General features: G+C 47.3%; 11 protein-coding genes and 4 non-coding genes across 49 annotated transcripts; 5 read left to right on the top strand and 10 right to left on the bottom strand.

Moving 5' to 3' along the window:
- Positions 1 to 27,102: 27,102 nt before the first annotated feature.
- mrm2 (mitochondrial rRNA methyltransferase 2) lies at positions 27,103 to 30,141 on the bottom strand. The gene is made up of 2 exons (XM_057014972.1): positions 29,766 to 30,141; positions 27,103 to 29,576 (listed from the first exon to the last, which is right to left on the bottom strand). The coding sequence occupies exons 1-2, from the start codon at positions 30,085 to 30,087 to the stop codon at positions 29,146 to 29,148; spliced, it is 753 nt and encodes a 250-aa protein (XP_056870952.1). The 5' UTR covers positions 30,088 to 30,141; the 3' UTR covers positions 27,103 to 29,145.
- On the top strand, positions 29,719 to 32,260 carry nudt1 (nudix (nucleoside diphosphate linked moiety X)-type motif 1). 4 transcript variants are annotated; one of them, XM_057014978.1, is made up of 4 exons: positions 29,719 to 29,859; positions 30,724 to 30,884; positions 31,271 to 31,416; positions 31,544 to 32,260. In XM_057014978.1, the coding sequence occupies exons 2-4, from the start codon at positions 30,733 to 30,735 to the stop codon at positions 31,714 to 31,716; spliced, it is 471 nt and encodes a 156-aa protein (XP_056870958.1). In that variant the 5' UTR covers positions 29,719 to 29,859; positions 30,724 to 30,732; the 3' UTR covers positions 31,717 to 32,260. The 4 variants fall into 4 exon arrangements, with proteins under 4 accessions (XP_056870958.1, XP_056870956.1, XP_056870959.1 ...); XM_057014976.1 differs by having other exon boundaries at positions 29,746 to 29,859; positions 30,728 to 30,884; XM_057014979.1 differs by having other exon boundaries at positions 29,793 to 29,934.
- snx8a (sorting nexin 8a) lies at positions 31,810 to 39,173 on the bottom strand. Of its 3 annotated transcripts, none has more exons than XM_057014938.1 (14): positions 38,973 to 39,173; positions 37,209 to 37,275; positions 36,595 to 36,722; positions 36,299 to 36,428; positions 35,479 to 35,669; positions 35,160 to 35,280; positions 34,670 to 34,806; positions 34,520 to 34,600; positions 34,291 to 34,451; positions 34,089 to 34,218; positions 33,939 to 34,007; positions 33,713 to 33,862; positions 33,265 to 33,414; positions 31,810 to 32,983 (listed from the first exon to the last, which is right to left on the bottom strand). In XM_057014938.1, the coding sequence occupies exons 1-14, from the start codon at positions 38,982 to 38,984 to the stop codon at positions 32,903 to 32,905; spliced, it is 1,608 nt and encodes a 535-aa protein (XP_056870918.1). In that variant the 5' UTR covers positions 38,985 to 39,173; the 3' UTR covers positions 31,810 to 32,902. The 3 variants fall into 3 exon arrangements, with proteins under 3 accessions (XP_056870918.1, XP_056870919.1, XP_056870920.1); XM_057014939.1 differs by lacking the exon at positions 38,973 to 39,173 and adding an exon at positions 37,371 to 37,662; XM_057014940.1 differs by lacking the exons at positions 37,209 to 37,275; positions 38,973 to 39,173 and adding an exon at positions 36,893 to 37,137.
- On the top strand, positions 37,863 to 49,612 carry ttyh3a (tweety family member 3a). Of its 3 annotated transcripts, none has more exons than XM_057014933.1 (16): positions 37,863 to 37,998; positions 38,631 to 38,814; positions 39,875 to 40,044; positions 41,022 to 41,133; positions 41,238 to 41,458; positions 41,555 to 41,650; positions 42,003 to 42,075; positions 42,272 to 42,347; positions 43,511 to 43,566; positions 44,006 to 44,098; positions 44,701 to 44,793; positions 45,144 to 45,280; positions 46,159 to 46,332; positions 46,486 to 46,561; positions 47,313 to 47,414; positions 48,093 to 49,612. In XM_057014933.1, the coding sequence occupies exons 1-15, from the start codon at positions 37,940 to 37,942 to the stop codon at positions 47,391 to 47,393; spliced, it is 1,701 nt and encodes a 566-aa protein (XP_056870913.1). In that variant the 5' UTR covers positions 37,863 to 37,939; the 3' UTR covers positions 47,394 to 47,414; positions 48,093 to 49,612. The 3 variants fall into 3 exon arrangements, with proteins under 3 accessions (XP_056870913.1, XP_056870914.1, XP_056870915.1); XM_057014935.1 differs by having other exon boundaries at positions 37,919 to 38,209; XM_057014934.1 differs by lacking the exon at positions 47,313 to 47,414 and having other exon boundaries at positions 37,870 to 37,998.
- Positions 49,613 to 51,505: 1,893 nt separating this feature from the next.
- Positions 51,506 to 57,539, bottom strand: lfng (LFNG O-fucosylpeptide 3-beta-N-acetylglucosaminyltransferase). The gene is given in 9 exon segments (XM_057014959.1): positions 51,506 to 52,801; positions 52,876 to 52,961; positions 53,048 to 53,213; positions 53,305 to 53,390; positions 53,479 to 53,632; positions 53,721 to 53,823; positions 54,029 to 54,077; positions 57,021 to 57,307; positions 57,310 to 57,539. Coding segments are annotated over 9 exon segments (1,107 nt in total). The 5' UTR covers positions 57,419 to 57,539; the 3' UTR covers positions 51,506 to 52,734.
- A 2,583-nt stretch (positions 57,540 to 60,122) lies between these two features.
- On the top strand, positions 60,123 to 60,194 carry trnac-gca (transfer RNA cysteine (anticodon GCA)). Its single transcript has one exon. It is a non-coding gene; the product is annotated as a tRNA-Cys (tRNA).
- A 12,262-nt stretch (positions 60,195 to 72,456) lies between these two features.
- On the bottom strand, positions 72,457 to 74,319 carry rps11 (ribosomal protein S11). Its single transcript, XM_057014994.1, has 5 exons — positions 74,160 to 74,319; positions 73,593 to 73,733; positions 73,288 to 73,363; positions 72,909 to 73,038; positions 72,457 to 72,631 (listed from the first exon to the last, which is right to left on the bottom strand). Exons 1-5 carry the CDS (start codon positions 74,172 to 74,174, stop codon positions 72,508 to 72,510), a joined length of 486 nt encoding a protein of 161 aa, XP_056870974.1. The 5' UTR covers positions 74,175 to 74,319; the 3' UTR covers positions 72,457 to 72,507.
- LOC130515617 (small nucleolar RNA SNORD35) lies at positions 72,702 to 72,785 on the bottom strand. The gene has a single exon (XR_008947232.1). It is a non-coding gene; the product is annotated as a small nucleolar RNA SNORD35 (small nucleolar RNA).
- On the bottom strand, positions 73,113 to 73,197 carry LOC130515615 (small nucleolar RNA SNORD35). Its single transcript, XR_008947230.1, has one exon. It is a non-coding gene; the product is annotated as a small nucleolar RNA SNORD35 (small nucleolar RNA).
- Positions 73,426 to 73,508, bottom strand: LOC130515616 (small nucleolar RNA SNORD35). Its single transcript, XR_008947231.1, has one exon. It is a non-coding gene; the product is annotated as a small nucleolar RNA SNORD35 (small nucleolar RNA).
- Positions 74,320 to 74,370: 51 nt separating the features above from the next.
- LOC130515005 (apoptosis regulator BAX-like) lies at positions 74,371 to 77,085 on the top strand. The gene is made up of 6 exons (XM_057014988.1): positions 74,371 to 74,658; positions 75,155 to 75,203; positions 75,294 to 75,452; positions 75,554 to 75,689; positions 75,789 to 75,893; positions 76,002 to 77,085. Exons 1-6 carry the CDS (start codon positions 74,628 to 74,630, stop codon positions 76,098 to 76,100), a joined length of 579 nt encoding a protein of 192 aa, XP_056870968.1. The 5' UTR covers positions 74,371 to 74,627; the 3' UTR covers positions 76,101 to 77,085.
- A 123-nt stretch (positions 77,086 to 77,208) lies between these two features.
- On the bottom strand, positions 77,209 to 86,794 carry map3k14a (mitogen-activated protein kinase kinase kinase 14a). 5 transcript variants are annotated; one of them, XM_057014916.1, is made up of 16 exons: positions 86,720 to 86,794; positions 82,788 to 83,048; positions 82,633 to 82,711; positions 82,308 to 82,536; positions 81,717 to 82,094; positions 81,503 to 81,637; positions 81,298 to 81,427; positions 80,887 to 81,015; positions 79,780 to 79,884; positions 79,538 to 79,695; positions 79,303 to 79,453; positions 78,908 to 79,201; positions 78,715 to 78,824; positions 78,324 to 78,462; positions 78,144 to 78,244; positions 77,209 to 77,602 (listed from the first exon to the last, which is right to left on the bottom strand). In XM_057014916.1, the coding sequence occupies exons 2-16, from the start codon at positions 83,032 to 83,034 to the stop codon at positions 77,441 to 77,443; spliced, it is 2,547 nt and encodes an 848-aa protein (XP_056870896.1). In that variant the 5' UTR covers positions 83,035 to 83,048; positions 86,720 to 86,794; the 3' UTR covers positions 77,209 to 77,440. The 5 variants fall into 5 exon arrangements, with proteins under 5 accessions (XP_056870896.1, XP_056870895.1, XP_056870897.1 ...); XM_057014915.1 differs by lacking the exon at positions 86,720 to 86,794 and adding an exon at positions 84,085 to 85,557; XM_057014917.1 differs by lacking the exon at positions 86,720 to 86,794 and adding an exon at positions 83,805 to 83,962.
- A 998-nt stretch (positions 86,795 to 87,792) lies between these two features.
- Positions 87,793 to 106,788, top strand: gpatch8 (G patch domain containing 8). 23 transcript variants are annotated; one of them, XM_057014901.1, is made up of 11 exons: positions 87,863 to 87,935; positions 89,462 to 89,539; positions 90,246 to 90,281; positions 92,475 to 94,673; positions 96,386 to 97,297; positions 98,421 to 98,462; positions 100,529 to 100,596; positions 100,732 to 100,818; positions 100,949 to 101,092; positions 101,241 to 101,371; positions 101,575 to 106,788. In XM_057014901.1, the coding sequence occupies exons 7-11, from the start codon at positions 100,570 to 100,572 to the stop codon at positions 105,386 to 105,388; spliced, it is 4,203 nt and encodes a 1,400-aa protein (XP_056870881.1). In that variant the 5' UTR covers positions 87,863 to 87,935; positions 89,462 to 89,539; positions 90,246 to 90,281; positions 92,475 to 94,673; positions 96,386 to 97,297; positions 98,421 to 98,462; positions 100,529 to 100,569; the 3' UTR covers positions 105,389 to 106,788. The 23 variants fall into 23 exon arrangements, with proteins under 23 accessions (XP_056870860.1, XP_056870863.1, XP_056870881.1 ...); XM_057014891.1 differs by lacking the exon at positions 96,386 to 97,297 and having other exon boundaries at positions 92,475 to 92,493; positions 94,601 to 94,673; XM_057014888.1 differs by having other exon boundaries at positions 96,386 to 98,462.
- Positions 106,789 to 106,972: 184 nt separating this feature from the next.
- On the bottom strand, positions 106,973 to 109,816 carry gosr2 (golgi SNAP receptor complex member 2). 2 transcript variants are annotated; one of them, XM_057014982.1, is made up of 6 exons: positions 109,618 to 109,816; positions 109,357 to 109,421; positions 108,698 to 108,806; positions 108,130 to 108,262; positions 107,902 to 108,042; positions 106,973 to 107,597 (listed from the first exon to the last, which is right to left on the bottom strand). In XM_057014982.1, exons 1-6 carry the CDS (start codon positions 109,644 to 109,646, stop codon positions 107,436 to 107,438), a joined length of 639 nt encoding a protein of 212 aa, XP_056870962.1. In that variant the 5' UTR covers positions 109,647 to 109,816; the 3' UTR covers positions 106,973 to 107,435. The 2 variants fall into 2 exon arrangements, with proteins under 2 accessions (XP_056870962.1, XP_056870963.1); XM_057014983.1 differs by lacking the exon at positions 109,357 to 109,421 and having other exon boundaries at positions 109,618 to 109,804.
- Positions 109,817 to 116,891: 7,075 nt separating this feature from the next.
- Positions 116,892 to 121,593, bottom strand: wnt9b (wingless-type MMTV integration site family, member 9B). The gene is made up of 4 exons (XM_057014961.1): positions 121,422 to 121,593; positions 120,725 to 120,978; positions 119,120 to 119,385; positions 116,892 to 117,841 (listed from the first exon to the last, which is right to left on the bottom strand). Exons 1-4 carry the CDS (start codon positions 121,505 to 121,507, stop codon positions 117,380 to 117,382), a joined length of 1,068 nt encoding a protein of 355 aa, XP_056870941.1. The 5' UTR covers positions 121,508 to 121,593; the 3' UTR covers positions 116,892 to 117,379.
- Between the last annotated feature and the right edge of the window lie 303 nt (positions 121,594 to 121,896).

Genomic DNA, 121,896 nt, shown 5'->3' on the forward strand with positions numbered 1-121,896 from the left:
CCTGACTCGGATGGATGGATCTATGGATTTGGGGCCCATTCCTTCTTCTCCCTTAAAAGTGACAGTTTAATTGTACACAAATGTAACGCGGCACCATCTGGTGGGGAGATCTGAGCGGCGTTTGTCAGTGACAACTGTCAACGTGTCCTTGAGCAGATCATTACAGTAACATCCCTCCCACTAGCTGCTCCAGTGAAGCTGCTAATTGGAGAGAGAAAAACGTGTTTGTCTCGGGCAGCTCCCAGATGTGAACGCTCGCATGTGCGCAAACATCACGCTCGTTTCCAGGCGGAGCAGTTCAGCCAAGCTAAGGTTTCGATTTGCATCCGAACTGAAACTATGCAGCGACTGACGTGGTCACAGAATATAAATGAAATAATAATCAGGGTTTGCAGCCATATTCATTAATAATAGAATCATTTAAGAATAAAAAGCAAAAGTAACCATCAAAATATTCTCTCTCAAAATATTCTAGTCCATTTTTTTAACCTTTTTTCCCCCCATGGCAATAAAAGACAGAGCAATAGAACTACATGGTGACACTGCGGAAGACATTTCTCATTTTTCTCGTTTCTCACTGGGACCTTTTAAGTCTTCTGAGTTCACGAGGATCGTTTCAGATCTGCCGTTGCAATTATGTTTACCTTCTGAACATTCAAAATGTCTCCCAGGATGCTGCCACTCTTGGTTGTTTCAACATCACACGGCTGACCCACATTTTCAGCGCGCTGACCTTTTCAGCTCTCATGAAAACCATTTATATTATATTCCCTCAAGCGCGTTGGCATTAATTCTTGCTCTAACTCTCTTCGAAGATCTTGATCTGAACTCGATGGCACTTGTCAGAAACCCCTCACCTCCTTGTTGTTTTTATTTTTTGTTGGGGTTTTTTTCTAAACACTATTTCTGCAACAGTTCATCTGAGTGACAGAAGCTCTTTTTATTCCTCCAAGCGTTCGGCGCTGACATGTACGAGGCTGGGAAAAAAACAAACGTGTCGGCGTAAATGGAGACTGTGGCGGCCTGGCGACTACAACAGCTTTGGCATTAAATCTTTGAATATTTCCATCCCTCTCTGGAGAGGTTGAGCGTAATGTTGTTTCTGTCACAGGACGCCTGTAATGTTAATGGACAGATAACATTAGCTAACATGTCCCTCTTCGCTCTCTTGAATTACAGAGTTGGGACTGTCTGCTCCATTTCCAGAGGCTTCTAATCTATTTTAATCGCTGGTTATTTATGGGAAGGTAGCCACCAGGAGCGTTTGATACAGAGGATGTCGGGGCAACCGTTGGGATGTAGCATTTAAGCTAGTGCTGAAGTTCAAGGTGAAAGCCCAGACAAAGTTTGAAACGCATGACAAGTTACAGGCAGCAGAACGTCTCTGTGTGAATGATGGGAAGTGAGCATTTCGGTCCACCTCCCCCTCTTTGTGCCGTTCAGAGTGAACAGCATCTTAAGCACAAACTCATTTATTCCGAACTGTCCTCAACAGGGGGGATTTAAATGGATTTGAACTGAACAACACTTGGGGTAGGAACTCATTGTCAGTCCTCGATGAATAAAATCAGAAAATTCACGGCGTTTCAAAGATGCCCAGCAAAGGATTTCGGATAAGTGGACTTGTGATAATAACATTCAAGAGGATCTCTTCATGCACAGAATGAAATGGATCCCCCATTTTCTCGGCTTGTGCGTGTGTGTGTGCGTGTGTGTGTTGTCGTGTGTAACGCACACTAATCAGATCATTTACCATCTTACTGGTCTCCATTCTGTGCTGCCTACTTTCAGAGGGGAGCTGTTTGTGTGTTCTAGCACTAAAGGCCAGCAGCTGTTAGCCACCAGCAGCAACCATATTTCAATATGGCCACCCACCCCTCTGCTCCTAATAAATAACCCGGTGTCATTTAAACTACAGGCCCTGGTTCCTGCCTGCTTGCTCTGATAATAGATTCAGAGATAAATCACAGAGCTTTGTTTGGTGACTAATGCGGGGCGGACAGGACACAAGAATCCTCCTCTCCAGAACCTCCGCTATTTGTAAGGCGCTAACAAGACACAGCTGGATGTTTCTTGCAACAGCGTGTTACACAGGAGACTGTGGATTGAATTTCTGCGCCTCTAAATCCACGAGAGCCAGAGACAGAACCGACCGTCGGCGGTCGGCCGAAGTCCAACAAACACCGACACGCGGCGGCCAGAGTCATTCCGGGAGAAGCCCACTCCTCTCAAATGACATGTTCTTTTTCTCTGATTAACAATTTCACAAAGGACGGGCTGCCGGCAGCTCCCATCGATTCTGTGTCATTAGGAGTCCCGGTGCCGTCCAGTCAGGCCCACGCCGCCGCCGCCGCCTGCTGTCTGCTCTTCTAATTTGGGAGGTTTGCTATGGGTATTGATCCAATCTGGATATTCCCTTCTGTGTGTGAGGTTCCCGATGTAAATCATCGAGCAGCCACGTCGCGCAACGCTCGGCGTTTTATGCTCAGGAGATCGTTAAAAAAAAATCATTAAAATACAGAAATTGCGTAGCAGGTGGGGGCTAAAGTGTGGAATTGAGATTGAACCTCAGACTTTCGTAGCCGCGACTTCCAGAAGTTTGAGCGCTTTACAATATGAGAGCTTCTGTTATTAATAGGGGTCGAGGGGTCAATAGGTCAAGGGGACAGCAGACCGCTCTGCCGATTTACCCGGAGAAAAAAACTAATTAGGAGTCGTTGACATTAAATGTTGAGGCTCCAGAAATCAACAGCATCTTCATGTTTCGGTACATATAAGGTCATATTTTAGCTGGCACAGCCTGGGAATGAAGCTCTCCCTTCTCCAACATCAAGACCTGCGTTACCGACGCGCGTGGGTGGAAGCCGTCATTAATACAATTAAGCCTGATGAGCTATTAACGAGCGTCAATGGGAATGATTGCTGAGATGCACATTTCCTCGCCACCTGCTGCACTTGATTATCAGGCGCTGAAAAGCAGCGGCGCCATCTTCCCGAAAAGTCTGAAAACTTTTCACGCCGCCGTCGGCGACGCTCCATCAAACAGCGATAACGTCAGAACGGGCCCGTCTCGTCTGGAGACAACGTTTTCACGGTGTTTGTGGCCGACTTTGTTTTGCCGGGAAGGGGAAGGTTCTTAAAATTTAATGAGGGCAATTTGGACACATCCAATATTATTGTGAAACTGCGGGGGAGGTGTGGGGGAGGGGGGGGGTGATTTTCCTCTTTGCAGCCACGTTCGAGGCGGGAGATGTCAGTTTCATTTTCGGAACCTGAAAAACGGCCTTATTAGAGCTCATCATGAGCGGGGAGATACAATGGGATGACAGAAACAGAGGGGTCGCAGAAGGCAGAGACTCAGATGAAATAAAATAAGAGCAAAGTATTCCTTAAAAGCACCCTGCTCCTCTGTGTGATGTGCAGGAGAGGACAGAAGAGCGATCCTTAGATGGCAGCGCTGAATGGGTTGGTGGGAACAGGAAGAGCGAGAGCTCTCTGTTCTGAGTCCCCCTAATGGCGTTTCAACCGGCCCCCATCATTACTGCATATAGCTCTGCCTCTATTCTATAACAGTGAACGCGCGTCAGTCACGGGTTCACGTGGCAACAACTTTATATATATATAAACTTTATATATATATTTATAAAGGAAGTAGGAGAGTAAAAGGAAATGAGCCACTGTGTCGTCACATAGATCTCAAATGACACATTTCTCATCATCAGTGCTTCCTCATAACTAAATTCTAAACATTAAATTCAGCCTCTGTATGATGTCCAAGTTGTGTGTGGGGGGGGGCACTTGTTAAAATGACGACATCACTCTCTGCACCATCGGCATTGATTGGAGGTCATCAGCATGTGTAGAGAGAGCGAGCCAGCGGCTCCGAGGGGGGTTGAAGGTGACGATGATGGCGGCGGATGGTCCGAGGAGCGGACCGCTGTGCCATTGATCTACCGCGACACATCAGGACGGCTCCATTTACAGAAGCAATCACATCCCCCGCTGATTGATGTGGGGATAATTGAGCTGTCACCGCGGTTTCCATGTTTCTCCTCCAGCCTGATTCGGACGCCAGTTATTCTATCGTATTTTGCTTTAACACCATTTACAACAAAGGACGTCCTGACGTGTATTTATGTCAATATCCTTCCAGACGGCTGTCAGCGTGATCGAGAGGCGCCGCGTTGGCCAGGATTGACCGCCGGCCTGTCCGGGTTAATTAACCTCAGGAGCCGGGCCTCGCGCCGCCCCCGCTGGGTCAGCGCGGCAGCTGCTCCATCCCGACCACTCACAGTCACGAGGTCTTCTTTGTGGCAGCAACAGAATGTGCACTTAATGACAGCTCACGCCATTGGTGGAAACAGCACCTTAGTGATAAATAGGTTGAAGCCTAAAGAAGCCCCGCCCACCCCCCACCCCCCCATCAATGCAGTTAATGCACAGTGAGTAATATGGATCCAACTGTTGCCCAGAACTGTATTTTCACAAGAACTCGCAGGCTTAGTTCTTGTCACGTCTGTAATCACCACATTGCACCCCCCCCCTCCCCCTCATTTCCAACTAATCACCTTTCACATTTCCTCGTCCACCTCTAACTGCGTGTCTGCATGGGGCTGTTATTGAGCGCTTCCTTGCTCATTTTATGATAATCGCTTCTCATCTTTCTCATCTTCTTAAAGGCACGAGTTGGAAAAAAACATCCCTTTAATCCCCTTTAGATTCCCTCCACAGTCGCACCTCCTTCGCTGTTATTACAAACGCACAACACTGCTCAGTAAATGCACACAGCATGTTTAGGCGCTCCTCATGCAGAGACATTTCTAGTAATTACAACGTCACATTCAGTGGCACGAGCTCATTAGCTGGCAAACATGTCCGGATGGAGACCAGACACGTCCTGAAAGAAGAGCCGAGGCCCCATTTACCTCAGGAATTCCAAAGGTTTCCCTCCCCGATGTGTAGATACTGATCTCACACTCTGCAGATGACAAACTGACAGCAAAAGCCCCCCCAGCAGCTGCCTGGCATCACCTTTGGAAACTCCGGTGTCATTAGTTCCATCAGAAACCATCAGCAAATGTAAATACTCTACGGGACTTTCTAGTTTTGCCTGTTCTTTTCTTCCCAGTGAAAATTCCCATCATGCTGGATGTCAGCAAGCTTCTGCTATGTAAATATGTTTATTACTATGTAAATGTGTCCACTTGGAGAGACGTCAAAGGCCTTAAAGCAAGACTGTGGAGCAGCACAACAGAAGAGGACAACAATTCCAGATGATGGTTTTAGGCTTTGTGCTGCAGACGGGCCAGATGGTGGTTTATGTGTCTGGAGCGGTCCTGCCATGATGAAAATGGCCCTTTTTTTCCGTGGTTCTCAAAGCGCCACTTTGCGGCGCATGTTAGTCCACAAGAACCTCCCATTGTGTCTCGCTGTCCATTAATGGCGGAGCAGCGGGTCAACGCTGTCCACATGGAAAAAGGCTGCTGCCAGCGTGTTAATAATTAAAGACTCTGCCGCTCTCTCGCGCATTGTTCCCTCTCATGATGGTTATAAGCGAGTTGATTATCCTTTGCAGGCGCCGTCTCGGTGAGATTATCATCTGCTGCCCGCTGATACGGCGGCCGTCACATAAAAGCTTGCTTTCCAGCAAACTGCATCATTGCTCTGAGGCAACGGCCGCTTCAGCGGGACATTCAGCCATGTCCTGAGATAATGCTCCCGCCCAGCAGGGCTCGCCGAACGGAGCTACAGTAGCCTTGGCAGCTCGCCGCCTCCCTTAAACATCACCCTCATTAGCTTCATTAGCATGCTGTAAATAGTCCCGGGGCACATCAGGTGCAATATTTATCAATATGGTAACGATACCAGAGTTTTGACCTTGGCATACCAAAAAAAAAGCCTGTTATTTTTAAGGGTATGTTGTGCTTCAGTGAACGTCGGTTACTTTCGCCGGGTGAACCCGAGACTCGACGCAGCGGTGGCAGCCAGCCGGTTGTGAAGAGGGGACCCCGATGGGTCACTGAACATCGGCAGCGCCACGGCGCCACGGCAGGTGAAAGCTGAAAATACCACAGTCTCTCCGAGGGTCAGAGCGTCGCATCTTCCTTTGGAAGCACTGAATAATGCAGCTGTACGGGTCCAACAGTCGCTCCCAACAGCAGCAAAACCTAATCGTTGACACCCTTTTTTCCCCGTCCACCATCAAGCCGCGTTATCCTGATATGTGAACTGCTAGGAGAGGAAACATGCCATGTTTCTGTTGAGCTGTATCCTATAACGCTATAATAAGGAGCTGAGAGGGTCCTCTGGGAAGAATGATATGCTTGCACATTTTTATCCAAGCCAGAATTCCCTGAAGGGAGAGAGACGGCTCCTTTCATCTATCTGCATGGCTCGATTGGGATTCAAGAAACATGCTAGGCTGGTTACATCTGGGCACTTTGTTCTTTACGCATCCCTTTAATTTCTGTGCCCGGCCTGCCTCGGAACGTGGCGACCACTAAAGAAGACCGGCAGCGCTCCGAAGGATGACATTTGTTTCTGGTGTTGTCCCATTTTTGGCACGGATCAGCGTCCTCCACCCATTCATTTCACATGAGTTAGATCCAAAGACAAACGCAGCCCGAGGGTTTAAGGCTGCCGTTGGCTGGACTTTTTCTGGGCCCACAGCTTGAATAAACAACATATGCTGGCTGGCTCATCGTTCCAGCGCTCGTCCTCTGCCGCCCTGGCAGGTTTATGGCCAAACGCTGCTCAGATGATGGTGCTTTCAATTGTATACGGCAGATTTCAGCTCCACCGGAACCAATATTCCTTAAATGCTGAGAGCTGCATTCAGATAAACACCTACCCAAGAGGCCCTCAGGGAGACGGGGGCCGTGCGCAGCGAACTTTATTCCCTCACATGTGATCTAAAGTTTAATAGATCTACTCCAGACAATTAATTGAATGAATCAAAGCCAAACACCTCTTTAGATATTTATAAGCATTTAATAAGACCATTACTCTTGTTGACGCCGCATTTATTGGTTGTATCCTTATGGTATGAAGAAAAAAAGGTCTAGAATTCACATTAAGACAACACACAAGAGCGCGCGCTTTGCAATTTGCCGCTCCCTGGACGCACGTTATAAAGCCGAGGCTGAAAGCACAGCTCGGATATGTTTGCTGCAGCGGGCAGGGAAGGACGGTGCTCAGAGGGATGGAAAGAAATAACGCAAGCACCAGTTTGGCAGCGGGTTGGAGTGTTATAAATTAAAGGGAGCGCATGATCCTCAAGTGAAACAACAAGTCTGGTGGAGCGCATGGATGAGCAGGAGGAGACCGTTTCAGAGAGGCTCTGAAGACATTTGGCATCACTTTGGCCACTTTTTTGACCCGTGTGTTAAAGAATCACCTCTATTCCACCATCATCACTTTTTTTGCTTGTTGAATTGATTGTTGCTCAAGTAGGAATTGTTTTATTTCATGTTTGTGCTTGTTCGGCCGCCATTCTTCCCTGTAAAAAAATGCACCCTGACATGAATATTGGAATATTGGATATTTCCTCTGACTACAGCAAACTGAGTTTTAGCGGTAATGCAGCAGTTGTTGCTGCTGTTCTCTTGGCAGTTTTGTGTAAATATACAGCTCAGCTCAGAGGACGTGGCAGAGGCAGAGATATTGTCTTTTTTTATTTAATGTATTTGTCTTTCTTGTCAAAAACAGTGGCTGCAGGCATCTTGTGCAACTCTGTGCAATATTTGGATTTAGGCTGCAAAAACCGACACAATCTGCTGTTTTCTACTGAATCTGAGACCCCGCACAGGCTGTGGTGTGTCGGCATGGCATGGAGCATGTCCCAGGGCTGCTTGATTGCATGGCGAATGGGTGAGAGGGGGGTGGGCAGGAGGCAGATCTGGCATACAGCCCCCAATTGAGAACTTCTGCTTTTGTCAGTTGGGGTAGGAGGGCACATGAGAGGCCTTCTGGAGGCCATTTTCTCTCACTGATTCTCCTTATTTTGCACAAAGGAGCAGATGGTGATGCCGCTGCCGGTTTGTTGCCCTTTAACGGCTGGCTCCACCTCTGCTTGTGTACTGCCTGTCTCCTGGTGAACTCCTCCATGAGTGTGACTCTCAAAATAGTCTGGCTAGAGCAGATAATTAGCCGAGAATCAAGCAGAAAGGTGGCTGGGGGGGTGATTGGTCTGTGGCCTCCAGCCACAAAACTGACCCTTAACAGGGGCTGACTTGGTAGTTGCAGGTGGAATTGAGTCCTTATTGCCTCCCAGCTTGAGAGGTTAGGGATATTAATCTTGACTTGGAGACGTTTATTGTTTTAATATTGTGTGTTTATTGCTGATTATTCATTTATTCCAATAGATAATCTGCTGAACATTATGCAGATTGAAGGACAATACCTCAGCTGGTTGAGAATATACTCTAAATATAGTTTGGGGTGTGTTTAATGGAATTTTATTCAAATAAAATTGTATTGAAATAAAGCTGATCACATTTAATAATAAGGCAAGTGCGGTTTCCACCAAAGACATAAAGCGTTTGGAGTTTAAACTCCATTTTCCTCCTACAGAGTATAACATTAAATTTACATTTCTGCTGACTCCTTTCTCATAAATGAAAGACCACTTACACTAGATTACTTTAGTGATGCTCATGGGGAAATTGCTGCTCTGCAGTTCAGCCAGCCTGACTGGTTCCGCTCCGTGAGCGTGATGTCACAGCCTCCGTCGGCTCCAGATCAAAGAAATATACCAACAAAGTCATCAGAACTCCCGTCTGGACGTCATTACACTTATCGTCTTAATGCCAGCGTCCTTTGTGGGTGAGATTAAAGCGATAAAAGTGACCAACAACAGGTCCTGCTTGTGTCAGTGGGCCTGATTTAATGGGAAGAGACGGAGAATAATCTCTGCAGCCGGGTCGCAGGTGCACACTCCCGGCTACAGTTAGCTCCTCAATCTGACAAACATTGATCAGAGGTGCACCGGATCAGCCGAGCGTGGCACCGATCCCGTGCGACGCCATTGCTCTGGGGGGGCATTTCTCACCGGCTTATTCAAGCGAGGAAGAAATCTTTAAGAGAAACCAATGCTGCCGTTTAAAGATTCAGCGTGACCCTTTCAGGCGGGTTTTTCCTGGTTTTTGCATCCACGTGATGGGAAGAATTGAGAAGACAGCAGGAGTCTTGAGCAGAGCTTAAGATATCCTGTTGATGAAGGGGTTTATTGCTTAACCTTTAAGCTCAATTAAATGAAATCATTAGGTTTAATGAAATACTGAAGTGCCGGTCTATTTCTTCAAAGGATCTGCTTCATATATCCGAGTCTGCTCAGGTCATCATGTGTGTTAGACCGTTTTCATTAGACAGATCCCATCCTGTTAGATTCGTCCTTCATCTTCCATCAAGGCAAACTACCCGTCGCTGAGGCTGCTTTTTATTAAAGTAAATCCTGCTCTCACGGGGAATGAGTGTGTGTGTGTGTGTGTGTGTGTGTGTGTGTGTGTGTGTGTGTGTGTGTGTGTGTGTGGTGTGTGTGTGTGGTGTGTGTGTGTGTGTGTGTGTGTGTGTGTGTGTGTGTGTTAGCAATGAGCCATATCTAAATCAAGGGGTCTAAACCAAAAATGGGGCAGATGGAATCATTCACGGAGACGCTCTGTTTTTGCTTTTGGGAAATAGAAAAGGTCATTGAAAACTCGGAGACTTCCTGCCTTAGCTCACACTCTGGCACTTAGATAAATTCTTGATTAAATCTTGGCACGCTGACAAGATTTCCAGAAGAGAAATCTATAAAATCATCTTAACAAATAACCTTTTTATGTCCACTTGTCTCTCTAGATTTTCAGATAAATATAATTGCGTGGATGCTTCTTGATGGAGGCTTCCCGATCCGAAGCTCAAGCACATTAATTAGAGATGGAGGAATAATTCAAAGCCAATAAAGGCGCCCGGAGCAGCAGCCCCGGATAAGCACTTATGAAGGTCGCCCCCCTCATTCAGCGCTGCTGGTTATCATGTCAGAGCAGAAATCCTGACTCAAGGGCCTTTCAGAGGCCGCGCACCTCCCAAACTTCTGTCTATCTAAAGAACATCCACATCAGACGGTACTTTTGAGAAACTCTGCCAATGTTCCGCGATGAAAATGAGCATTGGGAACACACAAGAGTCCTTCCAAAACTTTGGAGAGCCTCAAAAATCGGATCTCATTCCAGTTTCTCCTCCGCATCGTTCGGTCCCGCTCGCCGCCGGACAAATAACCACGTGATTAGCGCCGCCCTCTAAAATGTTATTCTTTCTAAAGCGGCGGCTGCTAATTTGAGAGACAGACAATATTTTGTTACGGCTGTCACGCCGTGTCGTAACTAAATAAAGATGACAAATGGGTTCCCGGGATCAAGATAATTTGATACATATCTGGATGGATGGGGAGCCTGGCACGTCTTCGGGGACAGACTACTGCCAAAATGATTGAGCAGCTTAATCTGGGCTTGAGATTATTAATAAAATAAATAGATTTATGCCCGGGAAGAAGAGCGATGAACAAACTGGGGGTCGGCAACTACCAGGTGCACGGCTAGAAATTCAGTTCCTGTTTCCTGGAAGTAAAAGATTAATTAGGCCCATCGTTTAAAACCACACCGGTCGGAGCCACTTCAGTCCTGCTGTTTGATACCTGATTCTTATTGACTTGTGATTCAAATGCTCCCGTTTGCTGTGAGACGCGTTCTGTTGCACTGGTTGATTAGATAATTATGCCGTTATTGTGGCGCAGTACTGTAATATTAGCTGTCTTGGACCTCTCCAGATCTCACACAGCTGCTCTACAAATGAGAGACCCTTTCTGGTGCACGTTGCCGCTCGGAGACGATTCCCTCATCAAATCGCGCTTGGAACTCAAATACCTGGCGTTAGCCTGAGGCGTTTTATGTCACGAGCAATAAAAGTCAGCGGGGGGTGAAAGAGAGAAGAAAAAGACCCCCGCAAATAACACGGCGAAACACCGCAGAGGCCCCGAAGACAGACAGACTGTCTCGAAGGTAAAGATTTTCCTCTCTAAACTTTTCCTGTAACAGTTGATTGGAGAAGGTTTCCAGGCGACATGCCTGTTGTTTTCTTACATAGGTCCCATAATCTGTTTTCATATGTTAAAAGGCGTCCCAGTGTCGCGGTGATAAAAGAAGCAATCATCGCCGCCGTGTTGAGCGTTGTTGCCCCTCGGCACGTGCGCTTAATATGGAGGACTCTTTACAGCTTTATCCTAATTGTGCTCACAATAGAGGGCTGACATGAGTTGGAAAGCAGGGCTGTATGGGAACACGACTTCATCATTTTCCAAAAGGGTGACCTGGGAGGCTTGAATGCATTATTATTTATGCTGCTGTTCAAGGTAATAAAGGGGCGTTGTTGTTCAGAAAGAGCCCTTTTGTACGTTTTGTTCCATGTTTGCAATTGTGACATGTCCCAGGTGGGGGGAACAGCGCGAGAAGGCGCCGACAACATCAGAGTGCCTGTCAACAAAGCGCAGATGGACCGGGCAGACCTGGAGCGGCTCTGAGCCCAGACGAGCTCTGTGACGCATATTTATCAACACCAAGGATGGGAGAAGTTTGGACTTGCTCAGTGTGATGATTGAGTCTCCTGTGTTGCGTTCAGGTACCACCGGAACAGCCAGTGGCTTTTGTACACAATTATTCCTTTAATTACTTGCTGTTATTAGGATAGAGCATAGTCCTTTAATGGCAGCATCTTCGTGTTTGTCTTTGTGTGGCTGTTGCGTTGATTAGCTTGACTTCTCTCGCGCCACCAACCGCATCAACAACCCCAATAGGCTCGTCGCCATGGATACCGTCAGCACGTACCTACCCCAGCTCCGAACATCAGCAGTCCTGGAGTGAAGCCACGCAGCAGACGTTCCCATCAGCAAACGTCAGCGTGCAAGCTGCTTCCACAGAAAGTGTCTGGATGAGCAACTTCTTAAGAATGTGCCGTCTGAATCCGCCTCCAGGCAAAGTGCAAATCAACGCCGTTTGTAAATGTCCACTCCCTCATTTTGTGCCTCCCCGTTCTTCTTCATTCCATGCCGCGTCGCGAGATTGGGCATAAGAGACAATTTGGCAAGGTTTTAAAAAAGGAGGCACATCTCTGAAAGAGGACCAGCGAAGGCATCATGACTCCGAAAACAGGCGTCAAAACCACGTTAAAGCTGTTTATCGGTGCGCCGATACACTTTAGGTCACATGACAGTCCGATCATGGTTGTAAATGGAACTCTGGGTGTGGAATTATGCCGATGTATGGAAATAATCCCAACTACCTGGGAAAGACCAACGTTGGATTACTAAACCCTGGCACGAGTCTCAGAGGAGTAGCCGTCTTCTGCTGTCTGAATTGTAGATGTACTTTAGCCTGATTGATTTGGGCAGGATAGCATTTCAGACACGTTCGGCTGTCTGAGGCTTGATATTCCGACGGGATTTAAATAAAATCATCCGACCAAGATCCTGTGCCCCTGTGCCCTATTTGGTAAAATGACTCTGCTGTGTTTCTACGGCAACTAGCCCACCTAATTCTTCAAGTCGCGCCCCTTAAAGACGTTAATTTTCCACAATACGCAAACAAATTTCTCATTGTTGACACGGTGCATACGTTTAGCTTAGCTCAACCTGCTTGTTAGCGCGGTGATGTGAAACAGAAGAGCGTGTAGGAACGCAGCTAAAAAATACGAATATTTGTAACGCTGTTCTACTGCGGTGTCCTCGGAGACTTCGCTGTTCACGCAAGGTTTCAACCCCCAAGTTTGACCTGTATTGTTTATCTCTTTGCTTGCTGACGATACCCAATCTGAGCTGTCATCCTGGATCATCCACGCTGCTCTAAAATGATGACACGGCAGACGAGCGAGCCTTTCTCTCCTGGAAACTTAAATGTCAGCTGGAGTTAAGGTCATTAATCACCCATCATGCCTTTGGCCACTGGCATATTGCGAACCTGCCCACAGTGCGGTAACAATGATGTGCAGCAGCCTGAATCGTCCAGAAACGAACGCTGATCCTCCCGCAGGTTTGTGCGCCCTGACATTGATCCAGCTCCAGGTTAAGTTCCAAGATTCACAACCTTAATGACACACTCGTCATTCCTCGGGCCTTTGGCCTACTTTACGCCGCTTTAGACAGTCGGGGGGGGGGGGGTTTACCCAAGAATGAGGCGATTTATTTGCCCCGTGTCACGGTGCTGACACAGTCAGCCCCGCCCAACTCTGATGGCCACCTGGTGCCTCGCCCCTGCTTCAACACTTCCCTTTAATTAGAAAAGAAAATTGAGATTGCTTCTCCACACTAGGGGTTTTTTGTGGAATATATAGCAAAACGCTGTTTGTCTTGGCACCGAATCCACCTCTGGCAACCCTCCCTCGATCCCCCTCTCTTATCTCTCGCTTTCAAAAGGCATCAAAACTTGCAAAGGAAAGGAGTAAATAAATAATGTCGCGCGAACGTTTGGCTCCGCTTTGGAAACGTCGACATCTGTCGGTTTTACCTTTTAATCTACTATCAAAGACGTCAAATATGAGTAGAAAAGCGCAGCAACGGCTGCGTGTTTCCAGGGTTAGGCAACCAATAACAACACATTTTAGCCAAATACAGTAAATAAAGACTTAAAGGATTTCAGGACTTCATATTTTACAGAAGTGAATTCCGTCTTTGGGATTTTTCCTGGGAAAACTAGCATCCTGCTCTCCTTTTAGGGGACATTGAACTCTGAACCTTTTGGCTTATAAGGACAAATCTGAAAAATAAAACCGTTCAGTCCCTCAGCTCTCAATCCTGTTCACCAAGGGTCCAATTAGAGGAGTTGCAGTGACAAGTCGAGCATTACTGGCTTCCACAGGCAGAGAAGATCTGGACTCTTGTTTATCTCTTATTTCCTTTGTAGAAACCCGCATTAAATTTCTCTTTCAGCTATTAAAAGGTGCCAAAGCTGCGTAAGCTGCATTACCGATATGTGCTCCATTAGGATTACCCAGAGACACAATTCATTAAGAGTGTGTAGTCGGAGTCTCTGCGAAACCTCCAAATGGCGAAAACTTCCACAAGGCTTTAGAGGGTTCGATTTTGCAATTAGCGCAACAGCCAGCAAGAAGCACAATGCACCTACGCCGTCCACCCCCACACGGAAGTTTCCCATTATTTTAACAAGCACAACAACATATTGTATGTTAATAGATTTCTCTCCGGTCGTCCGGCGCTCACCCCTGCCTCTTGTCAGTCTTCTTGATTAGCAGCCTCCTAATTAAAATTTCAGGATGCATTTTAGCGTCGGTAGTCCCTCCGCGCACCTAGCTAGCCGCGTTGGGGTCGCCTGCTGCTTTTGTTTGGCTGTTCCGTCTCCCTAGGAGCCCAGACAAACACGACACTTCCATGTTTTTGTTGTGTTAATTTAAGGCGTAATTGTCCCTTTGATTCTGGAGAATGCTTCCTGAATAGCAACAATGTAAATGTCTGTTCACCAGAGTAACCATGTGAACTTCAGTATAGGATGAGGGTGCAAATGGAAGTGAAATGGCCTATTTAGGCGTTTTATCACTCCGTTGTAGCTCATGCTGAGCGACAAAGTACTTTATTATCAGTGTTATTGTTGTTTTGTTGAGGAACACTCGAAGGAGCTGAGCATTCATAAGAGATGGTGAATAATTCAAAAACAAAACACATAATTTAGTTAGCTGATGTGACACCAATACAAATAATTGAAATGGGCTCTAATAATATTTCCGCTCCGAGTCTCGTCCTTATTCACCCCGCTGGCCTCATGAAAAATTCAAATGAACGACACTTGAGTTTATTTTCATCTACTGCCGAAAAACTCTTTTGTCAAGTTGAAGTGAAATATTTGTATTCTAAGAAATGGATGCTGATAAAAATCATTCAGTGGGAGTACAGGTGCTGCGTTTAGCCTGGATTTACAAAGACAAAGGCCAAAGACAGAGATGTCTGAACTTGCTGGGGACAGAGCTTGAAAATATAGCTCTTGTTGGCTATTAGCATGCTAATGATCTGGGTGGTCACCTGAGAGTCGTTGGCAGGGTCGTTGGTAGGGTCGTTCACCTAGTTTCGGTTGAGGTGTCTCCCCCCCTGAGTGTCTGCTGGCCCACATGGTGGTGAGTCTCCAGATCTCTGGAATGGTGTTAGCCTTTGGTTTGTTGTTGGAAGGAGTGGAGGACTGCGTTGTACGTGGGTGATAGGAAGTGTCTCAGCCCACCACCTCTGTTTAAGGCTGTTTTTTCCAGTTTGTCATGGATGGCTTCCTTGACCCCCCTCTCAAACCAGCGGTCTTCCCTGGCCAGTACCCGTACTTGACTGTCCTCAAAGGAGTTCCTGTTCTCCTTTAGGTGTAAGTGGACCGCTGAGTCCTGACCTGAAGAGGTGGAAAGGACGTTGGCTGCTTCCCTGTCGGAGCGTCCTGCTTCCATCCTCACACCTACACCCTCGCGGTATTCAGGCGCCATCATCTATTTAGAGCCCTCCGTCAGTACCGTCAAGTGTTGGAGGGACCTGCCAGTTCATGATCCACTCGTGATTCCGCGGAGTAAAAGCTTCCAGAGATTTCCGGTGCACAAACCGTACAGTCAGTTTATGTTTGTCCACAGCATATGTAGGTCTTTCTAGATTACATCGAGACCTGAAGCAACAGAGAATTGTTTTTTGCTGACTTTAGCGTTTCGCTCAAACGTGACTTACAAATAAGCGCACGAATGGATGAAGATGGCACCGACTCAAGCGGGCTCGGAACGCTCGGAGCATCCCTGGGAGCGCGCCAGCTGTGGGATGCAGTCCTCACCAGGTGGGAGGCAAATCCAGAGGACATCACATAAAGAAGGTTGTGATTTGGTTAGCATGGCAGACAATTGAATTCAAAAACCACCGTAATGATGATGACGATGGCGTCGGGATCATCAAAAATTGCCGTTAACATTTAAGCTATGTTGAAAATGTCTGCAAACAGATGACACTCTGAAATGTCACTGTATGATTGGGTGAAATGCCAAATCCTCTGCCTGATTACATGAATTATAAGAGTGCTAACCTAATCGTCTCTCATATTTATGATTCAGCTGGATTTTCTGCCCTTTTTTCCAGTATCAGACATATTTTATTTGCGCATTTGCCAAAGTTCGAGCATTTTGGGGTCTGTTATCGTCACTCCTGAGGCAAGGAGACGGCCTGTTTCCTGATAAATGCTTAGTTGTGTTTTCACCATTCACTTTAATATGATTATCCATTTGTGTTGTTTTTGAAACGAGACAGTAAAATAATTAGCAATCTTAATTTGTATCTGTCCGAACCTAAGGAACCTTCATCCGTGCAAACAGTAAAGGATCACACAACTTTTAATCCTTCGACAAACTGGCGAAAAGTGGATTTATTTTCAGCCTCCATGTGAGCCTCCACCTGTGCTTCGCTGAAATATCCCCCCACCAGCATGTGCACAGCAGGCCGATATGATTTTAACCTTGTAATTTTGCTGTTTTTGGAGCAGCGCTCAGCCGTCAAGCCTAAAGTGACTGCTTATGTTTTAATGAGCACAGTTCATTCCAATTATGTAGTCATCAGAAGTGGAGAACAAAGCACATAAATGTGAAGCGTGTGGGTTTTATTCAGATTAAAGGCAATAGTGCGACCTTGAAAGGCTCCTGTTCTGGTGTTTATTCCCCAATCTCCCTCATAATCTAAAGGATTTGAAGTTGCAAAGTGGTGAGAAGCTGAAATTACTGTTCAACTTTCAGTCCCACCGTGTGTTTCATCTCATCAAAGACAGGAGACGTTTTGCTGGCTCACAAAGCAATTTTCCCCTTTCATGTATGACAGAATAAACAAGGAGACGGTGCAGCGTCTCCAGCTTCAAAAGTAAAACAATGCTATCGTTTCAAACACACAGAGAGGGAGCCGCTGTCTGGTTTTGTGCCAACATTTAGCCTCATTTTCCCTCGTATAATACATCTATTATTACTACAATGGTGCGAAGGCCGTCCTCCTCGCCGGGATCGATGGGCTCCATTTGGGCGATGAACAGATTTACATTAGTGATGGTGCACAGGGCAGCAGCAAGGGCTCGCTTCCTTCTTCAAATGGCGTTAGCAGCACGCCGACACCTGTTGCAAGGTTGTGATCTGCTCCAGCAGCTGAGAACATCATTTCTCTAAAATCCAAGACCCCCAGCCTGACCTGTGTTTGCCAGCGTCTCTCCGGTCGGCGCCGGTGGCCAATATTTAGGTTTCTCTGCTGCACCGTGAGCAGCTGACTGGAATATTTGGTGTCCCCCGGCACAAGACGGGGGCAGAGACCAGCGACACCACGGTTAACAGCTGCGGAGTTTGGCCGTCAGAGCCTCTGAGCGTAATCAGTCGTGCGGATCAGGCAGCTCCCGGAGTTGCACTTCTCTTACAAACTTAATAGACACTTCATCCTTTGCACCTGCACCTCGCCTTCCTTCCAGGCTCTCGCCTCTATCCCACCATGCTGGGCGTCTAAATGCAGCAATTAGCCGGAGTCATTTACATCCCAAGGCTCTGAACCAGGCGCAGATTTTTCTTTGATTGCCCTTTTTTTGGGGAAGGGGGGTGCCAGACTTTCTGTTAAGAGCATAAAATTAAAGTTTATCCAGGCACGCTTGAGTGGAAGTTTGAAACCGGCGATATCTGCATGCTAAAAAGGTGTTTGTTTCAGAAGAATCCCCAAGTAGGTTGCTGCGGTGCTGCCTCCATCCAGGCGCCTGGCTTTGATGTCGCCGTCTCCCAGAAGCGCGGCGCTCCATTTGAATACGTCGCCGCGCAAATCCCGTCAAGAATCACAGACGTGAGTCTCCTGAGGTAAACGGGGATCCCCACGCCCTTGGAGGAGGCCCCAGAGCGGCGCTTCCTCGGGCTCTGAAGGAGGTTTGAAATGAAACAAACGTGTTGAAAATCGTCCAGGCGGCTCGAGTTTCCTTCCACCTCCAAACATGTTTGTCGCTGAGGTGTCGCGGAGCCGTCTGGTTGCGTAGTAACGACATTCTGGTGGCTCTAATGCGACCGTTATACAACTGCACAAAGCGGCGGGAGAAATCTGCAGTCTCGCTTCCTTTCTATACAGGTGAGACACACAATGTCCGTCCTCCACTAGTGTGGCTTCATTATGCACAGACCTCTGGAAATGGCGCTCCTCTGACCTTCTGGGTGGAAGCAAACTCAAAGTAAACACTCTAATATTCCGCAACGGCTGCGCCCTCGCTGGATGAAACTCCAAATTTTTCGGAATGTAGCGAATCAAAGAGATCAGTTGTCACTCAATGGTCATGAAATATTAATGAGTCATTTCCCAGCCCGGATTTCCCAAACTTGTCGGCAGAATTAAACCCCGTTGTCACTTTTTAAACTCCGAGACTTCTATTTAGGCTTTCATTTAAAGTCCGCAGTAGCTTAAATTGAAGAGGGACGTCTGTGCTTGCAAATGTCTTATTAAGAAAGAAAAAAACGAAAAGAAAACCGAATATATGCATTGAAATGGTTGAGGTCTGATAGGACGGAGTAATTAATACATTGAGGATTGCTTCACACAACAACAGAGAGCAGTGACTGTGGCCGGGAGCAGTAACTAATAAAGAGCATTTTTATCTTCCAAAGGACACGTGTCATTTGAATTAAGGCGCAAGTTAATGTGGCTCTGAATTTATGGACAAAGCAGAGGAAACCGCTGCAGGACACATTGTTTTAGTTAGCTCATTAATTGGATGGCGATTATGGAAAGCAGCCCTTCAGGCTGTTCTGTTTTCAACTCAATACTGAATCAGGGAGAGTTTTTTTCCCCTTGATCCACGACTGATAGAGTTTCGTCCAATTTCAAAATTCATAAAGGTGTCCTGAGGAGCAAATTTCCCTGTTCCCTTTAATTTTCCATCAGTCTCGGTGTGTATTCTAAATGGATGCACATGAAATGTCCGTCATTAACAGAGGAATATTGTCTTTACACTTGAAAGAACAGCTAAATGGACAGTTATATAAAGGTATCATTTTCATAAACGTGTAGTTAAAATCTGAATAAAATAAGATATAAATGTCTGTATACACTGAATACACAATTACAACAGCAGTTTACTACATTAAGACTATTTCTCCTCTCTTAGCTGCCATGCTAATGCTATCTGGGGGGTAAAAATGTGATCTTATTATCACAAAAGTAGGAGCGACTGCATCTCAAATGATCTTCATCAAAGTGGAGACGCTGAGCAACGAGCTGCTCCGGCAGAGGCAACAAATCAGCCAGCCATATTAGCACAATATTGGACGTCACGCTAGTGCTGCTAGCATGCTCAGAGCTCCCCACTCTTGTGTACGTGAGGGTTGAGAGATTAAGAAGGTGTTTAGGTTTAAACATGTCGTGGAGGTTTGGAGATTTAGCCGCAGAATGAAGGGTCGCACTTTAAACATCCCAGATTAAATTTACACGCAATTTCTGGAGCTCTGTGGCAACCAGTGAGACCCGGAAATCGAGAGGTTTTCAACAGTTTGCCATTAAAACCTCCAGATCGGATCCCAATACAAGCAGTCGCCCAACCTACTCTCAGGACACGTCTCCTGGGACCTCAGCACTGGACCCGGGACGGCGACAGCCAATCAGAGGAGAGGAGGAGGGCGACGCCACCGGTGTTGCCGGACGAAACATTACAGTGTGTTTTTATCTTTCAACCCAAACTAAAGAACTGCAAATGAACCCAGGCAGTGGCTATCTGCTCGTTAGCTGCCACGTCAATCATGAGGGGAGGGGTTGTGTGGTTGTTGATTTTTTTTGGACCAATTATAGAGACAGGAGTCGATATTTCTCCTGCTGAGGGATCTTCTTGTCACCTGTCAATCACGTAGTTTCGAGCAGACTAGAGCCATCCAAACGCTTGGGGGGGGGGGGGGGGGATTCACATTTACCAATCAAAACATATTAAACAGAAACCATCATGCCAACGATTAACATGCTAAAATGTGACCTGAGCACCAACGTTCATGCAGGATTTACAAATGCAATTAAGACGTTCTATAAAACTGGCCAACCAGAGTAAATTTGTTTTCGTCTGCCAGTTCAGGACGGGCCCCTGGATGGTCGTGTTCTCGTCCGTTGTCACTGTGATTGCACATTCCAATATGATGAGGGAGGAAGAGCTCGTTTCAGTTGTGTCGCGGAATAATGCCGCTTGATTTTCTGCTGCCAGATCGCAGCAAAACACCCATCAAGTCCTCCTTAATCGCGTCTGATGGCGCGTTCAAAAACAAACACGGGTTGAAATCCCGGACGCCCCGGTTAGAGTTCAGAAGTGGACCCACGTCAGGCACCGGATCACCGGGTTGGATCTCGCTGCCCTCCTGCCGTCCACATTTGCCTTGATTGATGGTGACATTTCATTCCTTTTTTATTTTGTGTGTGTGTGTGTGTGTGTGTGTGTGTGTGTGTACCACTTGGTTATAGAAAGATTTCCCTGCTTCATGATAACACCCAAGAAGCCATTCCAAGAATAATCAATGAGTGTGTTTCAGCGTTTCAGCCAGGAATCCCACCCGGTGAGGTGCTGCTGTGCTGCAGAGGTGAACGACGCCGCCTCTCCCTCCTCCTCTTCATGTCGTCTGCCTGTATCCGCCCGCGCTCCCGTCATCCCGACACCACAAACAATGGAAATATCCGCCGCTGGTCTGTCGCAGAGGTCACAGTCTGGCTCAGTCTCCGGAGAAATGACTCCATGCTTTTACAGTCACACTGAGCAAAGACAAGAGAAAACACACACACACACACACACACACACACCACACACACACACACACACACACACACACTTCCTAGCAATTCCAGTTTTAAGCTCAACCTTAAACCCCTGTTTTATTATGGGGACCGGGCCAAAAGGGCCCCATTTTTCTATTACAATGAGGATTTTGGTACTCAATATGAAGCAAACACACACACACACATACACACACACACCACACACACACACACACATACACACGCAGAAAAACCTTTTCTTTTCCAGAGGAAAGGAGAAGTTTTGGGGGGTATCTGTTGTGATATTTGTCTATCAGGCTCAGAAAAGTGCTGTGAAACTACAGTAGTTTCTTAGTAGTTTTGCTGTGTCTCATATAGCTGCAATGGCTGCACAAATGGCTCCTGCCTACGTGTGTGTGGCCTGTTTAATGAGGTCAGTGACACAGGCCATTTTCTCTTTCATACGCCACAATGTGTTTTGCCTTTATTTTGTTTCTCATCAGCTCTTCCGCTCTTACCGCCTGTTTCTTTTATTTCGTTTTTCCCGGAGTAAATGTGGCATTATTGACTGAAAAAAAAAAACAACCCCATTTTCTCACACGCGCCAACGGAGCAATTGTGTTGTCAACGTGACCGCGAGCAATACGAACTTTACTCATGAGTTATGCGGCTTCAAATCCATCAGACAAATCGTGTTTTTGTGTCCGCTATCAGCGAGCCAGGCTGCAGCATTTCATCAACATGCAGCCAAGCGGCGCTCATTGCTCGGGAAGCACAGCTGTTCCTGCCCGTCCGCGGATGAGAGCTTGGAAGAGCTTTCGCTGAGTTCTCAACAATGTGACACAAATTGAGACGCTGGGCCCCGCAGGATTGAGGCCCCCCTCATTCTCATCTCAAATGGTCCCGTCTAATGAAAAGCGGAGATGAAGCCGTCCCTTCAACAGGCCGAGGGTCACTGTCTGCCGCTCGATGGGCGGAGAGCGAGGAAGTGAGATGCACAAGCGGGTGAAAGCAAGTGTGACGAAGCGTAAAGCTTCTGTCCTGTTAAAAAAAAAACAAAAAAACACCTATAAACTGTATTTGTATCTGTATTAGTGCTACAATCTGAATTAGAGCTCACATCTGTGTTAGAGCTCACATCTGTGCTAGAGCTCACATCTGTATTAGAGCTCACATTTGTATTAGAGCTCACATCTGTGTTAGAGCTCACATCTGTATTAGAGCTCACATCTGTGCTAGAGCTCACATCTGTATTAGAGCTCACATCTGTATTAGAGCTCACATCTGTGTTAGAGCTCACATCTGTGTTAGAGCTTACATCTGTGCTAGAGCTCACATCTGTATTAGAGCTCACATCTGTATTAGAGCTTCCATCTGTGTTAGAGCTCACATCTGTATTAGAGCTCACATCTGTGTTAGTGCTCACATCTGTATTAGAGCTCACATCTGTGCTAGAGCTCACATCTGTGTTAGAGCTCACATCTGTGCTAGAGTTCATATTTGTTTTGGAGCTAAAATCTGTGTTAGATCTCGCATTTACATTAGTGTTCTGATCTGTATTAGTGCTCATATCTGTATGAGATCATATATCTTTATTAGACTTCACACCTGTAATAGAGTTCACATTGGCATTAGTGCTAACACCTCTATTAGAGCTCATTGGATTTCACACCTGTACTAGAGTTCACACCTGTAATAGAGTTCACACCTGTAATAGAGTTCACATTGGTGCTGGAGCTCAAATTTATATTAAAACTTGCATTTAGATTAGTGTTAACGTCTGAATAAATGCTAACATCTGTAAGAGATCATATATCCTTTTTAAAAAATCTTTTTTACACCTGTATTAGACTTTACAGCTGTACTGGCTGTAGAGCTCAGGTCTGTTATTGTTATTACTGCCATAACATCATCAGAAAGCACACAGCCGCCTGTGGAGAGCTGGGATATATGCTTCTTATTTATGGAACATCAATACTATGGATGTTCTCTCTGCTACTGGCTCTTTTGATGAACTCACTTCATTCAGATGCTCTCGTGGACTTGTTTCACTTCCAGCCTCGATCGATGAAGCTCTCTTGATTAGACACCAGCCTGATCGCCATTTCTAATTTTAGAGCCGACGACACGTTGACAGTTAAGTCAGAATATTAGAATAAGCAAATTAATGGGATGATGTATTTGTGGGCACGTTTTCATCACTGCTTGATCAAAACCTTCTTCATAACTAAGCTCCAGTTGCGTCATCACTTAACTTAATTCAAAGCTTCGCTCTCGTTGTCTTAAGCACATAAATCTTTTATAAGCTTTGTAGTCTGATGAAGAGCGCGTCTTTGTAATGGAGAGGAGAAGAAGAAGGCCAATTACTGTGACGAGTTCCCTTCATTAACAGAGCTGAGACGTGTTATTCCCATGACTTTCAGAATGAGCTCCTCTCACACTGGCTCCTCTTCCTCCCTACGGCCGGAACCGCTGAGCCCCGACTCTCACGAGGGCGGGGAAACGGCAGCGTCGACAGTGGCTCTCAGTTAGAGTTAGCCTGAAAGACGGATGGAGGAGCGGCCGGGGAGCCTGCGACGCGTCTCTGCTGTGGTCGACAGGCGTCTCGTCCAACAATGAGGACCCCCGTCTCTGATCTGAGCTCTGAAGCCGCTCTGCAGCAGACGGGACGTAGATGCTCGGAATCAGTTTCCACTTTTCAAAGTCTTATTGGTAAATGTTCTGTTCGCTAGCAGTCGACTCTGGACTCTGTTTTCAATTAAATCACTCATGAGAGAAGCGGCCATTTTTTTTGGATGCAGGAAATACACGGATGCTAACAGTCCAATAAGCTTTGCGTAGCTTTATTAGCATCACCGGGCACTGGCTGGAGCAGTGAGAATGGAGCAAAAATCAACGCTCAGACCAAAATCTTGGGTGATCGCCGTCGGCAACATTTGCGGCGAGGGACCGTCTGCCCGGTTGAAAAGAGCGCTTCGCCCAGAATGTGAAGCCGATCCACATTCTGCTCCTGGCTCAAGGATTTGAGCTGCCTCAGAGATGATGATGATGACGATGATGATGATGATGATGTGTGGTATTCGGAGATGCCAGAGCAGCTACAGAGGAATTTTCTACAGCGCTGAGGTGATTCCATATTCTGTCTGGCCTGGGAATGTCCCCGCGTCCTCCTGGAGGAACTTTTGTCAATGGATGAAGGTCTGCTTTAATGAGAGTGCTGCCACCTTGACCCAGAAAGGAAATCCAGCAGGTTCCCAGGCTCTTCTCTTTACTCAGAAACAAAAATATATCCAACTGCTAAAAAGAAAATGAAGTTAGTTCATCCAAGCGGAGCACTTCTTCTGCAGCCGCTGTCATTTTTTTGGCGACGACAATAAATCAGGAAAGAGGACACGTGTCCAATAAACAGTAAACTTGACCAAAACTATTTAAACCACAAGAATGCCCTCGGGACAAAGCCGGGAGGTGTTTATCATGCAAAAATACTTCCCTTTCTTTCCCTGCAACGCTTTCTTCTCATTCTTTGCTCTTTTGGACGACAACAGAAAATGAAGAAAAACAGATGATGGAGCAAAATCGGAACAATAAAACGGGAAGACAAAGCGGTCGCTCATCATATCACAAAGGCGGCGGCTGCGGAGCCTCTCCTGTGTCTGAGAAAGAAATGAAAAGGGCCAGAAGACGGTAAAAGACTTTTTTTCATTAACTGAAGCGCAGGCGGCGGCGGCGGCGGGTGAAGCCTCCGTGTGGCGGCGCGGCAAAGACGGGTTGCGACTGTGCAGACAGAGGGCCACAGATATAGAGAGTTAATGGGACTCAGGTGCGAGTGGCGGTCTCATCAGGCCACCCCTCACCTCTCCACATCCTGTCCAACAAACCAGCTCGCTCCCGCCCGCCGCACACATCCGTCCTCTTCACCTTATTTACTCATTTCCATACGTTCCGGTTGGTGCGTTGTCCCGCTCGTGTGTTTATTTGCCTAAAAGCTGAAAACAAAGGCCGGTTTTGTTTCATGTTTGGTTTCTGCTTCACCGAAAGCGAATTTTATCACCGGGTTCGGCGGTTTGATCGCTGCTTCTCGTCCTCCGGGATAACGCACAAATGATCGGAATATTTAAAATCACAGCTTGACACGACCGATGCTCTGGAATGCCGACAAGAACAACGTTCATCAACCTCCTGCGGCTCGTCGCCAGGAGGAGAATAAGCTCGGCCTTGCCAAGAGGCCCGCGTTCCTCTTCTGATGACAACTTCCCCCGAAAGGTGAAGTTCTGCCCCTCCGAGGGTACGAGCCCAGCCGACCGGGACCAGCGGCGGAGCACCCTGGGTGCAAGCAGACATCTTGTCCGATCTGTATCACATTTCGCCGAAGAAAAACAAAACCCGACGTAGAGCCCGGGGTCGTGCAAGCGCCTCTCCAAACAGCGCTGACATGAACCCGACGGGCCCGCAGCGCCTCTGTGTCACCAGCTTCAGCATCTTAAGAAAGATTAATGAGCACGCACGGCCTCAAAGACTCCCCCGGTCCCTCTCTCCTTTAATAATCCTGTGAGGGAGGAAGGAGGCATCATTACCTGAGATGCTAAATGTCTGATTTAGCTTCGGCTGAAGCCTAAATATGACAACATGGGCATATTTAGCCCATGAAGGCAACAGCTTTTGGGATTCTTTGCATTTCCTGCTTAATATGTTTTATAAAAACCTCTTTTATGCAGCGTTCTTCTTGGCATTTACAGTTTAATTATCAAAAACGCAAAGAATGCTGTAAAATTGTATCAGTTTATCTTCATTCCCGTCCCATTTTTCTTTCATTACCGAGCACATCAGCTTAACAATTCCCAGAAGATCCCCACGGGTCCCCTGACATGTTAATCACACGGAAAACCAAACAAAAATCCAATTAAAAAACAGATTCCACGTTCTGCTTAAAGCACACACATGGAGGAACGTCGCCTGCAAGGAGCTCGCTCCCCTCGGAGATTTAACTGGGATGAGCACGTGGGACTGTCGCACGGCCCGGCTGAACTGGCCGGACAACCGTGAAACTCAGCCGGGATGTAGAACAAGGAGGAACCTGCCGTCTCCGCGGCGATGTCACTTCAAGTCAACTCTATTTGTGAAGCTCAAAATCACAAAGAGCGTCTCTGCAGGCCGCCGACCCTGAAGCGTTGGGCGTGTACCGACACTGATGGAACATCCACCATCCGGGGCCCCCTCCGGCGCGGCGTTCCATTTGTCGACTTAATTTTCCGTCAGCTTTCTTCAGAGGGAACGTCACCACAGCCGTGATCTCCCAACATCCACTGCTTTGGTTCCACGCGTTTGTTTTAAGACACTACTTGATATCTCTCATCTTTTGGGGGGTTTCTGTGCATAAGTGTAAATTTTAAGTTCTGATCTCAATCAACCACCTCAGTCACTGTAAAAGTGAAATAAATGATATTATTATAAAGATGTAAACTATGTTTAGCGATATTTGGAGTGTTTGGTCACAGTGAAATGTGTCTCTTGGCACCTCTGGTTGGAAAGCATGCTTCTGTTGAAGGGTTGGAGTGTTGGAAATACAATTAAAAGGTAGCACTCGTTTGATTGTACAGTTAAAAATAAAGTCCTGTTCTTCTCATTATCCCCACTCAGACAGCGGACTGCAAGTGTTTTTGAACTTTAGTCTGATGAATTACCTAACGAAACGTAGGCAGGAGGGGTGTCAGCACACGGCCATTAGCGTCTCTCACTCCGTCGCCGGTCACTTTCCCCGCTTCTGACTAAATGTCATGGATAGAAAATGAAGCCAAGATGAGGCCCCTCCCCCACCTGCCTTCACACCAGCTGCCATCATTTTCCAGGCACTTTTTTTTTAACAAGGAAACCACCAAGAGCAAAGATGGTGAGATTGCATAACCCGCTGATGTAGCCCTGAAGATGACAGAACCAGGACGTCTTCAGCGCCATCGTGCCGGTGGCTTCAGACTCCTTTTAATGGCGTTGATGGTAGGAAATTATCCTCAGAGTAGCTTCTTGTCCACAGGTGTTGACAGATGCAGGGAATAATAAATGTTAGGAGAGCAATTCGTCTGGAGAAGATTTGATATTAGCATTTCTTTAGCTTCATCTCAACACCTTCATTTTAGAGAGAGGCTCTGTTTTTGGTGTTGGGAACGAGCAGAATTTCAAAAAAAAGTGTTCCCTTTTGTCGTAAAATTTGTTGGTTTGCATTTGAAAAGAGGTTTGCTAGCGTGTAAAGATGCTAAAACACAGCACGCGGGAGTCATTTCTGATCTCGAGCCCATGTTGTCAGCAAGGCTGCAATGGCAAATGAAATCAACTCAAACTGCGATCATTCAAGGTGTTTATTTTCTTCAAAATAGCTTTAAAATGAAAACCACGATCCTTTCAGGCGGCATCTGTCGATAGTCTGGGAAACAGCTGAGGAAAACATCATTAAAGTGATACTATCCATCCGTTAATCCCATTTATTCCGCTCCTGCCTTACCTGGTCGTGAGGGGCACAAAATCAGACCTTAAATTCAAAATCAGTGAAAAAAAGGTGGGTTTCAGTTTATCTCTGTCTCATTTTCCGAGGTGAAATTTGCAGCCCTCCAACAATCCCTCTTTCGTCTGACTAATATTTACATCCAGCAGCTGGCCAGAGGGCACTGAATGAACCCGGGAGCGAGTCGTCATTCATCCGGAGCTGCGAGTGCTCAGCCGGGCTGGAATTTGAATAAACCCTGCGGTAATTTTTGGAATCATTTAAACCCAAAGAGTAAAGAGCTGTATAATCCACTAGTAATGACGAGCTAACCTGTTCATCGAGTCACCTCTTTGGCCCTGCCTCCCCCTGCCTCCCCCTGCTTCATTCACAGGCAGAGCCACCACCGCTCACCCCAAACAATCATCTTTGGAGGTCAATACACCTTCAGCGCGCTTCATTTTCCCGAGACATTAATGTTTCATTTCGGACGGCATTACTCATTACTGCGGCAGCGGAATGGCTAAATATCAGCCTGTTTAATTTATTCATGCGTGCCACCTCTTCTTTTGATGCCCTGAATGCAAATTCAGACATGATCAGGCTGCCAATTTGGTGTAATGATCTGCTTTTGATAATCTCACGCCTGCAGTAACAGAGATTATTTATCAGCGATTTTGTTCCTGCAACATGTTTTCGGCAGGTCCAGGTAAAAATCAGCCTCTTTCCGACACGATGCACCCTGAAATTCCACAAAAGCCCCCCGCAGCTCATTGCTTCATTAGCCTATGTGTAATTATTAATCACCAGAACAATACTCTTTGCGAAAGGTTATTTCCATTAATACACACCATCAATAATTCATGACACCGTCTAAGGGTTCCTCATCAGACCCGCTAATATAAGTGTGAGAGGCAGGAGGAATAATCACGGGAACAGTGAAGCGTCCTACCTGCTTTAGCTCAATAGGAACTAAAAAGAATGACAGCCTTTTGGCACCTTGGTGTCACATACCTGTTTGGATAAAATGAGGATCTTTTAAAGTGAGTTTTCTGTGAAAAACACACACAAAAAAAATGTTTCCTGTGTACATTGCACTAGAAAGGCATTGCTACAATAAAGGAAATGGTAATATAGCTCACACGCACCCCCGCACACATAAAACAAAAAACTTATTATTTCTAATCGCTCGACTCTCATTTTTTTGCTGTTGGCTGTAATTTTGGCGTAAACGCACAAGAAAAAGAGGGGGGAAAAAGTTATTTGCACCTGAGTGAAGAATGCATTAAGAGGAGAACTAGCAGAGCCACAGGACCTAACGGCAGCTCTGAACCCAGGCCAGAATCCCATCAATCTGATAAAAACCCCAACCATCAAATAAGGAATAAATGTCAGTGCTCCAACAAGCCACTGTCAGAGAACAGTGACAGTCAACAGTCAGTATCTCCCCACTCCTCCTGCCAACTGTGAATCTAATGTGTTTCCTCTTCATAAGCGCTCAGCGAGAGAGTGATTGAATTTCTACGTGTCTGGCAGTGCAAATTATTACCACAAGCACCATTGGTAAAGGACAAAGCAAATACCAAGCTGGCTGTGTAGAACAAACACTGTGGGGCAAACAATAACGTGGGCACTCGAGGAATGATTATTCCTGCATAGGTTTATACAGGATTTGGTGCCACTACCGAGCAGGTTTGGAGAAAGAACTCTGCACAAACAGGACAGGAAGAGTCCGTGGGTGCAGTTCAAAGCCTGACCGAAACCGCAACAGTGCCCCCTTTCGATCAAATGTATGAAGACACCCTTTTCTGCACTCATCAAAGGAAGTGCAACGAAGTAAATAGCTATAATATTTCAAGCAAAGGAATTATTTAAGTACCAATAAGTACCAATTCCCGATAACCTATCTCATTGGCTTTTTGTACATTTGAGCAAAAAAATACTTTTCAGCTGAATCCTTCCTGCTGGCATTTGGCTTCAGAGTCCGAACACTGCCAAAGACACCGGAGAGTTTCTCCTGCAGTTTCTGAGCAAGAGCTCCATCCCAGTATTTACAAATCAGGGAGCCCCCGGGCTTTAATATCTTCTCAGCCAAGTCTAACAGAGAAAAACACATTCTTATGAGTCTTTCGTGGTCCATCTCTTTAAAGCCGCTTGCATTGGGCGCCATGTCGCTCAGGATGACGTGAGCCTGCCCGCCGGGCAGCAGCTCCAGCAGCTTCGTGTGTGTGGAGGGGTCGGTGACATCGTGACTGGACAGGAAGTGGGCACCATCCAGAGGAGGGATGTTGAGGAGATCAATACCAACAACGGTGCCAAATGGTGACTCTGGGTCTAAGATGGATATAACAAAAAGACATACAAACGTGTTTGCAATGTCAATATTTGACAATCACACCGCTTAACTGTATAATGCTATCAGTTGTTGCATGCTGGGAATGCTCAATATTGATCATAGAACTTCTGGAACTATTGAACAGTCTGTCTGGGTCTGGCTACGTCACTTCTGTGCGGCAGACTCACCTGCCCCATCCGAGTTCACCCTCTGTACGGCCACCTGGCTCCAGGCTCCAGGAGCAGCTCCGCAGTCCACCACACCGTATCCAGGCTGTAAAAGGTGAAACTTGTCGTCGATCTCCAGCAGTTTGAATGCACTCCTGCACCGGAAGTGTTGGGCGTGAGAAGCTTTGACGTAAGGGTCTTTGCGCTGCCGCAGCATCCAGCGCTGCTCGGCTGGTGTTTTTCCCTTCTTCTTCATTAAACTTAACGAACAGTGAACCAATCTCCTCTGAAAGAAGCTTTGCCACATTGTTTTGTCATGTGTAGTGGATGATAAACGGTGCATGCGCGGTACTAGAACCTGCCATTGATCAACGATAAACACTGTGCCATGTTGGTGTCACGAAAAACTGTCCCCCGCCGGTCTGGTATAAATAGTTCCTATCTGGGAAAAATAGAAGAGACCAAAGAAACTAAACCAAACAAAAAATAACTACTTAGATTTAATATATGAGCAATTTAGCGTTTAGAATCATAGAGGGAAAACTGCTTTAAATGCGTTTTTGTTTCTAGTCGAGCATGTTTCAGGGGCACACCGGAGCGCCGTGCTTTGTGAGATTTTCTAAGCTACGATAAATGTAATTAGACAATCAGCGTTAACGGAAAAGTGGACCTTTTGTAACTAATATAGCCTCGTAGATGACAAAACGTACTTATATATATTTGAAAAACAGTCAGAATTATCCAACTCTGCGCGTCACGTGATTGTCGCTCTGCACGCGGGACTCCGACGCGTGCTTTCAAAGTAGATTTGTCCGAACTTCAGCTGCTCCTCGTTTAAAACAACGGAATTCCTCATCGAAACAGGGTTTTGCACGTCAGGATGGCTGAAACTGTGCAGGTGTGGTAACCACGGCTGGATGAACAGGCCGTGTTTCAGCTCTACGTTGGATGGAGTTGACCTTTTCGAACCTCTTCTCAGACAGGTCAGATGTTGACCTCCAAGCTGCTGACGTTGGTGATGGTGGTCCAACCAGGGAAGGTGCTCCTCGGCATGAAAAAGAGAGGATTCGGGGCTGGGAGGTGGAATGGCTTTGGGGGCAAAGTTCAATCTGGAGAATCTATTGAAGATGCTGCAAGGAGGTAGACTATTTTTAAGATATAAATTTACAAAAGGATGCTGATGCGTTGGAGCTAATCTGTGTCTTTCAGCTGCAGATTACATCTTTCAGGGAAGCAGACCTTGTCTTTTGAAACAGGGCTCTTTGGTCTTGAAAAGACTGAAGGAAGTGTGAAGTTTATCACAAAAGACTGTTGAATCTGGACGTGTGTTGTCACCAGCAGCACGCACAGAAGGCAGTGGTGCAACAGTCTAATCTGTTTCCTATCAGTAAGAGAAACAGTTGCAAAGAAGTCAAAAGTTCGCCTTAGATTTCAGAAAAAAAGCTGCACGTCCTGCTTTGCTGAAATTCTCATTCTTGTGTGAAGCGTTGTATATTTTTTTGTAAACCAACATGTTTGTTTTTTAGAGAACTGCTAGAGGAGAGTGGCCTGACGGTGGACACTCTCGAGAAGGTCGGAAATATTAAGTTTGAATTTGTAGGAGACACGGAGCTGCTGGACGTGCACATTTTCAGAGCAGATTCCTACAATGGAGAGCCAACAGAGTCCGAAGGTAATCTATGATTTACAGCACTGACAAAAATAAGATGTGTTGTTTTTCTTTTTTACCCCTGGGGTTTGTGAGCCTTCTGCAATTTTCTCAGACAGGTGCTTCATGTTAATGTTCTCCTGTTTTGCAGAGATGAAGCCACAGTGGTTTGAATGTCATCAAATTCCTTTCAGTCAAATGTGGCCAGATGACATCCTCTGGTTCCCCCTGATGCTGCAGAAGAAGAAGTTTTTAGGATACTTTAAGTTTCAGGGTCACGATGTGATCCTCAGCCAGACACTGGAGGAAGTGAAGGAGCTGTGAGAGGGAACGTTCCAGACGGTGAGCATCTTAAACTGCTCGTTGTTGATTTTCACCTCAAGTGGCTGCATTTAGAAAGTGAGTCAACTCTGTAAATTATGCATTCAGCCATTTTTATTTTCCAGCATTAGTGATTAAACACAATCCAGGAAAGAGTTCAAGGACACAATATTTACAGTATCTACAGATGTAATTTTAGTAGAGCACATCAAGGTCAATTTGTTCCTTTTATAGTCTTCAACAAGCTTGTTTTGTTACTTATTGTTTTCATGCCCTAGCGCAGCTCTTGTGTTTCGGTTTTTAGACTTCAGTTTGCATTTTGAGTAACCCTCTAAACAAGAGCAAATACTTTATTTGTCTAATTGTCCCTTTTTTAAGTGTAAACATGGACTTGAGCATTGGTTTTTTTGGCCAAACGTACAAGTTGACGCGTTCGTGGAGCTACATTATTCACAATATCGTGTGTGCGGAGTGTAAAACGGTTCTATAAAGTAAAGTTCCCGAAACACTTTAAAGCAGTGATCAATAAATCCTTCTTTTCACTTCACAGCTTTTAATTGTTGGTGGTAATTCCAACCAAACCTTAACCTATAGTGTTGACATGATGCTAGCGAATCTTTTTTCAAAATATTTGCCCTTGGTCGGTATTTAGCCTTGGTGGAGGCATCCTAAATAGCTTATAATATAAAAGTTTGACAGGGAAGACCATAAACAGTGACAAAATGTGCACATTTTTTCCCACAAAATGTATAATCTGCCACTAAACTGTTTGAGAGACTGATCTCTGATTCAAATATACACTCAGTCAATAAAGCAAAAACCTGCCCTTCACACATCCTCGACTATGTTAGTGTAGAGAACTTCTATAAACTTATTTTAAGAGACAGAACAGTGTTTTCTATGTTGTCATCCTTCAAGTCTGATACACTGGTTGGTTTCTCAGAAAATAACATTTAGAGGATTATTTCATCAAGCGGAGCATGAAATGGCAAAATGAGCCTGCTGTATTTTCCACTTACTGAACTCAAAACACATTAAAAATAATCTTACTGAATGGAATGTATATTGAATCATACAGAACTTTCCAGAAGGATAAAGTACACAATCTCCTGAAGCTCAGAGTTACTTTCCAGTTTTTGATCCTCGCTGGCAGCCGTGTTTCTCCTCTTTCTCGTGGGGCATCTGGGACTCAGAAGTCAGACTTTAATCCGTTATTGCTCCCAAAGAGACACCCGAGCTTCGGCTGGAGTTCGTTCCACACCTGTCCCATCTGAAAGGAAAGAAATGGCCGTGGCGTTGAAAACTACTGCTTAGAGTTAAACATCCAATCATGGCTGCAGCTGCCGGGCAGAAGAAATGCAGGTAGTAAAAGTGCTGGATTCTAGAATAAATGTTTTAGTTGTAAAGCAAGGTCATGTGGAAGATTTACAGTGTTGATGTGGAATCCCTCAGGATCCTCCCAGTGATGGGATCCATCCTTATTAGCTCCTTCAGCCCACATCAAACTGGCAGTATCTTTTTTTTGTTCCATTTCCACACATTCGGCCTCACCTCTCGGTGTCCTTGGACCTGGGAGTTAACAAAAGCCCCCAGAATGTGGGATGTGATTGGCAGGTAGATGAAGATGAGCTGGGTCTCTTGATGAAGGCAGAAGAGGGAGAAGTAGTTGCGCAGCTCCATTGTCTGGATGGCGTTCTCTTGCTGTTGGCGAGAAGAAACAAAAATGTGAACGTGTCAACAGTCCGTTCTCAAACTGAAGGCAGAAAGTCAGAATATTTACAGTTGATAAGACAAACAGTCTTCAAATACATCGACATGTTCCAAAACCACAATAACCATGAGGAACTACGGTCCCATGACAGCGTCAGCAGAGCTACAACTGAAACTTCACGATGGCCAATTCCTCTGAATGTTTATTCAGGGGTGAGAGGCTGTAAAACACTGGCTAACTAAACAATAATAAGAGTTGGAGAGGATCTTTGCTGGGATGCAAGACCACCTGAACAATGCGAGACTCCAGCTGCTCCACCGACGCCTGCTCTTTGGGCTGCACCGTGGCACTCATCATCTGCCTCTTCATCACGCTGTACTTGTGCAGGGCCCTCTGGTGCTCGTGGAGTACGCCCTTCTCGTGACGCTCGCAGAGGTCCTGCAGGGAAGCGCAGGGATCACAATGTCGGCATGGAAATGTGGATTTTACAGCCGACAAGTTGAACAAGACTCACTCTATACGACTGTAGCAGGTCCAGGAAAAGATTGAGCTTCTCCACGACGTCGTCATTCTCCCGGCTGCCCTGAGGACGTTTCCCAAGGCAACATTAATTAGCTCAGGACAGCAGAGCAGGACGAGGGAGCGGAGGAGTGGGGGGTTATACCTGCTGAGCAGCTTTGTCTGACAGCTCGGCGAACTCAACTGACAGGCTCTTCAGAGACTGGCGCAGGGTCCCCCAGGTGGCCTGAGAGGAGGCCCAGGGTGGGAGAGAGGAACCGTCTGAGCCCAACAAGCTGCAGGAAACAACAAGATTGTCGGATGGACGCACGGCAGTTGGACGCCATCGTCATCGGCCGATCACACACCTGAGCTCTCTGCCAAACATCAGTAGATCTGTGGCGTTCTCCTTGGAGCGCTCGGCCATTTTCTCTGCTCTGTCCCGCAGCCTGTTGAAGCTGTTGTGGATCTTTTTAATCAACTCCCGGCTCGTCGAGAACTGGGCCTGGATGTCGGCGGGGAGGTATTCCTACCAAAAAGAGAGGGTTAGCTCTCAACGGGGAACAGTTTGTGATTTTCAATAGACGCGCTACAAACCTTGGCCTGGGTCGCAATCCTGTTGGTCATGAACTCGTCGCCCATTCTCTTGTAGGCATCACGCAGCTTAGTCTGGACGTCCTGCGAGGAGCAACGGACACTTTTACTACGCTGTAGTCTCGCTCCGAGAGGCGTAGAGGTGCTACATACAGAGCCGTTGAAGGTGAGGAAGGTCTTCAGCAGCTCGTCCTCCGACAAGATTGGATGGCGCGCCACCAAGTTGATGAATCTGCCGAGCGCCCGTCTCCTCCCCTCGATGAACTCGCGCTCAGAGACGTTGGTCAGGACTGCGGACAGACGTCAACGAAACACTGATCGGGGTGATGTCATGTATTTGGTGCCTTCGGGGGACGAATAAGCAGTCACAAGTGTTTCAATTTATTTATTGTTAAACTAAGATTCCTGATGGATGAAGACAGGGCGGTGGGAGTCTGTGTGAGTGTGTGTGAGCGTGCGTGTGTGTGTGTCGTCATTATTGTCCCACCGCTGCAATAATGGATTCAATATGGAAACCGGCTCCTTCAACGCACCACAAGCTTGTCTGGCTCACTCGACTGCAAAAGCTTTGATAAGTAGAGACGCGTCTAAAACAAGAGAGAAGCTGTTTCAAAAAGATAATTGCTGGGAAAAAATAACTTACCTCCTTTCAACATTCTTTTGGGCGGCATTGCCGGCACCACTCTGTAGGAGAACCTCTGAAGCAAGACCTCGTGGAAGACGTCAAAATCGCTGTAGCGCCGGTAAACTGATATCTTATAACGCTTAAAAAAACCAAAAAGAGAGTCAACAAAAGATCATCAGAAGGTGGGCAAGTGCACAGAACATTAGGTTTACTGTCGGAAATGTAGCGTGGTTCATAATGCAGCAAACTGAGTGGATACGTGGTAAAAAGTGCAAAATGAATCACGGAAGAGGACGCTCCTCTCTGTGTGCGTGGAACGTGTTGAGGGGCCCCTCACCTGGCTGGTGAGCTGGTACTCCACGTGCTTGAGGAACAAGCCCTTCTTCTCCGGGATGAGCTCCACCTGGACGGAGTCGCCGGCCAGCAGTTTGTCCAGCGTCTGGGACAGCGTGAGGACGTCCTCCGGGGCCGGCTGCATCCTCAGAGCTCTCAGGTCCTTCAGATCTCCCAGCTGAGGTTTGGGCAACTCTGTCAGGCAAAAACGCAGCACCAGCTTCTAATATTTGCCACGATTAAGATAAATCCAGACGGAAACGCGATTCCCAACAAAGGAAAACCAGATTGTTCTGTTTGCTGGACCCCCCCCCCCCCCAGTATTGAGGCTGGTGACCATGTGACATGTTATTGCCCTTTTCCTTCCTGTGGATTCCAGAAAGTCATGAATTTTAATGTCGTGACCACAGCAGAAACGTTGCTCTTCCACAGATGTGAATGCAGCAAGATTCAGCAGCGGCCACACCTGAAACAACCCAAAGAACCGGCAGACCTCAGACCAGCCTAATGGCTACGTCTGAGAAAACCATACAATTCCCCCCTGTCATCGTCCCACTGAAGGAGGCTTAAATATAGTTCCAGCATCTGGCGAGATGAAGCGAAACAAACGGGACCGAATGAATCCAGCCACACAAAGTCAGTCCTACACCGATCCGCTCAAACATCCTCCTGCTTCATTTTAAGTAGTCATCAAAACTCTGACGGCACACAACCACAGGAAATTCCATTTGTTAGAGGAGCGTACGGGGCCGTTCAATGACGCCGCCTGGCCTCGTCCACTTCCCCCAGTCACACCAGTTTAGACCAACACTTTTCACGCCCACCCTGTATGCAGTTCTCCAAGAGTTTGGGACTCGGCTGCTTCCCCTGCTGAGCGAAGGCAATCAAGGCGAGAGCTTTGTAGAGGGACAACTTGCTGAGGAAGCCGTCGGCGGAGTCAACGTGCTCAGCAATCTGGAAAAGACAAAGACCCGGGATCGTCAAGGTCGCCTCCTTTCAACTGTGGCCTGCATTCCTCCGAACACAAAGGTGGCGATGCATCAGGAGAAATGACAGTCCAGTGACCAGATCGGGCAGCTTTTAAAGAAAATGTGCTGGCTTTGAAGTATGAAGAGCTCACCTGGCCTAAAGCCACCCTGGAGAGATCGGTCTTCTGTAGCAGCCGTTGGAAAACCTCAACGTGCACCCTCTCATCCGTCCTACCACACACGGCCTCGTATACCTCTCTGTAATAGGCAGGAACGGAGCCTGAAATGGAAAGAAAACACCTACATGACCACGGAGCCAGGGGGAGTTCGGCAGCAGCAGAACCCTGCGTGCAACCTGGTTTTTGCAAAAGAAACAAACGCAAAACTGGAGCCACCTTTGCTGCAGCGGGGCTGACTTTTATCATCACCTATTAAAAGTACGGCACTCACTTCCCATCACATGACCAAATGCGATGTATCATTTCCATCCCGGTGATAGCAACTCCTTTATGTAACCCTCCCTTTCAGACCATTTGGACAAACAGACATTTCACGTGGCAGAAAGAGCAGAAAATTGCGTTTGTCGTCTTTTCTTGCAGCAGAAGCTGGACAGCGATCCACCATAAATTCTCCCAAACGCCACTTTAGCAAACAATCGCGATCGGAAACTAAGCAGGTGTGTTGTGATAAGCCGCGTCAAAAGATAAGGATGGAATATAAAGTTAACGCGGTGCCAAAAAGACTTGGAGAACTTTTTGTACTGTACCTTCATTGAGCTCCCCTGCCATGGTTCGGAATGTCATGTGAGCGCAAGAGCACCTCCATGTGATTTCCTGCCGAAAGGGGAGGAAAGAACCCGTAATTTATTTCTTAAAGATGTAGCAAGCGCTGGTTAAAGTCCAAGTTTCGGTCCGACGGTTACACGCACTGCTGGTGAACGCGTGTCTTATCATCTAGAACTCGGCTGTATAGTTTCATTGGAATGAAAGGTCCGGTGCTCTGCCTGTGATTGTCCACCACTCAGTCGGGATTGTGACATTAAATATGTTGTGAAACATCGGACACTTGTTAACGGCCATTTCATTTCCTTTTTTTCTTTTCTTTTTTTGGCGTTTCAGTTTGATTTGGTTTAACGTGGTTTGGTTTGATGTTCCCAATTCTTCGGAATGTGGTTTCACGGAAGCTTTGTACGTTTCCCTTTCGGCGCCTCACGCACGGTGTGCCATGGACAACGTTTCGATGCAACAACATTTGCGTACTTGACATTCGATGAACGCACTTTTTGCTGTAAAAGGGTGACTTTAGACCCAGACAATTCTTTTATTTCCTTTTTAAACTCATCCACCGCAGTCTTCCACTCCAACGTCAACGTATTCGTACGGGCTATAAAAAAATTCCGACACGATTTGAACCCCCCACACGCGCTCCGTCGCGGCGTCGCCTCTGGGTGGCGCTGTTGGACCATTTTCCTCCCGTCGAGACGAGCCGTCTTCCTGGATGAACGATGACGGTCGCGTCGGTCCCAGTATCCACACCCCGGCGATAACTGGATGGAGGTTTGTCTCAGCGGCGTGTAATCTAGCTGCCACGGTGGGGGGGAAAGGACCGAAAGAGATGAACCGAATCGCCAGCTGAACAAAACAGAATGTAACAACCTAGCCGCAGACCAGAATGTCAGCCAGAACAAAAGAGACTTTGTGTGAATCGCTCTCTCTGCGGACCCAACTAACCAGCAGCTAAACCCGGCTATCGCTAGCAAGACTACAGGTAGGGTGGTCTTTAACCCAAGACTTTTTGTAAACACATCAGAAATTGACCACGGCACTTGGGAGTTTCGTACCAGCACAAAGGAAATTGGGTCGGCGAGTCAGCATTGACTTAGTCGCCGGATTAAGAGACTAACTAGCTCAGCTGTGATTCCGGTCACTGGAGGTTATAGCTACTAGTTAATGTTAGCAAGCTACCAGCGGCATCGGCGTTTGTCAACTTAGCTCACGAACCGATCCAAGCAGCAAGTGTTAACCCTGTAACCGGGCTATTAAAATCCGAAGTTTGTTTCCAAAGAACGGTTGCAATATCCCAAGATAATGGGTGTTGTTTACCAGGTCGCGCTAGGTGGACGAGCACTAGTGGTTTTTAGTCATTTTTCTTCCGGTTTTTACTCAAGTGGGCTTTGTTATGTTTCCAGTGTCGAGCATCCTCGCTTGCTAAGCTTGGTGAGTGGATCCCATTGCCATTTCCTCGCCATGGCCTCGGTGGTCAGCTACTCTCCTCCATGGTGGGTAAACCTTCTCCACAGACTCCCCCACTTCAACCTGAGGTTTGAACAAACCAGCAGTGATTTCCAGCCAGAGGACTGGACCTACCAACAGGTAAAGTACCTCCCTGAACTCTCCGCCTCATGTAAACGGACCCTGTTTGATAGTGATGTGATCTGGGCTGGTCCACGTGTGATTCTGTCACGTCTACGGTTTTGGACTTTAGGCACATGTGGGTTCAGCCCTTCATCCACCCGGTTTCTTCCCGTCACCTTTTGATCCATGTCACCATCTGCGCCGAGCTGTGGTTAAAGCCCATGGCCCCGGCGTCTCCGGACGCTGACCAGCTGCCTTTGTAAATGGATTTGCTAACGTGCTTAAAGATGATCTCAAAGTTTAGGTGGAAAACTGCTCCCTCACCGCTGCGACACGCCTTCTAGTTCTCTTGGTTCCTCATGTACGGATTTCCGCCCCCCCCCCGGTTTTGACATTTCCGGCGGGTGCGAGGCTCCAGGTGAGCTGAAGCGGGGCCGCTCTGTGGCGCCGCGCCGCTGCGCTCTGAATGTCCCGTCGCAGCACAGCCTTTCGGTTGTTGTGGTGCAGCTGCGTCAGCGGTGGCCGGGCCGTTTCCTCATAACGGAAGGCTTCATGGCGAAGGGCTGCAGCTGTACGGGCTTGGCCGCCCGTGCGTGGCGCCGCAGCGTCGCTGATGAAGGAACAACGGCGTCCACTTGTTTTACCAAGTCTCAGGAAGCATTTCTGGGGGGGGGAGCTGTATGATAGTACATTCATAGTCTCTGGGTCACCAAAGTTAGGAGCTCTTATATGTGGAATTCTATTTTTATTTCTTTGTTTCCTGTGTCGCAAACAACCCCTGACGGGACAGACGCAGCACACGGGTGCGAGGCGACCCGCCGAGCCGAGTCACAGCAGATAACAACAGTCAGGGCGTGGCGCTCGCTGCGATTCCCGTGGAGGAGATGCGCTGTGGAGCAGCTGTTTCCTCTGCGGCGCACAGACCATTAGCGCACATTAAAGCCTTACAAAGCAGCCGTCACCGGGTGGGATGGCGTGCGTGAGCGTCCGGTGCGGTCTCTCCACGGTCTTATCGTTATTGATGCGAGAGGTGTTGCCTCGGCTGTAAGTTCTCATCTCGGCATCCTTCCGTTGGCAGTCCATCTTTTTACTGGGAGGGGTGGCCCTGGCCTGCCTGGCCCTGGACCTTCTCTTCCTGTTCTTCTACTCCATCTTTCTGTGCTGCCGGCGGAGCAAAAACGAGGAGCAGCCCAACGCCGACTGCTGCTGCACGGCCTGGTGTGTCATCATCGCGACCCTCGTCTGCAGGTTGGTATCAATTCTGTTCCCAGGTTTAAAAAAAAGGATGAATAAAGGTGGAAAAGCGGTGGAGAGCTGACCAGTGCTGATATTATGCTAGATGTCATTCATAGCCTCCTATCACAGCCACCAGAATGCTAACAGCCCACAGTTGCTGCGTGTTTGTTCACCTTTAGAGCAACAACTGTCCGACTCTAGTTTTGTAGCAGTGTGTGAAATGAACCATTTGGGGGGGTTTTCTGTATGTGCTTCCTGTTTTCCTCCTCCCACTGACGGCGCACCAGAGAGCCGTCCCACTGGAGTCAGGCTAGCTTCAAGAGTTAGCCGCGGCGATGAGCGCAGGGACAGCGTTCCAATCACCGCATCGCTCGTGTTTGTATTCACGCTCACGCATATTTGGCCCCCTCGCTGCCCTTCTATTTGACTTACACCACATGATAAACCGCCTATTTTTTTCCTCCCCCCTCTCACACACACACACACACATTTTTACCTTCTCTCGATCTAAATAGTTTCCAGGTTTTTTTTTGTGTTTTTTTTGCTCGCACCCAGTTGAACTGGAAACAGTTTGCTCGTCAACATCAGACTCACTTTGCGGGACAGTTAAAGCGAAGCCGAAGGGCCCCGACGGAACCGACGCGCTGGCGGAAGGTGCGAGAATAGTTTCTGTTTTCTGCGTCGAGCCGTTTCCCTGCAACACGGAGCCGGTGCTCCTGCGTCAGTGCAGCCTTTGTCAGCCTCGGGGTGCAGTTTGGAGCATAGCTGGTCCATTCCTCTGCGTCTCCATGGTTCTGTATGGGGTCTTTCTCTGACATGTGAAAGGAGCCTGTTGACTGGTGTCTGGACTGACAGGGTTAATGTGGAGTTCACACGCTTCCCTCACCCCCCCCACGTTCGCTCTCTTCTCTGTCTCCTCTCTGTCTTTTTTAGCTAATCCCCTCTCCCCGACGCCCTGTCCCCCACTCCCTTTCTTTTTGTCCCCGCAGCGCTGGCATTGCTGTCGGTTTCTATGGGAACGGCGAGACTTGTGATGGAGTGAACCGGCTGACGTACGCCCTGCGCCATGCTAACCACACAATCACGGGGGTGCAGAAGCTGGTGAGACCGAGTGCCCCCATCTTTAATAATTCATAGAGCGTCTGCCGAGAGCCGTGTCCCAACCACCAGAGCTCCGCCTTATTCCGCTCTACTCTGACCTCCAGGTTTATGACAGCACTTCCTCGCTAAACCAGACGGTGGACGACAGTTTACAGCAGCTTGAGGAGCAGTACGCCGAGCGCGTGGACTACCTGTCCATCGTCCAAAAGCTGCAGGGTCAGCTGGAAGAGCTGGTCCACCAGATGGTGGAGATTCCCTTCTGGGACAACACATACGTCTCCTTGGAGGAGCTGGCCGTCAAGATCGAGCTGTATGATTGGTACAGGTAGGGTTGTACCCGAGGTGGTTCCCAGGCAGCCATTTGGAGACGAGGAGAAGAAATCTTCAGCCTTCCTTTGCTTCATGACATTTGTCTTCGCAGGTGGAGCGGCTACTTGGGCCTGCTGCTGTTTGATGTCATCATCTGCCTTCTGGCGCTCTTTGGCCTCATTCGCAACTCCAAGGGAACGCTTATCGGGTGCGTTTGATGACAGGTTTATGGCCGCTGGAGCGCTTCCGAGAAAACAGTCCTTTTTATAGGAACTTAGCTTTAGCTTGTAGCTGCTTGTAGCGGCCAATCAACACCTCGGCAGCAGTTTTTCATAACTTTTGAGAGTAAATTCAGGGACTAAATGATCGATCTAACACAGTTGGGTTCTGAATCCACTTATTATAATGCACTTCATGAGCTGTGCCCATTTATTAAAGAGAAACGGCAGAAACAGACTCGGCATAATTAGCTTAACAGTGTCTACCTGTGCTTGGATTGCCGTGGTGGAGCGTATCGCTCTAATTCTACGATTGAACTTCTCACCCCCTCGTCTCCGCAGGGTGTGCTTGTTTGGTGTAGTTGCTCTGATAATCAGCTGGGTCTCCCTGGGCGTGGAGTTGGCAGTCTCAGCGGTGAGTGTCTCCATCAAAGCCCGATGACGTTCTCCAGGTTGGGTTACATGCTCCGTTGTGCAAACGAGAATAACGAGCAACCGCCGCAGTCTTTGGCAGTCAGAGCATAAATTTGCAGCACTTCATTCGTCTTAACGTGAACATTCCTGTCTGACTGGTTGTCAAGTTGTTGACTCTTTGCTTTCTCCATTCGCAGACCTCCAGCGATTTCTGTGTTTCTCCCGACACGTATGTCGTCAAGGTGGCGAACCAGTACGGCGTTATAAACCAAGGTACGTTTCAGATACGCCAACAGCTGGACTTGTGGTTGATGGGTGATAATTGCTCAGCCCAGCACAGGAAGCTGATGCATTCACTGGCCTCCACAATGGGCTGAAACATCTGCAGTGGGGTGGAGAGGTCACCGGGTTGGCTTTGGGAGGCAGAACATAAGCCTCTCTGATGTGTCTCGCTATAGTAACGCGTCTTGTGATGTGTGTAAAAATACATGTGGATGTAGGCAGAGTGTGTGAGGAAGATAAGAGGATGGAAGAGATCGCGTTTCCTTGGCTCGTCTTTTATTTAACTGCGGCTGGCAGCTAAAAACACAGCTTCCTAATATCAACGTTGTGGACTCCGTCCTTCCTGCTCGTGACAGCGCTGTGGTTTCTGAAGACACAAACCAACACTTTAGATGGTCACAAAGAGCATCAAATGTCAGCTCGCGCTGCCCAGAAGGGTAAATTATACTGCGGCTCAGCCAGCCTTCCTGCCGTTGGACCAGCTTCTGACAGCAGTGGCGCTGGCTCGCCGCGCTCTTCAGAATACGAGCTTCTCTTCTCCACAACACGTTGGCGCTGTGAGGTTCCTCAGCTCCTGCAGGTCGCGGCAGCAAAGTCCAAAACCTGAATTACAATCTGCTTACGCAGCGCAAAGCGAGTTCAGTCCCGAGTCGGTCCAGCGGCGCCTGCTGAGGTGACGCAAACACGCCGCTAAGCTTCTCGATGCTCTTTTGGGTGTTGTTGAGCACAGTCGCAGCACGTGTTGGGGGGTTTTGTTTTCTGAGCATCTGACCTCAGAATTCTTCAGCCGTTGCTCGGTTACCGGAGCCCTTCAAACGCCTCCGAGGCAGCGGAACACGGGAGCGAACTACAGCCGCCTCGGTCTGCTTCTGGGCTTCCTGGCATCCTCCGTAAACGTGAGGTAGCTATCAATCGATCCAGTCAACATTTCTGTTCTGACAAACTGCTCAGCAGTGACGTAGCCAGGAAAGAGCCGACCCCAGCTGACTCTAAACCGTCGGGTTCCAACCACGAAGCAGCCGCAGGACGCTTTGAAACATGTCTGAGTCACGATTAAAGACGGCAAACCGTGCCTCAGTGAAGCTTTTTATGTGTTTTTGCCTTTAAAGGGGCTTTAGAGGCTTCTGTTTTTATATTTCTTGTTTGTTTCCCAGATATCCTGCAGTACTACCTAAGCTGCAGTCAGGAGCAAACCAACCCCTTCCAGCAGGTTTGTTTCACACATCATTTTTTTATGATGGCTAAAATATTCATCCCCACGCAGTTAGTAGCAGCATCTTGGCTTTGTTCCGTGCACAAAGAAGTCCTCAGGTGAGCACGCCGGTGCGGCGGCCGAGCAGGAAACGTGCCGCAGACCCTGCGGAGGCTGCGGTGAATGCACGGCAGATGTGTGCCTGAATTGACCAGTTTCATTCTCAAACCAGCTACCTTTTCTTCCACAATCCACATAAATAAGTGAAAGCTTGAGTGCTTCTGAACTCCAGGCAGCTATTATGGGCCCAGTGTAAAGGGAGCTATACGTTCACGCCGAAGCCTTTCGCCTCTCATTTATCGGCCCGGTTTCACCGGACGGCCACGGCTAAATGCCCTTGGGCAGGACCTTTAAAAATGGAAATTCTATTTAAAGACGCATTTCTTCTTCATTTCAGAAGCTTTCTGGGAGCCACAAAGCATTAGTGGAGATGCAGGACGACGTATCCGAGCTACTACGCTCTGCCATCAGAGAGTACAGACAAACTAAGGTGAGCGTCCCACCCGTCAGCTCGCGCTCCTATGACAGGGCCCCCCCCCCCAGCAGCCCCCCGGCCAGAGCCGCGCGCTCTCCCTCTCCATTGTAGAGTTTCTGATGATTACGTCTCAGTGAATCGGGCCAAGTGAAGTGAAGTGCACCTGCCTACATAAAGATCTGCTGACAGCCCACCGGGGACCCGTATTCTGCCCATTTAGCTGCTTTCACCGGCCCCCGTCAATACAACGCCGCGGTATTGTCCGGCTCTTGTTCTTGCTCCGCGGTGAAAGAGGCACAAATGAGAGCCGACATGGAGAACAGAGCCGGGCATGTTTCACTTCACATACCCACGCGCAGAAACATGCTGAGCTCGTGGAAATGGTTATATCTGGCAATCAGCCGGGCTCCCCCCCCCCCCCCCCCCCGAGGCTGTAATAGGAGCTGGAGGATGGGAAATAAGCCATTAAAGTGTATCACACAGTCAAATCTGCCTCTTCAGCTCTATACAAGAACATGGAAATCAGCTTTTTAAAATAAAAATAAAAACCACTTGGCAGATAATTAAGTTTGTTTTTTGACGTCGGGCTGATTCTCTTTGTTGTTTATCCATTCCAGGGAAGTTTGGAGGAGATCCAGGGGATTCTGAACACCACGGAGATCAGTCTGCATCAGCTCACTGCGCTGGTGGACTGTCGCAGCCTGCACATGGTGAGGGGGGGGGGGCAGTTACTCCACATCTGCCCCAAAACGCTCCTGCCCTTGATTGATGCTGACGTCTCTGCGGCGCAGTTCGGTCTCGCTGAGCAGATCCCGTTTTTCCGGGGCCGACTCCCCCTGTCAGTCGGAGTCAGACTTCACCGCTCCTCCGTTGGGGATCGTGTGTGTTTGATGCTGGCGTGAACAAACAGCCTTTTTTTTTCCACTTTCCTCCGCCGCCTTCATCATTGTCACCGCGTCAAAGCCGATTAGTTCCTGAAAATCCGATCCTCCCGTGCAACTGGTCGCGTGCGTGCTGCACGGGAGGATTCCTGTTTGCTCATTTTCATCTGGTCTGGCAGGACTACGTCCAGGCCGTGACGGGGCTGTGCTACGATGGACTGGAAGGCTTCATCTACCTTCTGCTCTTCTCCTTCATCACCGCTCTCATGTTCAGCTCCATAGTTTGCAGCGTTCCCCACACCTGGCAGGCCAGGAGGTAAAGCATCCGTTCCAAGCTTTAAATCCGAACGCTCGCTGTGATCCAGCGAGGATTAATGCACGAGGAGGAGCCTATCAATTAGTGATGGTTATAACGTCTATATTACCGCTTCTACGCCGCACTGAAATGAATCAGACTGAGTCATTTTGGTTAAATCTGTTCAAAAACTCCTTCAAAGCGCCGCTGGTTATCCGCTGGGATCCCTCTTGGAGGCTCCAGCTGAGCTTCCGCTTCTGATTAATTGCCCCCCGTTATCCTCATTAATTGTGCCAACATGGGCTAAATCTTATCACTCGCGTCTTTCTGCAGGCGTGGGTTTGGGTTTTTTTTTTTTGTTCTGCAGATAGATTTTGCAGGGTAGCTGCGCAGGAAGTGGTTTCCCAGACATCAGCTCAGCTGCACCACATAATTAAGTTGATCCCTCATAGCCATGGGGGGGGTGCTTATCGTGGTTGATCTCAGCTGAAGCATTCTCCGCTACAGCAGGCGCTCCGTGCTGCTCATCTGCTCTGTTTTAATGATTCCTGCTGTCTTGTTCTAATCATGTGAGCGAGCAGAAATCATAGTTGGGTGTTTAGAGTAAATCTTGTACACAGATGTGTGTTAATAAATGTCCTTTAACCCGCAGTGTACTGTCGTAATAGCCTAGAGCGTGTTTAGTGTGGAACTGTTACCCAGGATTGTTGGAAATGCAACAAATTAACAAATTTCTGGTGTGGAATTTACAAAAATGTCGCCCTGGTGGCCTCATCTGTGGTTCAGGTGAAGGATCGTTCCGCGTTAGTGCCGCTCCGCTCCTTTTGTCGCCCCTCCGATGAGGCGGAGCGCCCCCTGCTGGTAGAGGGTCGTTTCACAGTTGATTGTGGCCTTTGCAGGAGTGACGAGGACAGCGAGGACGAGTCTCTGAGCCACGGGGGGAGGCAGAACCACGACAACCTGTACCGGGTCCACATGCCCAGCCTGTACAGCTGCGGCAGCAGCTACGGCAGCGAGACCTCCATCCCGGCCGCTGCCCACACCGTCAGTAACGCGCCGGTCACAGAGTACATGTGAGTATGTGCGGCTTCGCAGCCAAGCGCAGTATTAAAAGTGTGCAAATGCAGCTGTTGGCGTCCAGCTGTGAAACCTGAGGCACTTGTGGATGGGGGATGGGGCGTCTGGTATGCGGGGGCCTGGCCTGACGTTGTGTTTTCTATTAACAGGGCTCAGAACGCCAACTTTCAGAACTCTCGCTGCGAAAATACTCCGCTGATCGGCCGAGAATCTCCTCCCCCCTCAGTAAGTCCGTCATACGCTTCGAACAGCTTTGAGATCCGTGTTTGTAGCTGCGTTAATTGTCTCCCCGCTGGTCGATTCCACGTGTGTTTCTGGGTCAGAGCCTCAACCAACCCAGCAGCAGTACAGAGGCAGGACGGGGGCTCCTGGACTCTGGGCTGCCTCCAGTTCAGCTGCTCTTCTTCTCTGTCTTAGCTGCTAACTGCTCTCTTGGTTGTTGGTCAGAGATCTCAGACATGAAAACAGTGCCCCCCCCCCCCCCCCCCCCCCCCAGTTTACCCTGGCACATCTACCCTGACGGTGATGAACACAGACTCAGCAGGCCTTGGTAGAACAGGATGTGTATAAGTGGCTTTTGTTTCCTCATCTCGGCTCGCACTTCCTGTTTGTCATTCCCTTTGCTCACGCACACGCGCGCGCGCAGTTTCCATGACGACGCCCCTCGGCTGTCTGCGCGCGAGCAGAAGCATTCGTTTGCCTCAGTTAAGAAGCCGGAGTCAGAAATGGAAGTGAGGAACTGCAGTTTAGCAGGGTTCCTCCCGCCTCACACGTCTCTTGGTGGTTTCCAGAAAGACGAAGCGAAACCCGACAGATGTGGCAACGCGTGCGTCACTTCCTGTTTCTCCCCTCTGGCCTCCATCTGCACTAGAGTGCCCCCCTCCCTGGTGTCTGTGTGTGCTTGCACTAGATGCTGCTCTCTGTATCTTCTCTGTACTCTCTTGTCCTTTTGTCTTCTTCCTGCGGATCCACGCAGTTGTATTTGACGGCCGCCGACAGTAACAGCGGCCACAGCTGGCAGCTAAAGCCTTCGGAGAGCTCCAGGTCCTTTTGGTAACCTCGTCTGCTATGCTAACAGGTACAAACCACGCCCGCTTCCCGCACCTCCTGGCCTGCTTCTCCTTTGTGCCACCTCCCAGGTCTACTCTCACTGCTGGGCTGCTGGACCCCCTCCCTCCCTCCTCCCCCCCCTGTCCTGGCTCCAAACGCTACCTGGGTCCTACCTTATCTGTCCTGTAGCCCTGGGCTGCATGGTCCTTACCCCCCACCCCTCCCTCCCCCTGCACCGGACATAATTTGGGGGACGTTGTGAAACTATTTTTTTTCATCTTGTTTAATGATGTTAAAGTTGGTTTTGGACGTGTAACATCCAGCGTAGCGCCTGACTGTCACATTTGGAGTTGCACCACGTATGTGCATGACCTGCATCTCCCTGATTCTCTCGGTGGGACCAGTTCTCCATTTGAAATGCGGCCTCGCGGTGCCCGGTCGACCCGCCGCCTGCATGGACGCACTGTGGGCGGAGCTTTAGAACACCCACCCAGGTGGCTGATCTCCACGCCGCTCCTCCGCTCTGATGCTCCTCCTCTAGCTGCTCACGTGATGTGTTTTTGATCCATGATGCTTGTAGGTTCCAGCCCTGGTTGGGGAGGATCTGTAGGGTTTTAGCCTGGTTGGATCCTGGTCTTTTCTGTCAGTACGGCTTATTTTAGGCTTTAGTGAAGAGTTTAAAGATGTCTTCCGATTCTGTCCACAGTACACCTCCAGCATGCGGGCAAAGTACCTGGCCAACAGCCGACCGGACCCTAACCCCGACACCCCCCCAGACCAGTAGACGCCGCCGAACTCGCCGGCAACCATCCATCCGCTCATCCAACCAGCTTCTCACGGACGACCGAGCCTCCGGTCGCTTCACTCCACTTGAAAACAGAAGAACCACTCGTGCTTTCTAACAGCGTCGTCCTTAGATCCCAGGTTGTCTGGATGGACAAACGGGCTGGTGTCCTGACACGTGCAGGGCAGCGTTTCCGTTTTTCCGCCTAGCAACGATGCATGCCGTAAGTTTCCACCGCTGAGTCCTGCTGTGCGTTAGCGTAGTTGCACAGTTTGTTGGTGCTGGAGGAGCTGGAGAGCCTCGGACACACGTGACGGGCTCGGCCCGTATCTCACCACTCCCACTCGGACTTTACACACTCCACATAAAACAGCAGATCAGCTGCTCCTGGTCCCGCCGCCATGCCCTGCATCACCCCCCCCCACACACGTTCCTGACCCTCGTTATTCTTACGGCTTGTCTTAAATCTGGTGTCGGGGACCAGTTTTTCTACAGCTCAGCACACGCGTGTTTACTTCTCCTTCCGAGACCATGGAGCCGGGGCTGCACCACTGCAACGTGGAGTTTAACACCACTGGAAGAACCTTTTCACACACACACCCCAGAGACGGCGACAGTGATGATGACGATGACGAAGCCGTCTGATTGAGCCCCCTCTCAGAGAATCGAAACACTCTCACACACACACACACACACACACACACCATCTTCATGCAGGTATAAATACGCATATCAGAGTCTGTAGGACAGTTTTAAGAGTGTCTCAAATGTGTTTTAGCATTTCTAACCAACGTAGACGTGTGGCTGCTGTGGCCAGATGGTGATTTAATCTAAAGAACTGCTCCCTCCCGCGGCGACCTTCATACCCGATTCTCTTACATGTGCATTTTAGAGGCTTTTTTTTTTGTTATCTTTATTATCGAGACTGTGCCAACGAGTTAAGCACAACTCTCTTAATGTTTTTTACTGTCTCCAGGCCAGTTTGTAAAGGTGACGGCTACTGACTGCCTCTGTGATCATCTGAAAACGGAGCGTTTTCAACTCATTCGTGCTCATAAAAAGCTGTTGCACTGAAGCGATCGCTCTGTTTTCCAGTTGTACAAACGGTGTCTTTGTTGTGACGCGAGGCTCTTGTACAGATTATCAATACAACTTCAAGGAAATGTGACACATTTTGAATCATTCCCTTAAAAGGCTAATTTTACCTTTTTCAAAGATGTTTTGGACCGATATGTTTGTAGGTTTTGTTTTATTCAGAGTAGAAACGTTAACATGAACGCGGATAGGTTTTTGAACTTTTCTTTATTTCGGAAAACGACTTTAGGTGTACTTTTCTTTTTGTTTTAAATGGCATTTTGCAACATCTGGACTGTACATGTGAAACCTGTGGTTATTCTAAGCTTGAATGCTGTGTTTCAAAAAATTAAAGAACCTCGACTGTAGCCGCGCTGCTGGGTTATTCCTCGAACCGCCACCAGGTGGCAGCAGAGGTCCAGTTATTCTGGTTCCAACAGGAAGTTGCAGAGTGTCTCACATGCGTGCAAACAACTGTGAGGCTGTTTTGTGTTGGTGACCCCTCCGAGTTGACAGCGGGCGGCAGGTCAGTGTCAGCAGCGGGCCACCAGTCTGGAGTCAGACATCGGCCCGCCAGCCAGCTGCTGCTGTGGCCCCCACAACGGTGACATCATCTGAGGAAGTCTGGGGTGAGATGGATTATAAAAGCCCCAAGGGAGGGGAGCAGAGTGTATTTTTGAAACAATATAGTCATGGTACCATGTAAAAATATATTGGGGGAAAATGTATTTGTCCAATTTATTCAGTAAGAAACATGTTTTTTTTTTTTTTTTCTCTGGGCAAAAAGATCAATACATGAAAGGAAAAAAGGCAGGAATGAGTCAAAGGAGTGACGAGAGATGGGATTCAATGAGCCTGGTCTGAAGGAATGCATCACTAATGTGCTGAGGTGGAGGACTGAATGGGGGGGCGGGGGGAGGAAGGGACATGTCTGCATCCTCTACACACACACACACACACACACACACACACACCTCGCTTTCATGGACACTTCCTGAGTGCAGCCGGGTGCTGCCAGGCCTCTTTATTCACGGTTGCCATGCAGCTGCAGCGAGGGGATGCAAAAAAGGTTCATCTGTATAATTAAATAGGATTTTAGACATTTATTTTGTGCTGGTTTGTTGTTTAGCCATCAGTGCCGTTTGCTTTTGTCTGATCATTCTGATGTTGTTTGAGAGAATCGCGCATCAGTTGCTATAGAAGCTGTTTCTTGGACTTTCAGTAAAATCTTCACTGATGTGGGACAGCTAGTTAGTCCTACTGATGTGGGACAGCTAGTTAGTCCTACTGATGTGGGACAGCTAGTTAGTCCTACTGATGTGGGACAGCTAGTTAGTCCGGCTAACGTCCATGTTTGAGGCCAGATGGAATCAAACACTTCTGTGCAGAAGTCCAAGTCCTCCATCTGAGAGATGTGATACCTGGATTAGAGTCAACACCCGCTTGGTCTGCTTCTGCACCACTTGTGGACCAGGATTAAGGCCCGTGCCAGTTGCTCGGGGGTGTCTGTGGGACGCGGCCCCTCTGTTCCTGATCCTGCAGACAATGACGGATGCTAATTGGGGACTGACTGATTTAGACCAAAGCGAGTCGTGAAGACAATGCACGGGTGGCCAGTGTCTCCATAATCCCCTGTCCTCTCAGGAATGTCCCTCTGTTGTCCCCCCCACAAAACCCTAAAGGCTGTAGCTGACTGCGGCTGACCTATAGGGGGCAGTATTTCACCGATCAGCTGATTAACGTTATCTTTATATGCCCTCCCCGCACGCACACACACACACAGATTTCTTTGTCCTTTCATGCCCTCAGTCTGGGCTCAGAGTGAAAACTGAATTTTTGGATATTCTGGCGCGACAGTTTGGTGTGTTTGAGAGATGCAGGGAGATTAAACATGTTGAAATGCCCCCACACAGAAGTTAATCTCACATGCTCTTTCCTCCTGTCTGCGATTCTTCAGAATTCTTCCTCTCAGAGGTTTGAATGGCTGCATGAGAAACGCCACATCCAACAGATCTTTAAAAAGGAGGCGGATTAGAGCAACACTAATGATTTATTTGCAGAAAAACCTTCGCATGAAAGCAAGGATCAAACCGCTGCTGATCTGATTACTGTTTGCACATCCAGAACCAGAGTCGTTTCCCATGGGTAGTCGAGTTTCTACTCCGAGGGTTTTTCAAAGGGATTTCGCTGAGAAAAATTACCTTTGAAAAGTGTCTGCAGGTGGAACGTGTGAAAATAAAAACACCACCACATACGCGGAGTTTCTCAGTGGTTAGGGGAGATTTTATTCAAAGGTTTCAGACCCAGCGTGGGTCCCATGGCAATTAAAAGCAGGATTAACTCATAATCCCTGAGAAGCCAATATTGGGAATGAACAGTTCAAACCCTCCAGATACTGGAGATTAAAGACTGCAGTCATTCAACGCAGGAAGGGAAAAAAAACATGTCCAGGTCATTCGAAGCACATAAACGCAACAGGGAAATAACATTATACCGTCAGAGCTACTTTAAATACAGTACACAATACTGTAATCAGGACGTACAAGTGACCCAATGTGGGTGATAAAGCACATAGAGACCCCCCCCCATGTGGGAACTGATGCTGCCCCTGTTCAGGCCTCCAATCACGCGTCCCAACGGGCTGTAGATCAGCTCCAATACGGAGACATCGGAGATGGAGGGACAGTCCAGGAGCAGCGGGCAGCTCATCGAAAACACGGCTGTGCAAAAACGACTCAAAGCGACTCAAATGATTGGAACGCCCAACACCGAATCTCTCCTTCCTTTTCCCTGATTGTGGCAAATGCAAGGAAAGCCATTAAATATAGAAAACTTTTTCTTTTCTTTTGCAAATTTGGACTTAAATACGCCACTAAAGGGCTTTTCACCCCGAAAAGTGCTGTGTCCTGCCGTACTTAGGTCAGCTAGCGACGCTTTTGGAAATGTGCCAGCTCAGGTCGAAGGAGAAATAACACTGATAACACAAAAAAGCTGGGTAATATCTTCATACTGGAGCGTTTGTCCGGAGTCATCGAGTGGAAATGTCAAGGCAAAAATGCCCGAGAAAGCCTACTTGATGAAAAAAAATCAAAAATAACCCCCCCCCTCCAAAAAACAACAAAACAAATCAGTTAATCAAAAAGCTGGCGAAAAGCTGGAATATATGAAAATACATTCTATGAGAATCGCAGATACATTTACAAGCAACATATATATCACAAAGCTCAACCGATTGCCTGCAAAGCTTCACGCCAAAAGCCACTTCCTGTCCAGAAGCGGTGCCAGTCGCCGTGGCGAGAGGGTCCAGGCTCCGAACAGGAAGGAATAGTCCCGAGTCGGGCCGCACAGCAGCCCAGATAAACTAGAAAAGGCTGCGCGGAACTGCAGCCAGAACACAGCAGCCGCGCAGTCTAACATGGAACACGGGTCCCCACCGGCCTTTCAGATACCGAGGCGGGACGGGGACGAGGATGAGAAAGGAGCGGTCGCCCTAGAAGACAACCTGAGGTGGACACCAGGGGGTGTCTGGGTACAGGAGACAGTGCACAGACTTGAACCTGGAGGGGACACAGAGGCAGGGTCAGAGCTGTTGCTGCAAAGGCAGAAGCTGATAACCGGGAGACGTCCTCACCTCGATGGATCCTCCTCGACGGGAAAAGCCCCTTTCAAATTGATGATGTTGCTCTTGTTCTCAAACATCCCATAACTGAGGGTGATCTGCGGGGTCCAACAGAAGGATGAGCACCAGAAAAACACGCGGTCCTTTAAGGGGTTGGGGGGAGAAGCGGCCGCGAGCCTCGTACCTGTTTGTGCATCTCAGACCGAGACACCTGTTGCAGGTTCTCCAGGTGGGAGTGGAACAGGTTGCTGCGGGTCAGAGGGACCCCCAGAACCCACTCGATGATGTAGCCGATGGTGCAGTCGTCGGGCAGCCGGATCTTTTCTGCCGTGTTCATGAAGTGGCCGCCGCTGGGAAAAGATCGGGACAAACGTGTGAGCGCGGCGCCATTTTCAGCCCCAGAACAACACGACCACCCGACGAGGGAAGGGTGCATCTCACCTGGCCCACGGGCTCATCTTCAGGGCCAGACCCCGACTCACGCAGAACCCTGCTCCTCCAGTGGCGAACCAGAAGTTCACTGGTTTCTGTAAAGACGGAGAAAACCAACACAGGGTTACCGAGGCCCGACACGAGCGACCCCGGGAAGAACCGTGGCGAGAGACACCAACGCACCATCTTGTTGTCCCCCAGCCGCTCCGTGGCCTCGATGGGCCGGTCCAGACTGGGCTTCCCCACATACATGTCCTGAGTGTGGGGGTACTGCGACAGGAACTTCACCAGAGTCCGAACGTTCACGTAGTTGTCGTCGTCTACGTGACAGAACCACCTGAGGGGGCGGAAGCAGAGGGAGGATGACGGGTGTTCGGAGTCTCGGGAAGAAGAAACGCGGTCGAGCAACAGAAGGCGCCGCTCACTTCTTGCCCGACTCGATGAATTTGTCGTATTCCACGGCCATCTTGCAGGACAGAGCCTGGCGGCTGTGAGCGGCGGAGCAGTTGGTGTTGATGGCTCGACTCCCTGCAGCCACAATAAAAGAAACAGATGGATCTTTAGTTCGTCGACGGCATCAATGGAGGCTTTGTGAAGCCTTCACAGAGGCAAAAGGGCTCCGGGCCCAGTTTTGTTTTTTTCCGGTTTTTCCCTCCTGCCAACCCGTTTCCATGTTGGTAATTAAACAACGTGCCTCTCTGTTCCCGCCGGAAACTCCCCTCGTTAAACTTACCGATTTTCTTCTTCAGTTCCTCGTCCTCTCCATCAGTGAAGACGTGTGTCTGAAAAGAAAGAGGAGAAGTTCCAGATTATTCCGAAGCGTCTCGGGATGGCGCCGGGCGAGCGACCGCGTGATCAGTTTCACCCAGCATGTGTGTTTAGCATCGATCCACATGTCCTTTATGCTTCCAACACACCAGCTTAAACAACCTCAGGCACCCACAAAGGCCTTTTGTCTCCTGTTCCAGACTCGCCATGGAAACGCCGTTCCCCCCTCAAAACATCCCAGACACAGAACAAAGCGGGAGGCAGACCGTCCGCCCTCTGGCACACACCCCGATCCAGCATCCCCCGGTTGAGCCTCCTCCACCACCGGGCCCAGGCGTGCGAGCAGACGCCATCAGACGTGCGCGCACGTGGAGAAACCAACCACTACTTCAGGTGCCTGTTAAATGTAGCAGTTACTCATAAAAGGAGCGAACAAAAGGCACCTGGGGGGGGGGGATTATGATGGCTGACAATGAGCAGGTGCAGGACGCCGAGTGCTGATGATGAAAAGGTTCTGTAACCGCCAGCGCTGTTTACCCTTCGCCTCAGGTGTGGCAGCACCTGCCGGGCGTCACGCTGCCTCGCCTCCGCCACGCGTCTCTACACGCACGCACGGCGCCTTCGGACCGAGTGTTTGCTAAAAAAGAAGGTTTTTTACAGCAATGATTTCTCCCCCCCCCCCGTGTTTGTGGAACAAATGTTGGGTGCACGAGCCGGCGTTTGTTTAAGGGCGGCCGGCGGCGTTGCTGCGGAGGCCGCCCGTGTTTGCTTTAAAGCCCACAGAGGAGGCAGCGGCGGCGAGGCAGCGGCGGCGAGGCTATTGCCACGGCCGCCACAGCGCTGACAGAGGAAGGGGGGGGCACTGATTAGTGAATCAAAAACTGTGTGTGGCCATTCTCCCCTGCTTCACCTCCTGTCCTGCCATCACCCCCCATCCTCCAACACACACACACGCACCGCCGGGGCCCCTTGAATAGAACAATGCCTCAGGTCGTCGTGTCGGCTAAAGGCGCCACTGGGTAAATCCTAAATATGTTTGCCAGCATTTGCATACAGCTGCAGGAGTTCGCTCGATGTTCCTCCCCTCACTGCCAACTTTTTTTCCCCCTCCCTCTGTGTTTTCTGGGATTGAAAGGAACTGTTACTCCTGCAGAATACAGATCAATAACGGCCAAAACAACACGAGATGGTGGAGTGTGAAACAGAGATAAGAGTCCAGGGACACGGGGTGAGGGGCGGGATGTACTGCTGACCTCAGGAAGGCCCGGCACGGCCCCGCCTGAGCCCAGCCTGGTGCCTCGCTGGCTGTCTCCAGCCCTACGGGAAGGAAGGGCATCAGGCTTTCCTCCTTGCATCCAATAGATCCACCCGATCCCCTCCTGTTTTACACGTTCAGTGGGTTTTATCAGGATGAAGAACTAAGAGTGTGATTAACGTGTTTGTTTTTCTCCTTGATTGTGTGCTGGGATGGTCATTGTGCTCTCGAAAGAAAGCAGGAGGTCGCTGCCAGCTGCAAAATGAATGTGCAGAATGTGCAAGAGCTGAGAGCTATTGTGTCCTTTTCGTTCAGCTCTCACATTATGGTTTGAGGGACACTCACGAAAAAACAGGAAAATGCAGTGTAACGTTTCAATGGGCTCGACAAAATGGAGACGACAAGAATTTGGCCCCAGCTTGGTGTTTAATAGAGACGCCTTTAAATCCTAAATGCGGCGGCCCCGGGCAACAAACTCATCAAAAAAGATCATCTTCAGTCCCGTTATCGAATAAACAACAGCAGGGAACAAGGTCCAGATTTAAGGCGTCGGCACCCTAATTTAGCCTTTGTTTGAGGAATCTGCTCTTAAAAGTGACCCAAAGTCCACAGATGTCCATCAGCTGAGCGTGAGAACCAAACCTGAACACTGCAGATGCACCATATGCACATGGTGGGAACTGGGAGCATCATATGGCTACATTAATGCCAGCCCCCTTTGTTCGGTCTCCTCTGACCACCTGTCACCCTCCCTCCAGGAACTCCCTCTCGCATTGTGAGCTCAGTCTCCTTTTTGTCCGTGCAGCCACCCACCAGCTGCCTGTCGCTGATAAGCCCTGCTGCTAACTCTGGAATGGGTTAAGCAAGCCTCCGCAAGCAGCAGGACCCGTTAGCACAGTCCCCTCTCGTGCTAGCAGATGTTGAAGTCTCTGTTTCGGGTGTAAGACTGATCTGGGGCATCTTAATCGCACATCTTTCCAAGATCAAATAAACCCAACGGGCACAACCATGTTCAGACAGAAGGACTTTTAAACCGGAGAAGCCTGAAAGACACACGTGACGCATGTCTGAGAGCAGGAAAAAATCGTTTTGACGAGCCGCCTCTGTGCTCGGACCGTGCCCAGTCTTTGTGCAGCCCATAAAGGAGCTTGGCTTTCAGGGCCACACACTCAGCATGCTGCACCCCTTTGTCCCGGGCATCCCTCTTAAAGAATCCCCCACTTTCCCATCCCTCCAGCATGCCAGGTCCAGACTCGTCTCCCACTTTCCCACGGAGAGAGGGGAGACGAGGGACTGGAAAGCCTTTCTTCCCCCTTCAGAGAGGTGCTTTGTTAATGCTGGAAGGGGGACAGTGCTGCAGTCGGTAAGCATCCACTGCCCAGGGACATCCAAAAAAGAAGCTGGACAATAGAGGGGGGGGGCTGAACTGCTTCCACCATTTCTCAGGGACGTCGCCCATGGGAGAAGAAAAAGTGACAGAGCCCAGCACTATTTTAGCATTTAGAAACAATGCAGGGCCATAACCAGCCGTTCAACAGGCATCAACTGCCTGAGAACAGCTCACAAACTATATCAGCCTATTAATGGAAGGAGGAAATTTAACCTGATGCCTTTTGCAAGCACAAAGTTTGATACAAATAAATTACATTTTTTTAAAAACTACTAAGTAAATAACTGGAGGAGGGGTGTTATGTTCCTTTACCTGTTGCGCGTTCCTTGAGATCCATGTGTCCAGCAGCAGATTCAGTCTGGACTGGTGGAACTTCTTGGTGGTCTTCACCGCAATGAAGATGTCGTTTGCGCTGAGGTCCTCCGCCGGCGGCGGGTCACCGTCGGGCGCAGAGAAGCGGGCGGGCTTCTCCGCCTCCCTCCGTCCGCGGGTCAGCTTGGACAGATACGCCGAGAAGCCCTTCTTCCCCTGCGCGCTCGGTGCGTCCTCGTCTGGAGCTGCGTCTTGGAGAGGAGACGGTGAGCCTGCGCTCGCCTGCCCCCCAGCTGAGCCCAGTGATGCTGCACAGCAACCAGCAGCAGCAGCAGCAGACACAAGCCTGCGGTGCTGGCTACAGAAATAATAGCTTTCTTTCCATTATTTTTAAACATGATTAAATCTATTAAAAATCTATAAGACGGCGCAACGAATCCGTGATGCAAAGTCCATATGGTGTCTTTCCTCAACACGCAACAGGTCCGTCAGGATGCATAGCTGACATACATTAAGCTCCGGTGTTCCGAGGGGGCATATATAAGCTTCCCCAGCGGCCACGCCTCCGGGAGGTCCTTGAACGCAGCATGCCAACCAGTGACGCAAGAAACGGGGCGTGGCTACACAGCTGCCCCTGCGTGAGTCTGGGCGTGCGTGTGTGTCACGCGTTTCACATAGTTCAGTCTGGCTTAGATAAAAAGGGGCTAAATATTGACTCTAGAATCTAGAAGATAAGAAAATCGCAGGTGTGCGCGAGTAAAGGTGTGTTTGGAAACACTTGACGCGGTGTGGGAGTCAGTTGGAAGCGGCTCGACCCGAGAGCTGCCACCTCAGCCTGCATTGTTCTGCGCCGTCCTTGTGAGATCTCCCAACAGTTGGCCGTTCCCGAACACTTGATTTAATTTTTTTTCTGGAACAAAATGTAGCCACAATCAACCCCCCGCTAAGCAGATCGTTTCTAAACCACCATTTACGTTTCCTCTTTTGGCGGGAAAACGGGGAACCTGCTCCGTCACCCCTGACGGGGCTCATTCTTTACCCCTGATAATGTGCAAAGAGAAAGTGTAAAAGAGACCAAGCGGGGGGAGGGGGTGACCCCGTGGCCTTCATTCTGCTTTTCATCAATTGCCTCTCTTTCCAGACTCCCGGGGCTCCGGTCCCATCGAGAGAGGCTTTGATTCCCCACTGATTTGAGGAGCCAGTGTCATTCCTTCTGGTTCATGGCTTATTTCAGCCGTCTTCACACCCCAGTGATAAAACACGCTCTTATCCTTTTTGAAATTGCCCCCTAAGCTCTCAGAATTGCCCCCCCCCCCCCCCACCCCCACCCCAAACTCACCCAGGTTTCTTCAGACAAAAACCCACTTCCTCGACATGCAGCCCACAAATCAACAACGAGCTGGATTATTTTTTTTATTTTTTTTAGTTCTCCTCAACAGCCTCGTCGTGCCGAGGGAGCCGGGCGGTCTGCTCCGCCAGCGGTGATTACATGAGACGGACAAATGGGAGGTAAGGAATGTCATCCAACTCTACCCGGAGTGTCACAACATCCCACAAGTGTCTCGGAAACATCAATGGGAACACGTGTGCGAGGCTGAGCTGTAATCGTACACCCGGCAGAGGGCGGATGTCAAACAAAACGTGCACCACATTAGCCGCAAGCCACATCTTTCATTTTTACCCTCCAATTCAGTCTGTTTAGCATTCCTGAGAGAGCTTCCCTGATTCCGAAGCACTGACTGATTACAATCTGCCTCCGACCACAGTTTATCGTTGCCATATAAGCACATTTTACAACCGTGAAACATATGTGACGGTTCTGATACTGGAAACTGCGACGGAGGTTATCCGGAGGACCGCTGGATGAGGGCTGAACAAGAGGATCGCTCTTCAAGCTCTGTTTGTTTTCCCAGTTTGCATACACAAGTTCTGATGGGACCACAGGCCCTAGCGGAAGCGGGTCCACCGGGTCGCCTCAGAACTCGGTCCTGTCCTCGTGTGAAATCGCTGCAGGGATTTAAAACCCAGTGACATGTTTCCATATTCGAATTTTAAAAGCTAGATTTGTGCTAGCATGTCCCCAAATAGCATGTGAAAAGCCGCCCTGTTTGGACGTCTCCATTATTCCAGACACACAGACTCTTTTTGTCCGGGCCTCTTGCCACCTTGCTGGGAGATACAATGGGAGCTCAGGCGGCAAAGACAAAAGACACCGAATCCACCGAGGTGCTTTTAATGGTTTGTTTTGTCCTCCCTTTATCATTGAGATACTTCAAATGTGTGAGCCGCTGACGGGGCGGTTTGAATCATCAAACTTGTTTTTGTCGACGGCCGCATGAGAGCGCCCACGGGGGGTCGCCGTCAGTGTCAACGGGCCAGTGGAGAAAGCTGACATTTGATTTGTCCGAGGATGTTTGAGCGGTGATAAGGTTTACTCCAAATGGCTTATCTAAATAAACCGGCTCAGCGCTGCGAGGCGACGGGGATCTTTAGCAGCAGAGGAGAGAGGCTGCCGATCCAATGAAAACAGGAAACACACTGCTGGTGGTTGATGTCCTATTTTAAACAACCACACACACGTATACACGCACACCCCACTATACGTGTTCCCTTTTCTCTATTTTCCACAACTACAAGCAATTTACATAACTGTTGAGAGGTGCCGGTCGCCCCCTGCTCCTGCCCTACTTCCACAATGTTTCCCAGCACTCTCTCTTTGTTGTTCTGGGACGATCACCATCCACACTTTAAAAGAGGAGAGCTCTTGTCCAGCGGCGTCCAAATGAGTGGGTAGAACGGTGCGGTAGATGCCCTCAACGCCCTCCGGAAGGCTTTAGGGCACGACGAGGCGCATTGTGTGTCATGGTGGGCGCAGAAGCCCACTGGTGGAGCTGGTGATGTGAGAGCGACAGCGCGGTCTGGACTCTCAGGGGACGTCAGAGGGACTCTTGTGGGAACCTTTCCCTCCAGGAGGGCTACGTGGGTGTTACACACAGATAAAGAGGCTTCGCACTCACATGAACTGGAAAACAGACCTCATGAGCCAGGGAGTCGGACAGATGCATCGGCAGCTGGACATGCTGGTCATGCTAGGCCACCACTGGGGGTATAGCTCAGTGGTAGAGCATTTGACTGCAGATCAAGAGGTCTCTGGTTCAAATCCAGATGCCCCCTTGAATTATGCCAAAATATAATGTGATGACTGTTTAAGCTCCAATGTTGTTTAATCATTATTAACATCATATCTCACATATATTATTTCAAGTATTTTAATCCACTCAACCGCAGATCATCTCGCAAGCTTGTGTATTCTCCTGGTTGCCAGGCAATCGGGTTAAAGGCGCTGTAACTCCCTGGGGTGTTAGACCTGTTTACCTGCTCACACCTTTGCTGACCTCCTCACTCTTCACTTCACTCCCAGAGGCCTGAAAGCTCAGATTGGACAAACTTCCTCTGGAAGCAGCACGAGGTTGATCCCTGATGCCATATGGAGGTCAGCAACGGATCGTCCAGAACTCCTGGGTCAGTTGTCTTGGTGACCAGGCCCATCTGTATCTGTTTAGGTGTGAGTTTTCCCTGCAGCCCAATTAGCTGCTATTAGCAACTAGCATAATTCATCATCTCAGGAGAAAGGTTAATTATTTCACTGCAATTTCACAGTCTGCGAGGATCTAACCTTTAGGTTTGTTGTTTTTACGGCTCTTGTGGAGGTCACTTTAGGCATATCGTGGCAAAGTTCACTTTCTGGCGTTCTGTTGACTGAGTGAAGTCTGTAGGGACCAGCAGCAACCAGGGAGGCCTCACAAATTAAAGAGCCATGACAATGAAAAGCAGATGTTCGTGCAGAGGCAGTCCAACCACTTTGTTTCTGTATGGAAAGAGCAATAATATCTGAATACTGGCCAAGAGTTGCAAACACTCCAACAATTGAATGAACACAGGGAGTTTTCAGTTAATGTGCCCATAAACTGAGTCGGATGTGTTTGACGGAACAATTTCTCTGGTTCTGTAAGCCCTCGTTATCCCAAAGTGTTAATTGATATTAAAACCAGGGATCTGTCATTAAATGACATCAGGAGCAGTAATCTTGTGGGGGGGTGGGGGGGGGGGTATTGAACGTACCACCTGTCAGAAAATCCTGTATCAGTCATTCACACCTTGTTCCCAGACAGTCCAACATGGTCATCTGAGAGAATTGACTCTTTTGGGTTCCTAAGATTAATTCCTGGCACCGGCCTTGGCCCCTCTCCAGTCAGAGGAATAAGAGCAGCGCCCCCCCCCCCCCCCCACAGAGCAGCAGTTTAGCTCTTGTGGTGGGTCCAACAGGGCTGATCCTCTCATATTAAATGGATTAGCTCGGGCCTTGTTCTACAGTCAGGGGCTGCGAGGGATTCCAAGCGTTAGCATCTTATTTCCAGGAAATTCTTCCAAAATGCAGATGTTAATCAAACTGCAATTGAATGTGAGTCTTGCAGTGGAGGCGGGGGGTGGGGGTGTGGGGGGGCTTGAGTTGTGAGTTTGTGTACAGGCTTTGTAGCCTGGCTCTGAGAGGGACTCAGCCTGCTTTAGCTCTTGTTGTGTCTGTGGGAAACTGTAGCATTAGCGCTGCTTACCAGCTTTTTGATTTCCCACGGGAGCCGCGATCATGGTGGACGCCACCGGGTTACAAAGGAAGAATCAAATTCACCTCAGATCAACAGAATTGGCTCGTTTTTGGCTCCAGAGCGGCCCTGACGAGGTCGAGTTGTCCACCGCTGGTGCCGGTGCTAAGCTAATTAGTCCTGAATGGCATTTGCGTGTCCCCGTTTGGTCACACGCACAGTTAAACACATCATACTGTGTCTGAATTAGGAAATCGTGGCAAAATACACAACCAAAAGTCTGTCTTGTTCAGCAAAGTGGGCCCGACCCCCGGCTGAGGCCGCACTCGCTCGCTGGCCCTTTCCCACAACCTCCAGGCACCTTGGAGGAAGTCACCCATGCATAACTGTGCTCCTTAATCAAAGGCTGAATGTACAAGTTGTCCCGGAGGTTGGCTGCCACAACCGCGGCATTAGAAAAGCACATGCCCCCCTTTCAAAGAGAAACAATGTGCCTATTGTGTGGGGCCACAAGTGTCTGTTTAGATTTGAAAGCAGATTTGGACGATGAGCGAATATCTACCAGGGAGGACACATCCAGGACTTCACAGTAGCCAAACAAGTGTGACAGCATTGCTCTTCGGATGACAGCCCCCGCGCGCTTCACTGTCGCTAACAAAGGCGCGTGATCGACATGAGAATACGGGGGATACTTCAGGTTCAGGTGGATCTAAATGAGGCTAAAGGGGACGTGCAGTCCTGGAGGAGCTCTCGTCATGTTCCAGCCCTCCTCTTCAGGCTGTTTTATAAATAACTGTGATGACCCATCTTTAAATAGGACATTGTTTTGTCTATTGTCTCTCCCACCCTGAGCTGTCCCGATCTCGATGCCTGGAGCAGCGACACACATCCTCTGACCCTCTCCACCCTGACCTACACCACCTGACAACGAGGGGTGGTGGGGGGGGTGCCAAGACTGGTGAAACCAGAACAACCAGGACGCACAAGTTTCCTGGAAAAACTTTATTTTCTTTCAACCAGCTGAAGAGAAGGGCGCCATCTCAAGTGGCGGCAAATAAAACGTGCTGAACGTGGGTCCTCCTTTCAGCACAATCGGACTCAGCAGCGGACTGGTTAAAAGGAGGCGTCTGAAAAGGATGTTTAGGGCTCTGGAAAGGGGGATGTGCTGGAGTGTTGGGTCCCTATTCTTCCCATTATCCGGCCTGCCGTTTCCATTGGAGGCCCATCTATCAGGAGCGCCTACAGGAGCTTTCAGAGCTGAAAGGCGTCGCTATGAACGGGCCCGTCTGTGGGTTGCTTGGACAACAGACGTGTTAAAGCTAGCCAGCTCCACTTACGAGAAAAGCCGGGGTGGTGCCGGGTTCTCTGGCGGAAAGCGTCACATGTCGGCCGTGTGGCTCTGGGCTTCTTAGATCTTCCATCATCCTGGATGGATCCTGCAACGAAATGTGGAAATTTCAGCAAAGTGTAACACGTGAACGAGGATTTTTGGCTGAACGTCTCTTAGTGGCAGACAGAAAGCATCCCCCCCCCCCCCCAGCCTGGGGTGGGGGGGGCGTGGGCCCTGCTTTTTCTCTCATCTTCCTGTGGGAATCGAGATAATCCGCCGAGGTCACAGCGGCGTCTCTGTCGCAGCGCAAACGTTTCATTCCCGTCACATAGATTTCACGACTTCTTCATAATCCCTCATGAAATATCCGATATTTTCCCAATTACCCTTCCACGGAGAGCTGAGTGAGCTCCAGTGACGCTGGGTCGAGAGGGGGCGGGGGGGGGGGGGGGTGCAAAAGCCTCTGCATCAAACCCTAAACAATGGGAGCTTGGCGTGGATGGCCCCCAGGCACAGCCATCTGCCGCGGAGAGAGTGCACTCCCTTTTGTCAGCTATTGTGGAATGCGGAGGCAAATTGATGAGGGCCGGGTGATTCCTTTAGGGCCCGATGAGACGGCAGACAGGCCTGCCAGCCCCAGCAGACGCCCTCTCCTCCTTCCTGTCATGTGACCAGGCAGCCAGACGCCGCAAGCTCCGAACACGAAAAGTAAAAGTGTGTTTAGGGTCTTATGGAAAAGACTCCACCCGCTGACAAAAATCCGAATGTTTCTGGTTCTGAATGGGGGAGGGGAGGGGAGGAGAGGGGAAGGGATGGGGGGGGGGGTCATTCAGAAAATAAGAAACGTTTGTTCTTTTGCAGTGATGCTGCCAGATTGTGAAAGTCTGTCCTTGTTTGGACGGTGACCTCTGACCCTCCCAGCAGGTGTGTGTGGGTGGTGGGAGCCAGTCCAGAATCTCCACTGGAGTGTGTGTGCATGTGTGTGTGTGCATGTGTGCATGTGTGTGTGTGTTTCTGTGTGCGTGTGTGAAACCCCCAGGGAAAGTGTGCCTCCACGGAGAGACGGGATCAGGGCAAAAGGGCGGATCTCTGACACAAACCACCGCAACAGGCAACTCTGGTTTCCACGGCAACCTGCTGCATCAGTAAAGCTGTTTGGGACTGTTGATCTCTTACTCTGATCAAAAATCAACCGATGGGCTCAATGAAACGGCGTCGAGCCTTTAAATAACGCATCGGTTGTGCTCCCTGCTAATGATGTTAGCATTTCCACATCTGTCAGCCCTACTGTGAATCAAGCTTTTGTCAACCTTCCCATATCATCTCCTCCCAGTTCTTGACTGGGAGCAGTAAGCTGGGACTCTGACAGGAAGTCAGTGCCTGCGTGAGGTCGCTGCAGCGGCGGAGCTTCAAAAGCCAGATGAAAAGCACAGCTTCGCCGTAGCTGGACGGCGGCTCCTTTGAGGTGACGCTGCGGAGGAATTCAACTTTCCACTCGCGCCTCGGATCAAACCGGCGCTACCAACAGGCCGTAAAACCCTCGAAGATGGCGAAGCGATTGTGATGAGACAAATAAAAGGCGGGAAAACTGGGCGCAAAGTGTTTGTTTGTTAGCTGCAGGTGCTGTCAGCAGCCGCGATGACCTGATAATCTCAGGACCCAAATACACCTCAGAGGACCTCAGAGGGCTTCTCCCTCCCTGGGGAACCTGCAGCGGAACTTTGAAGATGAGTTGGGGAAAAAAAGCCAAAAAAATCCCAGTAATGGCTCTTTTTTCTGGCAGCCCCCATCTGAAAAACCATTGTTCCCGTAGCCCCCGTCCTCATACAATGGACGCTCTCTTTGGACAATGCTCGCAGCCGTCCTCTGTGAGAGCCGCCAGCCCCATGATGCATGACATTTGTATAACATTAGCGGGGTCACAGCCCACGGTCAAGATGGTGAATGAAGGGTGGGGGGGGGGGGGGCTGAACTCTGGACAAAACTTTGAACTTCAGCTGAGTGGAAGAGAGCGCAGGTCGGATTGCCACCCGAGCATCGTGTCCTCGGGGTCGTCATGGAGCTCGAGTTGAAGGAGCAGCTTCGGAGAGCAGAACGCTTCATTAAATCCATCAAAGCAAATAAATCAGCAGGTTCCCCAAAGTGATCCAACTCATCCAAACCTCCCTGCGCGTCGGGGAGCAAGAGCAGATGTTGTGTTCACGGGCGACGAAAGAGCGACGAGTCAGCGGGAAAAATGAGGAACAGAAAGACTGTTAATAAGAAAGGGAAGGAGACTTCTCAGCAGATCTGTCAGAGGTTCAAGAAAACGGGAAATATGGCAGAGAAACGGACACAGGTGGCTCCGCCCCTCCAGAGGCAACACCGATAACGAAACCTCATCAGCGCCAGGGCAGAGGTGAAGGGAGGATCCTTCCCGTCCCTCTGATTAGCGGGACGGGAGGTCGTCCTCCTCTGACATCTCTTTGTCTCTGTGATTCGGGCGGAAACGTTCCTGACTTCCCAGGTCGGCGCGGCGGCTTCATCCGTCCCTGAGCCACACGCCGTGACCTCGGGGACGTGGACGCGGTCACATCTCCAGGAAGGCTCCCCATTGTTGAACTTAAAAATAACAAATATCACTCAGGCAGTCGGGCAGACGCCAACGAACGTATCTGCTCAAATATATTTAACATCTGAGTAGAGTTATAGCTATAAACAACATCAGAGCGGCCAACTTTGGCTTTTATAGGCCAGATTCAGCCGCAGCAGCCTGGAAATCCCTCAGATGGAGGATCATATACGGATGAAGGTTCATATATGGATGAAGGTTCATATACGGATGAAGGTTCATATACGGATGAAGGTTCATATACGGATTAAGGTTCATATACGGATGAAGGGGGGAGGTCTTGACATTGCCAGCCAATGATGTAATATTATATATATAGGGTTGTGTTTACATGACAGAACAGTTTAGAAATAAAGTGTGTGTGTGTGTATGTGTGTATGTGTGTGTGTGTGTGTGTGTGAGTGTTTCGGAGGGCTGCAGCTTAAATCCCCGACTGCTCTTAAATAGCAAATGTAAAAAAAAAACCTTCCAGAGAGAAGAGAACATCCTCCCTTAGGCCGTCGGCGGAGATCGGAAAAACAGGACAAACCCAGAGTGGGACGTGAGCCGCCCAACTCTGACCCCCATCTGCACGGTTTCCTCCACTCACCCTGGGTGGGACTCCCCCCCCTTCACCCCCCGGGGGCCACGAGCACACACATCTACTGTTCTCCAATGGTGGCTGCAGTGATTTGGGGCTGCTGGGGCAGGCGGGAGCGTTTCTCAGGCCGCAGCCTTTCGGGCCTCCTGCCGTCGGGACGGTTTGTTGCAGTTGGGCCGTTGCCACTGGAGATAAGAATCAGCCGTCATGGAGCAGGAAATCACAAATAAGCTGTGGAACACACCGAATTAGTCAAAGCAGCCCCCAAATCCACTTTTATCACATGACAATAAAGAAACATGCAGGCTTTTCAGAAAACATCTCAGAGATCATCTGAGGAGAGACGTCAATGACCCCCCGCGGCAGGAAGATCAGTATTTTATTCTGAAACTACTCCGACCACATCCTTCAGGTCTCCAGACGATTCAGTTACGTCTCGGTCATCACCTCAGCCTTTCCTTGTAACCAACACTTTGTTTTCACGTAAAATAACACAATGACTCAGAGATAAGTGGCTAATTCTGTTCGTTTTTCCAGGATTGCGTAACGTCGGCGGCATTTGGGAAGATCGGGGTCGTCATCCGATGCACGGCTCAATCCCCTCAGGAAGTGTGTGCGGCAGTGCAGGCTAAGGAAGTTCAGCCCCGCTCCTCAGATGCCTGTTTACGTTGGGGGCCGCCGCGCCGAGACGCAGGGCGGCGTTTCCGCGAGGAGCCGCGCAGTCGGTTATTTTCCCACGTGATAAGTGAAAAGCAAACAAATCGATTCTGCTGTTATTGGTGGAGGACAGGATGTAGCTTTTGGATGAACCGCGCCAGCCAGCTCTGTTAGTTTTGGTGCGTTCACACACAAGTGGTGAGGTCATCTGTTGACGTTACCGGGAACATCTAAGAAAGCTCCGCGCGGACCATCGAGTCCGCTTGCTAACCGGTTAGCTAGCAGTACGTTCTGCGGGAATCAGCCTGCGTGTGACTGATTTGTTGGCAGGGCCTTGCAACTGAGGCGTCTGTAAACACGCCTGTGTGGTTTTATTAATGTTACAAAATGCCACTGTGTCTCCAGGGGACACGCGATGGCCGGAGTTTCCAGCCCTTTGAATTGTGGTGGTCTCAGAAGATCTGAAGATAAGGCCGCTGGCTTTTTTGCTTTAATGGTTGAAAAATGCGGCATTTGTTTTCCTTTCTGGCCAGTGTTTGGGCTCTGCTGTTATCTCAAGCATGTCTTCCGCACGATGGTGAAACGGAGACGTTGTGGCAGTCAAGCGCATGAGGTTATCAGCCGTGCGGCGTCGGCTCCCCCTAATGAGCGCGGCGAGCCGGTTTCTCAGGGACGGCGGTCCTCGTCAGGCAGGAATGGCAGCTCAACCAGGGCCACGGCATCCACTGGGGTCGTGACCTTTGTGGGAATCAATCTCCCCTTGTTTCCTGCTTTTGCCCAAAAGTGTGATTTCAGCGTGATTTAACCTCCTTTTGGAACTTTAATCACCATCAAACGGCAGCAGTAACACAACATTGTGTAAAGCACCTTCTGAGTGATGACAAAGGAAACACAGTTTGAACCGCACACAGTCGCTGGGTGTGTGAGGCAAGAAGATCCTCCCTTTGTCTCTCCATACGGGCTGAAAACGGACAATTGTGAAACCCTCTTGACTTCCTCCCTTTTGTGTTTGCAGGACGCAGACACGAACGTGTGAAGTCACTGTACGCGTCCACGTTTCAGCAGATCTGCGGCGCGATGCGGCGGGTGCTTGAAGAGCCCGAGCAGCCTGTAAAAACAGTCGTCAGAGGTCTTTGGATGTCATGTTTAATCGAAAGGTCGGATTTATCATGGTCAACATTTAGAAAAGAAGGTAGAAAGAAAGGCTAACCCGCTAGTTTTCCCTGTTACAGTGAAGGTTGGCGTGATCGGCCCTCGTCCAGACACGCTGGCCCCGATTCAAGATGACATCAAACATATGGAAAACATTGGGAAAAGGAAGGAAGTGGGAGAATGGAAGCGAATAAGCTGGGAATTCAATGAAAATCCTTCATCTGTGAGGACTTCTGAGCGCGAGCCGCAAGTCCGCTCGCTCCGTTTGGAGAGTTATACACACGAGAAGATCGGAGGATGTTTTGTGGTGATTTTGTGCACGTTGGGGAGGCGTGGGGGGCGGGGGGGGGGGGGGGGTCTGAAGAGCTGCACTTTAATGAAGCAATGAAAGCCTGGCTAACGAGCCGCTGAGAATCGGGCCACTGTGACTGTGTGGGACGCTGGGAACGCAGGTCACCCAGGACCTGCCCGGAACGTTCTCAGGGGAAACAACGCAGTGAGAGCAAGGGGGGGGGGGGGGGGGGGGCACAATTACAAATACAACACTGAGGTTTGGACGGGAACGTCGGCGTCCTGACAGTTTACGTTTGGAGATGCGGTGAAGTAGATGACAAAGAAAAACAGCGGAGAGCTGGAATAAACAGACTTCATGCAGCTGCGTTCCTGCAGTGTTCAGCCTACAGATCCACATAAAAGATCCCCTATGTGGATTTCCTGTCCGAGGCCAACGGGGTAAAGTGACCAACCACACCTAATTTACAAAAGCTGGGGGAACAAGCTGTGGCGAATATCAAAGCAATCACTGCTTAAAACCTGAGCTCTGGGTAGGTAGCCATGAGAAACCCGATCCACCTCAGGAGGCTTGATCTTGGGATCGATTACTCTGAAGTTTCCCATGATCCCGGCCCTCTCCGGGGGGAGCGGGTCTCTGCTGCGGCGCTGCGTGGGTCTCTCGACCGTCATTATCATCGATGGGACCCACAATAGGCCAGAGAGATGAGATAACATTGTAATCGGCGGAGCAGCAGGTGAGAAGCTCAACAGGACACGATTAGGTGTCCGGGTCCCAGGGTGTAGCGTTGCCCGGGCCCCGGGGGGCTCGGCCCCGCCATCTGCCGGGGTGAATTCCTCCCGGCCGCTCGATAGTAGCGCAAACTGTTGCTGTGGGGCGTTGCTTTGAGTTTCTCCTGTTACCTTTGTGGACCGAATCGTTACACTTTACTCCTCTTTGTTGCTGCTTTAAAGAATGCAGGAGGCTTTATGCAACACACACACACACACACACACACACACACACACACACACACAACACACACACACCCCACCACCCCCATCCCTCCCCGGGCTTTAAAAACCATTACTGGTTTTGGCATTTTCATGTAGCAACTCTTTTGCCTTGGCCAAGTCAACTCCAACAAATGACCACAAAGTGCACGTGCTTCGTGCGCACTCCTGATCCACTCTCTTTTGAAGGAATCAGGGGCCTCGACTGTGACGCCATCACTCGGCGTGATCCCCCCCCGGGGATGGCCCGACCACAGCCGTGGCCCGCTCCTGTGAGCGGACCCCCCTTCCATCCCAAATCATGGAGTGTAATTGAAAATGAGCAGCAGGCCCGACGTGCTGACACATCTGAGCACGAGGCCGCCGGGATCTTCGCTGAGCTCATCGGGGTCGTCAATCATCTACGCTGGGATACCAACGACTTCACCCATCAGATCTGCTGTTGAACAGATTCTGTTTTCATTATGGATCTGATGGGGGGGCACTTAAACCGGATCCGATTCCCGTGTCGCCTGCGGCAGAGATAATAGCTGTGCGAGAGAAGGAAGAGCAGGAGCCACAGCTGTTCCATCGCTTCAAATCAGTTACGAAGCCCACGGTGCTGCTGCGCACTTCAGAGGCTGATCGCTGTGACCGCAGCCTCAGACCTGGAGCCATAAATCTTTATCCGCCGTGGCTAATTTCATCAAACTTTGGCCAAATTTAAAAGCAAACCGTCCAGAAGCGGGTCCGCGTGTTTGGAACCATCACGGTGATTTGTGTGTGACGGGATGGCGGAACGCCGCCCGCGTCCTCTGGAAGGTCACTGGCTGCATTAGTGCAGGTCAGCGCGTTGACGACATGCCCAGATGTGAGGGACGACCCTGGACCGACCCAGAGAGGAGCCGTGTCCCTGTTGATCTGGATCATGAGGGATTTCAGACGGCTCGAATGGTTTAACGGATATTATATGGTCGTGGAAAATATTAATCTGAGGAACGTAACGTGAGGCTGCAGAGGGACACTGAGGGGGTTTAAGTGTAGACCATCGGCGGCTCCAAACATGGGGGCCAGCTCCATCGGCAGCTCCTGTTGGGACACCAGAAGGTCTTTGTTTTGATCGTGAGGGTTTTGCCTTCAGAACAAAGACCTTCTGCCTGCCGGTGGAGACACAAGCGAGCTCCACGGTGCTCCACGAGCACCCTCCACGAGCACGCTGTTTGGAGGGGGACGTCCAGAGGGACAGAGAGGAGCACCTCCAAGCCTTGTCCGGGGTCTGGCTGGCTCCTCATCCTGTGATGGCTCCAGCTCGGAACAACAACGTTCACCTTTTGGCTGTGCCTCCAAATGGAACGGGGACAGACTGGAATCTCATCACTGGAGATCCCATCACGGGGGAAGTTAACGGTTGTTTTGTGCCTCGACATGCAGGGGAGGAAGCGTTTAGGCAGCGAGAGCGAGACCTGGTTCTGCCCCCCCCCCATCCCCGTGTGCTACAGAGAGGAAAAACAAGCCCTGTTCTAGATGTGAGCAGATTCTTCTCAGGTGGATCGTGTTTTGGTCTTGAGATGTTCTCCCTTGATAAGGAGAAGCTGAAGCGGCCAGACAGCATCAGCTATGCTAACACCAGTCCTCCCAGTTTAACACTGGCCGTCTGGGTTTGTTATGGCTTTTGCAGGGATCAGACCTCTGCCCTCTCTGGGAGCCTGTATTTGGGCTCATGTGGGCCGAGCGGCCTGCTGGGCGGTCGGGCTCCCTGGGGTGTCTGCTCATGAGAGGGGCTGTTACCCCCCTCTCTCCCCTGTGGCGTCTGCTGCATCAGGCAGGAGGTGGGGGGAACCCCGAGTGAGACAATTTGTAGTTGTTGAGGTAAATATTGCAATGTGGGTGGGGGGGAAAAAGCCTGGATTATTGTCAGCATGGCCAAATAGGGAAGTCTTTACTTATAAACAATATTCCAGGCTTCTGTTTCTTATTTAATCACTAAATTGTGCAACGACTTTCACGGCTGAGCTTACTTTAAGCATTTTCCCATCTGCACCCTGAAGCCATATAGTCAGTATTTCTCACTGTTTTAATCCTGTCACCTTCGCTGTAAAATGGGGTCCAGGCTTCACTGATTCCCATGCAGGAAAGATGTCATCTTCTCCAGGGTAATAAGGACACATTAAAATGAGCCAGCTGACACAGAACCATGAAGGAATCTGGAGTCTTTATACCTTTCTATATTCTCTACTGACCTTATTTTGTAAATCTTTTGTAATTAAAAAACTTAACTGTTAATTTTCAAACTTAATACGGCCCACCTAAAGTTGGAGTTCTCATATGCAACTGAAATGATGAAAACAATGATGAGCAGCTGGTTCATTCGAAGTCTTTGTCGCCATCTGCTGGACATATTTTAGAACAGCTTCCAATCTAATGGTGCCTGTCAAGTTAGAAAGTCACTTAAAAGGCTGATTTATTTCAGTCCGAAAGTAAAACTAAAATATATTGTGTAGGAATGCTCAATATTGCAGAATCATAATATAATCCTAACTATTTCATTAGTCTACCTTTGTGCCTGGTATCAGGACATGTGTGTGTACTCTGGCCAGTTTACTCGCCTCACCTAAAGTGTAGAACCCGTGTAGAAGAGCTGGAGGCTCCCATCAGAGCAACCCGGGCTTCCAGAACATCTCAGCAATGCTGCCTCCATTCCATAAGGCAGTCAAGCCCTGACCAAGTGCAGTGTGTGTTCATACATCTTGACATGTTTGCATAATAGCTTTGGTCTTAGCGTTCTATATTCTAAGACACTATTTTTTTATTTTCTTTAAGCTATATTAAGCAAAATTCTAAGTAATATATGGAGTACGTGAGTTTGTTACCGTTACACTTGAATTTACTTATGGAAAAACTGATTTTACTTTGATACGCACTACCATCAACCACTCCAACCTCAATCAACATGAAATTATAACTTTTCTGCTTCGTCAGTGATTCTAAAGGGTCTCAGTTTCTCCTCTGGTCACATTACTCACAATGAGGTTACATGACAATGCACATGCAATTTTGTACCAAATGTGATTATTTCCCCCCCTATTGGAACAGAAAAGGCCATTGAATTCTGAAATGTCCAGGTTCTTCATGGATGGCTGGAACCTGGGTTCAGATTCTCTCATGTTTAACATTGAAGCAAATGTTGCACAGTAGTGCACAAAGCATTTTGAAATATGGAAAACACTCATTGCAAAGAGCAATTTAAACAACATTTCTTTATTTGCCATTGAATCAGGTTAGCCAAATGACATCTAAAACTTCTGGAACTGCTTCTTGGCTCCAGCAGCCTTTGTCACTTTGAGCACGTTGAACCTCACAGTCTTGCTGAGTGGTCGGCACTCTCCAACAGTCACGATGTCGCCAACTGTGACGTCTCTGCAGAAGGAAAAAGTGGGTTTAGCGACTGGGATGGCGGAGCTGCAGACCAGGACGATGTCAGTGATTTAACGCTGCATCAGAGTTTGCCAAAGGCAGTGTCGTCAGAGCATCTTGAGCTTGGAAGACCATCGTGAGAAAGACATCATTTGCAGCTAATTAAATCATAACCTACCCAGACTAAATCATTGGCTCTCAAGAGGACAACCCTAACATTTCCCTTTGAGTACACCGGCGCTCAATAAAATAATCCTCCCGTTACTACACTTCAGATTACCTGAAACAAGGTGAGAGATGGACAGACATGTTCTTGTGCCTCTTCTCAAAGCGGTTGTACTTGCGGATGTAATGCAGGTAGTCACGTCTGATTACAATCGTTCTCTGCATCTTCATTTTGGTCACCACACCTGCAGAAGAGCATCAGTTAGTGTAAACTCACATTCACGTTTAAAACATACAGACAAGCACCAACAGCTGCCGCCTCACTGCATCAGCATTGCCATCAGGCACTATCCTCAGAACCCAGAAGGTTTGGAAGACCATCGTGATTAAAAACATCATTTGCAGGGGTGTGACGAGAAAGAACAAGAAACATTTATAGTGACTTATGTTGTGATGGCAACAAAATCATGAAGTCAGAACCGCGTTGAACTGACCAGAGAGGATCCGGCCACGGATGGAGACATTTCCAGTGAAGGGGCATTTCTTGTCAATGTAAGTGCCTTCAATAGCCTGGGGGAAACAAAGGTGTGTCAATGGGGCATGCATGGATAATGTCCTCAATCCTGTAAATACTGACTGCATCAGTATTGCCATTAGGCAGTGTCGTCAGAACCCTGAGGTTTGGAAGACCATCGTGAGAAAGACATCATTTGCAGGTTAAGTATTACAATAATATACAGTGATGGGGTAAAGCTTTAGGAGTGCCTGTTATTGAGCGGTAATTTTGATTCATTTTCACCTCTCTTGGGGTTTTGAAGCCCAGCCCGACACTCTTGTGGTAACGGGGGAGCTTCTCCTTGGCTTCCTTGCCACCATCGGTTGCCAGAACACGCTTCTTGTTCTGGAATATGGTGGGCTGTTTCTGGTAAGACCGCTCGGTCTGGAGATCAGAAAAGATCCAAGATGTTAGGTCGGCTTCATGGACGAGGCGAGAAAACCGCTGAAAATCTGCCAACGCCCACACATGGTTAAAATAGTGCAATATGTATAGTATATATAATGAAAAAGATAAGTCGCGAGTTCAAAAACAGTCATGTTGCAGGTAGTTTAACAGCCATTATCGACACATTTTCTTGACTCAAGCTAAGCTAACAATGTTAGCATTCGAGTTAGCTCATCGGTGCACGAGGGAGGTACGAGGGCAACGGCTAAAGTCTAAAAGTAAAGCCTTTAAGCGCACTGAATTCGCCCACGACAACGTACAGACAAAACATAAAAGCATAAATCCGGTATACATATAAGAAAACACAGTTATTGACATTAAAAACGTCGATTTAAATACACCACGCCGCTTTCCTTCACATACTTGTGCATCCGCCATCTTTGCCAGCCGAGTCGTAAAGAGGCCTACGAATGCGCGTGACGGCCGGAAGACGGCACGATGTCGGAAGTGACGTCTTAAAAGGCGAGGCTACCGGAAAACAACAACTTAAAAAAAAAAGTATTTATCCCTCGAAAACAACGTCCAACGCCGACCCAAATAATAGAAAGAACGTCTAAAACCTGAACATAACACGTTCATTGCTCCCGAGATAAGTGTCATAATAAAATTTACTTTCAGTTTGAGACCGCAGTGAGCGTCACATGAACGCAACGCCGTCAGTGCTCGATGATGTCACCGCCACTTGTTTTAGCGCTATATGCTCGTACCAGTCCGGCCAATCCACCCATCTGAAAACATATAGGCGTCGGCGGTCAGAGGAGGAAAGCATACGTTTGTCTTATCGATACACTTTAGTCACACGAGTGTCTGGACGGAATAGCGGACAACAAGATGGCATCGCACCCAGGAGGAGGCGATCAAGGTTTGGGCTAACGTTGTAATTCTGAACAAATAAACGCGTGTGTCATTGTTGCGGCAGTCGATGTGTACATGGAGGAGTTTAACAACTACCATGGAGGAGTTTAACAATTACCATGTTTCGAGATTTTGTTAACCTATACACGTTCGAGCAGCAACAACTGGATTCAGGTCGAAAAGATAGCTAATGTTAGCCCACGTTAGCAAGCCATTAGCACTTTAACACTGAGGACTCCTAGTTAGCTCAGTCCTAGCCGCCTTCCGAACTTTGGGGTTTGAAAAATAACGATACATACCAAATTAAATATTGTAATATTTTAAAATGCAGACTTTAACGTGTACGTATAGGGCAGGCCAGTGTGTACACCTTCCAATAGTTTACCATAAATGATAGGAAGAGACTCAACTCCAACACAAGATGTCTGTGATTAAGAAAAGTAATAGAAAGCTGTCGTTTCTTCAATTATGGAGTCATGAAAATTTGCACTTTTATCTTACAGGCAATTCTAAAGATCAGGTCGTGGAAGTGGGGTGTCTTTTGTTAAAGGAGTGAGTATATTATAACTACGCAATGTGCATCAGATTTAATGAGCAGGTTTAGCAAGATGGAATTACTTCCGCTTTTCTTTTCCTGTGCAGTTTTATCTTTGAGCGTGTTCAACGACATGGAGACAGCAATGCTGTTGTGACCAGGGCCCAGCTAGGTGGAGGAGAACTCAGTGACCCAAACCACAAGAAACTGGCCCAGTGTCTACAGAAGATTGGTGATGAGCTGGATGGCAATATGGAGCTCCAAAGGTGGTCCAGTTCAAATTTGCATTCCAGCTGTGTGAATTGTGATTTGGCAGGATGAGCAGAATTAGTAGCTCGTCCTTAATTGTAATTGTTGTTTCCCGCAGGATGATAAACGATTCTGCACTGAAACCGACAAAGGACATGTTTATGAAGGTTGCTCTTGAGATCTTTTCAGATGGGAAGTTCAACTGGGGCAGAGTTGTTGCACTATTTTACTTTGCCTGTCGCCTCGTCATCAAAGTACGGAAAATGGACACTAACTAAAAATATCTGAATTGTAAATTTTGGATGTATGATTGTTAACGAAGACCCAAAACTCTCATAACAATATTCCCGCAGGCACTTGTGACCCACGTTCCTGATATCATTAGAACAATAATCAGCTGGACCATGGACTACCTCCAGGAACATGTGGTCAACTGGATCAGAGAGCAGGGTGGATGGGTAAGGGACCGTCCAATAAGCCGACAAGCTCTTTACTGTATTTAAATGTGTAGTTGATATGATTCATGTAACACTCTTGTCATTTTGTGCTTTTTTTTTTGTTTAAAGGAGGGTATACGCTCTTACTTTGGCACACCTACATGGCAGACAATAGGGGTTTTCTTGGCTGGTGTCCTCACTACTGTTCTAGTTATTCGCAAGATATGAAAAGTCAGAGAGGAGAAGACCGGAACGAAAGAGCCAGAAAGAGCCATTCTTCTTGCTTTAATTTCATTGTTCAAGGATTCAGTGCTGTACTGGATGCATGGAGCATATCATGTCTCCTTTATTATTAAATGCAGAAAGTGGGGGGAGGGGAGGAGTTTGTTAGACTTGAACAGCTAATGCATTTTATGTAATTTATTTTTTACTTGGTACATATTCGGTTTTCCATCCTTTCTATCCCAACACATGAACTGAAAAATTGACTTTCCCTGTTATTTTCATCATTTTATCCTAATCTGTTTCTCCGATCCTCCCGCTCCTCATCTCAACCTGGCGTTTGGATGCCAGAGAAGCCATCTTTATATGTATTTGTAACCGTTCCCAGTGCAAATCTAGTGTGGGAGAATGGCTGTATAGAGTTAAGGACTTGTCAAACTCCGATGTACATAAACGTATCCGATAGATGGGCTCAAGTGTTCCCAAATAATTCTCCCATTGAACACAACTCCATCTCATTTCAGTCATTCTGGTCTAAAGCGAGCATTAACTAAATTAGAATTTCTTTCCTGTGTAAACTGTGAGCATCTTCCTATGTGGGGGATTTAAACCAGCGTTGAGAATCACCCCTGCTTAAGGAAACGGAAACACTCTGACATGGTTAGAGTAAACTGTTATCCTTGTCTCCTGGTTGTTGCACTGCTGACAAAACCCTGGGTTGCTCACAGATACTTACCTCACTTCTCGCATCTTCAAAGTACTGTATGTGAGCAATCCAAAACAGCAATCTACATAGGAAATGGCTTTTTTATACATTTCTGTTTGTCAGTGCCTTGGTGTTTTTTATGACTATGAGATCACTTTGATATTCTCAGATTTTTCACCTTTTCTATCACATTTGTAAAGCTAAAATGAGGTTCCAGTCTCCCTGAAAATGTTTTTGCCGTGACCTTGTATGTTGTAACATGGAAATAAATCCTAATGCTCTGTGTCTATGGATATGTTCAAGGAATTCTCAGAGAGGGGGGAATGTATTTCATCAGTCGTTCCTTGGCAATGAACTAATATGGTGTTAAAGGTTCATAATAAATCAGAAGTTGTTTGTGTCAAAGTGTTAAGGCTGCAGGTATTGTTTAATATTTGTGCAATAAGTCACATGCAAATTTTACAAACAAAAAGCAATAAAGCATTTTTTTTCTCGCCCAAAATAAAATGAATTATGCTGAAAAGTGCTGAAAAGACTTGACCCTGCATTAAGGCATCCTCAAACATTAGGACAACAGGAAATAGGGGTGCATGTACAAGATTAGAAAGGCACAAAAGCATTGAGAGAACAGGCGCAGTCTTTATCTGGTCTCCAGCAGCCCGTCTCTGATCCTCCACCTCCAAGCAGAGCTGTAGTCTGGAGCCGCAACGCAGCAGAGCTCAAGCCCAGACTCGTGCACTTCCTCATCATGAGCAACATGCTGGCCCTGTGGCATTTCCAGGGTGAACACCCTCTCTGAAATCTAAAAAAAAAAAGAACATAAAACACTGTCCAAAATGTGACATTTACAATAAACCAGCCTTTTCTGCGTGGATTTGGGTACGAGTTGTGTTGATTGATTCTGGTCCGACTCTAGACATTTGAGTCAAAGCATTTCAATGTGGCGTATTTTGCCTTGACTGCCCTCTAGTGGTTAACCCACTAGAGGGCTGAGGTGGAGGCCGGATACGTCACGAACCGCCGCTGTTGGCCCCGCCCCTCCTATAAAAACAGGCACCTGTCGATCGCAGCGCCGACTGCTGCCTGGCTCAAATTTAGTACGGTTCTGGACCACCGTGGTCATGATAAATGACCCCCTTCCTGTGGCAAACGTGTTGGTGCTACTAGTACTGTCAGAGTCACTCATAGTCAACTCTTGAGCTAGCTTAAGTGTTGTTGGTCGTATTTTAGCTGCTCCTTGAGCCCCACCCATAATCAATTCCATTTTTGAAATTCCAGCCTTGGTTTTCCTTGGGGTGTAGTTACACTTGAAAACAGATCACTTCCAATCTGCTAGGTCTCACCTGGTCACTGATTCCAGTGGCTATGTGGCCGACCTTTACCCGACGTGCCTCCCTGATCCGGATGCTCTGTCCGGTGAAGTCTCTGATGCAGACGTCCACCCCTAAAAAGAGAGGAAGTTCTAAAGCCAAATGCTATACCGACTTCTGCCTTCACTGCGTCATTTTAAAGCTTCATCGAACCTTCCAAACAGCACGGCGGGGGCTGCTGCGCTTGGTTTAGCAGATCGAGACTGAAAACCTGCACATCTGGCTGACTGCTGTAGGAGAAGACACCAGAGCTGAAGTCCTCTGCTGGGCTGAGGGACCAACGGCCAGAGTCCTTCAGCAAAACACAACATGTACGGGTTTGTCAGAAATTGTAAGGGAAGAGCGGAAGATCAAAACAAGTCTTCAGACTATTAGAACTCATCTGGGACTGTTTGCAGAGTTTTATGACTGATTTTATTCGAATCTCACATCTGCTTTTATTAACCCGAGTGAATATTACGACGCTGCTTTACTGCAGTTTGTCCCCCATGAATGTCTCCCACGACTTCACCCAAGTAAACGGAATAAAACCCCTGTGAGTTACCTTTTTTTCCCATGGTTCAAAGTTGGAATACGGCTCGCTGCTGAGGCAAGACAAAAGTTGCTCCTGCATCTCAGCAGGGTGAAGCTGAGACAAACTATCCAGGTAGAAATCTGCAAACGTGCACGAGGAACAATCAGCAGGGTTGAATCAGGAAGAAGAGAAGAAGACAGCGGGACACTGTGTGGATCCTCACCGTGCTCCAGTTTACTCAGCTCAAGTTCGGGAACACCGCTGAGGTCGTTTTTCTTGTGGCCTGGCTCTGACATTAGCATTATGGGATGGACCATTGGGCAGTGTTTGGATTCAGCCTTCCCCTCATTGTCCTCGCCGAGCTTCTTTGCCTTCTTTGCTGTGGTTACCGTGGCATATTTATGGTCCTCCTCCTCCTCACAACAGCTCGTGTTTAGTGGCACAGCGTCAGGAGGTTTGTCTGGAAAATACAAGGGCTCGGCATAGGGCCCCTTCACCGGGCTGACCAGTCCTCCCACTGCGATCAAGCAAAGGTTGAACGTGAGTGTAGCAGAAATCCGGTTAAGATAAGTGACAGAACGCATCAGAAACTAGTGGCAGCTACCGCCACAAAGGTACCTCCTTCCAGAGCTCGTGCAGTTTTCTCTTTGAGGCTAGACGCTGAAGCTCTCTTAGCCGGATCTTTCTGAAGTCCTGCCTTCAGAACCTCAAAGGTCAGATGGCTACAGTTAGGTGGGATCTCTCTCAGAGGGGGGGGATCACTGGCAATCTGTAATCACAGAGATGTAATGTTGAGGTTAGACGTCTACAAGGCGACGGGGTGGCGCGAGTGCCTGATCGCACTGATGGGTACCTTCAGGTAGAGTCGACAACTGTAGTAGCGTGTCCAGGGTTGACATCCACTGAGCATGTGCAGAAACATACAGCAGCTGCTCCACACATCTGCTTTGGCTCCGCGGGGCTCACCTTTAACTATCTCAGGGGCCATGTGGGTCTCCGAACCCTTCAGGTCTGGTATGAAAAAACACCATTTAAAGCCTCAGTTCTGAACAACTGCTTCCTCTAAAATTGCTTTAAGGCCTAAAATATATTTACCTTTAGACCCACTCAGGCTCTGTCCCCCATTATCAAGTCTCTCTGCATGTCCAAAGTCACACAGACAGGCGTCTCGACCATCCTCCGACAACAACACATTGTCAGCTGTAAGAAAGAGTCAATAAGTTTATCGTCATGGCTGATTAAGTTGAGATTGAATTGTTAATAATACAAGTAGAATCAGGGAATTTGTCTGTCTTAAGACAACAAAAAGAAGATGGAGTTCATTAATGACCAGACTTTAAATGAAGAGACAAACACGCTCGCGTTGGTGGATCCGTCAGAAACACCAGGTGGCGCCTGAGCTTCAACAGCCCCATCCTGTTTATTTGTCAATTTCTCTCTCCTCGCTTCTGCTTCTCTTTTTTTTAAATTTTGTTTCACAAATTCTTTCCATGTAATTATTATCATCTGATTCCTGTGGACACAGGATCCCTCTCTCTCCCCCGTGCTTCCTGATCATCTTCCCATCCCCCTCCTGTTTCGCTCTCCCTCTCGGTCGTTCTTTCTTTTCCTCTTGATTCTGCGCACATGCGCCTTCTGCGAAGAGCAGCGGTGAGTCACACGGTGGGAAATTCCCAGCCAATCGTTTCCTCTGCAGTAGTCTGGTTTCACAACACAGGTGCCAAGGATTAAACCAGTATCTATGATACTTGTGCTGCGCACAACAGCTGCACGGGGGCACGCAATGAGATGAGATTTAATTAGAAACTGGCGTTCTCTGTTGCTTTATTTTCCACTCGGCACCACAACAAGTGAAGGATTAACAGGACCGGTTGTGCTGGTCGATGTGCGTAAACATCACAAGTGAAATTCCTTTTTCCTAATATCCACGCCGGTCACTGGTTGACAGTTAAGGGACCAATGACGACAAACATAATACATTAAATTCACTCGGGTTTCTTCAGTCTCGAAACCGCTGAGTGCTGGTTTTGCCTCTCAGAATTTGTTCATCGTTTGTTTTTGTGGCCCCATGATGCAGTGGGTGTGTATTTCACTTTTCTTTTCAAGTTTGACTTAGAAGCCCAACTAACGTAGGATTCAACTATAGGTCTAACTGCTGTAAATACAAAGAAATGACATTAAATGTCCCTTTGTATAACATACCTTTAATGTCAAGATGCACCACTTTTTTCTTTGCTAGGTATTCCAGTGCTGTTAAGATTTGCAACTGGTAATGAAGGCCGAGGTCCTCTGGCAGGCGGCCACGCTGCATTATCAGCTGGCCGAGGGAGCCTGAAATAACAGCCAAGGTCAAACCGTGACAGAAAGTACAGTGCAGTCTTGACATTTACCAACACATCTCCTGCGTGTAAAATACAAAGAAAAACGGATGGAAACGTCAAGCGCTGATCACCTTGATAAATGCCATTTTAACAACCCAAAAGGGCATTCATAGTCATTTATGCCATCACGGAGTTGTGTGTTTATAATCACGTCTTCCTTATCGCAGTCTTTCTGCACAATGCACGCATCAAAGGCCTCTGTGACTCAAAGGCAGAGATGAGCGAGTCCTACCAGCTTTAAGGTCCATGAAAAGTAACACGTAGGGCCCCTCCCTGACCACTCCAAAGAGTTCCGCCACACAAGGAGATCTGAGGGTACTCCACGCACCCACCTCCTCACTGTTGAACCTCTTCATGGCAATCTGCAAGGATGAGCAACAGTGGAGGTAAACAGGGGAGTCACCAAAGAAGTGATGAGACGACAGATTCCGCTTTACCTTTTTAACAGCAAATTTGAAGCCTGTGTTGACATCTTGAGCACTGTGTACTTCACCATAGGAGCCTTCCTTGATGAACTCAGAGAGAATGTACTCCCTCCCCTCCTTGTACTCGGAGTCCACTGGCTGGATTTTCTGATAGAACAAGAATAAGGACTTTGTTTTCAAAACCACCTTGATCCAAAGAGCAGAGCGGAGGGGAAAGAGAACATACCTCGTTGTAAAAAATGATGCCTTCGTTGATGACGGAGTCGGATCCTGAGCGCTCGTCTTCCTCTTCTCTTTCATCTCTCTTTACTTCTTTAAAAAAAGGCCCAGCGTAGCACGGTTCCGACTGACTGACACAACCCCTGAGACCAGCAAGAGCCAGCGAACAATCTCCCACGCTGCTAAGGTGGTCCGAGTCGCTGTCCAGTCTATAGGAATGCACAGAGGAGATGGGACTGTAGACCTCCCACTCAAGGGGGGAACAGCTGGATCCTGTGGGGTAGATGTGGCGCTCATAGAAGGAAGGCCCTCTGACTCGCTCTTCTGAGCTTTCAACGCTGCCACGATGAGAAACACCGAGGTTCCTTCCATCGTCTGGACGTGACTCCACCTACAGGTGACAAGCAGGATGCATGGAAGACCTGTTTAGCCATTGCACCGTTAATCAGTCATAATAAACAGACTCTCCAGGAGCATTCAAGGCTCTGGAATTTGACGAGTCCGTACCCAACAGGAAAAGCCAACACTTTCCTACAGCAAACCGATTAAATGCTGGATAGTCGGTTCACAAATGTGACATTGTGACATGGAGGTTAACCAGTCCTCTCACCTGGACCAATGAGCAGCCACTCTCCTGTTCAGGAACCCCTGAAGGGGTCCGATGTCTTTGCCTCTTCTTCTCCTTCTTCTTTTCCACTTTTTTCCTCCCCTTACGCTTCTGTTTCCTCCTCGCCTTCTTGCGTGGGGTGATTTCTGCGGACGAACTGCTGAGTTCGTGGACCGAGGCGGGTGTGGGACACGCCACATTGTTGTGCTCTGAGGAAGGACTGAGACAAACACGTGAGATTAAAGGATATTCCATAAAAAGACACACCGTTTTCTTCCAAATCTTTAAATGAACTCGATGATGGGGGATGTCATACCTGCTGGTGAAGCAGTTAGGGGAGGCGACAAAAGACTTAAAATAGGACGGACAAATCGCTTGAGAGTCCTGTGATTCACCTGTGAAAACCAAATATTAATGTACAATTGACACATAAAGGTGGATTGCTCTTGAGTAAAAAAGGGAAATAGTTACATTCAGCCTGGGCTATGAAGGTTGAGGTTTTCAGTGGCATCTCTCCCACTTGCTCTGCAGTTCCATGAGTCAAGAGCTTATTAATTAAAGGGTTCAGATGTGCTGCGTATTCCATTTTGCTGTCCTGCCCTTCCTCCTCCTCTGCCTCCTGGTCAGCTGAGCATGATGGGCATGACCCTTTCAACTTATCCTGGGTGGACCCCGAGAATGGGGATGTTGAGTTAAAAATCCTTTGCCACACCGCCATTTCATCTGCTGGATCTGGGGGAAAACAACACAGCATGCCACAAATAAGCATCACATCAAACCAATTTCTCACCCACCACTTTTCAGAAATGGGAATATCGTGATGGCTTAAAACAAACATGGTAAATAGGTCAATATAGTTGACGAATAACTTTCTGGCTATGTTAGAGGAACTGCCTTTCAGGAAATTGTGAAGTGGACTAATGTTATAAACATGTTATTAAACCATGCATTTGTCATGACAAACTTGAGGAAGTATCTGACAAGCACTAACGGACAGTGTCAGGTTTATATTAGCTAAAACAAATAGCTTCTTATTCCTCATTGTCGAACATAAAAAGTACTGTTTGAAAGAGTTGCTCGTCAAAACAATAAATCTGTTCAAACGTTTAACCTGTTTTGCTACATTACCATCCATTCTCAAATCGCTGTGTAGCTTCTTAAATCCGGACTGTGAGACTCAGTTGATCAGAGACAGACTGAAAGTTTGCGGTCAACAGATCAGGCAGGAAACTCAACCCTTGCCTTGTTTTGGCAGTTGCAACAGTGACATTAAATGCAAGAGGAGGAAGTAAACCCCATCACATTACACACAGCCAGTTTGAATTTGAATTTTTCGAGCCGTTGTTCAGGCTGGATTAGGGCTCGTCGGGGGTTAAATGATATCAAACATGTGCTCCTGCCTATAAGCTCAACAGTACCGATGTCTAGCTGTGGCATTAGCATTTGACATGGTTATTAAATTCAAGCAGAAAGGCGCAAAATAAATACCGGAACTGGAGCTACAACGTATCGCATCGGTGTCAATTAAACTTGTGAGAGAAAGCCGTCCGAGTCCGGCTGAGCCGTTCCTTCGTGCAAACGGCTTCACCGGCAGTAAGATCACAGAAAGTCAGTTCCTCACGACGGTGCACCGCTGCTGTGAGAGCATGGCGCGACACCACACCCCAATGAATTTACGTGGAAAGGAAATTCACTTTCAAAAGCTGCAACACACACACACAACCACAACAACAATGGTGGATGAGTAAAGCGGAGGGCGTAGACATACCACCAGATGCTGGGCTCAACTGCTGCTTTCTCTCTGTACGCCTGGCATTAGCAGAACTACGTGCTGCTTTTGTCCCTGTCCATCTGATCCTCGGCACCGACTCAGCTCACTCCTCTGCGTGATGCTCGATCTCAGCCAGGAGGAGGAGCAGGAGGAGGAGCAGGAGGAGCGGGCTGACTTATGGGAAATGCAACTCCACTTCCCCATATTCTGCCCTCCCTTAGCTCCATCCAACAGAGCTGATTTGTTGGTTTTTCCTTGTTATTCAGTTGGTCATTCTTCTGAAGACACCAGTGAGCTGCAGCCTGTCAGAGGCAGGACAGGAGCGTTCTGGGGTCTGTGCCTGTGCCCTGGCTCATTCCCTCTTTTATTCAATGAGGTTTTTTTTTTTTTAAATTAAAGCTGGGAAATTCTACTTAACATCAATGGGTTAAAGAGAAAGCAATGACTGTTCTGTATAAATCCTGATTGGGTAAAATAAAATCATGGAGGTGTTTCTGCAGTTCTGTGACCTTTTGTATGCTGCGATAGTTACAAATGTTGCTCTGAGCCAAACTGGTCATGTCAAAGATTTACATCATATAACGTTAAACTTATGTTCTTCTATACGTCTCACACACGTATGGGATTGTTTAAAACATAGCCACATCTAAAAGGAAACAAAGTCCTTTAAAGGTTCAGACTTATACAAGAAATATGTTAATAATTTACTGTAATCAAGCTCATTTGTGTTTTGAGTCATTCGTAAGAGTCTCACTACTGTTGATGCTTTTCATGTATTAACATTTGTAGGTTTGGAATGTGTTGGACACTGTGTACATTCACATTTGTGGGTTTTTTAAATCTACTTTTTTATCAGACGTTACAGCTCTTCGTTCATATGGCATTAATAATACATGGGAAAACTCAACCAAACCCGGGTTGTTGCGAGTTATTCAAGGAAACCCAGTAACCCTAACCCTAACCTAACCCTGCACAGGACTCAGGGATCAGGCTCACCATGAGCTGTTACAGAGGATTATTAAGGTCTCAACCCCAAATATCAATAGTGAGCCAAATTCTGCCGTACACCCACACAGATTAACGAGATTCCAAACCCCTTACTCAGGACAGTAAAAGGGTTACTGAACCTGAAGTGTTCAGAAGGCACATGCCCGAGCATTCCTGAAGGAGAGAGCCTCCCGCTGCTGCTCAGGAAATCCTTCCAGGCCCGCTAACACGTTGAAAAGCTGCACGCATGGTGAAGCCATCACATTATTCACCACTGTTTAATTCCACATATCTGTGTTTGGACTAACGCTCCCTTTCCCATTACTTCATCTCCATCGGCTACAAACAGAGGTGTCATAAAAGTAAACAAGCACTGCTGAAACCATGGAAAGAAAAAAAAATCAATAGCTGAGTTTTCTGTTTCTCTGCAGTCTCTGGCGTTTCCGCGCAGCTTTTGATGTTTACACATGGATGTCGTGGGAGTGTAAAATGATCGTTCCACTGCCCACATCTGGATTAGGATAGAAGTGTTTAGAAATGATCAAAGCAAAGCTTAAGAGAGAGAGATGAACAAAAACATGCACGCTTTAATAAGATGGCTGTAATTAGTGAGAGAAATCATCACAAATTACAAAATGGATTGATGCATCTAAACCTATGATCAGCTGAACTAAAAGCATGAAAAACTGCTGAACATATGTGTCACTTCAAATTCTCCCAATAATCCTGTTTATACAGTAAATTTGTGTTGTTTTTTTTTTTTTAAAAAAGGCTGGCAGACGATGCAGGTCGCAGATTTTAGACACTTATCTGAACAATTATCTGGCATATGTAGGCATCAAAGGTGTCTAATGTAAGACACAAGACACTAAAATGGCCAAACATTATCGCACTGTGTCAATAAGCCGTATAATTGTTCCTAATTATATAACATTAAAGCTCTCCATTTTTTATGGTGTGAAAATAGTGGAAACCCTTAGAGGGACTGTGAAGAGCTAATTGGTATTTTAACTAAAAACAGCAATGTGAATAAGTAATAATCCCGATGATGACGTTTCTGCACTTTAATACATCTAAAACCTGAAATGGAAATCTGTTTTCAGTTAAGTTTTCTAGTTACATAAATTCTACCACTGTCTTATCGTATAGAGGTATCCAATGACAGCTTAAAAAACAAGTAATAAAGCAGAAGTTTGGCACAACATTGGTTATGACACCACACAATGATGTTTAATAAGCGATCCTGAGAAAAATGGTGGAGGAAAAAAAATTGTAGAGACGTTACAGTACAAGGGCCTACCTTTAATGTCTTCCTCTGGGTACATTTAATCCTGCTAAAAGTGTCATCAAGCAGTGTGCCAATATAAAATAGTGATAATGGTAAGCGCCCAAATCTTACATTAGCAATATTTTTGCACTTTTGCCGTGCGTGCGCGTCTTCTCTGCACTCAACAATAACTTCCTTCGGACCACATTTCACTCCGTGAAGCGGACATGTTTTTGACATTCTTTCCGCCTCCCTTTCAACGCAGAAACACACACATTGGAAGGCAAACACAAAAGCGGCTGTTTTGGTTGTAGTTCTAAAGCGTAACCCCGGTGAGGTGACTTTATAGAAGGTTTAAAAGGTTGAAGTGTGTCTTACCGTGACTTCTGTCGGTAGGCGTCGGCCGATGGCAAGCGCAGCAGTTTCAACCCGCGAACATCTGCGAAGGAATTTCAGAATAAAGGTTACGATGACTTGATCTGATCATAAATGCAGCCTCAAAGACACGGTCAGAAGGCCATGTCACTTCTATCTCTATCCGTTTTAATGGCTTGCCTTTTGGGTGTGAGATATACATTCTCTTGTTTTGTATATGACTTTCAAACTTTAATTTGAAACTGAATTATTTGTACTTCCTTTTTCCGGTCTCGAGCGCTCAGGAAACGCTCCTATAACGACAACAGCGTTACACTTTTCTTTCCACTGTTTTATTATTTGTGTTCTTTATTTTCTCATCAGTCAGTTTATTTATTGCTATTATGTTTACTCGTGAATCTACATGTGTGTGTGGCATCAGTACTTATACAAAGTACGATGTATAACCTTAGTTAATAATTATTTTTTATTATTACATTATAATAATTGTGCTATTATATTTTTTAGTAAATTGCCTGTTGTTGGATAGTGTTCTTATTTTTCAGACTTTTCCTTGTTTTGTTTTTCTAAACGTTTAATACCTATTGTGGACTCATGTGAGGGTTGCGTGTTTCTGCGTGCGTGTGTGTTCCACCGGGATTTGCTCCTGTCAAGTATTTGGCATGTTGTCCTCCAACTGCATTCAAAGAAGAGAAGATCTAGCTCAGGATGTCCTGATGGGAAGCCAGACTGACTCCTTGCACTTGTTGCATTGCACTAATAAAGACAATCTACCTTATGCATCCATGTCTAAACCTGACACTGCCCATATAATCCGTGTTCTGTCAAGCCAATGCATGCATTGTATATGATAAAACATACCTCTAGTGCAACACAATTTGTAAAATAACTCATAATTTGCGAAAGTAAAGGCACAGACAGCACCACAATAATACAATACAGATCCTCAAGGGTGGCTTTGTCGTTGAAAAGGTGAATAACACCGTCTTTTGTGTCAGTTAAATACGGTTGCTTGCAACTGTATTGAGGGAAAAACGTGATTAAATGTATGGTAAATGTAATGTAAACAACGGCCTGTCATCCGCAGGCGGGCGGGCTCGTGCACGCCGTGGTCGCACGCGCTTCCCTCGGACATCGACGGAACAGGCAGAGAAGCTGCTGCTGCGTTCGGAAAATGGCCGACAGGTTTTCTCGGTTCAACGAAGAGCGTGATTTCCAGGTAATAGCAGTGCGAGGAGCGGTCGTCTTACCATGTGTTGGCGTCGTGCACACGGGAAGGTGGGAAATAAAGCTACCGACGACCAAGGATTGTAACAAACTGTGTGCGGGTTCGTTTTAAGGATGTTTTGCTAACGCCGCAATGTAGCTAGGCCAATGCTAACAAATTCGTCCACTGCGGATCCTTGGAATTTAACTTGACCCTGCGTCTGCTTGGTTATATGTCACACATAGCACACGGTATCTTTTGTACATGTTATCTATACCAGGTAACCACGCCGATGCGACAACTACGCAAATAATGACTCTAAAGCTGCTCGTTTGTGACCTTGGGGAGGCTTGTTATTTATCGACATATGCTAACGATTGCGAGTTAGCTAGCAGGTAGCTAATTTGTACGCACATTATGCAGATGTAGCAAAAATGGCTGGATCGTTTGACAACTGAAGCACAGATCGGTTTGCAGAGCAATCGAAATGTGTTCATAATGTATTCGCTAAGTCCTGTTAAGACTTTGAATTTACCGTTTTGTATCTCGTGTTTATTTTTTTATTTTCTAAACGAAAATAAATCAGTTACACTATATAAATTCTCTTATTTTTCCATTATTGTTTTATATATTTTGAGTCAAACGTATTCTTATAAGAAAAATGCACAATACAAGCTTCTTCATTTTTCTGTTGGCGATTTTAGACCGCACCCCATCTGCCCAAACTAGATTGCAAAATACCAGAAATTCCTATTAGTTCCTTTCCTCAGATTTCCGTGAAACACTCAGCAGCCACATTTCCTAAACTAAGTCTTGAATCGCTTTAAATCCATGTTTTTTAGCAGTCCAAAAACTTTAGTTTGTGATTGTCAGCCCGAGTCATTGTCTTTGATTATTAGCTTATCTTCTCTCTAAGTTTTGGAATTAAATGGACGTCATATATGTTGTTTCACTATATATATATCATTCTGGGCATATATATAATTACTCCCATTCTATATTTTTAGCAGCACAACAGTGATAGCAGAGATATTATGGTTTATACCTTTTTTAGAATAAAAAGACTCATGAGTATTTTGGTTAGCCATTATTATAGCATTTAATTACATTTGTCCCTGCACTAAATGAAATGACACCATCCCAGTCGTCTATTTGTGCTTTCTGTGGGCTGAATGAGGCTGTTGAGAACAACGCTGGCCCAGCACAGTGGCGCTCTGTTTGTGGGCATTCTCATTTCGACCGTCTCCCTTCTGGTCCCACGTACCAGAGTCTGCTGCCCAGCAACAGGATCCAGGAGACCTAGGAGGATTTCCACTGGCATGAGCAGCAGAACCAGACCTGTCACGTTGCACAAATGCGCGGGTCAACTCGGAGATGTTCGTAGTTTGCCTGCATAATTCCTGTTTATTGTGCATCTAGGAAATATCCCAAATGTGGTTGTATGATTTCAAGTTGGGGGAAACAGACTGTAGACGGCTGCAGTCGTTGTTTTTGTGCTTTATGGAAAGATTGACAGATGAATAATGTGTGTCACCCAGGCTGGGAATCACTTTGACCAGTATGAAGAGGGCCAGCTGGAGCTGGAGCAGGCGTCCTTGGACAAGCCCATCGAACCGGTAAGACTGCACCCGTCATCCGGCATCATTGGACCAGCTGTGAGAGTGGATGATTGGTCCAGACAGGAATTAGAAGCACACTTTTGACTCCATTTCTGTCTTCCATCTAGATGCATCCAGTGTTTGGTTTTTTAAAGCCATTTTGCCACCTAACTGATAGAATCATGCCCATTAACTCCTAACATCTCCCCGGCCTACTCCATTTTGTGTATGCTAGTGAAGAGGATAAAATACATTCTAGCCGTTCCTATTTAACATAGAGATAACAGTTTTTTAATCAGTTTTCATCTCTCCTGAGTTACTCTGAGACACTCTAAGGCCATGGCCTGGATCAAGCACTGTTAAAGGCCTTTTTCTGACACATCTGCGTGACCCCATACTGATCCCCAGACCACTCTACCGTGGTTACACTTGTGTGGTGCTTTAAACAGAACGTCAGGTCATAATGCACTCTTTTAAAAACCCGTTCTAAAGAACTAACACCCCTTTAACGGTGGATCAGGTTAACGTAACGTGTGCAGTGCTTCTTCCACTCCATCTACAGAACGAGCACACATACTGTGTTAGACGGTGCGAATGGAGACGTGTTTGACTGAGTGTTGTGTTTGTGCTGCTTCAACTGTCAATATTAGTTTATAGTGTTGATGTCTCAGGACGGTTATCTTATTGTACACAACTTGGGGTGTTCGACATTTCTCTCCTGCAGCAAATTGGCCCCTATTAGCTAAGCAGCAATGACCCGGTTTGTATTTGCACGCTCTGCTTTCTTAATCCTATCTTTAGGGTCCTTGTAACGCTTCTCTCTATCTGTCTCTGTCTCTCTCTCCTTCCCTGACCGCTCTCAGCTCACATCTGTTGTCTTTCTGCCTCTCCCGCTCCCTCCCTACTACACAGTGATTCGGTGTACAGTACCCTCTGTCATTCTGTGCTGGCATGGTGCTTGTGCAACTGGGATTGCATTTTTCGCTGAAGAGGCACATGGATAATAGCGCAGGCAGCTCTTCTCCTCCTCTGTCCCTCTTTCCCTTCTCTTCTGTCTCTGAAGAACTGTGGCGAGCAGGCCCGACCCCTCCCTCTGACCCCCCCCCACATCACAGCAGTGTCCTTCCCTCGGCTGGATAAAGATGCCAATAATGTTGGAAACTTAGCTTCTCAATTAGTTGAATAGGTTCTTGTTGAACTAAACTCAGCGTGCAGGTATCTCGAGACATTCTACCATTAAATTCACACGGCTATAGGAAACTTGATGTTACCTCGGCAAAAAACATGAATCTGTGGGGCAAATCAGCCTAATCTTATTCCCGATTGGTGGCCTGCTCTCCTGGCTTTAGTGGCTCTTTTGCTCCTGCGCTATTATTTGTGGAGGGGCACTGGGGGCTGTGCTGCAGCTTTAAACATTCCTCTACCAAAACGTTCTCATCGGGGGTGCCATGGGCTGTCACCACATTACCATCTATAATGGTATTAAACAGATAAATCACTATACACTGATGAGACTCAACTGATGCTCCTGGACGCACACTATGAAACCAAGTTGTTTGCGCCCTGTTTTTGTCCTGCGCTGTGCAAACAACTTGAATTTTGGGTTTTTCCGACTCGGAGCTGTTCCCAAAGCTTCAGCCCTGCTTCTCGGAGCCCCTCCCCTGCCACCTAACTGTGTGTGATCTATAGGCAGCTAGAGGTCTGTGGTACTTCATTGGGATCTTTTTCTGTCTTTGCTGTTTTTCTCTAACATTGTTTTGCCATTGCATGTATTAACCTGTTAGCATTTAGTACCTTCTCTGGTGACACTCTGCCCTGGTTACTAACGACAGTTTTCCTCCCACACTCATTTCCTCCATTCCCCCCCAGTCCCTCAAACCTCCTCTCCTTCCTAACCCTGTCCCTGTACGATATGCAGCGGGCAACCTCAGAGCCACAGACAGTCCAAACACACGTGACATTTAAGAAAAGCCTCTTGGCGAAGACCACTGAAGGCTAGTTAATGAACCACGTTTTGTTTTAGTACAGGTACTAGATCCATAAAGGCCACAATAACATTTTCCTGAAATAAACGAGCATAAAAAGAAAAGATGCAGCATCAAATAGTGTAGCTTTCTCCAGAAACAGATGCTTTTAATGCCAGGAGTCCAGAAGCCTCTCAAAACCCAGTCAGAATGTGTCACAGTCCTTACAGACCACTGTGAACCCATTAGCTCATCAGTGTCATTTTTTAACATCACTTTGATAAATTTGCAGTTTTTCTGATTTGAGCCTTCAGGATGCAAAGGTAAGTATTTTATTTTGAATTATTCTCTTTCCCGTTTATATAAGTGGGACTCTGCATCTGGTATTTTGTCCTATTAATGAGGAGCATCTTTAAACACACGCAGCAGCACCCGGCCTGTGTTTAATCACATCTCCACTGCAGGACGATGAGCAGTAATGTGAAGAACAGTAAATCCAAGAGTTTAAAAGAACTCTGCACCACATCCGCACCTCCACTAGGGCACAAGTGTAATAATTAAAGGTTGACACTGTGTTAGCTACCCGCTGACACCCAGGCAGGGACAGCAACAGCAACCTGAACCGTTGCCCAGGCAGAAGCATTAATGTTCCTGAGTCTTCTGAGGTCTCTTAGTGGGGTCCCCTGCATATCACAGCCTTGATCCATATCTTTTTTCATGCGCTGTGTCAGTGACGACACAGCACATGCTGATAAGCAACACCCCTTCCTCTCCAGCACTTTTGTTTTGGATAACACATATTTTCTTTCTCTTGTATGAAGTCAGTTGGTGGATTTATTGACATGCTTACCTTTTCTGTTTGTTCACAGCATTATGTTACTTAGCAGAGAGATTTGCATTTTTAAGAAGTAGAGAAGCTAGCAGAACTGCAGTTATAAGCGTTTGGCCCATTTCTTACGTTGTGTCACGTGTGACTGTTTTTTTGACAGCCCAGTATTTTAAAGCCAGGTTCGTATGGAAATGCCTTCACTCCACTTGCACTGCTGTTGGACTCGCCGTCGTTGCTTCCATCCATCTGTCTATTCTTTTGGTGCACTCATCCGATGTTCAACATGCAGGTCGCCCTCATCTCCGTCCTCCAAACCTTCCGGAATAATCTCTTGATGTCAGCCTCTCTGACAACAGCCTCCTCCATTCTGCCCTTACTAATGTATTTAATCTTTACATATCCCTTGGATATAGAAAGGGATCTATCAAGGGATAGTCAGCGAGTGGTATCACCAACAGTAATACAGGGGTGTTGACTGGGTAGAGAAGGAATGGGGGGATATTGAATCCACTTAAATCCACTCACTGCAGCCATGAGCCCCCGAATTCTGTCTGGGATGTCCTGAAACTGTGTTTGATAGGTAGAGTTTCAGTTTCCCCACAAACGTCACATCGGGCAGAGGATGGCACCGGCGTTCTCAAAGATTACCCCAAACGAGCCCGTGCGGACGGAGATGCGGTGCACGCTGCGTGTGACTGCTACACCCCTTCACATGCACTACCCCATATTAGTCCAACTTGATTCTACTTCCCTCCAAACTCACTAACACCATGGCTCAGCTTGCTCTGCTCCGTCTCATCTCCCAACTCTCTCTCTCTTGTCAAAGAGAACCAATCGACCCTTCTGAGCCATAACCTCCCTCCTCCTGCCTGATCCACTTTGAGGCTAACCCAGTTGGACTTTTGTTAACCCCACCATCCACTCCCAGCTCACCCGTGTATGTCGACTATTCACTGCGCACTACTAACACCGACGATGCTTTTTGTTAAGTCCTTTAGCAAAAAGCTGCATGCTGGTTTACCCTCATCCTCTTCACTCTTTGTTTGTGAAAGTTGTTGTAAATCTTCTTGTGATTATAAATATCATTTGTTTGATTTGTCTGTTTTGGTAGAATGCAGCACTCTGGTGAATGTTAGATAAGCCTGGAACCGTTATAATCACAACAGAAAACACTGCTTCTTAAGAAATCCCATTATTTCTTTGTGCTTGGGGATGTCCTGTAGTGTGTAGTGGTGGGACGCTCCTGCATTTTCACCTAATGTTGTTTTTGTTTTCCTCGCTGACTCATATTAGCAGTACACCGGTCTTAAACATTCCGTCCCAGCGTATACTCGGAACTTCTGTTGGGTATGTTCTTGCAGCCATTTCGACTCTCTCGATTTGATTATCGGCCGCCTGCCGTTTCCTCCTGGACAAAAAAAACGATCCTGTTTGAAATTGATTTGTGATTTAGTCTGCAGCATTAACGGTGGTTAACAAAATCATTGGGCGTCAGAGAATAATTGGAGGAAACCAAGCTGTTGATAAAAACAAATGCCGGGAGAATCGTGCAAAAACACACACACCAGCTCAGCCCAGTATACAGTATCTAACGGGATTACGTGCATACCCACATACCCCTGTACACATGCGTAATCTGTCCACCCTGGGCCTTGTAATGGTAATCCAAGGTCCACTTTCTCCACTTCTGTCTTTTTGGCTGTGTTTATTTGTGACAGCTGCATATGTTTCATGGTGCTCCCTTTGTCATGGTTATGGAATCACAGCAAGCTTGGAGATTCTAGTTCTTGTTTTGTTAATGCAAGATTTCCATACCTGTTTTCTGTCTCCTTTAAATATGTACTGAAATGGTGCTTTGTAGTGGTTCATACATGTATGTGTGTGGTACATATAGTGCCCTGCTGTTTCCTGACTCTTCAGTTAGCCCACATTAGTGTAAGATATAGAAAGGAATTAAACCACACTACTCTAGTTTGATATTCACTAATATCCAGGCTACACATAACCTGATATACATTCATATCTCCAGTTTTCTCCCGTCTGCCCTGCCCCTTATAGCTCCTTACCGTTCCTTTTTGGCTGACAGACACTGATGCTATGTGATTAAGGTGACGTGGATGATGATACCGATGACGATCGTGACGATGGTGGTGGTGGTGGTTGTTGTTGAAAGTGTGATCCGAATGTTGTGTTTAGCTTGTCTGGATTTGAAGTACCTGAGAACAAGGAAAAGCTCCTCTTATTATTGGAATATTTTTGGTTTTTTTCTCCTCTTCTTTCTGTTAGGATAACATCGGGCACCGGTTGCTTCAGAAACATGGCTGGAAGTCGGGGCAAGGCCTTGGAAAAACCATGCAGGGTAAGACTTGTCGCTTTATTAAATGTTCAGTGTGTGTGTGGGTGGTAAACACTCAGTACTCTATAATCCTTTACACCCCCCCCCCTCCCCCCCTTACAGGGTTTTTCTTTTTGTGGCACAATTTTTTCTTTTGTCATCCTTTTTGGTCACTCGCTTCGTGTTTGTCTTTGAAGAAACCTTTTTTGACGGGGGTGTCAAACACAGTTCACTTTCTAATAGTTTTCCTGATGCTGTTTGATGGTGTTCCTTAGACTGCAAGGTGCAGCACACCTACGGATCTCAGCAGCGCCACAGACGCCTACAGACGGTTCACATCTGACAGCTTTGGCAATCCTGTTTGTGTTGCCACGGGTGCATGTTTGATGCTGCAACTCTGTTGTAGAAGAAAAAGAGGCAGACTTCATTTGCCCCGTAGAGGAAAATTACTTATATTACTCACCTCTGTTGTAAGAGGTGTGTGCTGTATCTGTGCCGTCCTTTGTGTGTTCGGTGGGCCAATTTATGGTTTCAGGTTTTTAGTGTACATGTGTATAGAGAAGTAAGTGTTAACTGCAGTTGTAAAGAGGGACATCAACAAAAGACCTAGACCTGACTGCAACAGGCTGCTCTTTTCTTTATTGCTAATCAGGTGAAGTCCCGAAGCAGTTTGATGGTTCCGCTGGAGGTACCACTGGCATCAGGACCGGTGTTGGGAGGGAGTGCATTCCTGGGCATTATTACTCATATTAGATCCAATCAGATCAAATGGCACTCTCTGTTGCCATAACATCAATTAGATTGCTTTTCTGACCCAAGTCCATGATGAATGTTGCAATGGGAATTATATATTGTTTGTTAAGGAAGGATGGAACAATCGGAAATAAGGAAAATTGTGGCTCACTACTGTCAAATAATACATATTGAAATTTGAGCTGACAGCTGAAACTCTTACCTCCATCTTCTGAAATACACGTCTGACAGGAGAAGAAAAACTAAAATAATTGATGTATCTCATTGCCAGCTCTTACAGCATGGTGGTCTGAGAGCTAATGATATATATATATATATGCCTCATCGTATGTATCTGCTCCCATGTCTGCATCCCTTTAAAGAGCTTGAGTATGTTGTTTGAAACACCGGTGTGATAAATGTCTGAGCTGCCCTGCGGCTGCCTAGCATCGCTTTTCCATGTGCTTGTAAGGTTCTCTGCGTGTCACTCGTCTAAATTTTTGTTTTTATCTTTGTTTTCCCCAACTGTGAGTTCTAATATATCGTTTAGGCTCAGTACTATCGTAGAGGAAGGTGGGAGTTAATTGTGCACTTGTTTGATACTGGGTTTATTGACGAGTGTGTTGGCAGGAACTGTGGAAGAGAGTGTGTGTGTGTGTGTGTGTGTGTGTGTGTGTGTGTGTGTGTGTGTGGTGTGTGTGTGTGTGTGTGTGTGTGTGTGTGTGTGTGTGTGTGTGGTGTGTGTGTGTGTGTGTGTGTGTGTGTAATGTGTGCCAGGACCCCACTGGTTCCATCAGATTTCTGAACGAACTCATGACACCAATGCAAACATACGTCTCATTGAAATCTGCTGTAATTGTGTGATCTCACTGCTCTGTCCTGTCATCTGAACCAGAAGATGTGGTTTTTTCAATTTGAATTGAAACCTGTGTCCCTTTTTTATTTTTTTTCCACTGTATTGACTTTGTTCTTATTCTTCTTTTTGTCCTTTTTGCCCTTTTTAGGTAAGGTTTGTTGGATCCCTTCTTTTATGTCAGTATGCGTGTGTGTGTGTGTGTGTGTGTGGGTGTGTTTTCTTTCTCCCACTTTGCAGTTGACTTCAGTGTAACACCCCTCTTAAAAGTGTACCATAGGCTAATGGACTCTGTCAGCTTCCTCCTCTTTGCTCTGTAATCACTGCTAGGGGTCGACCGATATGGTTTGTCAGGGCCAATGCTGTAATTAAGCATTTAATGAGGCTGATGTCCATTTAGCTGTGTTTGCATTTTTAGTGAAAGATATTAGGCCAGGCAGCAATTTGATTTTAAAGTTGTATACAAGATACTGTAAAATAGATCCTTTAACACTCAATACTAAAAAAGAAAGTATTCCATAATTGCCTCCTGTTGATTACACAAGAATTGTGCTAAAGAGAAGCCTTTGCACAGAACTAGAGAATTAATTAATTAGCTTGTGTAGATATGCGTTGCACAATTAAGTGATGATGGAATAACACTCCAATAAATATTTGTTAAAAGAAGACAAAACATCCAGTCAAATTAAGTCAGTAAACGATCCTGTGATTTTATTTATTTAAAAAAAATTCGAACCCTGCAAAATTACAACATAAAGATTGTGGAGGAAAAGCTCAGTTGAATGATGTTTGTAAATGTTTTGACATTTTCAGTGGTATAACTTGGAAACCTTAGTAATTACTCAGTAGTGTCTAACAAAGTGTAAGAAGATGGTTAGAGAATCCAAGGTTCAAGCACCAAAGATATATTTTTTATTGATTTTACTTATGTGTGTTGTATGAAACAGGGACAAATTTCGAGGCCCCGATGATTGACCTTGCTCTGTCGACCCCTAATGACTAAACCTTCATTTGAATGTAAAGCGGTTTGATTTGAACCAAGTACAGCGACATTTGAAATCAGGTTAGACACAGTAAGTTCTGATTCCATCACATCCATTAGATTCATCATCAGTCAGTGTGTGTTAGGTTGTTTTTCTCTGAGATTGTGTTGGCTGCTGTTGGGTATCAGATTGGCTGTTACCACGGCTCAGTCTTTGAATGGCTTGCAGAGTAGAATTTTTTTCTTCCTTCTGCTTGTTTGCCTGTTTCTACTACTTCAGAACCTGTGAAAGTTGTCTGTCTGTGTGTCCATAATGTGGGAATGTATGGACGAGTGTGTGTGTGAAACTGACTGGGCCACAGAGTCGACTTACAGGGAAAACCTCACCACCTTTCAACATCCTGAATGTCACTGTCCCTATGGTTACAAGCTTCCAGCCTCCCCCGTTTCTCTGCCCGGCATGTTTGTTCTGGAGGTTCACCTCTGCTTGCCTCAAACTGTCATACTCGCCTGGGGCTTTAAGCAGTGTTGGAGGCCTCATAATTGGCTGCCATTTCCAAAGGATTCACTGAAACCTACAACTCCAAATTGCTGTTAAAAATGGTAAAATTGCTTCTGTACAACCATACATGGACTTGCCCAAGCCACTCTAAGCACTGCTCAAAGCCTGGCCGACTCTCCGCAGATATAATTCATGTGTGGTGTCCTGTTTACTGGCGTCGAGCAAATCCCTACATAGGCTTGCTGGCTGTTGGCGAGCAGGGGAATGAGACTCTCGGGGGTATTTGCTAACTGGGCTGAACAAAGCTCAAAGGGGGGGAAATGGTGGTGGTCCCTAACCACATCTGTCAGGCTGGATGAATGACCCTGGTCTCGGCAAAGGTAACACTTTAAGGTTTCATTTTTGACTGTTTTTTTTTTAACTGAGTACATTTCACCAAGTACGCTGGGTGGAAATCAGGCTGAGAACGCTGCATTGGAAAATGCCTGGCTAGGGGCCTCGGGACTGGGACTAGTGGTTGGGGGAGAGTGGTGAAAGGGAATCCCTGTAAGCATCAAGCCCTGAGTGAAGGGATGAAGGGATTGGGGTGACACACTGTAATCCTCCCCCCCCCGTATCTCACACAGACACTCCTAACCCCACCCTCCCTTCTCTTTGTTCCTCAATCTTCCTGCTTAACCAATTGGTGTTTCTTTTTTACAGCGATTTGATCCTGCCCATGTTGTGCTGATGGTAAACTTAGTGGTAAATGTTATTTTAATCCCCCAATTGATTTTTTTTCCTTTATTTTTATTGTTATTTCAAATTTTGTTTTTGATTTCTCCCATGTTTATTTTCCTCTCATCAGAGCACCAATGCTACATAGGCTTAAAATTCTCTGTATTAGAATTCATTCTGCTGCTTGGATATTATCATGCATATGTATTATTCTTAGAACATTGTCATTTTGTTTGTTTTCAGTTTTTTTCACTGTGATTCACACACCATTCGATTTAGCTGCACATTGTTTTCGTGTGGTCCCTTTATTTTCCACTGGAATGGGTAATGTGGAAGTATTGTCACTGTGTTCAGAGTTTGGTGATAATTTGGGATGACTGTAACCATGCATTATTCTTCTGTACCTGACTAATGACTCCAGTGAGACAGACCACTGCAGTGGTTGGCTAGTCTTTCCTTTCAGGCATTTCTCTCATTCCTTTTTGGCCAACAGTGTCAGGAGGAAAAATAATGTACCCCTACTTCTAAGTTTGAGAGTCTTGTGAAATATTTTCACTCTGCTGTCATTTTCCCTAGAATAAGGCCTGCACAGTCATCTGCTTTCAATTATTTCATAATAATTTTAGCTGGCTTAACCGTCCAACACTGCAGTGGGAGTCTGAGCAGGCCATTATGTTAGAGTTCCCATGCATCTCTGATTTCAGAATGAACATGTCATTGGGCTGTGATGACTACATTTTCCTCAAGTAAATCAGAGAAAAGAAACAAACAGATGTTACCTTCCTGTATAAAGAAGGGTCAGAATGTATCGGGAAGGAATCAGACAAAACATTTATTTATCATGCTCCCTATATGTCAATGGTAAATGCCCTTTGTCAGTCTTTTGCCTGTGTAAAGAAACATTGACATCAAACCTTTTTAAAACCACACTCGGCACATATACCTTAAAGTTGAAATCAAAACGATTGCAGTTCTTCCATATGCCCAATGGTATGCATACAAATAGGATTGATGGGGAAAAAAACCCAAATATGTTGGAGAAAAAAACTGAAACCAAACTGAAGTGATAATAACTATAAATCAGATCAATTGTCATATCTGGCTGGCAGGAGCAGCAGATTAGTTCAAATTCTTCTTCTGGCTTTTGTGTTGAGAACCCGTCTGTCTATCTGCCTGTCTATCTGTCTGTCCCCCCTTATTTCTCTTTACTCATACCCATGTTTTGACAGGTAAGTATTCCCATCCCTTGCACTTTCACCATGGCGATACCTGGCCTTCGATGTCACTCTGCTGTAGTTCAGTGCTTGTGTCCTTTTTAATTTTACTCTTGTCTTTCTCTCTGCTTTGTTTGGCTGATTATGAGTGGATTAAGCAATTCTGTGTCAAATCTCCAAAGTAGTTTTGATTTTAATATATTTTATATATTCGATATATTTTGTTGTTTTTGGTTGGTTTGTTTATTTTCCTACTGTTAATTTACTTTCTGAGCTAGCTCTTTTCACAGCTTACATAACATGTTTTCAAGGGAAAAGGGGCGATATTTCAGCTGTCACTGTAGTGCTCGGGGTGAGGAGAGGGGTTTATCTACAGAAAATTAAAAAGGGCTTGCAAAGGTCATTCAGTAAAGGTGATGACCTTGGGAGGAGTTTTCTAGCCCTCAGAGTAGATTATTTAGCTTGATATAAAATCCTGGTCTCTGAAATGGCTGTGTCCTTGATAAACTAGACACTCTGGTTTAGCAGGACTCTAGCGATGGAAGTGGAACAGAACTTCTTAGGTCTTGTGCTGAAAAACTCAAAGGATCTTTGGTTTATTGAATTCACCCAAATTATAATAACTGCTCTGTTAGATTGCAATGTGCAGCCCAGTCATATGCAACAGAAGGACCAAAGTAATTGGTCTACAGCTCATGTGGCTGCAGTAAGCTGTGAGAATAGCTGGTGTTTGGTTCACTGTAGCTTTCTGGTCTCTGCACTTAAGGCAAAAATCTCTAACCTCAGCACCCAATGCTCTAAAAGAAGGCTGTCTTCGAGCTGGCCCCATTTCTCCCCATTTAAATACTCATCTTGTCAACTCTGTCTCTCTTCCCTCAGGACGCACTGACCCTGTGCCCATCATCCTCAAATATGATGTCATGGGGATGGGACGGATGGAGATGGAGGTATTGAACTCTGTCTAGTTTCTAGATATGGATGCATGCATTCATTGCTTTTGTGATCTGTAGATAGACTAACTTTTAATAATGACTGACTAAAATTGTTTCATTTTTTGAAAGCGTTTAATGCTGTTTTATTAGATGGACTATGCTGAAGATGCCACAGAGAAGAGAAGAGTACTTGAAGTGGAAAAAGAGGACACAGAAGAACTACGGCAAAAATATAAGGTGAGGCTCCTTGTTTAGAGATATTTTGATTATGACTTTTGTCGTAGGCTATGTAAAACCTGGCTCTTGATAGATCTAACAATGATATAAGATTTTATCCTTTGTTTCATTGTACATTTCCTTGCAACAGGACCAAATGGAAAAGGAGAAAGCTATTGCGAAAGCTTTGGAAGATCTGAGAGCCAATTTCTACTGCGAGCTTTGTGACAAACAGTACACCAAACACCAGGAATTTGACAACCACATAAACTCTTACGACCATGCTCACAAGCAGGTACTTTCTATAAAAAATATGTTTGCGATTATGAATATAAAATGTGTTTTTGTTTTGGGGGGGAAAATGCAAGAGTGTGTGTGTGTGTGTGTGTGTGTGTGTGTTGGCGCTCTGATTTTTACCCACATCTTGTGTTTATGTCATCCAGAGGCTGAAAGAACTGAAGCAGAGAGAGTTTGCTCGTAATGTGTCATCACGCTCACGCAAGGGTGGAAAGAAGCAAGAAAAGATGCTGCGTAGATTGCATGAGCTTGCTGAACAGAGGAAACAATTTGACTGGTAAGATTTCGCTCCGGGGGAGCCCCCTTCTGGTTAAATTATGTAATGCATCTGCTAGTGTCGGAGGTGTTTTAGAAAGATGATTGATGAAGCCATTGTTTTAAGTCAAGCTTCTTAAAACGCTCATGTTTCTTGCCTTATAGCGTTCTCCCACTTTCACAAATAGAAAACCTTTTAATAATGTTTTGTTGTTGCTACGTCAGCACTCCAGGAAGTGGCCCCATGTTCAAGACTACTACAGTGGCTTTAGACGGAGAGAAGATGGAAGAGAATGACAGCGTGGTCTCTGAAAATACTGCTTTGACAGAAGTTTCTGTAGACGTTTCGATGGCAGATAAAATTGGGCAAGGCTCTCCAAAGCCAAGTCAAGCCATCAGCTTTTCTTTTGGAAAAAACGCCCCTTCCTCCTCCCCCCCAGCCCAAAGTGGTGGATCTAAAGTCAGCGTGTCCTTCTCATTTGCCAAAAAAGCCCCAGTTAAGCTTGAGACAGTGGCAGCGGTGTTTGCTGATCATGGAGAGGAAGCTATGGAGGAAGAAGATGGCCAGGAGGGAGAAAAGCCTGGAGGGCAAGAGGAGACACCTAGCTGCAACACAGAAAGCCCCACAGGAGGGGAAGTAGTTGAGGCTGTGCAAATGGAAGCACCAGAAGAGACGCAACAGGCTGATGATGGAGGCTCTTTAGCCTCTACCCTAAACAAACTGAAGATGATGATGAAAAAAGATGAAGGATGCGTTGGCCAGGAGCCTCAGTACTATCATTATGTTCCTCCAGCTCACTGTCGGGTGAAACCTCACTTCCAGTTTTTGCTCTTTATGAAGGCCACTGATGAGGGTCAGGGCAAAGACGAAGAGGAGGAGGAGGAGGAGGAGGAAGATGGACTAGATGACAAAAAGGTTGAAGATAGTCCTGAGCAGGTTGAGGCTGACGTTACAGAGAGCAACACTGAAAAAGAGCTGGATAATGTTCCCCCTGCCCTTGAGCCAGAGTTACCACTGAAAGTAGAAACAGAGGAACCTTCTTCGTGTCAGGCATCAGACGCCCCTGGTGAGATAACTGCTTTTCCTGAAAAAGTAGAAAGCACACCGGAGGTTGAGGATTGCAGCTTGGGTCCGAAGATCGCGACTGGTCCCTTTTTTCCAGTGCTGGGCAAAGATGACAGCACCACCCTGCAGTGGCCTTCAGAGCTCCTTGAGTTTACAAAAGCTCAACCTTCCTTATCCTATAGTTGTAATCCCTTATATTTTGACTTCAAGCTGTCTCGCAATAAAGGTGTACGTGGAAGGAACTTATCAAAGTCCTCTAAGCCTTGTGAAGAGTCTGATGACAAGCGACAGGAAGCCAGTGCTTCTAAAACCGAAGGAGACCCGTCTTCCGTGCCCGAGGCCAGCTCCGTCAAGGAAAAAGAGGAGTTAAAGGGAGAGCCTAGTCAATCAGACAAGGACGAAGAAAAGCCTCCAGCTGGCAATAGTGCCAAGAAAAAGAAGAAAAAGAAAAAGCACAAGAAGTCTGCAAAGCATTCAAAACGTAAAGCAAAGGAAAAGGGAGCCAAAGAGGATGCAGAGGGAGGAGCTGAGCAGGCTCAGGAGAAGCCTAAAAAGAAAAAAAAACATAAAAGGAAAAAGAGTAAAAACAAAGTTCCTGACAAAAATGAGACAAGTGATGAAAAGGCAAAACAAAAGCCAGAAGATAAACCTATTCCCGGCCCCGTGTCGCCTGCAGGAGGAGGGGCTTCAGGCGTGGAACTTGGGAAAAGGAAGCGAGTAACAAAGGAAGTGCCTTATAAGCCTGGAGCTGACGAAGGAGGGACCAGCAAAGGCAACGACAAGGCCAGGTCCAATGAGGAACACACTGGCACCAAGCGACAGAAAACCGACTCCAGTGTATCTCAAAGTGCCTCCTGTTCCAGCTCAGCCCAAAAGAGTCCTGGTCCCGGTCGACCTCCCAGTAGTGAGAGTGAAGAAGAAGGAGGTTCTAAGCCACAAAAATCCCGTCATCATAGGTCAAGTCCTCGGGAACAACGTCGCGACCACAGCGAGGAATCGGGGCGGTCCCACAGTCACTCTTCAAGGCGAGGGGAGCGACGGGGCAGCAGCCGTCGCCATCACCGTGGTCAAACCTCCCGCAGTCGTTCATACTCCAGCAGCTCCGAGCGCTCCTCTGCAGGAAGCAGCGCCTACAGCTACCGCAGCCGCAGCTACTCGGACAGTTACAGCGGTTACAGCACAGAGGGCCGAAGGCGGCGGCGCTCCAAACATTCATCAGATTCCGAATACGAACGCAGGGAAAGCAGAGGCCGGAGACGATCCAGGAGACACGAGTATTCTTCTTCCTCCTCGGAAGACTCTCGCTCGCGTTCCCGCAGCTACAGCCGGAGGAAGAGACACCGGCGGCATCACAGGAGCAGCTCCAGAAGCTCGAGCAGCTGGAGCCGCAGCACCAGCGCGAGATCGTGGAGGCGCAGCTACAGCCGAAGCCACAGCTCCGCCAGTCGCTCATCCAGCTCCACCAAAGACTCTCCTCGCAGACGCGGCCAGAGGAGCCGGGGAGACAGTGAGACCAAACGCAGGGACTTCAACCGCTCTCGCATCTACCGCTCCCAGTCTCCCCGCTCGTCTTCATCACGAGGCCTTAACCGTAACACCCACTCGTCCGGCTCGCAGTCGCTGAGGCCCGGGGGTTCGCGGGACACTGAACACAAACCCACTCTTACTGCACGCCAGTTGTTGGAGAAGGTTCAGTCTAAAAAGTCCTCAGATGACTCTGCCACAGGAACAAAATCTGGGGTTAAAATTAAAGACCCACCACAGGGTTATTTTGGTCCCAAACTACCTCCAACCCTTGGAAGCAAAGCCATGCTGCCACTCTTTGGCAAGCTCCAGGCAGGAAAGAAACCAGTGATTCCCCTCACAAGAACTAGTGAAAGTGAAAAGCTCGGAGCAGGGAAGGGCTCTGAAGCTGAAGCAGAGGTCATCTTGGTAGAGCCTATAAGGGAGTTCCCCCCTCCCCCACCACCACCAGCTCCACCAGTGCAGAAGATAGAAGAGGCTTCACCAAGCACGGTGGTTCAAGAGGAGACCTCGCAGCCTGTTACAGAAGTCCAGGACCCCCAAGAATCCCAAGCCTCGTTTGAACAAGAGGCTTCCATGATGATGCCCCAATATCAAGGAGAAGTAGGACAGGATCTCTCTCAGAACACCATACTGGAGGCCTACGTGCCAGACATGCAGCAGCAGGCTCCAATGCATGGATACCCTGCTTACCCGCCACCAAACCTAGAGGAGGATGGCATGGAGGCAGAGGAAGATGGGTTAGCTCCTTTGGAGAGCCAGCCCATCACATTCACCCCAGAGGAGATGGAGAAATACAGCAAACTGCAACAAGCTGCACAACAGCACATTCAGCAGCAGCTTATGGCCAAGCAGGTTAAGACGTTTCCCTCCGCCGCAGCAGCCGCCGCCGCTGCGGCCGCCGCCGCCGCTGCCAATTTGGCTCCGGCTCCCCCTCCCCCCACCCTGCAGCAGATCCACATCCAACAGCCGACCGTGTCTGTCGCCTCCGGCACATCGATCACTACCGTGCAGCACGCCATCCTGCAGCACCACGCAGCGACCGCTGCAGCGATGGGCATCCACCCACACGCCCACCACCCACACCACGCACACGCTCAGCTGGCCCAGGTGCACCATATTCCTCAGCACCACCTTACCCCCATCTCCCTGTCTCCGCTGGGCCACTCTCTTGGCCACTCTCTGGGTCACTCACTGGGACATGCTGGGCTGATCCAAGCTCACCCAACAGCCTTCCTCTCTGGTCAGCCGATACATATTATCCCAGCGTCTGCCCTGCACCACACCCCCTTGGCTCTCCACCACGTACCACACGCAGCCCTCTACCCTACGCTGCTAACATCCCGGCCTTCACAGGCGGCTGCAGCAGCAGCTCTGCAGCTTCATCCACTTCTACACCCAATCTTCTCAGGACAGGACCTCCAGCACCCTCCTAACCACGGCTCTTGAGTAGTGACACAAGTAGTTCAGCATCCGATCACTGGAAAAAAGATTTTGTCAAAATATCATGGTCATTTCGGACAAAGTCCTTTCACATATGCGCTCAGAAGATCTCTGAACATCAGATTGAGAATTTCACATGTGCGGCACTTATCAGGAGAGTCTCTGCTGTAAGCACATTTACAGCTTGTTAAGCTACTCTAGAGGTAAATGTATTGCTCTACGTGTTGTAAGTAATCACGCACAGCTAAAATGCCCTGTTTCTCCTTCATTTTTCTGACCATTTTTGCTAAAATTTCTTAATCTGTCCAGTTGATGGTGATCATCCATGCGCCAGTTAGCAGCGTGCTGTGCAGAGGTTCTCCTGCTGTATTCAAACACCCACATTTTGGACCAGGGAGCTGGCAAAATAAAATCATAGCCCTGCAGCTCTTCTGGACAGTATTCTGATTAAGTCAGATTATGGAAAAGACGCTTATACGCTCCCAATAAAGTATATTTTAACGAGTCGGAAAGTGCTGCCAACGTTAGCCACAAAGTGGCTGGATTATGTTCAGGATTAAACTACCATTATTCAGTCTTAAAATCTTTGTCCAGTGTTTCTCAAGGCAGTGGTTTATATGTCACCTTGAGCCTGGTGCATTATCCATTTATTTTTGAGGATTCGATGAAATCACCTGATTTTTTAATATCCATATTCTTGTCTGCCCGGCTCATGGGTGGTTGTGGCAGCCAAACACTGACAAAGGCCGGAACTCGAAGTAGAATTGCATTTAGAGGAATTGCCCATTGTCCTCATGAACAGTTTCCATTTTGTAACCTTCAGAAACAAAAGTATTTCATAAATTCTGATACTCGACTTCCAGTTATTGGACTGACGCTTTTCATTTGTAATGCTGATTAATTGTACATATGTAACATCGTGTAATGTGAAGAATCCCACCAATGTTGACCATACAAGAGTGACAGCCCCCCCCCACCTACATGGGGGCAGCCGTGCTGTGTGGGATTTATGTCCCTGATGCTTTGACTCCTGTTCCCCGTGCTGAGGGTCTGTCGGAACTAATTGCACTGAAACTTGTATATTAATGGTGTGATTGCATCATGTAACAAGATTGTAGTATACTGCAATATTTTTGTTTTTAATTTATTTTCTAAAATGCTCTTCAGAAGAAGGGCAGTGTTTTGCTTTGGAGTCATTTTTGTAAATAACTGCTGTAGATTTAGCCTATTAACATTCTATAGGTCTAAGATTGAAATTTGGGGGAGGAGGTTTGGTTGAAGGTGAAGTATTTTATCATGACTGTCTTGTTTACCCTGATGGGGACGGGCTGGGATGGCAAAGTAATAATAAACGATCATACAGTAGCAACTCTGTATTTTTAAAAACAATAAAATGTTTGAGTTCACGTGTCTGCTGAGTCAATGGGTTGGGGAAAAATGATGAAAACATCGCGCAAGGAACCACTAGATGGCGCCCTAGTTAACTCAGTTGGCTGCATGATGGACCTGACATCGATACTTCACCTAGCAAATGTTACCAAAGCAAAATCGGCTTGAAGAAACCTGGTTTAAAGGGAGTTAGTGAAGATATCAATGAGAGGAAGTTTTTATTACAATTGCCTCACACAGTGAGATTCGACTCAAACGTCCAGGTTCATCACAAAAAAATAACTTTCTTTTCAACTTCTAAAAACTGTTAACCTTGTAATTGACATGGGGTAGGCGTTCTCCATGTGATAACATAACATCGGACATTTCTACACTAGTACATATTAACCATCCTCAGTAAGTAAACATTACAGTTTTGAGTATTCGTCATCTGGATTCACTTATAAGAGCATATTAGGGGTGCAAAGTGGTTTCAATTTGGATGTTTGGCAGTAATTAAAAGAGGTTCATGGCGACACTGAAGTGAAATAAAATACTGTAAGTTGTTTTCCTCCATGCCATTTCACAGATCAAAATAACTACACGGCTGGAAAACCAATGACATGGTATTCATTTAAGTATGAAATTAAGAATTCAGTCGCTGATGATGGAGCCCAGAGAGGGGTCAGCCCAGATATCTGATGACCAGGAACATGAAGACGCAGGTGAGCAGCATACCCCCGATCATGATGAACTTATCCTGAGTGGCTCGCCTCTCTATCAGTCTCATCACTGTGTTGGACAGCCCGAGCATGTTGGCTACGTCCAGCATCTTCTTGTGTGTGCCCTGCACAAAGCCCAAAGGGAACCGATGACAACACTTATTCACACTCATTTATGTGGCTCAGTGAGTCTGGCAACACCCTTGCTGATGCACCAGTCTGTCAAACGTGTCTCACAGCCAGACAATCGGGACGTGGGTCCCAATCAACAGACACACCCTGATAAGAGGAGGCCTGAAGCAAAGCCAGGAAGACCATCTCCTTAGAGAATACAGACTCGCCCTGTGAGCGAGCGTGCACACTAACGAGATTATGGGGAACAGTACAGTCTCTCCATACAGGGTCACGACTTCTGCACCGTATACAAACCTTAAGTGTGGACCGCTGATCTCGGAGACCATTGAGGATACTACTGCCGCTGCCCAAGAGGTCGTCCATGCCTCTGTGTGCATTGTGCAAGTTGGAGTTCAACTGTAGGGTCTCATCTATGGGGATGGAGGTGTCTGCATCCTACAACGGATAACATTTCTCTTTTTTCTACATTATGTGAGGCAGGTTCAACTCCACATCTGCTCAGAGGCCATATATTGGACTTACGTTAGTTGTGAAGGTGCGGCTCATGAGTTCCTCCCTCTCTCTTTCCTGGGCTTCTTTCACGTAACGTCGATGCTGGAAATTTTGCAAGGCGGTCCGAAGATGTTGGACATCATACTTTAACTGGTCCACGCGTCTGAGGGGAGATAAAACCTTCATGGTTGCACTGCAAAGATGTGACCACGTACTGAACGCACCAATGCCCTTCATTTTTTTTGTAAACACGTGGATTAATGTACTTTATTTTTGGGAAAGGTCCAATTATTCACATTTGTTTATATTTCCTTTACATAAATGCTCATTTGGTTGGAATGAACCAGGTTTCTTTCCTTCCTCGACTTCACCGAGATCACAGACGTGTGGGATGGGGTGTGCTGTGTCCCCTAAGGCCTGTTTACCCAGCTCAGAAATTAATCTTTGCCCAATGCAGCAGGAATGCAGGTGATGACGGGGCTTCTGAGGAAATGTTTTCAAGAGCCGTGTTGCCACAGGGCAGAAGAGGACCGCCTGTCTCTTCTTCTACACCCTCTCTGTACCGCTGGGTCACCAGCACTTCGCTGTAGCCACTCACAATTTGGCGTTCTGACGGCGGTTTGGTGGTTCCTTGCTGGACAGGATCTCAAGGCGTTCTAAATGATTGAAGATCTGGTCGGTTCTAGCCTGCAGCTCGTTCTCCAACACTTTGAATTGGGGGGGGGGGGGGGGGGGAGAAAATGGTAGACGAAAACCATTTTTACTTGTATATAATCACAGCAAGGAAAACAATGAATCACATTTTCCTTGTGAATTCAGTTCAAAATAGTCCAGTAAAACATGATTTATAATAATTTCTCTGTCATTAAAATTTTATACTAGCTTTGACTGACATTTCTCCTGTAAATGGAATTACCATCTACCCAAGTGTAAAGGCTGTTATAATTTGGGGAGGGAGGGGGGTGTCTACTGCCTGCTGGCTCCCACCATTATCTCATGGGAGCTCTGGAGGCTTCTGTCAGGGAACCCACCCAGCTTCTTCCTGTCCTGGCACCAGCCTGGCTCCCAACTGATTTAACAAGCAGCAACCAGGGAGACACCCCGCTCCCTGCTATTATTATGTCAGCGCAGCCATAACAATAAGAAAACAGGAGCCATTCAGAAGCACAAACACAGCGCGAGTGTCATTAATATATGAGGACAACAATGACAATGATCCAGCTGCAGAAACACATGTTAGTGCAGGTGAGTACTCACAATGTACTGACTGACGGTCCGTCTTCTCTAAGTTACCCATGAGAGACTGCACCTCCTGGATTTGCCTGATGCACACCACATACACCATTAGCAGATTAAAAGGAGCGAATTTTCAGTGGATATCTCAAAGCGACGAACAACGATTTAACGGGTCATTCACTAAGACGCACAGGAAAAACAGCTGATGCTGGTGATTGGCTGAGGAAGTTGTTGAACGGGAGCTAAAAGTGGGTGGTTTAATCCAGGCACAGAGAAACTCACTTGTTCGTCTGGTGGTATAGCGTCTCCATCTTCCGTGGTGCGCTAGTGATTCGTTGTTACTTTTTCCGCTGTAAGAAGACTTAATTAGCGACACTTAGAGTCTGACAGGTGGCTAAGCTAGCTAGCTCGCTAACGTATTGGAGGGTACACGTCATCAGCAGTGTTTGTGTACGGAAGTGCGAAAACGGAAGTTCAATAGCGTCACCCGGGAGAGGAAAAAAAGTCGACCGGTCACGTGGTCATTTTTTCCATCGCCGTAATGAAAAACGCTGCTTGTGTTACAGTGACGCAATCAGATTATTTCTCATACAAATGCATAGTGTGACAAAATATAATGCTTGAATACCTGAAAGGCTTTTCCCCCACATTTATGCTAAGTTAATGAATTTATGGAAGAATAATAATGAAAGAAAACTTTGTTACAAGTTGTAAGGCAAAAGTACATTTTCACGATGGATTTATCGCCCATCGCTGCTCAGGTAGAAGAAATCGGGATGCATCTGCTGTTTGGTGCTGGTTGCAACTCTTTCTAACTCGAACACCAAAAAAAAGCATTAGTACAGTACTTTACTTTTGGATTGTGTTGTGCAATGGAAACACCTTGTAAGTCTCACGAGAATCTGTGAACATTTAACAATAATTCCTTTGTAATTTAATGTTTAAAAAGTCATCCCAGCAGCTGCCAGTGCACATTAGAAAAGGCTTGTTTGAAACTTCTGTTCTGCTGCTGCCTAAACCAAGAGGAGGGTAAACTGAAATAAATTCAAGCCTCCTTTGACCTAATTAGTGAGCTTTTACACGGTCCCGTTTGCCAGTCATAGCTGCTTGTTTACTTCATTCAGCACATCATTTGGAATCAGCACAGTCGGTTCTTCATGGATTCCTGATGGACGTTCGGGTGATGGCTGTATCTTCAGGCTACACCATTCCCAACAGAAGTCCCTTTCACCCACCCTCGCATGTCAGACGCCTTGAGATCTGTTCATGCCACTTCTTGCTCTCGCTGCTCACCATTTTCAGTTGTCATAACACATCCCCAGGGCAGCGGTCCGACTCGCACAGCCCAAACCTGCCGCTCGGAAGAGAGAAGAAGTAGGGAAGCAGAAAAATAAGGCCTCCCTCAAACCATTTCTGAACAGTATTCATGTCTCTTTCTCTCTCAAGGTCCTGGAGTTCTTTCAGTCTGTCTTTTATCTCTCACCCCCGAGGAAAGGCTGAGGTGCACTTACTGGTTTTCCTGCACACCTGAGCACCACAGCCAGTCGGATGCAAACTACGTAGAATTCTGTCCCCAGGTGCAGAGTGTGAGGTGCACATCTCCATATTCTGTGCATCTACAGTGGAATGTGTGGGTTCTATAAGCAGAGGCCCAGTGCCATTTATGTATCCATCTACACTTAAACACCATGTTAATATAAAAATGTTTATTTGCCTCTACTGGACCTGTCAGGTTTATTTAAAATGAATACACGATTTAGACGTTAAGAGCAATAAATTTCGAACAGGTCGAGAGCTTTAACAGCTTCACATAAACTACAACATTGTGCAGTTGTCTTTATTTTGGTTTAAAAAGTAAAAGCAGTTATAACCTGTGATGGGTCTAGGATGGGGTCCATGTTGATCTCCAGATGTTCATTTTTGCCTTCAGGTATTAATGGACGCCAAGAAGATTCAAACTTGCTAAAATCTGCTCACAACCCACAGAAAGGAAGTGGACCGGTGAGTTTTTTTTTTTTTTTGTTGAGACAGAACCTTTAAATCTACTTATTGTACATAATGTAACTTTTGTTGAACGTGTGCCTCTGTGCGCGTGCACGTGCGTGCATTCGTGCGTGCGTACGTGCACGTTGCCTGAGCATATCTTCAAAGAATGTTATTTCCTGGTTCCTGGCTTTGGGGCTTCCAACTGGAACCAAAGAAAATATAGCATCGGATCAATCTGTCCCTTCAGAAAACACCAGCGGAATTATTGTTTGCCAGAGGAATGACGCACCCCTCACACACACGCACACGCACACACACGCACACACACGTACACACACGCATTGACAATGTTTTGTTCATCAAAAGAAAATTACATGTTACTCAATATGTTCTATGAAACATAGCTAATTATGTTTTCCGTGCTATGTGATGTATCATAATTCAGCAATGATTGCTCAAGACAGACACAATAAAGAAGCCAATTATGAGAAGTAATTCGCCTCGGGTCAACAGTTTTTGGATACCAGTCATTTTTTTGGAGGCACGCTGATCTTCTTTCTACCCCTGGGGTGGATGATCCACTCGTCTTTGAAGCCGTGATGAGATGCTGAATGAAAGCAAATGAGGGCCTGTCAGACATGACAGGAGAGACTCATAAGCTCCCAGCGTCTCAGTGGACTCTGATTTAAAAGGTCAGGGGTGAGCGTCCTGTCACCCCGACCCTCAACAGCAGCAGAGGACGTGCTGAGCAGCCACTCGCATCAGTGAGGAGCCTTCGTGTCCACCAGCGACCACAAAGATGGAACACTTTCGCAAAGAGACGCAAAATGGATGAAAAGACACAAAGTGTCTGAATTGTCCAGTAATTCTGCCCACTGCTGCAAGTACTGGATTTTATTTCCACATTTCTTTGCGTCGATTTATCGATTCCCAATGCGGTAGACTGATTTGTCTTCATGCAACTACTGAATTTTTAAATGACACTTGGTAATTAACGACGCCCACAGCTTAAACTCTCCCCCGAGGATTGTTTTTACCTTATTTGCTCCGTCTCGCTGGCTGCCTCTTCGCGCTGCCTGATGGCGATCAGCCTCGCCATTCCTCCCCTCTTGTTTTTCTTCCCTGCTTTATTTTGTCTGACCCTAAAGAGCAGCGAGTGATCATACAGCTGTCAGCCACTCAGGCACACAGCCCCGCAGCCATACCACCTGGGACACGCACACCTCTCAAGATGAGAGGTGCTGTCCACCCCTGTGTTGGGATGATTGCTCATCCAGGATGGGAGCAGAACATCAAATGTCAATATGGCATGGAGCATTAAGCTGGGCTTCCCCTGCCTGACAGCACCTGTGAATGGGTCGACTGTGCATTATGTCGTGTCTATCTGGATAATTCCCGAGTGACATTTAATAAGGGAAGGAAGACAAACTAGCAAAGGTTCTGACGATAGGTATTCCAATAAATTCCAATCTTATTTCTCGGAGATGTTGTTGTCTGGGAGCACACACAGCTCTGCTGTTTATCAGTGTTTTCCCCTGTTGGACATTTTTGATCTGGGAAAGTTTTGCTTTGGTAATAATGGAGGTCAGTGTGTGTATCTGTGTGCGCAGCTGAGTTAAAGGCACAGCAGTACCAAATATTGCAATATTGAGGATAGGGAGTAGTTCATTTAGGTGCAGAGGGGTCTTATCGCGTCCTATCATCGTGGCTGCAATGTAAACCATGCAGTTAGCCCTGCAGGTGTTTCTGCAGAGCAGCATGGGAAAAGCCTCCTCCGTAATTTCCCGGTGAGGAGGTTCACAGGCGGCAAGCAAACAAGGGGAGTACATTTGAGAGACATTTGAAGGGCATCGCGTTGTCAAAAATAAAAGAAGCCGCGCTAGCAGAGTTCTCCTGTAGGCTCATGTTTGGCCCTATTTAAAGCGTCTACTGGTGTGCTGAATCAAACACAACAGTTGATTAATAGTCAAGCGTCACTGCTATAATCATCCGGCACCAGTGCTTTGATGTTCATAGATTAATTAAAAAAGATTGATGATTTCATCTGCTGAGAGGAAAATTGACTGGATGGCTAGTGACGATGCTAATGCCATCACCGACATGCTCATAACAACAATAATTATCCAATAATGGGCACTGTTCTTGGATTTTACCTGTTCTCACCTGTTAGCATGCCAGAATTTGGGCATAAAAAGTTGCATCTGAGGTCGATGGTGACTCTCGCCGGTCACACACACAACCAGACACACACACAAACGCATGAAGGTGCTTATATTTTGCTTTTGAGGCCACCAGAAAACAAGAGTGGCAACGATAAATCAGAGGAGTCCAAACTGCTGATGAACTTCCTGTCTGTTGGCTGACTGGGAGGGAGCGGTTCATCGTAAACCCGTGTTTGCTTAAATGAAAATGAAAGAAAGACATTTTTATCAATGATTTCAGCTTGGCTTGCTGCTCAATTGACCATCGCACATGTACACACTGTTTCAACATCCATATGTCCTGTCACCCATTGTGAGGAACTTTTACCGCCATCCCAGTCCACCCAGCCTCAGAGTCAGCCCCCCCATAGAGGTATGCACTCAGCCTTGTCGTAGCTCCAGGCTGTGCATGTTCTTGTTGTGGGTTGAGCAATTGCATTAGTCATTTCACATTCCGAATTCCTACCCTGTGCTGTATTCAAGACTCTTTCTCCCTCTTCCTCTGCACCGCTCTCCTCATCCTCTTCATCATTTAATTTTCTTTCAGTGCCATGTCAAGGTGCGGGGAGAAGGCCCAACACTGATGCTATCTCTTCAGAGGCGGAAATCTTGTAGGGTTTAGATGTTTGACCTGGGGCTCAGAGGTTCCGATTACAGGACAGGATTGTGCTTTATGTCCTTGAGCAAAGTATCTACCAAGCCCTCCACGCTTCAGTTAACAGCTACTGTTCTTACAAAAATAAGTGATGTATAAACCTGAAAGCCATGAACGTCACTTTGGAAAATCTCTTTTTGCTAAGCAACACAAATATAATACATATCTCAGCAAAAGCCCCGGCGAGAAGGTGCCAATTCATCTTCATCTATCAGAACGGCGTAGCATAGTAACCTTTACCTGAACCGGGCCCATTCAGACACAGGAGATTGTGTTACCGCCAGCTTCACCCTACATTTTCCATGACATTCAGTGTCTCGGGGTGACAGAGAGCAGCTCTAGCCGCTCTGACAGGTTGTAGACTGCAGCCCCACACCTGCACAGCAGCCCGAATCCAAACACACACACTCACACATCACTGGAGGTGACCACAGGTGTGCACATGCCAAGCGTGCACGCATATGCAAAAAAGGTTGTGCCCTCACCTGTCGGCTGCCAGGACTGTTTTAACCGCACACACGGGAGCCTGCACACTGCACCCCTGCTCCGTCCAACCCCCCACCCCGCTCAAAGCAGCCACCCTCGGGGCTTGTGCGTGCGAATCCGGCTCTAGACTCGGTAGCCCCCATCGCCGCGCCCCCTCTGCTCAGGGTAGTGAGGGAAATGAAGGCTTTAGGAGTTCATTATAAAACAACAACAGCAGCAGCAGGGGATAGGCCTCCTGGGGCCACAAGCTTTGCCTTCCCATCCTTCCATCTTCAACTTTTTTCTTTTCTTCATGTCCCTTAATACTGTAACTCCTTCAATATTCTCAAGCCCGGTCCCGCAGACTCACGCCGTCACACTCATCCTCATCATCCCAGAGCGGACGAAAACATACTGAAAACCACCGTATCCAAGTTAAACGAAGTTAAATATTGATCCGCGATATTATAATATCCGTTAATGTAGTAAGTCAATGGAGAGAGACAGGACACAAGTGGACTTATTTGACCTCCGGGATCAGACAGACAGCTGACCAATTTACATTTATCGCTCAGCAGCTAAACTTGAGTATCCATGAGAAGTAAAGGACACTGATTTAAGATGGTTGTTCATTTCTGGCACATAACGAAACCAGAAAAAAAAAATCTGAAAACGAAAAAAGTGCAACTCTAAGGAAAGTATTTAGAGAGAAAATGGTCACATTTCATGGATATTAAAGGAAATGTTTTATTCCGTTATCCCTATTCATCCCTTTTCTCTAATTACAATTGTCTTATCATCTCAGTACTTTACAAAATTCTCCTAAATAAAGCAACCCCCTCTACTCTGAATTAATTATAGGAACTTTATAGGTAATAAAAACTGCAATTGTTGTAATTGTCTTACAATCTGCTGCAGTAATTTAGGCCCTTTGGTTGGTGATTTAATAAGGAATAATAATCAGCAATCATCGTAATTAGAGAGCAACATCAAAAGCACCAGAGCCCACGATGTAAATAGCTCCTACAAAAGCCTTCTGTGGGAGGACGGTTCCCTGAAAACCAGGGGAAAGACCGGACGCACAGATAATAGCACGTTAGGGAGTCTCATCGTCATTCCAAAGCAGTCAAATGTAACTTTCTTATCATCAAATTGGGGTCAAATGCTGTGAGAGGGCCTTGTATGAGTTGTCGTGGTCGATGTACCAGCTGCCGCTAAATACGACCTCCTTGCATCAGACCCAGGCCTTTTCTTGGCCCGTCCTCAATAGCAAGGGAGTGTCAAGCAGTGTAAGCAGAAGTGTTGACCTGATAGATGTAGAGAACCGAATATCAAGCAGGTGTATTTCACTATTGCTGCTGTGTGTGCGTGCATGTGTGTGTGTGTGTGTGTGTGTATGTGTGTGAGATGGAGGGTGATTAAAAAGACCAAACGCATGCTTCTTACAAATGTCTATTTATTAACCTTCTTATAAATAAGAATATAATGCAACAAGATAAAAAAAATTCCAAATACATTATATATATATATCCAAATTCAGACCTGTGCATGGAAATATGATGTATTTGAATGGATCCAAATCTTGAAACTATTTGCCAATGAATGAGATGAGGTAGTAAAATTTTCTATAGTTGTATGCCCAAAGCTCTGATTTGAGTTTTTATACATCACTCAAACATAAACCGGATCATAAAATGACGTTTTCAGGTCCGAGGTGCACTTTTGACCGACACACATGGACGGTAAGAGTTATCTTGGATGTAAGGATAAGAAAGTAAACAAAGCGATTTTCTTTGATTAGCAATTTTAAAGGGGAAAAGAGCACAATTAGCCCACTTCAAAGGCATTTACAACCCCCCCCCCCCCAAAAAAAAAAAGTGGCTGAATTAGGCCTAACCTAATGATTCAGTCAGGCTATTTTAAACATGAAAGTATGGTGTAATGTGAAATTGAGGGGAAACAAAGGAGGACCGGTGTGTCCTAAATCGTTTCTCAGTCTTTGTTTCCCTTGCTATTACCCGGCTATTTTCCTTTGTTCTGCTGAGCGTGCATTAGGATCCATGTCCAGATTTCCATAGACATTTCCATAAGAGCAACTGAAACCCAGCTTGCTTCTTCACACAATAACCCTGTTAATGGATGCCAGTGGGCTCAACCACCCCCCCAAAAGAGTCCAGTGATTCTGTTTTACTATATATTCAGAACAGCCTCTTGAACTTGCGTGAGTATTTACAGACTCGTATCACATGTAGCGAGAGCAACATAAGTGCTTTTTAATCAGGAAGGAACAATGACAGCAGACAGAAAAGACAGACAGGCGGCCTGGTTCCTTTTTTGAGGCCGTATTAGCCTCAGTGGCGACGCTCATTTACAAATACAAACAATAAATAGTCGAGTGGGAAGATTTAACGCAATTATGATACAGCAATGCCAGTGCCAGAGCTCCCCGGCGGAGAGGTGTTTGACTTTGTACTGCTGCTGGGATCCAGTCCAGTCCAGTACCTGTTACAGGAGCATGTTTCCCTTTGTCCCAGAAAAGTGGTGTTTCAGTGCATTTGAGGGGAGAAAGGCACGACAGGTATAAACCCATGGCGATGGCGGATAAACAGCAGTAATATACCATTACCCGTGCACATCCCTCTTCTGTAAAGACACGCTCGGGGTGGGCGATCCTGCGGCGTCTGTTAGAGGTCCAGCGTGTCGTTCCTGTGTTGGGTTTCTCCTATTGGGTCCGTTGTTATGGCTTTTTGCAGGTGTACACCTCCTCCTCTCTCACACACGTCTGACACTCCACGTGGCAGCACCAGCGCACTTGGCAGTGGCAGGACAGGCTGGTGAGGTGCACGGCCGTGTTATAACCCCGTCCGCAGCACAGGCTCTGACAGCTGGTGTCTTTGGCGCAGGAGCGGCCGCCTGTACCCGGGGAGTAGCGCGAGGCCCTGCAGAAGCTGGGGGACTCTTCCAGGTAAACCAGGTCAGTAGTTCGCAGGTTCTGGCTGTGGCGACGGGGGCCCGCCAGCTCCGTCTCTCCGGTGGCTGCGTTGGTGACGCTCAGCACGCGCACGGCGTTGTCGTAGCGATACTTCAGCAGGCGCCCGGTGTCGTGGAAAGGAGCCAGCTGCTTCCAACAAGTCCGTACAGCGCAGGAGCCAGAGACGCCGTGACACTTGCAGGTTGTTTTCAGGCCGCTCTTCACCGCCTGAAATTGAAGGGGGAAGAGGAAGAAATGTCAGTTCCTTCAGTTTGATTCATTACTTGGTTTATCTGGAAGATCTATGTGGACACATGAGCTAGTTTCCTGAAGGGTGGGGGGTGGGGTGGTGTTGCCTTTAGTCCACGGGCCAAAATTTTTGACATAATAAATTGAAGGAGGGTGTTGGCAAGCCATATTTCTTTTACTTTGCATTTTTCACTTGGACAGGTCTTGTTGCGCCCCCCCGGACCCCAACCCCCCAGTCTGCTCATCTCCCGTCTATCTTGGCTAAAGCCTGAGGCACAGGTGACAATCAGTGCAGACGCTGGAATCTCTCCACCCTGTTCTTTGCACATGCCTGCTCATGGAAAACAGTGATAAGAATTTTTGCTGTGCGCAAAGTGCCAAAATACATAGAGTGGCGCTGTGTGATTTGGGTTAATAGTTCACTGAGCTTGATGGTCAGTGATGAGATGTGCAATCACTCAGCCTGATGGGCTGCTGTCTTGGCAGAGGCCAGAGACAGGTCAACGGGCAGAGCCAGAGGCGACCTGCAGGGAGAAAACTTCTGCTCAGTTCCTCCCTTTGCAGGTATGAACCCCTCGGGGGGGCTTCAAAGGACCATTACAGCGCGACGGCGGGGGCCTGACCACTTCAGCTTTTTGTTCGAGTGTCTCTGGGTCTGTTTTTTGCTCGCATCGGTGTAAAGTGAGGAAAACATTTCACTCAACCAAGATAAGGCAGTTCCTTCCTGTTGCGTGTGTTTGTCTTCTGCCTCCACCATCTCTGGCTCTAGGTGTGCGCTACGGCGGCGGGACCTCGGGGGCCCGTGTTTGCAGAGCTCCACAGTGACGGTTATTAACATTAGGTGAATTTATGGAGAGCACAATGATCCAGTGAGTGGGAAAAAATGCATGCTCGTATATTAAAACGAGGCCAGAGTTATAATCTTGCTGTGCCATGTGAGGCCTTTAATTTTCAGCAAGCTTTATCATGCCTGGGAACACCTGGCTCCAGCGATCCTGCAGCCGTCCCGTCTAGGTGTTGGGCTGCCTCACCCTCTGCCTCCTCGCACCGAGGCCGGTGACAGCAGCCTGGGAATCAAAGGGGGCGTTTGTCTGGCCCTCCAAATGTTTGGTATTACAAAGCTGCATCCTGCCATGCTGCAGAAGATACCACTGCAATGATTTACAGTTTACGTAAGGAGGACATTTTACCGTGAGAGACAAAGGTCTGGACAGACCGCTGGACATTTACGGCGCGTTTCTTTTGAATCGCACTCACCCGAATCCCAACGTTGATGTTTTGGGCATCGACCTGAGCCCTCAGGTCTTTGCTGACCTTCTTCTGGCCGAGGAACTTTTTGAGGAACTTGGTGCTGTATTTCAGGTTGTCACCGCAGACCCCCCACTGCCACGCTTCCCGGTGTTGGATGCCGGGGGATTCGTCGCACGTGCACCTCTCCATTCGGCCTGAGCTGCACGCTTTAGCAAGTGCATGTGTCAGAGCAGCGGAGGACACGGCCAGCAGAAAGGCGGTCTCCTTGAAGGCTGACATAAAGGGACAAAATGCAGAATTGTAAATAAAAATGCGGTTTGGATTTTATGTAGCAAACCTAAGAAATGAGGGGTGAGGGTACGAATGTGAGCCACTGGAGTGGCTGAAGCAAATTGGCCATTGAGACGACGCATTTCCTGCCGCTCTCTAACTCTTGAAGCTAGAATGTTTACAGGGATCTCGCCGTGTTGTCGAGCTTGACTTAAACCTCGCCGTCAAAAGCTTTCTTGTGTCATAGTTCCTCCTTTGAGCTTTTTTCTTTTCCTGGTGCTGCACTGTTATTTGCTTCAGCCTGAGCCATCACTCGAGTATTTTGATCCAATTAATTATTATTTTGACTAGGAAGGATTTTCCCAGATGAAAGTGGGTAATCGTGCCACCCTTTTCCTCTGGGAATGGGCGCTTTCCCGAGATAAAAATAACCACAGGGCTTTAGCACTCTCAGCCTCACCACATTTCTTGGTTTTCTACTCCCTCATTACCTCCCTGCTGACCTGTTCACGTCTCCAAACACACTAATATCCGTCCGCATAAATCACAGCTGAGCACTTGAGCTATATACAATATGTTGAACATAATGTGCATCCTGACAGATGGCCAGGATGTTTAAGTTGATAAGTTTTTCTTTTTATTGTATAGCGTATATGCATGTGTGTGGGGGGGTATGGGGGCGTGTGCATGTGTCTTGACATCCATTATAAGAATTTACAGTTGAGAAAAACAAAGTAAATGACAGAAGTGTCTGTTGGTGTTTGCAGTTGCAAAAGCAACAGAGCAGCGACTGACTGGACTTTTTCCAGCTGCTTCATGGATAAATACTAGTTGGAGATGAGGCTAATTTCTATGTTGTATAATCAGTGACGCAGGAAGAAAATTCTCCATGAATGCAGAGTCTCTTAAATTAGTGATCAGGGAGTCCACAGGCAATACAAAACTATCTTTGAAAGTTTTATTCAAAAACCAAACTTTCCTGTATTTTAAGCTCTTAAAGGCAAATGAGGTCAGATCCCTGTGTTAATTTAAGTTTTTGTACATTTGGAGTTGGTGTTAAAACAGTAATAATCCAACTAAATCATTTTGGAATATTACGCCTGTGTTAAATTTTGAAAGTGAACTGAGGTTGGTCCTAATTGCTCCTACTTGTTTCTATTCCACTCACTTTATTTCCTGTCGGTCAGTGCGTGATAACGTTATCAGACCCAGATTCCCTCTAGGAGTTGTGTTATATATAGTTTATTATACTATTATTATTATTTTTAAATCCGTAAGTGACCGAGCGGACAGCCAGGCACCTGCACGCTTAATAAAGCACAGATTGGGACATTAACTGACCTCTTTTCAGAAGGCTCCCCCGGCCGTCCAAACTGCAGTTCCAGCGTTCGTTCCTAAACTGGTACCGACACTCCAAAAGGCTGAGGCGCACCGACTCCCGGAGGGCTTCGGCCAAACCGGGTTCTCTGCGACAGAGTCTCTTCTGGCGCCGCGTCAGGCTCATCTGCTCGCACTGCTTTAGGTGCGCCTTCCCGGTCGGAGGTTCATTGGAAAACGGACCTGGCAGCAACACCAAGGGTTCTCGACCTGTCAGCCTGAGAGCGGGAAAGAAAGCGCAGATTAAAAGCACAGCTTTTTCATTCAGTTCTTTTTTTACTTTTCCCTTACTGTAACCGCATAATTTCCTCGCCCGATTAAAATATTTGTCTTCCTTCCAACAGTCGAGTCAAACTCGTAAAGATAACAGAAATAACTAAAATTAATCTAGTTGAAATGCTGTGTCAGTCACCACAGGTTAAAATTGTGGCTGTTTGCAAGACGTTTGTCTGCAGCTTTGCAAAAGTGTGGAAAAAAGATTTTGAATAAAGCTGGCGATGAAAAGCTGTTGTTTCTGCACAGTTACGCGTGCTCAGTTTTCCCTCACATTTCTAAAATGTTACTATATAAACATATATATATATATAAACACTCATGAAAATAACAAAATCAATTAACTCATTCACGGAGCTGATCCAATAATAATAATAAAAAATCTGACCCAAAATAAGCAGCTGAGTGCGCAAGAAGGATGCAGAGCGCAACGAGACGCAATAGGCAGGCGGTCCGTGGGAGCCTGGAGCGCATGGTGCCGGGTTGTCTCTGCTCTTCATCTCGCTAATTCTTCAATGGAGAAAGTCTGTGCAGTCTGGTCGGCACACCACCATAGGGGAGGGACGGGGCACATGCGCACACAATTTCAATTCAGTGCGCCGGACTTCGTCTGGTGGCTGTGCTCTTCGCTGGAAGGGTGGAGGTACAGTTGGACTACTGCACCCTCGTTAATATAGTTCCTGAAGATTATTTTGGCTACGTGTATATCTGGTGTTTACTGTTTTAAACACCAGATATACACCTGGACACCAAAGTCAGCGAGGGAGGGAAAAATAAACCCTCAAACGTTTTCCAATTGTATAATTTTCAAACATTCACTGTCAGGGCTCTTTCTCAACAAGTTAGATAATTGGCAAAGAGAG

This window comes from Takifugu flavidus, chromosome 18 (genome assembly GCF_003711565.1).
Source record: "Takifugu flavidus isolate HTHZ2018 chromosome 18, ASM371156v2, whole genome shotgun sequence".
In the NCBI taxonomy this organism is placed as follows: domain Eukaryota; kingdom Metazoa; phylum Chordata; class Actinopteri; order Tetraodontiformes; family Tetraodontidae; genus Takifugu; species Takifugu flavidus.

Excerpts from the sequence above, each read along its gene's own strand:
- mrm2 (XM_057014972.1), bottom strand. The coding sequence starts at position 30,087 with ATGCACCGTTTATCATCCACTACACATGACAAAACAATGTGGCAAAGC. Across the intron at positions 29,577-29,765 it reads GGTGAACTCGGATGGGGCAG|ACCCAGAGTCACCATTTGGC; the intron begins GTGAGTCTGCCG and ends TATCCATCTTAG.
- nudt1 (XM_057014977.1), top strand. Across the intron at positions 30,885-31,270 it reads ATTGAAGATGCTGCAAGGAG|AGAACTGCTAGAGGAGAGTG; the intron begins GTAGACTATTTT and ends TTTGTTTTTTAG. Across the intron at positions 31,417-31,543 it reads AGAGCCAACAGAGTCCGAAG|AGATGAAGCCACAGTGGTTT; the intron begins GTAATCTATGAT and ends CCTGTTTTGCAG.
- ttyh3a (XM_057014933.1), top strand. The coding sequence starts at position 37,940 with ATGAACGATGACGGTCGCGTCGGTCCCAGTATCCACACCCCGGCGATA. Across the intron at positions 41,134-41,237 it reads TCACGGGGGTGCAGAAGCTG|GTTTATGACAGCACTTCCTC; the intron begins GTGAGACCGAGT and ends TCTGACCTCCAG. Across the intron at positions 45,281-46,158 it reads CACACCTGGCAGGCCAGGAG|GAGTGACGAGGACAGCGAGG; the intron begins GTAAAGCATCCG and ends TGGCCTTTGCAG.
- snx8a (XM_057014938.1), bottom strand. Across the intron at positions 34,452-34,519 it reads GGATTGCGACCCAGGCCAAG|GAATACCTCCCCGCCGACAT; the intron begins GTTTGTAGCGCG and ends TCTTTTTGGTAG. Across the intron at positions 33,415-33,712 it reads TGGAGTCTCGCATTGTTCAG|CAAGAGAACGCCATCCAGAC; the intron begins GTGGTCTTGCAT and ends TCTCGCCAACAG.
- rps11 (XM_057014994.1), bottom strand. Across the intron at positions 73,039-73,287 it reads CCGTGGCCGGATCCTCTCTG|GTGTGGTGACCAAAATGAAG; the intron begins GTCAGTTCAACG and ends GCTCTTCTGCAG. Across the intron at positions 72,632-72,908 it reads CATCTCTCACCTTGTTTCAG|AGACGTCACAGTTGGCGACA; the intron begins GTAATCTGAAGT and ends TTCCTTCTGCAG.
- LOC130515005 (XM_057014988.1), top strand. The coding sequence starts at position 74,628 with ATGGCATCGCACCCAGGAGGAGGCGATCAAG. Across the intron at positions 74,659-75,154 it reads CCCAGGAGGAGGCGATCAAG|GCAATTCTAAAGATCAGGTC; the intron begins GTTTGGGCTAAC and ends TTTATCTTACAG. Across the intron at positions 75,204-75,293 it reads GGGTGTCTTTTGTTAAAGGA|TTTTATCTTTGAGCGTGTTC; the intron begins GTGAGTATATTA and ends TTTCCTGTGCAG.
- map3k14a (XM_057014913.1), bottom strand. Across the intron at positions 79,885-80,886 it reads GGTGCATCTTGACATTAAAG|CTGACAATGTGTTGTTGTCG; the intron begins GTATGTTATACA and ends TCTTTCTTACAG. Across the intron at positions 77,603-78,143 it reads CCACTGGAATCAGTGACCAG|ATTTCAGAGAGGGTGTTCAC; the intron begins GTGAGACCTAGC and ends TTTTTTTTTTAG.
- gpatch8 (XM_057014880.1), top strand. The coding sequence starts at position 87,891 with ATGGCCGACAGGTTTTCTCGGTTCAACGAAGAGCGTGATTTCCAG. Across the intron at positions 94,674-100,528 it reads CCTTGGAAAAACCATGCAGG|GACGCACTGACCCTGTGCCC; the intron begins GTAAGACTTGTC and ends CTCTTCCCTCAG. Across the intron at positions 100,819-100,948 it reads AACTACGGCAAAAATATAAG|GACCAAATGGAAAAGGAGAA; the intron begins GTGAGGCTCCTT and ends TCCTTGCAACAG.
- gosr2 (XM_057014982.1), bottom strand. The coding sequence starts at position 109,646 with ATGGAGACGCTATACCACCAGACGAACAA. Across the intron at positions 109,422-109,617 it reads CTATACCACCAGACGAACAA|GCAAATCCAGGAGGTGCAGT; the intron begins GTGAGTTTCTCT and ends GGTGTGCATCAG. Across the intron at positions 108,043-108,129 it reads GCCGCACCTTCACAACTAAC|GATGCAGACACCTCCATCCC; the intron begins GTAAGTCCAATA and ends TATCCGTTGTAG.
- wnt9b (XM_057014961.1), bottom strand. The coding sequence starts at position 121,507 with ATGCGCTCCAGGCTCCCACGGACCGCCTGCCTATTGCGTCTCGTTGCG. Across the intron at positions 120,979-121,421 it reads CACTCAGCTGCTTATTTTGG|GCTGACAGGTCGAGAACCCT; the intron begins GTCAGATTTTTT and ends TCCCGCTCTCAG. Across the intron at positions 119,386-120,724 it reads GGGGAGCCTTCTGAAAAGAG|CCTTCAAGGAGACCGCCTTT; the intron begins GTCAGTTAATGT and ends CCTTTATGTCAG.